Source organism: Sarcophilus harrisii, chromosome 1 (assembly GCF_902635505.1).
Source record: "Sarcophilus harrisii chromosome 1, mSarHar1.11, whole genome shotgun sequence".
Lineage (NCBI taxonomy): Eukaryota > Metazoa > Chordata > Mammalia > Dasyuromorphia > Dasyuridae > Sarcophilus > Sarcophilus harrisii.
The window spans coordinates 500416879-500534763 of NC_045426.1; the positions used below are offsets into that span (position 1 = coordinate 500416879).

At 35.7% G+C, this 117885-nt stretch overlaps 1 protein-coding gene across 2 annotated transcripts; it reads left to right on the forward strand.

Moving 5' to 3' along the window:
• The first annotated feature begins 21286 nt into the window (after positions 1-21286).
• Positions 21287-98759, forward strand: LOC100924281. Of its 2 annotated transcripts, XM_031946619.1 has the most exons (8): positions 21287-21838; positions 37984-38073; positions 43459-43570; positions 44963-46600; positions 67559-67695; positions 73785-73945; positions 87535-87647; positions 97479-98759. In XM_031946619.1, the coding sequence occupies exons 4-8, from the start codon at positions 45074-45076 to the stop codon at positions 97890-97892; spliced, it is 2352 nt and encodes a 783-aa protein (XP_031802479.1). In that variant the 5' UTR covers positions 21287-21838; positions 37984-38073; positions 43459-43570; positions 44963-45073; the 3' UTR covers positions 97893-98759. The 2 variants fall into 2 exon arrangements, with proteins under 2 accessions (XP_031802479.1, XP_012396985.3); XM_012541531.3 differs by lacking the exon at positions 37984-38073.
• The last annotated feature ends 19126 nt before the right edge of the window (positions 98760-117885 follow it).

Consider the following 117885-nt stretch of genomic DNA (forward strand, 5'->3'; position numbering starts at 1 on the left):
ATGGAAACATGGCCTAGAAAAGCAGTCTGTCATTTTGTAGTTCTAGAACCCTAGATTCAGTCCCTGCTTCCCATACTAGATGCCTGAGCAGGGGCAATTTACCACCATCTCAGCATCTCAAGCCACTTTCCAAGACTATAAGCTGCAGTTGAATGGCTGTTCAGTATTTACGATGGGAGATTCTTGCTCAAAAAAATCCAAGTTCTATGCCCACTTCCACATTATAAATATGAAGAATTTAGAAAAAAATGAGAAGACTTTCATGAAGTTTAAAAAGCAGTAAAGTAACAATGATTATTTTTTTAATAATGGCTATAATAAAGTTAATGTTGAGAAGCATGGAAATGCTGGTCAAATACATTCATTGGTGATAGTGTTATACTGTTAAAGAAATAGTTTTTCTGTTAATGTTTAACAAACTAACATTTTTTTCCCCCTGAGAATGTACTTTGTGGCAGAGTTAGGGCATTTTATGAACTTTTTTTTAAGGAGATATCTTCCATAACAAAATGTTTCAAAATTTTTTTTAAGTATTTCAATTTATTTTTAAAAAGAAAATGCCATTTTTGTTATTCAATTGTATCCATCTTTTTGTGACCCCGTGCACCATAGCATGCCAATATATTCTATGGGATTTTCTTGGCAAAGATAATGGAGTGGTTTGTTATTTTCTTCTCTACTGGATTAATGCAAATGGAGTGTTAAATGACTTGCCCAGAGTCATACAGTTAGCAATTGTATGAGGCAGGATTTTAACTAAAGTTTTGCTGACTCCAAGCCCAGCCTTCTATTCTAAGAGCCATCTAGCTGCCTGCATGCCATATAGGGGTGAAGCTTCATTGTAACTTATAAATCCTTTACCTCTTTCATTTCTTCCCTTCTCATCCTATTTGTCGACATTGTTCACTGTTCAGTTTCCCTTCATGCTGAACTCATCAAGCGTCACAGGTATTTCTTGCTATGTTATGTGGAATCTTGTCACAGTCTTCACAGACTTTCTGCTTTTTCCTCCTCTGCAGCAGATGCTGAAGGATAAAATGAAACCATCGTCATGGTGATCTTTTAGCTTATATTCATTATGAAGACTGAAATGGGAGAGGAGTAAAAAGCCTCACAAAATGAGGTTTTCCCAGTTCCCTTTATTCACCTCCTTAAAGGGGGAAGCTCATGAATCATCTTTTCATTTGGTTGCAACTTCCCTGTACCATTTTGTTTCATAGAAGTGGGGATTCTTAAACTTTTTTTTGGCTCATAGAGCTCTTTGACAGTCTGGTGAAGACTGGACGTTTTCTCAGGATAATATTTTTAAATATATAAAATTCATAGTTTTATAAAGGATGTCAATATGTTGGGGTAGTTATCAAAGTATTTTTAAAGACCAAGTTTTCATAAATTTCATATTTAAAACTTCTGATTTTTTTTTATTATAGATTTTTTATGACAGAACATATGTATGGGTAGTTTTTCAACATTGTCCCTTGCAATCACTTCTGTTCCAACTTTTCCCTTCCTTCCCTCCACCCCCTCCCCTAGATGACAGGCAGTCTCATACAGGTTAAACATGTTAAAGTATATCTTAAATACAATATATGTGTTCATATGTATACAGTTCCCTTGTTGCACAAGAAAAATATAATTTAAAAAGGTAAAAATAACCTGGGAAGAAAAACAAAAATGCAAGCAGTCCATACTCATTTCCCAATGTTCTTTCACTGCATATAGCTGCTTCTATTCATCACTGATTAGTTGGAACTGATTTGGTTTATCTCATTGTTGAAGAGGGCCATGCCCATTAGAATTGAGCCTCATACAGTATCGTTGTTGAAGTATATAATGATCTCCTGGTTCTGCTCATTTCACTTAGCATCAGTTCATGTAAGTCTCTCCAGGCCTCTCTGTATTCATCCTGCTAGTTGTTTCTTACAGAACAATAATATTCCATAACATTCATATACCACAATTTACCCAACCATTCTCCAATTGATGGGCATCCATTCAATTTCCAGTAAAACTTCTGATTTAGACCAAGAATGTGAAATGTTAATGAATCCATTCCTTTAGTAACATGGGTGGTAGTGTGTCATTGGACTGATCTCACATTAATGAATCAATAAACATGTACTAAATACCTATCATGTTCCAGGAACTGCAATAAGTACTAGGGATACAAAGAAAGACCAAAATCTTCCCTGCCCTCAAGGAGTTTATATTCTATTGGGGGAAGAAACACAAAATAAATAGGTGCCCATACAAAATACTACTGATAGTGAAATTAATATTTCTAAATAGTTTAAGATTATAATTCTTAATATCTTCTGACCCCTCTGCTACTAGTTTTCACTTTATCACTGTGGAAATGGAAGAGACTTAAAATTTCTTGACCATGAGTTCAAATGTCATGACTTTTGAAAAGTCAGTCTTTTGCTGCTAAGAGACCATTTGCAGAGGAATTTTTTTGGGGGGTGAAAAGGAGGAGAGAGAGGGAGGGGGAGAAGGAGAAGGGGAGAAAAAGGGAGGGGGGGAGGGAAAGAATTTACTTTTACATATCACTACCAATAAGGTGGTTATTAAGATCTTTCAACTTTTAACTCTAATTTCTGCATAAATAATATTATCTCTAATTCCTACGGCACTTTAAGATTTACAACATCCTCTCCTTGTAGCAACCATGAGGGCAGGAGTCCTTATTTTGCTGATGAGAGTATTGGCTTGAGATAAGAGGCAGAGCCAGAATGCATGCCCAGGCACCTGACTTATGTCTTCTCTATGTTAATCTGGATAAACTGTCTATTCCTTATGTCCATATAGACTCATTCCTTTTCCAGATATTAATTGAAAGGTATTTTAAACCTATATAATTCTATTCTTTTAAATCCATATTTGAAACATTATGTTGGCTTTTATTTAGCTGCAGTGGCCATTAGCAGCATGGGAAGTTTTCACTGTTTTTCCTCAAATCTCTAAAGAGTTTCTTCTGTGTGTTGTATTATTCATAATGTTGTACTGACTTAGTGCAGAGGAAGGAGATACCCAAGGCTTCTCCTTCTGGATTGAGACTATGGACCCAAACCCACTTTTGTACTCTAAGCCAACTGTACTGAAACATTTCCAGAAAACAGAGTACAGTATTATTATTTCTGATTTATGCCAATGTATCTTGTCTTCTTACAGTAATCCAACATAAAAGGGTGCCACTTATTCTACTATCCCCCACTTCAAGTACTGACAATTTTGAGCAGAGATAGCCTATAACCTATGCCTTCCCACCCATTTCTGAAACTCATAGGAACAATTACACCACATTGTTGGGATATTAGGCCAATCTGTCCAGTCACCAACTAACTAGCCAATATTACAGGGATCTTGCCAGGCCTTCATAGTCACCATAGGGATCTCATGGTACATAGATCAACTGTATATCATCTTAGTTAACATTTTGCCTTGTTCCTTCATATAGCCTGGATAATGGATTGAACTTTGATGCAATTGTTTATTATTATTAAACAAAAATATATTAAGTACTTTGTGTCATATATGGGCAGCTTGGAATTAGGAAGACTTATATTCATGAATTTGACCTTAGACATTTATTAGCTGGGCAAGTCACTTAATCTTGTTTGCCTCAGTTTCCTTATCTGTAAAATGAACTGGAGAAGGAAATTACAAATCACTCCAGTATATTTGCCAAGAAAACGCCAAACTGAATTCTACACAGAATACTGGTTTTAAATGATTATAAAGGAAACCAATTATGTTGAAATAAAAATGGTTTTTTTTTTTCCCTATTCAAGTTAACAGAACCTACCCAGAAATCTATCAGGTTAACAACCTTTATTCAGTCTAGTCTAAAAACAGGGAAACTTGCTCTCTGAATTTGGTTCCATGACTAGTCCTAGGAAAGAGTAAAGATTTAAGCAATAAACCCAAAAGATGAAAGCCATCTCCCTCTTATACCCAGGAGGCATACATAAATAAGTTTATCTTGTGTGTAAAGGGTCAAATAGATTTGGGAATTAGGAATACTTCGGATATTTGGGGATTTGCTGTCAAAAAAGTCTTTAATCTCAATGACCAGGCTACTATTGCAAACGGGTGCTGGTTTCTAATGTCTCACATTTGTATTCAGGGAGGCGTTTTCCATGTCTCCAAAGCCCAACACACAGGTAGGAAATACAGTTTCAAGGTGATGGATGCTACTTCTATTGGCTTCTTCTTTGCACTTGAAATTGCTGATCATACTTTTTTTTATGTCCTCCCCATCTAGCCTGCTAAACCTTTACACTCAGGACTTGGAAGTTGAATGATTATTTCTAGCTCCTACATGGGTTCGACTCAATCTACAATTTTAAAAGCAGTGTCAGGGGGTTCATTTGCAGCAAACCATTTAATTCATGCTGGGATGCTAATAGGCAGGCTCTATTTTCCTACCTTTTAATAAAATTATTGACAGAAACAAGTGGTCCACAAAGGACTCTACGGGGAAGCATTTCCCCTCCCCGAGCCCTACATTCCTTCTCCCAATAACTGATATTAAATGACACTAATGTCTAATTAAGAACTTGATTGTGTCCTAAAATATTTCTCCTCAGGAATCTAATATATTGAATCCAAGTCATTAGCAGAACTGTGAGCAGACTAGGGAAGGCACTGATATTCTGATACCACAGATTTGATTCTTTTCCTGTTCTTTTTGGAATCATTTATTCTCTGCCTTCTACCCCTTCCATGGCTGAACATTCCAACCCCTGAAGTACTCTGACATACATTTGGAATTATTGAATTATCCAACCCCACAATCTTCTCTTCTGGTTGAGTGATTGAAGTGCCTATGACTTTCCTCCCAGATAGACTCAGAATACAAATGGGTATGGAAGTAACTATTCGTGGTTATCTCAATTATCTCACTCACTCTAGGCAAACTAGGTAGCAGCAGTGCTGAGCCTATGGTCAGGATGACCTAAATTCAAATTCGATCTATACTTACTAACTGGGTGACCCTGAGCATTTAAGCTCTGTTTGCCTCAGTTTTCTTATTTGTAAGATGAAGTTAGTAACTTTTTTTTTTTTTGATGAGGCAGTTGGAGTTAAATGGTTTGCTTAAAGTCACACAATTAGTAAGTGTTAAGTGTCTGAGGCCATATTTGAACTCAAGTTCTCATGACTTCAGGACTAGTGCTGTATCCACTATGCCATCTAGCTGCCCCAAGATGAAAGTTGTACAATATCAATTTGTAACAATAATTTTTGGAGGATCAAATGAGATAATTGTAAAGCACTTAGAAGAATTATCAGGTACATGGGTATAAACACATTATTCTTATTAGCTGTACTCTTGTTATATCTTCAGTAATCCCAAAACATATTCTGCAATTTTTCACGTTGCTTTCTTTACTCATTCCCCTGTCTCCTTCTCTTCAGATCTTTTCCTTCCTTCAATGTCCAGCTCCAGTTGCTATAACTTTCTCTGTAAAGCATTCCCCAGTTATCCAATAACCTTCTGATATCTTCCTTGAGATACTCATATTCTATAGCCTTCAGGAACATTAAGATTATACTTTTTAATATAGGTATGTAAACATGTGTCATTTCCACATAGTAAAGCATAAATCCTTGGAGGAAAGAACATCTTGTTCTCCTTGATATTGCCAATACCTAGGATAATGCACACAGTAGATTCTCAGGAGAAGTTCAATATTGATTTTCAAATTCTTTCAGCTAGAAGATCATATTTCTAAGAGCAGGGAGGAACCTTAGAAGCCATTGAGTCCATCTCCCTTATTTTACTGAAGAAGGGAAGTCTTTTGCCTAAGATCACATAGGTAGTATCAGAGGTGGGGTTTGAACTCCAGTTCTCTGACTACTGAGCTAGAGTTATACTATATCACTCTGTATTCCTATCTCACTTTTCTTGTGTCCTAGTGCCAAATTATAAGGGAATTCACAAACATCACATGGATCAAAACTAACAAAAATGATAATATTCTAAATCAGTGGTATCGAATTCAAGTAGGACGAGAGATCACTAAAGTCGGTAGAAGGAGAATCCCTGCAGTCCAAAGATTGATATTTGACCCATGTGTTTGATACTTCTGCTCCAAAGAATATCAGCATTTGGTCTCTCTAGAAAGACAAGATTCAGTGATCTCTCCATTTCTATATTAACGCCACAATGATGTAAAAAAAAAAAAAATTAGGGAAAGATACCTGTAGGGTTTTTAATTTTGAACTTCCTGTTCCACTGTTGATTAGTTCATTGACAATCTAATCTTCAGAGAACTATCTTCCAGTCAGAGCTTCCCAGAGAGGAAGATACTATTTCTTCTGCAGATATTACTGTTCCAGATTTAACTAATCTCTCAGCAAAGGATAACTAATTATATATTCACCTTCTTTCACATTGTGGTTTGAGTCCTTTTCTTTCTTGGGTTCTGGTTAGAAATAGAAAATGACTATTTAATTGCCTAATATAAAGTAACCTCAGAAACCTAAAGACAATTATTGAATTATCAAGCCCCACAGCTTTCTCTTCTGATTAAATGATTCAAGTGCTCTTGACCTTTCCTCACGGGTACACTCAGACTACAAGTCCAATGGGTGTAAAAGTAACTGTGTATAGAGAATAGACTATTTACTATTTCTGGGATATGGACACAATCCTCCCCAATCACTGCTCTTCTAATACAAATGCCCTCACAATTCTAATCTTAGCATATAGAACACAAGAGGAAGTTCTCTACTACCACAAGCATCCCATTTCATGGCTTGTGGGGATAAGTTATTGACTTTGATTCACATCCTACCCTGTTCCTTCAACCAAAAAAAGTGGCAAATAGAAGTGAGACACTTCAAGATAATAAGAGTAACTCATCCAATTTCTGCTTATATATTTTATTTCCTGAAAGAGCACTAAAATGAGTCAGGGTACCAGTGTTTTCAGCTTTGCCATTAACTAGTTGTGTAACAATCAAAAAATCATTTTATCTCTCCATATTTTAATTTATTCAAATGAAGGGCTTGCTCCTTTTAGCTTTAAAAATCTGTGATTCCTTTCAATAATGACTAACAGTGAAAGACTTAGATACTCTGCTTGATACAATGATCCAAGACAATGCCAAAGGGCCCATGATGAAAAATGCCATCTACCGCCAGAGAGAACTGATGAATTCTGAATTTAGATGGAAGCATATTTTTTCACTTTCTTTTTGTTTTTTTTTATCCCAACATAGCTAATATAGAAATATGTTAAAAAGCTATGATTCGTCAAAATATGCACCAGGTTTTAACCATTCAGTCTCTTTGCTAGAGTTCTCCTTTTGCTGATTATTGCCAGTGTATCCTGAATATATTTCACTTGTACTTAAGTTATTTATATACTGATTTTACATTTAGATTTTGAGTTCCTTCAGAGGAGGGACCATTTTTGCCTTTTTTGTATCTTTAAGGTTTAGCACAGTGCCTGGCACATAGTGGCAGATTCATGAGTGCTTGTTGATTTGTGGTTTGGAGCCTTTCAACTGTATGTTGGTTGGTTGATTGGTTGTTGTCTGTCATTCTTGTCCAAAATGATATATATTAACTGTAAAACAGGTTAAATGATATCAAAGATCTCTTCCAAACCCCAAACATTCTGAATCCCTGAAGATATTTCAGAATTGAATGGAATAGTTTAGTAACTAAGAAAGTCTCATCATTCTTACATGAGACTTATTCATGACTCTATTCATTATCATTCCTGGTTCTTTCAGTTCAGTACTACATAGCTGACCCAGGATCAATTTTTCCACTCCAAAATCTAGATCTTTTTCTGCCAAATTTGCAGAATGTGAGACGTTTTATTATCTACTCTCATCTTTACAGGACTTTATTCTGAATGTTTCTGTGAGTTTTCTAAAGTCACTGAATCTTGATATCTGTGCTACAATATGTTCATATATGACAAATATTTTATGTCATGTTCTCAATAAGAGTGGGAAGTGTGATTAATAAAAGGCTAAATAATGCTAAATTATTGCCTCTTTGATGGAGAAATTCCTTTTTTCTCCCAGCTGTTTTTAATGGATGCTTGCCTTGATTGATTTCCAATTCAATCATGAAATATGCACCAGCCTTCAGATTTCTTTCTGATTTTATGAGAGGACTTCTATCCCAGTATTTTCTGGGAACTCTGATTCTGTTCCAGCCCCTTGATTCCTTTTTTCATAAGCCAACAGATCTGAAGGTCTTTGGCTATTTCCTTATGAAACTTCTGATATGTGAACTTTATGTGCATGAGAATAAATTTCAGGATTTTTCCCCCCAACAGCTTATAGAATCATCTAAATCCATTTGCAAAAACAAACAAGAAACCCCAATAATTTGCTAGAAGAAATTCATTTTGTATGTCTGTGGGGAGAAGGAGGTTCACAATCCAGTGGACTTTTCCCCTCTCTGTAGTCATGAATGATTCCACCAGGAAGAATGAGAATGGGCAGCCACATAACACCTTTAAATGTAAGCTTCTTGGTAATAAAAATATACATCACACATAATGTAGTATATTCATATTCTACTTTTCATTGCTCCATGACATTTTGTCAAACAACTTGGACTTTATTTGGATCTTTCACTGAAAGTAGGAAGACAGATATTATATATATTTTTAAAGCTAGAGGATTTTATAGTTTGCACTTTGACTTACTGAAAAGCCATTTATCTTACCATGCAGTGATAAAAATAATAAAAAGAAAAGAAGGCTTTAAAGATCCCTTGCTAACATTCTTGAGTATATGAATATAAAATGGGAAATTTGGTGCTGATATGAAATGTAGTTTGGTGTGTTCTTGGCGTGTTGAAAGAATACATGTGTAATGGAGCACAAGATTTGCCATCCACAATGATAAGTTCAGCTCCATAGTTTTTTGCTTTTATCCCTTCTTTGTGTCTCTGTAATTGCTGTCTACATTGTGCTTCTCTAACTCTCTCTGTTTTTATATCCTTTTATGGGAAAGTGGAGCTGGTGCCAAGCAATGATGATGAAAGATGTGTATAAAAAGCAATCACTGTTACTTTACCAAAACCAAAGCAGATATTTAGGTCACTTCCTTTGATCAGAAACCTTTGCTTGAGTTTTCTGACATACTCTTCTGAGCCTGAATAGTGGGGCCAGGAACAATCCTCTGGAGAAATAGTACCTCACCAGTACAGGGCATGATGAATTGTAGCATTACTAAGAAATTTACAGAAATTCTTTTGTTTACTCACTGCAATTATTATGCAGAATGAGCTTTCTGCACAATTTCTTTTGATGATTTGAGACAAAGCTGTCCCTCCCCACATAATACAGATTGGGTCATGAGCAATCAAAAACATACTAAAATAACTTTGAAAGGGGATCAATATATAAATGTAATGCGGTATTTTTATGTTGAGACTAGTCTTGTGTCACTAGATCAATACACTCGACATATCAGATTGAACTATAAATGCAGGTACAATTTTAAGACACTGGATCAGCCTAACTCAGTATTTCTGGTGTCTTGATTACAGAGTGACGTAAAGATAATACATGCAAATTGATGAGCCAAAAGATCATTTATAGTTCCCAAGCACTTATTAAATACTTTCTGAATGTAAAGCATATGGTGTTAGCCCTTCTAGATAGGGAAATTGCTCATGGCAGTATAAATTGTTCAGCTATGGACCAAAGTGTACCAGGTTTTTTTTCCACTATCTCCTGTAGTCTGTCCTACTTCATGTTCATTGTTTCCATGACACTATTCACATCTCTACTTTGTTTTTCCTTTTGCCTTCAATCTTTCCCAGGATCAGAGTTTTTCCCAGTATCCTATGGCCAAAATATTTGAATTTCAGCTTTAGTATTTAACCTTCCAGTGAATGATCTGAATTAATCTCTTTAAGGCAGAACATCTGGGTTCAAATTCTACATCAGACATTTACTGGCAATATAACCCTGGGAAAGTCAAGTAAGCACTCTTAAGTTTCTCCATCTATATAAGGATGGAATTGAACTAAATAGGCTCTAGAGTCCTCTTCAGTTTTAATTCTATGATCCTGGGATTAGAAAATTTAAAAAATTGATGCATTTTCTACTTCTCAGTGAGCTTATAATCAATGAGATATGCATGCAAATAACCAAAACACACATTTGAATATGATTTATACAGAAGGTGGAAATAAAATGTTATGGAGAAATTTGGAGAAAATAACACTTTCTTCCTCAATGAAGGCTCTGTGGAGTGAATAGCAGCCCCTGAGCTGGTCCAAGGAAGCGTTTCAACAAATGGAATCTGGAGGATAGTTTCAAAGTGAATTGGATTTAAATGAGACAAAGCTGTATAAAGTTATCAACCTCTCTCTCTTCTCCAGAGTCCAATGGCAAGATATAAGACAAGACCATTGGCAATGGATCCAGCAGAGTGGATAAAAAAAGGAGCAAATGGGAGAGACATTAAAGAGGAAAGATACTAGAACTGATTAATATTTTAATTTCTTTCTTTTAGTTGTTCCTTATATAATTAACTTAAATATGTTATGTGCCTTTTTACTTTAGAATATCATTAATCTGAAAGTAAGGGCTAAATTAAATATTTGGTACACTATTCATGTAATAAAGATAGAAACTGATTTTTAATAGTAAATTAAGCCATTTTTGTTCCTTCAGCACCACATGTAGGAAAAATAAAAAAATATATGCCTTTGTAGAATTATTTCAACTCCTCACTAAATCACATTTAAAACTTCTTTGGACCTCAGTTTCTTTATATATAGGATGTAAAGATTTGATTATTTCAAGTCTCCTTATCTCAAGCCTCTCCCCATTCTAGTTTGTCCCCTATTCAGCCATCAAAGTGCTTTTCTTACAGGGCAGTTCTGTCATGTTACCTATTCTATATCCTATTCAGGAAACTCCAGTGACTTCATATTGGCTCTGGGATTAATACAAAATACTCTATTAAGTATTCAAAGCCTTTCATAATCTAGTCCATTCCTATTTTATACTTTACTCCCAGTACATATTGTTCAAGGCAGTGACACTGGCCTCCTTGTTTTTCCATGAACAATACACCCCATCTCTTGGCTCCAGGCATTCTATCTCCTGTGTCTGGAATGCTCTCTCCTTTTTGCTCCACTAACCTCTCTGACTTCCTTTAAGTCCCATATAAAATCCTTTTTTCTAAAGGGAGCTCTTATTTCTGGTACCTTTCCTGTGTTGATTATTTCCTATTTATCCTGTATATAGTTTGCTTTGTATATTTTTGTTTGTATGTTGCCCCATTAAGATTGTAAACTCTTGGAGGTCAGGGACTCTTTTTGTACCCTCAATACTTAAGTACAATAACACATAGTTGTTTCTTATTGTTAAAGACTGATTACAAAATTAGAGAACTGGGCTATGTGTCTTTTAGTTTTCTCTTCTATGATTCCATGTAACTGTGTGGATTGTATGAATTGGCAATAACTTATATCTTACTCGTAAGTAAATTTAAAACAATGCTACGTATATGTATGTCCAAGTTTTAGTTTAATGTCTAATTAATCAACCAACAAGCACTTACTATTTACCTTGTGCCAGGCCACTGTTCTAGGTGCTGAAAATACAAAGAAAAAAATAAAAAATCTCTGCCTTCAAGGAGCTTACATTCTATTGAAATGATAAAATCATTCAAGGCAGATAACTGCAAGATTTGTTTCCTTCTGCTAGATTACCCCAGAGTCAGCCTACTGCATAAATTGGGAAAGAAATAACCACTAATATAATCTAAGGGTATTGAAAAATGAAAAAAAAATGGCTTAACAGATGAGTACTAAATTTGGAAGTTTAAGATCTGAATTTCTATTTTAATAAAGCATTAATTAAGCAATTACCATGTGCAAAAATTCTGTGCTAAGTTCTAGGGATATAAAGAGAAAACTAAAACAGGCCCTGCTCTCAAGGAGCTCTCAAGGAGCTCCACATTCCAATGTGGAGACAACACATAAAGTTTCACTATAAATCAGATGGAAAAGCTCCAAGGTCATCATAAAAAGAGAGAGCAATATATCATTTTTAATGTCATTTTTCTGATAACATCATATCAGTTTCTGATATTGAACTATTTGACAATGGCAAGGACTTTGGTGACAAAAAACATTTCTTTTTTTGGCTCTTCAGAAGCTGTGACTGTAGCAGCTACAGGAGCTACTCTCAAGCTGCATTTCCCCAGGGTTTATTTCCCAGACCGATGGTTGGTGGCTCTGGTCTGGAAGCATTACTTTTCCCAAAACTCTGGGTCTCAAATTTCTGAACTCCCTCAGGATCTGAGGAAAGGGTAAGGTCAAAGCAGTTATGGAGGGCTGATCTATTTGGTTCATGCTGTCTCTTTTCTCCCTCAGTATGTCCTGTTGCCCCAGTCAGGCTGGCTTGTTTAACCTGTGTATAGCAGTTGGTGTGAATGGATGTCCCCTTCTTCAAAGGAGTCACCTCCCCATATGATGGCTATGGGGGCTGGGCTAGAACAAAAACATAGACAAGTCACAGGATCATAGTTAAATTATAAGGTATTGAGAGACATCAAGTCTAACTCCTCATTTAACAGATTTGGAAATTGGTGTGTAAATGACTTATCTATCTAGCATAAATGACAGTTTATGAAACAGGATTTGAATTAGAGTTTTGAATCAAATTCAGCACTCTATTTACTATGCCTGCTAGGAAACTCTGAGCTAATTTCCTCTTTTGTAAAATGAGGTTAATACTATATATATTCTATATACACAAGAGTAGACACAAGAAAATGATCTACAAAATGTATAGTGTTATTCCAAGTTATTATGAGAATTTAAAGAATGTGTCAAAACTCAGTTATGACAAAGCATCTCTCCTCTGGTTAATCACCACTTGAGACATTAATACCACTTCAAATATGCATTCATAAGCAGGGAGAACCCTAAAGAGTAATCTGAAGAGAAAAGAAATGCCACAAGTAGCTAACTCCAATCTTCTTCTACACTCCTTCTTTAACCCTGTTTGTTTACCTCCAGAGCTCAGTATTGTCCTTTTCTAGACCCAAAGCCCAGTCTAGAACTGTTTTGAGCCTACCCTTTAAAGCCTGAATCGTAAGTGATCTTATCTGAATCATATTTGCACTTGAATATCTCCCAAACTATGGGGATGGTTTGGAACAACCCCTTAACACAAAGTTATGACCAAAATTATTGGATCTTTTCAAATACAATTCCCACATAAATAAATCAATTTTCTTTTTTTCACTGTTATTCTGAACTTAATCAACAAACTTGCATTTTCCCATATACAAAAAAAAAAAAAAAAAAAAAAGGAAAAGAATGTAATTAGGAACATTTCAGTAGTAAATTGAAGTCAGGAAGAGCTGAATTCAAATCTGACCTCAGTCACAAGTTGTATTAGCCTGGGCCAGTCACTTAACCTCTGTTTGCCTCAGTTTCTTCAATTTTAAAATAAGATTAATAACAGTATCTACTTCATCAGATGGTTGGAATAATCAAATGAGATAATATTTGTAAAGCTTTATTTTATTTTCCTTCCCCCAATGTGAAACCACAAATCTCTGTTGCCTACAGCTTTTGTTTAAAAGTTATATACTAAATTCAGTAATTCCAAAAATTCTGTGTTTCACAGTGAAATCTCCGTCTGTTCACTATTTCATTTTTAAAATGCTTCATTGATACTTTTTTTTTTAAAGAATAAGTGTTTTATTTTATTGGCATAATTTAATCTCCTTCCCCCCCCCCATTTTCCTTACTTTAAAACAATTAAAAACAAAATTTTAATAAGCTACTATATTTTAGCAAAACAAATCCATACATTACATATGTCCAGAAATAGATATCTCATTCTACACTTTTAGTCCATTATTCCTCTATCTACTTACTTACTACTTACTTACTTACACTTAGTACTTACTACTAAAAGGTAGTAAGAATGGTTTATTATTGGTCTTTTGAAATATGGTAGATCTCTACACTGATCAGAGTTAAGTATTTCAAAGCTGTTTTTCTCCATAATCTTGTAGTAATTATATAAATTGTTCTACTGGTCCTGATCACTTTTCATCACATCAGTTCATACATTTTCTCAGATTCTCTGAATATGTCTCTTTCATCATTTCTTTGCCCAAAATATTCTACTATATTCATATATCATAATTTGTTATATCCCAAATGATGGACATCCCTTAATTTCTACTTCTTTGCTAACAACAAAAAATTCTATGAATAATTTTATGCTCACAGGTACTTTATTTAATCTCTTTGAAGTATGCAGCAAGTATAGTATGCATAATTTACTAATTTTTATTTACAAATTGATTTTCAGAATGGGTAGACCAGAGTTCCATAATGCTCAAGTATATCTTCCCATGTTTCCTCTAACAATTATATTCTGCTATTAACTTTGCCAATCTAAATTTGCCAATCATTTTATTATCAGTTATTTTTCTTAATTGTCCCATTATTAGTATATTGAAGTCTTAATAATATTATTTTAAATTAATATAGAGAGAACTGTGGACATATATTCTTTCTTTGAGAACTTTCTAATTGTATCCTTTGATTATCAATTGAAAAATGAATTTTACTTATATGCTTAAAATAGTTCCACATTTATTTTGGATATGATAACTTTATCAGAAAAACATGCTATATGTTTTTTTCCTAATTCCGTTTTAATTTTAACTGCATTGATATTGTTTGTAAAATGCTTTTCCAACTTTATGTAATCAAAATAGCCAGTTTTTGAGAGCCCAAAATTTTCTTTCAGTCCCTTATTTAAGCAAGAGAGCTCTTCCTCTAGCCACAACTATGAAAGGTTTCTCTTTTGCCTATTCTTATGCTTTGTTATTTGACTACATCTCTATTTGGTGATATTTTGAGCATATAGTATGAAATATAGGCCTAAACTTTATTTCTGCTAGACTGCTTTCAACTTTGCCAGCAATTTTTATTGAACAGAGAGTTCTGACTTCAGAACAATTGGTTCTTGGGAATTTATTGAACATAACACTAAGATGTTTATTTGTTCCTGTATCCTGTATTCTTAATCTATCTCACTGATTTTTTAAAAATTTGATTAAAATTTTTTAGCATAATTTAAGATTACTACATGCCCCCTTGTTGCACTTCTTTTTTCTTTTTTTTTTTTCCATTACCATTCTTGATCTTTCATTACTGCAGATAAGCAGCATTTGTCCCCCATCTTTGTAAATTAAATCTTTGGTAATTTCATTGGTATAGTAATGAATAAATTATTTTAGGTAATGTTGTCATTTTTATTATGTTAGTTTGTCCTAACTATGAATAATTAGTATCTCTCCAATTACTTAGATTTTTATTTATGTAAAGATTGTTTTATAAAATATAGTTTATAATTTTATTCATTTATCTCAAGTAAGGACATTCTCAAATATTTTACATATTCTGTGCTTGGTTTTAAGAGAATTTCTCTTTTTAACTCTGATTTTTTTCTATTTTACTGAAAGGCTGATGTTCTGAGAGAATTTGTATAGTTTTATATTTTGCTGAAGATTTTAAAAATTAATTATTAGCTGCATATCTAGAGTTCATAAGTTTTTCATAATAAAAACAATATTCAAATATTAGACAACAAAAATGAAGTTAACACTGAAAATTAGCTCCAGAGAATGAACAACAACAATTATTTAATATGCTATGTGAAAACAATGTCACATTTAATTTAGCACATGTCAAATCTTGATATTAACATGATCTGCCATCACCATCATCAGTAAGCCCAAGTTTTGACTTTGAAAAGTTGTGTCATAGACCTTCTTGTTTCATTGTGTAGAAGTTGAAATACTATAATGTCATTTTAATGATTAAAAGGTAACAAATAGCTTTGCAAATAAAATGGCATTTTAAAAACTGACATAACTAAAGAATAGCTTTACTTGTACATCATATGTCCGAATCTGCTCACTGGAGGATTTTGGTACCAGCCTGAATCCTGATCATGGGTGAGGAGTGAAAGGCAGAACTCTTAAAGATGCTCAAAACAGGAGTTTATTTATTCAAAATTCCCTCAGCCTTATATATACCCTAATACTTTTACATAACTGTAGCACACTGCACATGTGCTAACTATATACTGAACCTGGGAGACCACATAAACAACTTGCTATTATGTACAGATGTCTCTTTGCCACTTTAGTATAACTGCTTTAATTATGACACAGATTTTCACACCCCCTGATTTCTCAGGAAGGCCAAGATGCCCTGAGCCAAACAGATATGTCAGTAGTTCTCTTGCTGGGCTACAGGATCTTATATTGCACTCAGAGTTCTCCCACTATTTGTGACCCTCTATAATCATATATATGATTTTATAGAAATGACTGTATGATATATTTTATATAAGATTTTATCAAGGAATTCTATTTTGATATATACATACAGATATAGATATGATTGATTTGAAATTTTAAACAGTTAAATTTAAATTTATTTCCATGAATATTTTTAGTTTCTTTACTTTAAAAAGTAAAAAAAAAAATGCCCTTTTAAATGAACAACATTGAAGTACAACTGGTTTGAAAAGAAAATCTATTGGAACAACACTAGCATAAGCAATGGTAATTGAAACAGTTGAAATAAAATACAGGAACACATTCAGAAATATAGAAAATATGGTCTACTATATTTATCATTGGAATTCACAAGTATTATTATGGATGGGGAGGGAAAACTATTTTTGTTTTATACAAATGCTTTAGCTTCATATAGCATAAAACTTATTAAGTTAAAAGACATGAAAAATTGTATTATATAAAGACAAGAAGATTTTTTTCCAGAGAAAACAAAATACATTTAATAGGCAATGACAAACATATTAGGAAATCATATCTGTGACATCAATAGAATTACTTATATCCATGGTTCTCAAAGTGTGGTCAGAAAATCCTGTAGATCTCTGAGACCCTTTCAAAGGACCGATAAATTCAAAATTAGTTTTTATTTCTAATATGATAAATATCTATAAATATAACCACATGAAGAAAAACTCTTTGGCCAGATCCTCAATTATTTTTAATAATATAAAGATACTTAGAATAAAAATTTGGGAACCCCTGACTTATATAAAGTTGCTTACAAAATCATTAATTATAAAAAGTCTCAATTAGTGGAAGAAATATATTATCCAAAGCTATTGAAATGATCTAAAAAATGCTTAGTGACTTATATACAAAGCAATTTTAAATAACTTCACTTACAAATAATAGAGAAGAATTGTCTGAAGGCCTTCTGATTATTTTATTGAGAAACTGAAATTTTACATTCCAAGTGATGAAGCAATAGCTATAGTTTAAGATGATCCTTTGGTTACATATGTAGGGAGTTGTTTAAAATAGTATTAGAAAAGTTATTGCTAGGAATGTCTTATGAGAAGAAATTTTCAGTATAATTGACAGATTTTTAAATAAACATTATATAATGTGAGAAAATTATATTGGTTTTGCATTGATGTAATTCAGTGTCAGAATTAAATGGAAGTCTATAAATAATACTTTAAAATGTAATAATAATAGTAAATAATACTATTTATATAATACTTTAAAGTCCACAAAGTGCCTTATAAATAAATATTACCTTATTTTTTTTCTTCAAAACAACCCTGGAATTAGGAGCTATCATCATCCCTGTGCAATCTGGATATATCATATACTTCATAATCACTTATATTAAGAAATATAAGTAAGGAGCCACAGACTATTTTTCAAGTTAGTACAAGAAGATTACTTTCATTTTTTCCTAATATCATTAAAAGCAAAGGAGGTATCACCTGATAGTGTACAAAAAGCTAACCTTGACATCAGAAATATTTTGTTTAAGATCTGACTCATACATACTACCTATATAACCCTAGTCAAATCACTTAACCTTTAAAAGACCCCAAGGAAAACTGGTGTAAATTTACATGGGTAGAATAAATTCTTCCATAGGAACTCCTTATACTGATGAAATCACAAGTCAAGTAAAAAAAAAATGAAAGAAAATTTTTCTATAATTATAGTTATATATAGAGTATATAGTTATGTAAGAGTATTAGGCTATATAAGTTTTTATTTTTACCATGTTGTCACAAGCATTTGAACATGAAAATATTATCTTTTGGCTTTAAGTGAATGAAGAATTTTCTGCTTTATAAAACCAAGTTATTCAAACCTTAATCTTTCTTTTTGTGAGATGAAGATTTTTTCTGTAGCTATCATAGAAACAAAATGTCAATTTCAATTAATGATTGAAAAAGAATGGGAATAACAATATCATCAATATCATTTTGTGTCAAAACAGCCCAGTTATCACAAAACCAAAATTATTTCAGTTATCATTTTATACATCATAAATAATTACATCAATCAAAATCTATATTGTGCTGTTTTATTACCTATTTAATATTGCTTCATGAGTTGTAAAATTAAAACAAATTATTCATTTTATTTAAATAAAAAGCCTAGGAAATTATTTTTATAGATTGTTGTATGAAAAAATGTGGTGGCAAGAGAGGATTCTGGGAAGCTAATGGTGTAGGTCAAAAAATTCCAACCTGTCTGGATTTCCCCCTATCAACAAGACAATATTTTTCCTCGGGAAAAACATAGAAATTTAAAAACAAGTAAGTGTTGGGGCTGAACAGTGGTCCTCCTGGGACAATCAGAAAAAATCCAAATAAAGATTCCAGGACAGAGGTTTGACCAGTGTGAAGTATAAACACCTCCGAGCTAGTTCCACTTGAATAGCAAGTTCCACTTAAAAAGCTGGGCTAGTTTAATTGGGAGCTAGCTTTAGCCCCAACCACAGGAACTATCCTCTTTCTGACAGTTTGGGGAGTTCAGCTTCAGAGTGAAGCCCAGGTGGAACACCAAACCCAATTGTGCTGCTGAAAATAGCCTTGAGCAAGAAGGGAGAACTAAAAGACCTAAGGCAGAAACCATCTGTCTCTCCACTCAGGAACAGAGATGACTACACTAACAAACTCTTATTTTTAAAAAAATGAGCAGGCAAAAGAGAAAGACCCCAATAATTGAAAGTTACTCTGGGAATAGGGAAGACCAGGGTTCATCTTTAGAATAAGATGCTGAAATTTAAAAAAGCCTCTCCTACCTCAAATATGGTCACACATTTATCATCACATATCTAACATATATCATCACATATATATCATCAAAGGGTCACCTGTCCAAAAAGAATTCATAGAAAATTTTAAAAAAGACTTTTAAAATTAAATGAAAGCGATTAAGGAAAAACTAAAAATAAGAACATGTAAGAAAAACAAGAAGAAAGTCAACCAACTAGAAAAGGAGACCCAGAATTTTAAGGGAAAAACAAAGATTCCTTTGATCAAGGGGATGCCAACAAAATTATAAGAGACCAAGAAATAATAAAAGAAAATATAAAGAATAAAAAAAAGTAGAATGTGAGATATCTCATAAGAAAAACAACAGATCTGCAGAATAGAACAAGAAGAGAAAACAGAATAATTGGACTACCTGAAAAATACAACCAGAAAAAGAATCTTGATATAATAGAGAAATGAAGAAAATTTCCCTTGATATGTTAGAATAAGAGGGAAAGTAGAAATTGAAAAAAAATCCATAGATCACCATCTGAAAGAGAACCTGTGAGGAAATCCTATAAGACTATCATAGCTAAATTCTAAAGGCCCCAAATCAAGAAGAAAAAATTACTTTTTACAAAGCAATAAGAAAAAAAAAAATTCAAATATACCAGAACTATAAAGTAGAATCACACAAGACCTACCTGTATATACATTAAAAGATCATAGATATTGGAACCCTATAATAACCAAAGAGTAAAAGAACGAGGGTTCAAGCTAAAAATTTCATGCTTAGTAAAATTAAGCATGATCCTAAAGGGGGAAAAAAAGACATTCAATGAATTATCAGACAGTTAAAATTTTGTTGCAAAAAGAGCTGAGACTTCATAGAAAATTTGGCATATAAGATCTGAGAGAAATATCAAGTAAACATCAAAAATTAATGTCAAAGAACTCAAAAAGGACAAGAGGGGAGAGAAAAGAAAAGAAAAAGAAAGGAAGAGAAGGGAAGAAAGTGACAGGTGACAATCGTTTGTAGCTATTAAAATAAAGACTAGCTATGGGGGCATATCATCTGAGATACATACATATTAAGTGTGTGTGTGTGTGTGTGTGTGTGTGTTCTTATGGTTTCTCTTTCTTTGCACCTGCAAAAATGAGAATTTGTCTATAAATCCTAAGCAATGACAAATTCTCATTTTCCAGGTGCAAAGTAAGAGAAACAATAAAGAGAACATCTTTAACTTTTAATAAATTCTTCCTTATAGTGACAGACATGCCCTCTTTTAACTTTAATTAGAAACCAAACTGAATAAAATGGTTGACTGTGACATACTAGTGATTTAAAAGAGACTTTTCGACTCAGTACCCAAAACATGAAACAGTAATTCAAAAGGCTATTAAGAGCTAGTCCTCCCACCACCTCTAGTACTGAGGGAAGGGCTAAATTAATCAAAATGGTAATCGTGTCACAAATCAATTCCTATTTAAGTACACTCCTACTAGACTTGACCATAAAATCCTTAACATCCCTAAACCACAAGCTTAACCATGTTCTTTTGGAAAAAATAAGCCACCCCTTCTGTAAGAGAACACACACACACACACACACACACACAAAAATCTCTTCATGGGCTGTTAACTGGAGAGGTGATCATCTTCCTCATTTTCTCAAATAGCATCTATTAGTCACCTGGAGACAGAGCATAATTTAAATGAAATCAAATATGAATTTACTTTGCCCCAGATGAATTAGTATAGGAGACAACAGGCTTACTCTTAATCATTTCCAGGCATATCTAGTCACAGATCCAAAACAAAAGTCTCTAGTCAAAAAGATTCAAACATATTATTAAACATGAGACCTTTTGATCTCAGTGACTCCTAGCTTCTTACTACTGGCCCACAACGTGTAATGGGAATTAAGGCTTTAAAGCATATTTCCCAGAGCTATTAAAAGCATTAGAGGAATTTACTTTCCAGAATACTATATGGTTTTCCATGTTAAGAGAACAAGTTAGATCCCCCACAGTAGAATGTAAACTCCTTGAAGTCAGGGACTAAATTCATTTTTACTTTGTATCAACCTCGATCTTGCTTCTAAGTACAAAGTATAACAAATAAAATTGACTGTTATCTGCCAGTGGCCAGTGCATACATTCCATGGTTGCTATGTAAGTTAATGAGAGCAGTAACAGGAGTTGTCCAACTGAACAGAATTCAGGAGAAGCTGGAGGGAGGAGCCTGGTGGTATGTGGTCCACCTTAAAAACCCTGTGTGCACACAGAAGGACGAATGCAGTAAACTGGGATTCTCCTGGTCTAGTTCGGTATCCTGGTACTTTACCTAGCCTTGATTCCTAACTCCTGGCCCTCATTTCCCACTAGAAACAATCTCCCTTTCCCCAGCCCACCTCTAGCCCTCAGTCTTTGGTTTGACTGGGCTTGCTTGTTGGACCCTGCAGTTGCCTATGGTTCATTCACAACACAATGGGCATCTCTATGCACTGACATTAGCCTCTGTTTTGGACAATGTAAGTGTCTGCCCTTTTTACTTTACCCCCAGACACCAATCTCTGCTTATTTGAATTTTATCCCCCACTTCCTTCCCTTGCAACACCGCCTGCTGGAAAACCCCTCCACTGCTCTGCCAAGACTGGAAGGCTTCAGTTAGCATCATGGAGCCTGGGCAGCCACTTCCCCTGCCTGGGGGAACAGGACAAGTAGGAGGAAACAGATAAGGGCCTCTTGGGTAAGTGTTCTTTGTCAAAACACAATAAATCTTGTGTGGGGAAAACTCTCAATAATAGGGAGAGGAGCCTGCATATGGCAAAGGAGCTGAGGAGGACCCTTGTAGGCTCCTTATGGCAAGGAACCTGATTTTGTATGGCTTAACCACTTCTCCCCTGACCTTTTTCCAAGGAAGACTTTGATTATTGCCAGGAGGGGAAGCAAGAGATTGGGCCCAAGAGCTATTATTCTGATTTCCTCAGAGAAAATAGATACTAGGATGAAAATATATCTATCTGTTATCTTAAATATCGTTCCTCTAGAGTATATAATCAGGTTCAAGCTAACTTCTGATCACTTTGCCATTATTATTGGAAGATAAGAGCCCAAGCTTTATATCTAAGGCTTGACCCCATTCCCACTAATAGTTCCACAGTGAACACAGATTAAAAACAGCAAAGAAATCACAGCAAAACATAAATCAGAGAGGGTAGACACAGGAGTGTATGTTTGTTGTAGTTTAGTCATTTTAGTGATGTCTATTCTTTGTGACCACATTTGGGGTTTTCTTGGCAAAGATACTGGAGTAGTTTGCCAATTTCTTCCCCAGCTCATTTTAGAGATGAGAAAATTGAGGCAACAGGGTAAAGTGACTTGCCAAGGGTCACACAGTTAGGAAGTGTCTAAGGGTAGACTTGAAATCAGGAAGATGAGTCTTCCTGATTTCAGGCCCAGCTCTCTATCCACTGCACCATCTCTACATACAAGACAAAAACAGAAGGAAGGAGTTCTCCCATTGGGAAAGAGTAACTCAGCTCAAGCAAGAGGTCATGCCCTGAATCTCTCCCAAAAAGAAACTCCCCAAAGTGTCCCATGAGATAAGCTGGGGACAGGAACATGATGGAGATTTCTGGTTCCACTTTCTGGTTTCCACTTTTCAAAAGGGATTCCTTCACAAGAGTCCCCAAAGGGATTAGCCTTGAAGTGTCCCAGAGGAGTAGCTTTCTTGTTTCTCATCAACTTTGCTCCCTTTTCTTGTTAAATAGAGTGCTCATCATCACCAATATGGAGAAAGTCCTAAGTAAGTTTTCAAAATGCAGTGAATCCAACATTTAACTTAAAAAAGATAAATGTTCACTCTGACAGCATCCATTCCACTTCCTCTTACCCTTTTGTTTTGGTAAGGGACTAAGAGAAGGGAAAAAATAGTTATAATGAAAAAAAAATGCAGAGAACTTGTCATGTTTTTATATTTATATATAAATATAAAATACATTTATGTATTTTATATGTATGTACATATGTGCATATGAACACAGATATATATTTCCCTTGTGCATATTCCACACAAATTATATGGATTTTTAAAATTTGTATTAGAAAATAATTCAGGCAACTGTCAACATATGTGCAAATGTACAATGTGCACACGTAGCCTCTTATGCTTCAAATACCATGTGCACTGGAAGGCTAACTTGGAGCTTGCAATTACAGTCACTAGTTAAAAGTGCAATGCTCAAGGCAGATAGATTTCTTCATTTTCTTTTCATGAATAGAACCCGAGACAAGGTATGACATTCTTACTGTTATTTATCAATTGTCTATATGAATTTCTGTATGGAAGTTAAAGTATTAATTAAAGTATGAATCCATATATATATATATATGTTAAAGTTGAATGTATATGTTTATATCTATCCATATATGTACAAGTCTTACCTATGTTACACACACTTATACAATGCATACATGTATACATACTCACATATATACGCATATATAAGCCTATTATTATATGAGTGTATATGTATATAATGTATATTGTACATAAGACATTTTGAAGACTTGCACAGGATAAGAGGTTACACAAGATGAATTATGATCTGCACCAGTGGAAGGAATATACCTGTATTAGTGAGGTCATAGATCCCTTGGAGTATTGAAGTGAATACATTGTTGACTAGGTTAAAAAAAGTCATTCATTACTTCATTTCTTACCTAGCCTTAAATCACTGAATGAGTAATGACTCAGGCAAACTGAGATCTGGGAAAGAAAGACCTTAGGTAAAAAAAGGTCGAGAACTCCCACTGCATCCAGGGTCATCTCTAGTCATCCTGATCTATATTGGCCACTGGACCCAGATGGCTCCAGAGGAGAAAGTGAGCCTGGTGATCTTGCCCAGCCCCCTCTCTTTTACATCCAATTCACTTGCAAATCACGGCATCATCTCCCTGATGCTATGATCCTCTTCTAAAACAAAGGACAAACAACCAATGAATAAAAAAATGACATAACTGCTTATAAAAATTTCTAGATACTACACAGAAGTACTATATAAATACTAGTTATTAATATTATTATTCTTCTCACCCTCTTGGATAGAGGCGATTAGGTGGTACAATGGATAGAAATAATAGAAATGAGAGGCAGGAAGATCTGAGATCAAATTTTGTCCCAGACACTTACTAACAGCGTGACACCGGACAAGTCACTTAACTCTATTTGCCCAAGTTTCTTCATTTGTAAAATGAGCTGGAGAAGAAAATGGTGAATCACTCTAGTAATTTTGCCAAGAAAACCATCAAAATGGTCATAGTCAGACATGGCTAAAACAACTAAAGAAGGACAACAAAAATTATAATTTTTTTTACAAGTCTTCTACAGGCTATATTGCAGGAGTAACTTTTCCTGTGTTTCCTTAAAAGTATTAAGATAAATACTCATAGATATAACCCATGGAGAATCTTTTGATTCCATTAATGGAGCTTAGACACCTCTTGGGCTCCATCCAGAGGGAAATCTACTTGTAGTTATATTAAATAAATCTAATGTGCATACTTCTTTTTAGCATAGGCTATTGATCAGTTAAGTGATGTCTACATGTTCCAAAAATATTTTTGTTTATAAGTGTTTATCATGTACTTTTGAGAATATCAATCTTCTTTCTTTTTCTTTTTCCTATAACTGCCTAAGTGTGATGGCTCCTATTGTGAATATTCTTGTTAGAATAGCTTCCAAATCTATTATTGTTTGTTTTATAGTTTGCAAAGTATTCCATTCTCTGACACATATTGATTGAAGGACCTTACAACCTCTCAGGAGTCTAAGCATCTTTCTAAGACAATGCGTTGGAGGAGATGTTAATTTGCATTTACAGAGAGGATTTCTCATCCATCATTCCCTATACTCAAGAAATCACAGAGTCAGTCTCTATCCCAATTCCTAAAATTTTCTTTTCTAAATAGGGGTGGAGAGAAGACCATGAAAACCATTTTGAAGATGGTAGGATTCAATCTGAGCCTTAAAGAAGTCAGGGAATAGAGGAGGCAGAGAGATGTAGAAGAAGAGCATTCCAAGTATGAGGAATGACTACTGAACAAGCTTGAAGTGGGAGATGGACTGTTGTATGTAATGAACAGGAACAAAGCTAGTATTATTAGATCATAAAATATATGGAGAAAAGTAAAGTGTAAAAAGACCACAAAAATCAGAAGGGGCTAATTTGTGAGAGATTTTAAATGTCAAACAAAGGATTTTATATTTTATCCCAGGGATAATAACAAAATTTTGGAGTTTTTGAGGAGGACAGTAACATAGTCAAGCTTAAGTTTTAGGAAGATTTCTTTAGCTGAGATAATGGGCTAAAAGAGATTTAAGAAAAGGAGCCCAATTAAAGAATTGTTGCAATAGTCCAGGCATGGGGTAATAAAGGCTTGTATCAATATAATGGCTACGTAAGTGTTGAGAAGGGGACATCTACAAGAGATGTTGTGAAAGCTGAAAAGACAATTATTGGGAACTGATATGTGGGTTGAGAACAAGTGAGGAGTCCAAGATGACAATAAGGGTGCAGTCTTGGATAACTGAAAAGACAGTAGAGCCTTAAAAAATACCAAGGAAGTTTAGAAGAAGAATGGTTTTGAGGAAGAAAATAAGAAGTTCTGTTTTGGATATGTTGGTATTGAGATTTTTGTAGGGTATCCAGTTTATAGTATCCAAAAAGCAGTTGGGAATGAAAGATTGAAGGTCAGAGGAGAGGTTAAAGCTGGGAAGATAGAGCTGAGAATCATATGCATACAAACAATAATTGAACCTATGGATATATTTGTAGGAAGTAGAAAAAATCAGTAAATGAAGGAATATTGAAATTAGTGAGAAAATGGGAATGAAAGAGGAGACAATGTATTGGGGAAGACAGGAGAGAATGGTTTCAAAGATATACATAGAATAGTTTACCTTGATGTGGAGAAAACCCATTTCTCATATGAAACATGGATAGAAGAGGAGTTAGAAGGAAAAGGTATCCTAGTGATATGAATTGAGGATCAGGAAAGAGGGACCTCTTGGCAAATGGCCTCAATATGTTGTTGTTTTGAAGTATGATGCAGCATATTAAGCCAAAGGAGAAGCTACAAAGAGTACCATGGAGGATTGAAGTAGGATAAAAAGGTATGAAATAGTTGCTATAGTGAGTGGAATAACAAACTTAATAGAGGGGTAGAAAGGAATTACCTTGCTGCAGTGAGTACCCTGTTGCTATTGTTTCACATAAATTTGTAGTGGACCTAATCAGCCTAGTTTTGTGATTTTTCTCTAGCTCTCTTCAGCTTCCCATGAAAAAGAGTGAAGATGCAGATAATGAGAATAATACAAATTTGGGATGTGACAAGTCATGAGAGGCAATAGAATAAAGAGAAAAGAGATTCAAGAATGGAGGATAATATTGAGGGGAAAGGGAAGAAAATGTGGTGCAGAGGTGATAGCCTGGGAAAGCACTGAAGGGTGGAGCTATTGGAGGTCAGGATGATGATGAATACCAGGATTAAGGATGATAAGGAAGAGGAAAAATGGAATAATAAAAGATTAAAATGTAAACTCCTTGAGGTTAGATACTGTGTTAACTTTCTTTGCATCCCAGACCTTAGTACAATGTTTGGCTAATAGTAAATATTTAATAAATACTTGGGTGGTTCATATTTTGGAGCTCATGAACAGAAACATTTCAGGTGATCATCAAGGGTTGACCATCTCTGTGAGAAACCTATGTGGAGTGGAGTTCAGGCACAGGAATTTATCAGATTGAAAAAATGGGAAACCAGGGCATTTGAGGGAATATCAGTATGTAAGTTGAAACCCCTCCTGGTACAAGGGCAGGAATTGCAATAGGAAGACTGCAATCCAGGCATTGAATTCAATGAAGAAGGAAGACCATCCTGGGGCTTGATAGATAGCAGCTACTAGGACCCTGATTAGATGATGAATTTGGATTGAGTGAATCTCAAAAAAGGCAAAGGTATTGATCAATGGTGGTATAGGGAAAGTCTGAAAGTAGTTATAAGGAGAAAGAAGTCTTCTGACTCCCCCATCATGACCCATTCATGTCATCTGGAACTGTCCAGGTCTCAGTAAGAGCAGAAAACGGAGGTATGCATAATGCCAGTTATTACCCCTCAGGGATTAAGGATATCTGGGGGCTTTGTAGGCTTTCTTCTCTATTGTCTCAGTTGGAGTTTCTACTGTGACTAAGGTCCAAATTCCACATAACTGTTACCATCAACTACCTTTTACAAAAGAATATATACTTCAAAAATATGGCAAGAACAAATGCACAAATATTTTCCCCAATATGCACCTAAATTACTGACAAGTCCCTCTCTAGTTATGGCATGACTATCAAATAAATTCTCATTTCAGATTCTCTGATCTGTACCCAGAAGGTCACTGCCCTTGTTCACAATCTCTCTAGTGTTTCAAGCTTTAGAAAGAGCTTTCCTCACCACAATTCTGCAGAGTAGATATTACAAATAACTCCCGTTAATAGATAAGGAAACGCAAACATTCCCCCATTTGATTTGCACCTTGAAAGTGAGACAAATTTTATTTGCAGTCTTGGGTTTTTATTCAGCAGGTAAATATGCTTTTTTTCTCAGCTAATGAAAAAAGCACTGCTGTCATTATTTCTTATTAAATGAACCAACTGGAACATTCCTGCTTTGAGATCAAAAGTGCAATGATTCGGTGATAAGAGACAAGAGCCGATTCAAGCTGTTATCTTGTCATGACTGAATGATACTGTATTGAGATCAATCCATTTTGGAGTGTGCAATTATTTGCTTCAAATGAAAATATACGAGGCAACATGGCTTGGCAACTTTAAGGAGCAATTTCAATACCTTTCCCTCCTCTCTTTGGTTTGGCCTTGTCTAATATAGAACCATTGACTCTGACATTTTAGTCAAAATATTTTTTGACAACCACTTATGAAATAGCAACCAACATTTCAAAGACAAGAAAATAGTTTGGTCCTTGGAAATTAAATTTTTAAGTTTAAAAACTATTTTAATATTTGGAGTCACAAAGACTTGAGAGCTAAAGGGACTTTCAAGAATATCTAGTTCAGCCCTCTCATTTTGCATATTAGGAAATTGAGGTCTGTGTAGATAAATAGATCTGCAGACTACATGTGAATCAATGATTCGGCTTTTCTACATTCTGAGTAAGTTGAACTCAGAGAAGAAACCTGGCTAAAGGATTCCAAAGTAGGAATATGTAAACTTCCCTTTCAAGGGCATTTTATACTTCTCTTAATTCTTTCTAAGTCTGAGTTTGCTTTTTTGAAAAAAATAACATATATATGCTCATATAAAGTTTGTAGCCTACTAAAATACCCTAGACAATTTTATACTCAGAGGGGATTGACCAAAGGAGTTGCCCAATCAATTTGATGAGCTTCTTAATAGGTGAACTTTTTTGTATGAGATTTTGGTATAAGAGATTGATGAACAGACATCCCCACTGAAACTAACCAGCTTTCTGAATAGTGAATCTTTGATTAACTCTAGTAAGTCACTCAGTCCTTGGATTTGAAGTTTTTCCCAATTTGGGAAGAAAGGAAACTAATACATCTTCACATAGAAAAGTACAGCATCCAATCTCATCTCCATTGGGGTTTTTGAGGAACTCTTGAGAGACAAAGAACAAAAGAAAACGGAAAAGTGTCAATCATCCCCATAACAGCACCATAACATCCAGTGTCCACCACATCTGCAGTTCCTTTCTTCAAGACTGAGATATGATTTCTAAATGGCTAAGTAAAAGGTGGGCAGCTGTGATATTTTTTTAACCATAGCCTCAAGGAATGATCAATTGCTATGCCATCTATACCTTGTTTTTGTTTTGTTTTAAATTCTACTAAAGAACCTATTTGCTGTATTTAATATTATTTATTGTAATTATCTGTGGCTGACGATGTCCTTATTTTGCCTGATGTCCCCTTGTGGCATGAAGGTACAATAGAAGCAACACAGCAGAATGACCTTTTGTAGCACAAAGATGCTCAACTCTCCAAACCAACTGGGGTAATTACCACAAGTCATTCCACTGTATGTACAATTATATTTCTTTATAGAAAGTGAACATTCTCCTATTGAAAGATCATGGGACACTTGTCTCAGTAAGTGATCCCAATTTTGATTCCAAAATTGATTGGGCCCAGAATCTCAGTACTGACCTATAATAGTCCTACAGATTACTCTTAGTCCCTCTTCATCCATTCCTTTCTGATCTTCTAGAAAGAATAAGAGAATCATTAGTAAGTACCAGGAACTATTCATGTTGACTTAAAAGGGACAGGTGGCAGACAGCTGCTTGCTTATGGAATCCAAGAAAGCTAGTGCTGAGTCTCTGTCTCCTAGTCATGGAAGAAGGAATTACCTAGGCAACACAGTTTCAAAATTTCAACTTCTTATCAAATAAGGGAAATTTCTTTGGCAACAAAAGTTTCAGAAGAGTAACATGAAAAAACTACAAAGTTCAAGAATCTTGCAATTCATTTTTTTATCCTGAGAAGAGAAATTTTTTTAGGCAGTTGGATATCAGAATTTAGCCTTCTAGGCAAAGAAAGATTTCTTGATTAGCATTTAACCTTATGGATTAGATCATTAGTGAATCCAAGTTTGTAAATTCAGGTATGCATAGTTTCCTATTCAGAGAAAAGGAATCTCCTCTGAATCACATCTATTGGAGGAGGAAGGAGGACTACTCATATAGTACTACTGTGGGTGGGAAGAAAAGTAAGGAAATAAAATAACATAAAAGGAACTAAAAACCTAAATTTTTCTCTCTGCTTTTGCTTAAAATTTTTTCCATTCATGACCCTTTTTCAAGAAATCTTTATGTGACCCTCGGTATAAGGGTAAATAAAATAGATATATAAATCAAACATTTACTAATAATAAATCATAAAAATGTATTTTTAAAAAATTTATGGTATACATATAATTTTATCATTTATTAAGGATAAAAGCAAATTCATATACTAATGAGATGGATAAGCTTGTTTATTTTTACATAAAGAATTAAATCTTGGCCAAATATTTGATCCAGATACATCTTCAATAGTTTTTAGAGTTGATCAATATTTTGCTTTTGTAATCATCAATGCTGAGAATGCCACTTTGAATAAATACATAACACAAAATGTCAGATGTATATTTAGGGTTATTTCAGAAACTGGAAATTCTGACCTAAATCCCAAGCCAAAATTCTTTTAACAATTCTTTTAGGAAATTTAAATGTGTCATTTGATAAATTGTCAAATTCTTCTTGAACTTTAATGGCAGATTATTTCAATTGAGTATGTTTTATAGCCTCAATTTAGTTTTTTAGAATCAAAATTTGAAGGGAAGTGTTTCTGAAATTGAGTTTCCATACACTTCAAATGATCAATTAGAACTCTTAGAATTAAATCTTTTAGAAGGTTACTTTTCAATTATAAAATATCTGTACTTATATAAACATTCTAAAGAGATATTTTCCACTATTTAATAATATATTCACTTTTTAAAGTGAAACTCACTTTTATCTTTTAATGTAAATGTTGCAATATTTTCCTTGCAGCTATACATTTAAATCATTGAATTTTTTGAAAATATCTGACAAGTAACACAGTTCTGAAAGTCATGTCATTGAAAAAAAATTAAGAAAATTAGATTTCTGCTCAGTCAAAAATATAACAACTTCATCTTTAATTTAAATAATCCATTTAAATTTTCACCTTCTTGAGAACCACTTTACCTCTGCATGTACTAATAAGCTTTTGTAATCAGAGTCCATATCTTTGTAAAGGTTTAAAAACCAAACTTTTATTGAAGTTAATAATAGCACTGAGATGCATAACATCTAATTCTGGTGATTTTTTTTTTTTTTTTTTTTTTTTTTTTTGGCTATGGGTGCCTCCTGATGGATCATGTAGTGAATAAAAGTGACGGTTGTTGCCATCAGCTTTAATTTTTGCTAGAAATCCAACATTCTTGCCCATTGTTGCTCCAGCACCATCTGCACAGATTCACAACACAATTTTTTCACTGTAAACCTTCATTTATGAAAAATTCCACATTATCCTCATTATTAGAATTAAATTCATATCGCAAAAAATGATTTGACATATTTTCTTTTTCCTGTCAAGTTAGGACATGCTACCTTGTAGCAAAGATGTACTTTTTACCTCTTCTGTCTAAATTTAGCCACCAACCAAAAAATATTTTTGTCTTACATTGTGATCAAATATTGCTAACAATTTCTTAAACAAATACTAGCCATAGTTTATGAAGTTACATTTGTTTATACTTAATTTAGAAAGTTGATATTCACACATATAGCAGTGATGGTAGAGAAATATTATTAAAGGGTTTTTGCCTTTACTTGCTGCAATTAAACACTTATGTTTCTGTAAAAGAAGATGTTAACAGCAATTTTAAAAATCAAGCATTTTAACACAATACAATCCAAAGATGTACTAATTTGATACTTGTATGCCAAGGAATAATGGTAGACAAATATTTATTTTCTATAGTTAAACAATTATGTTTCTGTAAGAGCAGAAAACTTTGTATGTACAGTAAAAATACTGCAATTCATAACGTACAATAGTCTTGAATCTGAGCTGAGGTGTTTCTGGAAGTGTTAATTAGTTCTACGTAATATGATGGCATGCACAGTGCAAAAATGCACATGTTGCATTTTCAGAACCAAGACTGCCATGAAGTTACACAATGTGCTGCCAGAAACACCTCAGACTGATTACACATTTGATTCTGAATTAATTTTTGATCATTGCACTTTTATTATTGCCAAATTTTTCATGACCCCCACATTCACTTCACGACTTTATATGGAATCATGATCCACAGTTTAAAAAGCTTTGAGTTAGACAATGAAGGACCAATGACATAATGATCCCTGTCTCAGAGTCAGAAATATTTTTCCTTTCTTGAGATGTTCTGTTTGAGAGACAGTCTGAAGGCTCAGGCTCCCCCAGAAAGCACAGTTACTTCTGACTGTGATAGGGGCATAAGAAACCTTTACTAGAATGAGAAAGAATTTACCCATGTAGCAACTTCAAGTATGTTTCCTCTAAGGGAGTCCAAGTATATAGTCTCACCTAATAATCTCAGCAGCTCCCATGGGTTCCCTTGTCATTTCTATGAGATGATTCTCAGATCTCTATATCCAGCTCAAGGCTCCAGGCTAACCTTCAGTCCCACATCACCAACTAGCTATTGAACATTTTGATCTGGAGGTCCCATAGGCGTCTCAAACTCTACCTGCCTAAAGCAGACCTCCTTATCTTTTCCTCACAGCCAATTTTTTCCTGAAATTCTCTATTCCTGTGGAGGACAAGACCATCCTTCATATCACCAGAGTCATTTTCAACCCCTCACTTTTCTTCCTGAAAACTGAAAAATTGCCAAATCTTGTCATTTCTATTACCACAAAATTTCTTGTATATATCCCTTCTCTCCACTAATACAACCACCACTCTTGTTTCAGGTCTTCTGTCACCTTTCATGTAGACAACAATAGCAAACTAATTGATCTGATTCCTTCAAGTCACTCTCCACTGCAATCTATCTCCCACATTTAGCTGTGAAATTAATTTTCCAAAAGTGCAGGTCTGAGCATGTCACCCCCTACTCAATAAATTCCATTTATTCTGTTGCTCCTCTAGGATCAAATGCAAACTCCTTTGTTTGATATTTTAAGTTATTTACAACATGGCTCTTCCCTGGTTCTTGAGTTTTCTTATGCTTTTCTCCCCTGCAAACAATTGCCCTTATCAGATGTATCTCATTTCCATGTTTTTTCATGAGCTCTCTTTCATTCCCAGAATTCTCCCCAAACTCTCCTCTGCCTCCTGGCTTCTTCCAGAACTCAGCTCAAACACTATCTTCTGTAGGAACGTTTCTAGTTCTCTCTCTCTTTTTTCTTTTTTTTGCAAGGCAATTGGGGTTAAGTGAGTTACCCAATGTCACACAATTAGTAGGTGTATGAGGCTAGATTTGAACTGCAGACTTCAGGATTTTAAGGCTGGTGCTCTATCCACTGAATCACCTAGCTTCTCCTTGTCTCCCCACCCTTTATAGTCAGGAGATTTACTTCTACTTTTAGGCCAATATGCTAAAATAAATTTAAACTCCACCTTTGATGGGGTAGTGATTGGAAATAGGAAGATTATATTTTCTTAAAGATTATCAAAAAAGGGGAGAAGTATCAGCATAATCAAAAATAATAATTTCAGAGAAGTTTCTGTCTGCCTGCCTTCCCCTCTGACAGTTTACACGTACATATCTTCTAATAGAATATAGGCTTCTTGAAGGCAGGACTATTCTTGCTTTTTCCTCTATGTTTAGCATAGTGCTCGGTATATAGTAAGTATTTAATATATGCTTCTTGATTGATTGATTGATTGGTGACAAGTTAATAGAATCTTACAACTAATGATGAAGGAATCCTACTAACTCACAAGCAATAAATCACAGGACTCAGAACTTTGTTAAAAAGTTCTTCCCTATGATGAACTAAAAATCTGCCTCCATCTAACTTCTATTTATTAGTCCTCTCAAACTAGCCACAGTAAGTCTTCTCTATGATAAGTTGGAAGTCTCTTCTAAATAACAAACTATTTGAAAAACATTCTCACATCCTTCTCTTCTTCTCTCTTCTCTTCCTTTTCTCCTTCTCTCCTTCTCCATTCCTCCACTCCTCCTTTTCTCCTTTCTTCTTCTCTTATTTCCTCTCTCCTCCTCTCCTTTTCTTTCCTTTTTTCCTTTCTCTCCTCTTCTCCTTCCCTTCTCTCTTCTCCTCTCCTCCTCTCTCTTTTTCCCTCCTCACCTTGCTCCTCTCCTCATCTTTTCCTCTCTTCTCATCTTCTCTTCTCTTCTTCTCTTTTCTTCTCCTCCTCTCCTCTCTTCTCCTATTCTTGTCCTCCTCTTCTCTCCTCTCCTCCTCTGTTTTCTCCTCTCCTCCTCTTCTCCTTCCCTTCCCTTCTTCTCTCTTCTCTTCTCCTCCTCTCTCTTTTTCCCTCCTCTCCTTCTCTCCTCCTCCTCTCTTCTCTTCTCTCTTACTCTCTCTTTTCTTCTCATTCTCTCCTTCTCCTCCTCTTCTCTTCCTCTTCTGTTCTCTGCTCCTTTCCTCCTCTCTTCTCTTCTCCTCCTTTCCTCTCCTCTCCTTTCTTCACTGTTCTTCTCTCCTCACTCCTTCAACAGTTCTTTACAGAACATGGTTTCCAGACCCTTCACTATCCTAGTTGTACAGCTCTGAACTGGTTCCACTTTGTTGATGTCCTCCCTTAAAAAGGAAATTCTAACTTTGAACGCAATACTCCAGGTGGACTCTGACCATGACAGAGAGGAGCTACTGTATTTTCTCCTTGCTCTGGATGTTTTGTTTTTATTAGTGAAGTCTAAAATTGCCTTAGCTCCTCTCAACAACATGGCATCATACGCAGAAAGCTGTTATTTCGCTAAAACCTCTCAGTCTTTAGCTGAAGTAGCTAAGTGGTGAAGTAAATGGAGTGTTGAGCCTGTAGTCACGCAGATCTGAAGTCATATTTAGGCTCCAGACACTTGAGAGTGTGTGATCCTAGTTAAGTCATTATACCTCTGTCTACTCAGTTTTCTCAACTACAAAATAAGGATAATAACAATACCTACCTTACAGGACAATTGTGAGGATCAAATAAGATAATATTTGTATAGTGGCTAACATAGTGCCTGGCATGTAATAAACACTATATAAATGTTTATTTCCTTCCCTTTCCCATTCGCATCTGTCTATGCCATTAGAAATTTCTCCTTATTTTTATAAATGATTTTATAGACCATTTTTAAATGATCATATTGTACATATGTATATAGAGTACATAAATACATATGTATTATTATATTACATACAAACATGTATATATAAATATGAACATCTTTATGACACTTCCTTAATCTATCAGAATATAATCTTTCTACTTCAGTGATTTTAAAAATTATTATTTTATAGATTTATATATTCTCTCCGCTGACATAGGCTGAAGCTTCTCTACCATGTGACAGATAATTTTCAAGAATTTTCAAAATTTTCAAATTTTTAAAAATCAAAAAATTTATCACTCTGTAACCAATCAAGTTATAAACTTTTCTGAGCAAAGTAAGGCTAGTCAATGAACAAGATATCTAAGAAAATCAGTCACTGTGTCTAGCCCAGTAGAGTCCATCAAAAGCTTGTATTCTGATGGGTAAAGAATGCAAAATTGGCTCTGTGCCATACCAAACTATCAAAGGAAAGGGTAAGCAGGATGCACCTACTGAGTACCAGGCACTGTGCTAAGAGCTTTCCAAATACTGTCTCATTTAACTTTCATTGTGGCTCTAACCCTTTAGTACAATCACAAGATTTGAATGTTCAAAGGAAGCAATCTTCTAGTCCAACTCCTTAAGTCAAGAAAACTAAGGCCTAGATATGACCAAAGTGACATGAGGGGAAGAAATTCAGTTGAAGGAAAATGACTATAATCTCAAGTAAGACTGAAAGAAGCATCCAACTTCTAAACCTCAACTATATAATGAAATTGATTATTTTAAATTACTACTCATTAAAAATTATCAGATTAGATCATCAAAATCCAAAAGCAATTGAATATTAGCCCAGTGTACAATAAATTTAAGAACATTACCCCAGTGTACAATAAATTTAAGAACATTACCCACTGAGGGATAGCCTTTTTTTTTTTTTTTTTTTTTTTTTTTTAAAGAATTGGTCAGTTAGGCAGAAATAAGGTTCAGAGCACCATCTTTGCCATACACTTATATAATCCATTTCTATTTGAGCTTGATACTACTACTGCAAAGCAAGTGACCATATGAATAAAACAATGGATCCATTGATACATTTAAATTCTACCTTTTTGACATGGTCATAGCAAATATCTAAGACTTAAAAAGCAAAGTCAAAGTAAATTTGAGAAAATCAGACCAACTTTACGTATCTTTTTTTAATTTTATGGAATTTTAAAATGAAATGCCATACATATACATATAAATTTCAAATGAATACATGACCTAAAATTAAGAAGTAATCTCATAAGAAATTAAAAGCTAGCAAAAAGCACAGCCAGATTTCCAACAAGAGTTCTTTTCTCTGCTAATTCAATAGTGTTTCTGCTAAACTGAGATGCCTTGTCTACTACTTTCCTTTTGTAAGTACTCACCAACCATATTTGTGATCCTGCCTAAAATACGACCCAGAATCCTCATCAATCTCTCAAGTTTTCAGTTCTGTTAATGTAGGTGGCATATCTAACTACTTGGGCATGAGCCATTTGATTTAAGACTTTAGAGACTTAAGAACTCGTCCAGTTCCACCTCCTTATTTTTTACTGAGGATATAAAACCCCAGAGAGGAAATATATACATAGACTGAACTTCAGAGAGGAGATATGATTTGCTCAAAGTGACATAGATAATAAGTGAGATTAAATAGGAACCATACCCTATTCTTCTGACTAAATCCCATTATAATTTTCATTACAAAGTGTAGCTTTTCAATCAATAAGGATATACACAACCAGAATAGGAAGTGGGCCAGTCATAAAGCAAATGTGAAGCATAAGAACAGATGGGGAACCTGAGGGCTGTCCTGGCAGCCAAGAAATACTAAAAGAACCAAAAGAAGGCCTCAGCAAACTTGGCCTATCTTCTGTGGGAGATTTACCAAAAGTTCTGGACAATGATTATGCAAGAAGAAAAATCTTGGAGGAGATGAGATCTGATCCTATAGAACAGAGATGGCCAGAAATAGATTAAAATATAATTGGAAAATGTTTAACAAAATAAATAAAAATGAGATATAACATTGAAAATATAAATTTCTGGGTTTTTTTAAGAAAATATGTAGCCATCTGCTATAAAGCAGGTGACCATATGAGTAGGACAATGGATCCATCAATATATCTAAATCCTACCTTTTAAAAAAGTTATGGCAAATATCTAAGACTTAAAAGCAAAGTCAAAGTATCCCTGAGAAAATCAGACCAACCTTATATTTCTTTTTTTTTAATTTTATGGGATTATTTCTGATGAAATAATGCTAAGAGCACAGTGACCCAAACCCAACTTGGCAATAAGGGATGATGCTGTCAAAGTCGTGAAGACCTGGGTTGACACCTGGGCAAGGACCCTGAAGAAATTGCTTAAGATCTTAGTGCCCCCAAGTAACTCGCCAAGACTCTTAAGACCACAAATTCTTTGCTCACAAGGGAACCCCATCTCTCAATGAAATGACAAGTCTGGTCAAAGCATTAAGAAATTCTAGTAGTGCACTGTATAAACTCCTTGTAATTAGAGATTGTTTGCCTTTTTATCTCTATATGTACAATGTCTAGAACTTAATAGCTGTTCAAAAAAAGAAAAAAAAAACACCTGTTGAATTGAATTGACATGCAATCAATAAGAGGTGGTTGGAAAAGACAGGAAATAGAGGGGTAGCATTGGTACGTGTGGGTAGAGCAGATACAATAGAATTTGTGTGGGCCTAATGAAGAACCACTTGAAAAGCTGTTTTAAACATCCTCCCTACTCTTGTCGAAACATTATTTCCCACCAGCTGAACCATATCAGCCCTTAGCACTGAAATTTAGAAAGATTAAGAACAGGAAAAAAATAGAACTAACTTCAGGTATTTCACAGAGAAGAGACTAAGCATGTCCTTTATGTATAGAGAAACCAACCAATCTTTTTAAATCATATTTTCTACATTGTTCATTGTAGCAAATGCTTTTCATTTAGGTTTTCTATTTTAGTTTTGGTATTGCCAACCGGCCCACAATCTATTCACAGGAGACACCTGTTTCTTCCCCATGGAAACAAATCAGTTTGCCCAGCTCCTGGGAGGAAGAAAGAGGAAAGGATATGCTGGCTGACACCTAGGTAAGCGTTTGTTGCAAAATGAGTCCCGAAGTATATTGGTGATTACCTTTACTTATTCCCGCAAAAAGCACCCCCTCTCCATCTTCTTGGGAATGAGAATAGAAAATTTCTGAATAATTATTGTGCTTTGTTGTTGTTCAGACTTGAGTCAAAGAGGAGATTACATTCTTTTATCTGACTATATTATTTTATATGGGTCTCATCTGAACCCTCATTTCCTTGCACTTCCTATAAAAAATTTTAATTTCACAATATTATGGAGGAGAACCCTGAATAGGGAGTCAGAAGACCTTGTTACTAATCCCATCTCTGTCTTTTACCATTTGTGTGACTGGATAAATCACTTCTCTTAGCCAATTTTTTTCTCACTTTAAAAATGAAGGGGTTGATTTAGATATGGTGTATTAGGTGCCAAGGATAGGTGAAACATTGAGCTAGGGTTTCAATAACTTCTATGATTACCTAACTTTTCTAATGACTAAATGCAAAATCTGGTCTTAGAAGAAAATTTTCTGGTGAGAAGAATGCTAGGATTTAATTCCATGTAAACTTCTAGTTGGCTAGCCTAGATGGAAATTAGGTGTGAATTTGCTGAAAATGCATTTGTGAAATGAACTAAGATGGGTGAATTAAAGCTCTAAATCTCTGGTGAGATAGGATAGAAAAAGCAGAATTAATTGATTATGTAACAAAATGAGGTCATTGTCTGATGCACAAATGTTCTCTCTGGTACTGAGTTTTATAACAGAAGGGTTGAGAAGAATCTGGGTGAGCCCAGGGTTTGAGGATAAGTGTTCATTGGCCTGAGTTATTATTGTACCCATCACTGAGAAAATAGCTTCTCTGTGGAGGAAATATTGTAGGTCCTGTAGTGATGATAGCAAACAGTTGATTAGCTGATGATAAAACATTTGGCAATTGTTTGAATTACCATATTAGATTACATGGAATTTTCCTGGATGTTTTTTGAAAAACAAATATAGTAAACTCTATTATTGGAAGTTGTTAAGGAATGGAAATGTTCTGGTTATTCAGTTGCCTGGATATAGCAAGTTACCATAAACAAGTTAGCAATTTTCAAACAATTATCATGAAAGAAAATGCAGTAATTAGGAACTATGTTGAATGCAATTTAACCTTTGATAATTCATCCAAGTAGAATTCTAACAATGTAGATTAGCACCTTCTCAGTCATTTATAATCTTAGAGAACTTCTTGGGGACTTTGAAAAAGCGAGAGAACTTTCTACAATCATGGAAACAGCCTTGGACCTGGGTCTCCATACCTCCAAGACCAACTCTCTCTTTTTTTTTTTTTTTTCCCTGATGCATTTATGTGGCCATTTAAATGCCAGTTATGATGATGATGATATTGTATCTGTTTATTGTTACTCTCTGAATACTTTTTTTTTTTATTTAATAGCCTTTAATTTACAGGATATATACATGGGTAACTTTACAGCATTAACAATTGCCAAACCTCTTGTTCCAATTTTTCACCTCTTACCCCCCCCCACCCCCTCCCCTAAATGGCAGGATGACCAGTAGTTGTTAAATATATTAAAATATAACTTAGATACACAATAAGTATACATGACCACAACATTATTTTGTTGTACAAAAAGAATCAGACTCTGAATTATTGTACAATTAGCTTGTGAAGGAAATCAAAGATGCAGGTGTGCATAAATATAGGGACTGGGAATTCAATGTAATGGTTTTTAGTCATCTCCCAGAGTTCTTTTTCTGGGTATAGCTAGTTCAGTTCATTACTGCTCCATTAGAAATGATTTGGTTGATCTCGTTGCTGAGGATGGCCTGATCTGTCAGGACTGGTCATCATCTAGTATTGTTGTTGAAGTATATAATGATCTCCTGGTCCTGCTCATTTCACTTAGCATCAGTTCGTGTAAGTCTCTCCAGGCCTTTCTGAAATCATCCTGTTGGTCAATTTCTTACAGAACAGTAATATTCCATAATTTTCATATACCACAATTTATTCAGCCATTCTCCAACTGATGGACATCCATTCAGTTTCCAGTTTCTAGCCACTACAAAAAGGGCTGCCACAAACATTCGTGCACATACAGGTCCCTTTCCCTTCTTTATAATCTCTTTGGGATATAATCCCAGTAGTAACACTGCTGGATCAAAGGGTATGCACAGTTTGATAACAAGACCAACTCTCTTTACTATACCTGGCTGCTTTCCGTATATCTATGAGCACTTTTCCTCACAAAAATCATGTTGTTTGAAGGAAATTAAGGCTCAGAAATTTGGATTGGCTTGTTCAGAGTTAATTTACTTAGGAAACATAAAAGCTGATATCTTGTGTCCCACTTTCTTTTCTCTACACAATTGTTGCCCAGTATGTATAAAGTAAGAGTTAAGATAAATGAGGTTTTGATTAAAAGAATGATAGATGAGCGTTTGCCTGATGTCCTGACTTTGCACATATTTATTTTCTTCTGCTATGTCAAGGAATTATATAATAGGTAGGAATGCTGGGCTGCTCACATAGCAGTCAGACTGTTCTTCTTGTCTCTCTGATGTTGGGAAAAAAATGAGGAAGACCTTCAGAATTTATGGGAGAATGTAGGCTGGAGACACATAGGTTAGGTAAGCATGGATGAAGTAGTTGAAAACAATACCCCAAAGGTTGAACAAGATTAAAATACGGCAATCACTCAGATTATATTTTGCCTAGTGGCCTGACTTTATACTTAACTATTTCTGATTTCCTCAACTATATCAAGGAATTATATACTGGGTAGGAGTGGTGAACTGATCACAAGGCAAGAGAGAATCACAAGAAGATAGCCAGACTGATCTTGAGTCCCTCTAATGTTAGGAATAAGTGAAGAAGACCAGAATTTATTGGAGAATGTGGGCTGGAGGCATACAGGTTAGAATGAAGTTCCAAATCTACAAGATTATAAATCTATTTGAATAGTTGAAATGTCCTCAGTCTCAATTTGAGAACATTCCCTGTGTAGGAATTCCCTCCACTCATCCTGAAAGAGCACCAGAGGCAGATTGAAGTTATCATCTGTCCAAAATCACACAGCTGGATTTGAATTCAGGTTTTTCTGATCTCAAGCTTAGTTCTCTATCACCTATACCATGCTGCCTCTATAGATATTTCTTATACCAAGTTAACATTTCAGATCCCAAAGACCAACTTTGCAGTTTTAGCATTAGAATTTGGGAATGAATTCAGTGCCACCAACTTAAAGCTACTCTAGGTTTCCTGGGCTGCATTTCATTACTTGCACTATCTCCAGGCCTTTCCCAGGACGACTATAATTTATTTGTTTGTTTGTTTGTCAGTGACCTTTTTATCTGGTTTAAGCTGAGCTGCTTTGGTGGAATAATCTTTGCCCTGGGGAATTGTATGGTGCTTTGGAAGGCTCACTGTTTTCTGGACAATTTAAGTCACTTATTTAAAAGTCACTAAAAGTAAATCCTGAAAACAGCATTTGTCAGAGAAAATCAGAAACAGCTAGGAGGCTCCAAAATTTAGCTTAATGGATTGTAACATAAGTGATTTATCAATTGGGATACTATCACATGAAAAAATAAAGCACTTTGTAAATTTTAAAGCACTTATATAATTACCTAGTGATGTGATCTATGATGTGGGGGTTTGTCATCAAATCACAGCAGGTACCAAAACTTCCTATGCTGTCAGAAATCCCAATCATTTTGATGTAATATGATTTTGTGGTCATTTGGTTTGGTCATTGAAGAATTCACAACGGCCATTCTCTTTGGAAAAAGGTAGATTTTATTTAGGAGAATAGGTTACAGACAAAATGAAGGGATACAATAGACACTAGAAATAGTAATTATGAAATAAGAATGGGAGAGCATATGAAAGGCAAGTTCTTTAGTGGAACTCATAATTACTCAATAGAAAGGGAGCACCCCATGAGATTGAGGCATGCCCTTAGCTGTCAGACTAAATCCTGAAAGGGATTGAGCAACCTAAAAGAGTTAGCTGTGAGGAGAACTGGGATTGGGAAGCATAGTGGAGATATCATGTGACATGGGGAAAAGGGAAGGGGAAAGACACTATGAGGCAGAGTGAAGTGATGGACTGACTCAAAGGAAGGTAACAGCCATGGGATGGCCCACATGTAGGTTTTATAGGGAAAATTTAACCTCAGGAAGATTGTTGAGGTTGGGAAGGGGACCCCAAAAATTTGGGGTTACAGACTGGTGTCACAAGATGTCTCAAAAGAATTTGCAGGCTTGAACCCATTCCAAGTCAAGGGGCAAAGTTTTATTGTAATTGTAACACCATTACAAGCGGACTAAGTTCCAAAAGAAATTAGCAAGGAAATGGAAGCAAAGAGGTACATTTATCCAGCTTCCTATCTTTGACATGCTAATTCTATGGCCCAGAGAAGTGGTCTCTGGAATTTGGTTATCACTGACCAACAGTTTATCTCTCTTACAGTCAGCACTGAACCGAGGAGTGGTCTATTCACTATTGTCTCAGGAGTTTGATCTATGGTTTTATCCTGTGGCTAGAAGCTATTTGACTGAATAGTGGTCTATTCAGAATCAGACAGGCTGGGTGTGGGAGTTTCCTGAGGCAGATTCCAAAGCCAGACAATTTAGGATTACTAATTTAACAGCAAGCCCCCTAAAATCAGGAGACCACAAAATCATATTACCTCAAAATGACTGGGATTTCTGACTGTGCATGGCAAGGTGAGACTGCTCAAGACCTCAACAGAGGGTGGATCTCAGAAGTTTGATATAACTTGGATTTCACACTGGACCACCTTCCCAAAGAGTGGGACCATGGAACTAAACTGATCTCTATCAGAACCTTCTGCCTGTTTGTCTCAGGGATCAATTCTTTAATTTCTCTTGGTCCAAAACAATATTCAGAATCTCAACACCCAGAACATCTAGGTAGTACAAAGGATTGAATGCTAGATTTAGAGTTCAAATCCAGCCTCATATACTTTCTACCTGTGTGACCTGGGGCAAGTCACTTAACCCTATTTATCTCAATTTCCTCATCTGTAAAATGAGTGGAGAAGGAAATAGCAAACTATTCCAAGAAAACCCCAAATGGGGTCACAAAGAATCAGGCATGATTGATTAAAATAGCTCAACAACCACCTATGACTTCAATGCTTCTATTATATCAAGGTACTTTCATTCTTGGTGTCCTAAAAATTTGTTGAGGGTCCATTTCTTAGCTTTATAATGCAATACTGCAAGTCCAATTGTGTTTAATCCTCTTACCTATATCTCATGCTAGGGCAACAAATGTGTGGTTAAATTCGCTTTGCCCAGCTTTTCCTCACCCTCATATCTGAAGGAGAGCACTTCCCCAACTCACTGAAGCTATTTGGTTTCTTCCTAGGGGGCAAGTTTGGAAACATCATTTGGAGCCTTTGCTTTCACTTCAGCTGGTCAAGAGCAAAGCAGAGAACTATGTGCTTTCCTTTGTGGATGTAGATATCAGATAATAGAAAGTAAGTACTGTGTCTTTTCTAAGTCAATTAGAGCTATCCTCTATGCATTTATTTAAGTAAAAGAAAAAATCATTTAGAAATAATACTTATATAGCATTTAAATATCTGTGAAGCATTTTGTATACAATATCTTATTTCATCCCAAGAAAGACAACGTGATGAAGGTACTACAAGCAGTGACACATTTTATAGGTTAGGAAAGCTAAGGGACTTGCCCAAGATCATACAGCTAGTTGTATTTTTTTTTCTTAAATACATGTAAGAAATGTCAATTATTAGCAGATTTCTCTTGGTGACTTCCATTCCAACCCTATATCGAGGCCCTTCTTTATTCTTTCTGGAAGATTGTCTCCTTTTGCATTTAAAAAGAAATGCCTTGAATATTATATAATGTGGCACATTGGGGAAAAAATAGCATGAAAAAACCATAACAAACTGGAACTTTTTCATAATGACTATGCAACCATGATGCTAAACACACCTTTACCTTAAATCATTTCTTGCATTAAAAAAAAAAAAACTATTAAGACTAATATGAAGAATATATATTGTCCAATAACATAGTAATAATTAACTCTATGTTTTCAATGATAATTCACTTTAAGATAATGATTCTTTGTAACAATAGTGGTAGACAATGGTGATATTACAAGACTAGTTGTTAAGTATTTGTAATAGCCATGTAATTTTAAGTAAAAGGTAGCTTTTCTCATCCCCACTGTACTGAGATAGAGAAACATGGGCTCAGAAAATGACATTCTAAAATTGCTATAATCATAAGAGTAGAATTTTAACTTGGGGTTGGTCTTCTGGATCCTTGCCCTAGCTGACCAATATGTGTCCCCTAGAGCCTGTCCAATTCAAATAATTTATCCAAATAGATGTCAATCCTACCACCATCCATTCCCAAGTGAGAGGATAAGGAAATTCAGAATTGTTGATGCAAAGGTTTTGGAGGCTTATATAAAAGAAATAGGTAAATCAGCGTTTGGTCCTCAAGGGTCTTTTTTTATACCAGTCCCCTAAAAGTGGGATGATGGGGAAAAAGGAACAAGGAATACATGAGCTGGACCCCAACAATTTCACTCATGATGCAACATCTGGAAAATGGGGAAAGGGAAGGGCAGCTGGGCCCCAAGTCATAGGTTCGTAGCATGCTTAAAATACCTGCATTATTCAAAAGTTGGGGATAGTGTCATAAAATAAACCATGCATGGGCTATTGTGAAGCTGTAATCATATTTCTTCTAACAGTAAATATAAAGACATTTGTTTCCCAAAGCTCCCACTCCATCATTTGCTAGGCTTTATGTTAACTTGGGGCATTTAATTCCATTGATACATTGGTAGAATGGTGACTTTGTTAGCAATGACATTCCTTGCAATCTTTCAGTTACTATCAAGACTGGCTTCAAGACCCAAAAGAAAAGAATTTTGAAGAAGAAAACAGAGTTACCAGGAGAAGGAACAGGAGTGTCAGGAGGAAGTCCTCATCAAACAACTAATGCAGTGCTTACCTGAAATCAGCCCAACAGAGCTGTCAAGCTGGTGTCCAGATGAGGGCCTTCTGACAAAGCCGGTACAAGAGCAGGATCACCAGGATGACTTCAAGGTTTTGGAGCATCAGCACCCTCCCCAAAAGGAGAGAATCCCTCAGGAGATACAGAAAGAAGTCACTCAAGAAGAATCCTATAATCTTGGCTGTGGTGAAATAGGACTAGTTCAGACAGAGCTCAACCACAAAGGGAGCATTGGTCCAGAAAATCCTCATGACTCACAGGGGTCAAATGGAACAGACTCACAAGTCTGTGATAAAGAAGACCTGAGAACTAAGCAGCAAGAAAAAGACAAAAGTCAATCAAAGGGGTTCCTTGGGTTGCTGGGGGAAGAAGTCTTGAAAGTGACAAGATTGTGGCAAGAATGGGAAGTGAATGAGGTGATTAAAGTCATGCAAGAACAACATCATTCCCAAGTAGAAGAGATGCAGAAGGTAATAAGCCAGCAGTGGACAGAAGACGAAGACCTCATCCAACATAGTTCTCCAAAGGAGCTAGGAAGCTTGGGGCAACCACAGAGGAAACAGAACCATGAACATTTATCAGGGAATTGGGATTTGTGTCAGAAGAAGGAAGGAGTTCTATCCCTGCTGCCCCAACAAGATGGAAAGTTACCTAAAGTGTTACCCACAGAAGACCACTTAGGTAGTGAAATTCAAAAAACTGTTCAGCAACAGAGTTCAGACAAAAAAGGGCCAATACAAGAAGATGAAACTTCAGAATTATTCCAAAAAGAAGACCAAAATGATGATGAGCCCAAAGTATTGCATCTGGAACAGCAAAAGGAAAACATTATCAGTTTAAAAGGGATACCCCAAGTTCTGCAAGTGGTAAAACAGCAGCATCAGTGTCAAAAGGAGGCCATTTTGAAAGTGATGTATCAGCAGCAGACCCATCAGGAAGAGGCCATTCGAAAGGCCATTGGTCAGCAATGTCAGGTAGAGATGGTTCTCAAGGTCATGCATCAAGGATGGCAGTGCCAAATAGAAGCTGTTCTGAAGACCGTGAAGGTGCAGCAGCAATCTCAAGAAAAGGCAATTTTGAAAGTGATAAGGCAGCTGGGATACCAAGGGCAAGAGGACCCCTGGGTGACGGAGCTGGATCAGGATGACCACGAGAAAGAGGAGATGAAACATAGTTCAAAGTCCCCAAATACTGAAGAACCACAGGACCAAAGAGAAGGGGATCTCAGGGACCCACTGAATCGACACGTTGGGGATCCAAAGGGGAGAGAGCAAGGTCAAGATGTGGACAGGGAGTCAGTGACCCTTAAAGCAAGAGCAAGTCAGCGGCGAAAAGCAAAGCATGCCCAAAACAGTGGTTCAAAGAAAACAGATCAGCAAACCCAAGACACTTGTGAAGAGGAGAATGATAACAAAGTAGCAGAACAGAACCAAGAGGAAGAAAAGAAATCAAAGAAACAGAAAAGAGACATTCCTAATTATTTTGTAGCAATTCCAATAACCAACGATCAGGTACAGTATTTTGCAGATTTGCTGATTTTCTTGGGGAATTTTAGGATAATACTAAGGATTTCAAACATGTTGTCCTAAATTTATACTGTTTGTTATATATTTTATAAAAATGTAGTCTTAAGTTCAATTTTAAGTTGATGAGCATATACTTGTATGCATACATATACACACTTTCTCCTATCTAAACTATTTCTTTTTCCTACTAGACAGTCTTTACTACAACTATTAGCTTTCCCCTCCTTCCCCCCCATATTTAAATATTTCTCTTGGGAGTTTCATTTTGATTTTGGCATTCTTCCTCCTAGACACCATGCCTTTCCTACAACTATTAGGGTTTTTTTCCCCATATTTAAATGTTTCCCTTAGGAGTTTCATTTTGATTTTGGCATATATTCATACATACATACCCCTACATGTAATACATGATAGAAATTTGGGGAAATATGAATGTAATCAAATAGTGCATTTTAAATTCTTTACATTTTAAAACATTTCATTCATTGTGACCCACAGTGCAAAGAAAACAGGAAACTTCCATGTTCCCATGTCCAATTCTTCCCTTCCTCTATCATATTGTTGATAACCAGTATGATCTTTCACACAGATATATATAATACAATGTATGACAGTTACAAAATATCTCTTCCTGAGGTTACTAACTTTCTGACTATTATCATCTTCCCTCATTGAATAGAGGAAAGTGAAGGATATTTTAAAAACCTTTTCCTAGTGGACTGAATCAGGGACAAGGAAGGAGGGAAAGATCTTTAGTTCTTAAACTAATGCTGACCTTGTACAGTGTTTAGAATTTAAACGTTCTTCCCTTTTAGACTCAAATATCCTAGAAGCTGAAAGCACTGTCACTTAAGACAGCAAGTAAGAAAGTGAAGCAGAACTGAAGGAAATAAGCTTATTCCCTACAAAACAGATCATCCCTTCTTGGAGAAAGAATAAAATGGAAACAGTTGCAAATGGGGATTCTGTCCAAAAGTTCATTTATGATTTGGTTGCTTAGAACTTGGAATATACTTCAACATAGAAGATGTTATACATAATGCTATAGAAACAACTTAAAAAGGTCTTTTTAATTTGCAACACATGTGAAACATAATACTAACTCTACAGAGCTATACTATAGATCGAAATCCATGATAGGTTTCCCCCCCCCCATATTTAATGTTTCTCTAATAGTTGTATCAAAGACATGGTGTCTAGGAGGAAGATGAAATAAGATAGGAAAAAGTGTACATATACATACATATGGACATATGCAAATATGTATATGTACACATACACATAAGTATAAATATGCATATGTACACATATGTATACATGGATAGAGATCCATGTATGGTACTGTTTCTATAAGAAAATGTGATCTAATTTCCAACTTAGGATATAAGAAGTACAGACAGACAGACAAGCAGACAGATAGACAGATAGATAGAACTGCTATTGAAGTCAATGCTCTTCTAATCCTAAACTTCTAGTAATGGTTATCACCACCTGGTAAAGGAGGGATAAGGACAATGCTGTGGTGGAGATGAAGTTCTCGAAGGTAAGAGCTGATTCTTAAAAGAGTTAGGATGGGGATGGCAGAGGTGTAGAGTGGAAATGGCAAGGAGGGAAGTAGAAGGGAAATGGGGGTAGATGCATTCATTTCTGTAAGATTTTGTGTTCCAAATTCCCTCCCCCTTCCCAAGACATTAAGTAATCCAGTATAGGTAAAACATGTCCAATCATTCTAAATATATTTCCATATTTGTCATATGAAAAATCAAAACAAAAGGAAAAAGCCATAAGAAAGAAAAGGCAAAGAAACAAACAAAAATGAAGAAATTAGAATGTAGCTTATTTTGTTTTTCAAGCAAAGGAATCGTTATTGGTTGGGCAGAGACAGGGGTGTCCCTCTTGCTGGCAGTATATTTTCTTTTCCTTTAATAGTAGGCCAGATTCACTGTTGCTCTTGCAGAAGTTGGAAGTTGAGGCAGTGAGGAGCCAGGATAAGAAAATGAGAGATGTCCTCAGGCTTCTTAGACACTGATAAGACAGAGACTTTCATGAAAATTTCTAGAGCCATTAGAGAAACTGGCTAATAGGTTTCTTGACCTTCATTCTCTTTGCCAAAATAATCTTCCTAATGCAAAGGTCAGAACTTGTCACTTCCTTGGTGATAAATCTTCAATGGAACCCCATTGCCTAGAGCAGTGGTTCCCAAAGTCTGGCCCAGAGCATCCTCAGAATCTCTGAAATCCTTTCAGAGAGTCTACAAATTCATAATTGGTTTTTATTTTTAATGTGATCAATATCTATAACTATAACCCACATAAACAAAAACTCTTTGGACATATCCTCAATCATTTTTAGTAGGATAAAAATATTGAGAACAAAAGTTTGAGGACCACTGGCCTAGAGGATAAAGTGAAAACTCCTTAGGTTGGCTTTTGGGGTCCCCATTTCCCTTTCCAGCATTATACCACATTACTTACTCTTCATTGTAGTCTTTCCCAGCCAAACTAGACTATGTCTCACCTCAAATACTCTTATTTCCTACTTCCACACATTTTCACAAGTTTGGAAAATACTTTTTCCTTATTTCTACTTTTCAAAGTTCTCATCTTCTTTCAAGGGGCCACTTCCTATAAGACACTTTTGCTTATTAGCCCAGTTGTTAATCTGCATATTCATTTCACTCCAGTGGAATGCAAATTCTAGGGAAGATGGGACTGTCTTGGCTTAATCTTTGTATTCCTAGCCACAAACATGGCACCATGCATTTAGTAGGTGTACAATCAGTGTATAAATGCTTTACCATGCCAAAGTATGCAAACTATTTATAAAAATGGTTATATCTGTCCAGAATCAAGTGTGAGTCAAGATGTTATCTGTTTTGTGTGTTGAAACATGCAAGAGCTACAATAGTGTTTGGGGTTTTCAGAAAATGGACTTAAGAAAAAGCCCAGAGTTGGGTCTATAGCAGTTTTAAATGAGGCAGATTTTGACTTCTGAATATGTAATTTAAGTTGCAAATAATCATAATGATGAACTTTCCATCATTGCGTTAGCTGGATGAATGATGATTTGACACTTCATCAGCTGATAATGCATCCTTTTGGAGCATCCAATGATTGCTTACGGACTATGGATGATTTTTCATATTCCATTTATTTTAATGCTATGCTTAAGGCAATAGGAAGTAAATAAAGTGAAGAACAAAGAAAGAAAGTTCTCATCTTCCCTCTTTATAGTGAATCCTGCCTTAGAAAAGTGATCCTGGTTCTGAGAAGTAGTCCTTTAGAAAGTTTGCCTCTCCAGGAGATTCAATCATTTCTTTGACTTCTAATGTTCACAGTTTTGGGATAGGAAAGGGCTTTTGTGCCTTGGGGATTTATTGTTGTTGTTAAGTCATTTTCTGTAGTGTCTAATTTCACGATCTCTTTCTAATGATGGATTTGAATTCAGGTTGTTTTTTTTTAACTGTAGGCCTGGCACTCTATCTATCCACTGTACCACCTAGTTACCAAAACATAATAGTATACCTCTTCTATTGTTCGGTGTGTCTGACTTTGGTAAGTCTTCCTGATTTCAGGTCTGGCATTCTTTATCTAGTATACCAACTAGCTGCCTCACAGACTCTGTCTTAGAGGATTCATGATGGATGATTTCAAGAAAGGAAAATATTCCTCTGTGCCCCTTTACCTCTGATGACATAAGATCTGTGTCTTGTCAATTATTGTACAATACTTGACCCAGAGTCATAACTGAGGAAGTTAAGTGGGTAAGGTGTGGTTGGGGTAGAAATGACAAGGAAATATCTTTTCCTTCTTTCCCCTAACCATATTAGAGATTAGGATTGGACCTATGATTTACTCGTATAAGAAATGCTAAAAAATGGAGACTCCTTCCAGCAATTCAAGTTGCCACTATCTAGTTGTAGTACCTAGAATACTGAACATGATATAATAACTTGCCTTAATTTGTGTTATATAAGAAGACATCATCATTCTGGCTTCCAGGCTGTGTCTCTGTGCTATTCTATCCCTTAGTAAGGTTAATTAGGTGAAACCAAGTTAAAAATGAATGAGAGACAGGTTGTATATAATTGCAGATGAACAAACACACCTCCTCTGCCTTGTCAGTGTGGAAGAAGTCATGGATTAAATGATGTTTATGTGATTCCCTCATCACTTTCACTAGCTGAAAGAGCCCTTCTCTAAATCAGTGTCTTCTAATTGGTGTACACAGGATCTGTAAGATTTGTCCCAGTTTACCATATTCAAAAGCAACAGTTGCCATATTCCTTGTGCATCCATTATAGAGACAGCCTGTATTCATATGCTTTTCTGTAGAGATGTATGTAATTACTAGACCTCAAAATTCTCAAAAATCATGCTTCAGGAGAGATTTGGATGGAGGATAGATAACTTTGTGGAATAAATAGAGGGAAAGTATTCTTTCAAGAACCATAGAATTACAAATCAAGAGTCATAAGGGACATCAGAATGGACTTGTATAATTTCCACATTTTATAGATAAGGAACTTATTATTTAGAAACTAAAAATAAAAACAAAGGCTCTGGAGAATTTTGGTGAAAAATCAAGTTGAGAGGATCAGTGCAAACCAATTACTTCTCTCTTTTTTTAAGTTTAAACGGTTCCCCTTTTATTAAGGCCTAGGTAAATATTATACAGACTGGGACTCAATAAAGAAAAACATGTTTAAATGATTTTTTATCATTAGCATCTCCAGATTAATGTATATAACCAAGTAGCATTACCAACTGATTTTTAGGAAGCTCACTCACAAGAGTTCAAAGAAAAAACAAACGAATGAACAAACAACCTTTTAAGAAGAAGCAAGAATTATAGCTTTAGAAATTAAGAAATGATGAGAGGTCATTTATATCAACTCCCTGTCAATTCAGTGGTATAGTGGATAGAATGTAAATAAGGAAGACTTGAGTTTGAATCTGTCTTAGTCTCTGGCTGTGTGACCCTGGGTAAGTCATTAACCTGTGCTTGAATAATTTCTTTTCAGTTTTATAAATTTTATAAAAACAATTTTAATATTTTTAAGTTGTGAGTTCCAAATTCTCTTCCTCCCTCTTTCTCTTAATGCCTTCTTCCCCAAGACCACAAGCAATATGATATGAGTTCAAACTCATACAATCAAGTAGCATACATTTCCATATTGTTAACCTCTGTTTGTCTCAGTTTCCTCATCTGTAAAATGGGAATAATAGCACCTACCTCCCAGAGTCATTGTGAGGACCAAATGAGATAGCATTTATAAAACAAATGCTTTGCAAGATAAAGTTTTAGCTTTAAAAACTCTATTAAAGGTTCATCATCTAGCCCAATATTTTATTTTTTATAGATGAAAAAGATGATGCTCAAATGATTTGGCCCAAGGTCAGATAAATAGTATGGGGCAGAGTCAAGATTCAAACTGAGACCCCTACACTTCATGTTAACATCTAAATATGGGATCATGGATATGGAGCAAGAAGGGACCTCAGAGGCTATCTAGTCCAGTTTCCTCATTTTACAGATGAGGATGAAGTTAAATAACTTGCCCAAGGTCATGAGGTTAGGAAAGAAAATTACTAGAATTTGAAATCAAGTCCCCTGCCTTTAGATCCAGGGTACTTTCCACTAATCAGCAGTTTAGGGACAAGTGGGTCTTCAAGTTAACAAATTTCATTGTTATGTATTCTTTACCCGATTTTTTTTTTGGGGGGGAAGAAGGGGCGGCAAGGCAATTGGGGTTGACACCTGCCCATAACCACACAGCTAGTGTGAAATGTCTGAGGTGATATTTGAATTCTGGTCTGCCTGAATTCAGGGCCAGTCCTCTATCCACTGTACCCCTGTTATGTACTCTTGACAAAACTCATCCTGGGGAGGAGTGTGGGGAGTAATATGTGTAATTTGGGGAGCTCCCAAACTGCCAAGGAGAAACACTTCTATGTTGGCCCCCAGAGCCCTCTGGCAAGCACACAGAATGCTCTCCCCCACTCCTGCCCTCTTTAGGTACTTAGCTAATGGAATCTTTTAGCCAGTATGGCATCTCCTCTTATGAGAATGTCTGCATGATGTACTATTGGTTGGAGAAATACCAGGCAGTGCCTCTGCAGGAGGCACAATTGCCAGACAAGAACAATAGCTCTGTGGCTCTGGGGAGTCCAATGGCTTCAGAGGAGGCCCTTTTAATTACCCTGCAGTTGTCAAGTCCCTCTAGGAAGAGAGAGGAGGGGTACTTCTTCTGCAGTTGATTAACATGCCAATATATAACCTAGATCATAATAGAGATAGAGTTTCTTGACATCCTTACTGGTAGAAAGGGCATCTTTGGGGATATATAAATAGGTCCTTTCAGTATGACATTGCTCTTAAGTTGAAAGCAATAGGTTCCTTTTGTTTTGTTTTTTTTGTTATTGTTGTTGTTTTGTTTTTTTGGCTAAACCCCAATACTGTGAGATCACATTTCAATGATAAGATAAATGGTGATTCATCATAACAGAAAAGCACAGTCTCTGAAGGTCTGTGTCTCTTTCTCAGCAGCCTTTCCCCCTGGGAGATGCTGCTGCTCTCAAGCCTTCTCTCCTGATTGGTGAGTCTTTAACCTGGACCACCAATTTCATGAGTCATTTTCCCTTCACTTCTGGCTTTACTTCTGACTCTTAAAGAATTTTCCTCTACCTCACTATCAGTCTTGACCCTCTTTCTCTTGCCCCTCTTTCTCCTATTCCATTGTCCTGCTTTCCAATTCCCTTTCTCCATGTCTTTCCCCATTCAAATATAAGTTTCCTGAGGATTGCTAAACAGGCTATAAGACCAAGGCAGGTCAGATGTCCTGATGCTTTTAAGGGGGACTAATTAAAGTTTAGGAAAGTTGGGAAAACATAGAACTGGATATTTGAATTAGTTTGAGAAAGGAGCAGGGATCTAACATAGGTGAGAATCATCAGAGACAGGATTTGAACCCAGGATTTGACTGTAGGACAAGTGTTCTCTCAAATATTGCCTCCTATCAATAAGCACCCAAATTCATCATATGTTAAGTGAAGCTTGGGCTATAAGGGCTCATGGCATAGCGTGGCATCTCGCCAGATGTCTTCTCTGACCATTTCGATTCTCTGCTCAAAAAAAAAAAAAAAAAAGAAAAAAGAAAAAAAGAAAGAAAGAAAGAAAGGAAAAAAAAAAGTCATTCCCTACTGGAGCCATAATAAAATACAAACTGTTTCCTTTGCTATGTAAAGCCTCTGTTTATTCATCTTAGTTTTTCTGAATCTCTATATGTCATCTCCCCTCTACATGAATTTGTTCATGATGTCTTCCTTTCAACTAAGTTGTAATGGAAAGAGCATAGGACTTGAGTCAGGAAGAGCTGAGTTCAAATCTTACCATAGTCAATATTACACATATTCATTACTTATATATTACAGCTATATTTAATCTGCCTCAGTTTTCTTAACTATAAAATGGAATTCCAAGTGAGACAAGGCAAAAATTCATAAGGAATAAGAACCATGTTCCTCAATAGCTTCCTCAGTGCAAAAATAACAAGGATTCACAGACAGGTATATGGAGTGAAGGTCAAGAAAAAGAATGTTTGGAGCAATGGAGACAAAAGTGGACTAAACAGAAAATAATAATAAAAAGATGGCGGCAGGGATAATACTAGCACACATCACACATGTCCAGGGTTGTTATGAGAATCAAATGAGATATATTTATAGTGCTAAGTACAGTTCTTGGCATGTAGAAGGCACTTAATGTTTATTTCCTTCTTTTCTTGCTTCTTTCCTATGTTTAGAATGCATTCCCTCTTCATCTCACCTTTTCAGAATCCTCTTTCTTCAAGGCTCAGCTCAGATGCCAACATCTCCATTTGTGTAATGTTCCCTGATCCATTCTCTCCCACCTCAAATAGTTGTCAAACATTTTGTCTGGCTCCCTTTTCCCTCTCACTCTCTACTATGAATTATACTTATTTGGGTTCATGTGGCTTTCTCAAACCCCGGAGTTCAAATTCCTTGAAGTCAGAGACTTTGATGTGTATCTTTAAAAGCTCAACATCTACCACAGTGCTTTGCACATAGTAGTAGCACTTGTTTGAAGTGAATGAGGTCCACAATTTGTCAGGACATATGACACCACTATTAAGAATCTTTGATCCTATTTGCTTCAGGGGATATTTCAGTTTCTCTTGACACTTTTGTCAAGTAAATCATAAAATTCAGTGTTGGAAAGGATCTCAGAATTCATCCAGTCCAATTTGTTACTGAAGAAATATCCTTCACACCTATATTGTTTTATGCATCTGTAAAAGTGGGAGCAGATGAATTGGATTGTTCTAACATTCCTTCCAGTGCCACATCTATGATACTCTGATGATATTCTGTGATCCCTCTGTAATATCCCAGATTGAACTGACATTCAGCTTCTGCCTGGTGAGCTCTTTATTTCCCAGGATTGCCCATTCAACTTTTGGATAGTTTTGATACCAACTCTTTAATATAACAAAGCAGCCATTTCAAAACAAGAAGAAAGCTCACAGTCTTTGATAGAAACTTTATTCAGCTATTTAACAGAGTATCTGAGGGGGGATTTCATGACTATATGGATTTGGCAAAATTCCATTCTTTTTCTCACACAGGGTGTTGAATTGGTTATTTGTAAATAGGCATGATCCAAACAGGCCTTCAGAATGACTGACTTGATTGCTGTGAATTACGCTAGACAAAAACCTTATTTAAAACAAAATGTTGGGTTATTTCTGTCCTTTCAAGAAGGACATAACAAGAACTCATAAGGAATAAGGACCACATTCCACTGCAGCTTTCTCTGGCACAAGAATGTAACAAGGAATAATCACAGGCAGGTGCATGGATTAAAAGTAAGAAAGAAGGAAAAAGGAAGGTTAAAATGTGAGAAAGATGAGGCAAAGAGAGGAAATAACTATATGTATGAGTTATAACTAGGATAAGACAATCGGGACTTTGTCCCAGGAAGCAGTTCTTCAGAAGTAGAGAAATAACTGACTTGACCTCTGAGAAAGAATGATTATTTAACTAGGAAACCATAAAGGCAAAAGTATGTGCTATCACTTACTTTCTTGTATTCTCCCTTCTTCCCTCCTTTCTTAAATATAGAAGTAGCAGCCTTCCCAGCAAGAGCATTGGAGTTCCCACAGGGTCTCTGCCCATAGAGTTTAACTCAACCTCTTCCCCACCATAGCAGAAGATATATCCTAGAATATTTAGCAATTCTATTTCAGGAGAAAATCATGTAGCAACTGAAATTATGGGGCAAACGTGGTATATAATCACATGGCAATGACAAAGGAAATTGAAGATTAGAGCTCAGTCTTCAATAATAAGAGTTCATTCATAGATTTCTGCTTCTAATACTTAATGCATAATCTAGGCAAGTTACTTCTCTCTGCCTCAGTTTCCCCACTAATAAAATGGGGAAAATTAAAGACAATGCTTTATACGTATAGAAATGTGGCTCATGGTTATTACAATGAAAACTTTAAAAGAGTTCAAAGATAGAAACAGCCACTATATCTCAGAGTGACAAACTGAGGTTCAAAAGCTAACCCCTACCAAAGCAAAAATGTTAAAGGTTATCTCTAGTCCCACTCCCCGGTGTTATCCCTGCTCTTTACCTGAAATCATATATTGGAAAGATTAGAGGAGCAGATTGTTTAGGAGCTGAGACAGTTGTGGGAGAGTAGGGCAGTGGACAGAATACTAGAATGAGACCTGAATTCAAATTCAACTTTAGATATTTACTAGCTAGATGGTCCTGAGTAAGTCATCTAAGTTTCTGCCTACCTCAATTTCCTCAATTGTAACAGGGTTGTTGGGAGGATTAAATGTGATAGCTGAATTTGAACTCAAGTCCCCTACCTTTATAAAATGCTTTGTACAGAGTCTGGTACATAGTAAGCTCTATATTAAATGCTTTCTTCCCTGCCCCTCCCCATTCCATATGTGATTAAAACAAGAGAGATTCCTAAGTTTGTCATTATCTTTTTAATTTAACAAGATCTTTTAACTTCTCTGAAAGCTTGTCCATTTATGTATTAGGAGAGGCTGCCCCATATCATTTTAAGATCTTTGAATTCTAGGGGGCATAGTAGTTTAATAATAGAGTTATTTAATCTTAGATGATCACAATTAGAAATTATATCCTGGCCCCCTCCTTTTCTTCTGCATAGTTCTTCATTTGGAAAGTTATTTTGTTTTTTTCAAATGTAGTAGGTGTTTGAAACACATCATTGCAACTTAATCCTAAAAGTAAAGTTGTGTTTGACGCCTTTTGGAAGGGTGGGGTGGTTGGTGCAAAATTTAATCTAATGGATAAATGTATTAAATCTCAAGAGGTCAGTTCAATATTCTTTAAAGAGAACTGGCCTCTAGCCTAAGTGAAAATGCTTAGCCATCCTTGAGTGAGGAAAGCTTGTACTGGAAATGTTGTAATGTTATATGATTATTCCAGGATGTCCTATTTATTGCTGCTCACTCATCTGCCATATCCATTGTAATGTTTAAAACAAATTTTGCATCTTGGGTAATGGAAAAGGCTATGTGTGGGGAATTTAAATTTAATTTTCTTGATTGAATAGAGTAGTTAATGGCTTAATCCTGAGCCCTGTTCACTAAATTGAATGGCACAAGGCCATCCAAATTTATGGAAAAGACCTCTGAGTTTGGAAGAACACTGAGTTTTTGACCTGAAGAATGGAAGACTTCAGTTTTATAGGTGACTTGAATAAGAATTGTAGAAGATTTAGTCAAAGTTTGTTCAGTATGATGTAGTGGCTAGAATGTTAGACTGAGGATAATTTGGTTCAAATACTGCCTGTGAGACTTGCTAATTGTGTGAGTCTAAGCAAGTTGCTTAATTTCTATAATTTTCAGGCAATGTCTGTAGATACAAAGTCAATAGGTGGGCTGTAATCTGCCTAATGGGAGTTCTTACATGAACATCATCCCAGGTCCTTTTTCCACATATTTAACTGAGAATGTCAGAACATGGAGGCCAGGGGATTTAAGAACCTTTGAAAGCATGCAAACAAGTCTGCTGTGGTATTCCTAGTCTCTTTATTCCTTGTTACTTGGGGTTCAGAGGGGTTGGTTGAATCATGAATCTCTAAACTAACTGTCAACTTTTAGAATTCTAATGTTTTCATTTTAAAAATTAAAAAACTGAAGTTCAAGCATTAAGTGATTTACCCAAGGGGACAAGGAGTTAGTGTCAGAGCTAAGGACTAGAATTGCCATTCCCATTCTTTCTTACATTACTGTACTACACCGATAGAATTTGGATCTCATGAGAATTTTCATTTTCAGCCCTGAATCTGAGCACTCTTAAATAATACCCATCTTGCTCATCTCCCAATTATCCAACTGGTAGTATCCAAAAAAAAAAAGCAAGGAAATGGTATGACAAATCCTAGTCACAAGGGACTTCTGGTTAAAATGACAACCTAAAGAAGAAGAAAAAGTTAAGTTGCCCAATTTTCTTAAATATGCCTACTTTAGTAAAAATCTAGAAAAAGCAACAGACTGAATAATGATCAAGAGGTTCAAAGAGCTATTATAATAAGTGACTTCATCCAGCCCAGAACTGTGCAAAAAGTCAGAAGCCCATAGGTGTTAGGAAAAGCCAGCATGAATTCAGGCAAAGAAGAAGAAAGCCTCCCAATATGGGATAAAAATAGTCCAAGGTCATCTGAATTGTGTCATGCTCTATATGAATGAGAACAGAGGACTCAGAATGGTGAGAACTTGGAAACATCTCAGAGTATAAGCAAGTAGTTTGGGAAAGTAAAGCTCAGACTGGGATACACCAGGCCAAAGGACACCAGAAGTTTATGACCATATAATTTGAGATGCCAAAGAAGACCATGAAGATCCAACACTTTGAACTTTAAAGACAGAAGCATCCCAAAATATATCAGTCCTCTGAGTGCAGATATATCCTAGAATTTAGAGGTAATGCAGGAATCAAGGTAACTCAGAGTGACCAATTATGGCAAACCACCCAACCCCAAAGTGCAGGATAAGTATGGAGACTATCTCAGAAATGAAAGTTGGAGATATGAGGAAACAGAAGAAACTGGCTACTGTGAAGAATTATTATAGATCCAGAGACATCCAAATAGCCAATTCAAGAGGAGTAACTTCACAGCACCTGCAGATACTGGAGAGGAAAAAAAAAATAGATTAGACATTAAAAACCAGAAGAATGCCTGAAAGAAATCAGGCAAGAGATAAAAAAAATGAGTCCTTGAAGAAAAGAATTGGAAGGAAAATAAACAGCTTAGAACATTAGACAATGACACCCAAGTAATTCCCTGAAATTTAGAAGAAAACAATGAATCCATGAGACAACATGAAATAATAGATCAAATTCTTGAATACTATATTTTAAGAAATCACAAGTGAATATTGCCCAGACTTTTAAGAACTAGAGAGTAAAGTAAAAATAGAATGAATTTATCAGTCATCTTGTGAAAGAAATCCCAACAGTAAAAATCCCAAGAATATTTTAACCTACATTTAGAGTTTGGAAGTAGAAGAAAAATTTTGCAAATAGAATTCAAGTACAAAGAAATGACAGTCAAAATTACATAATTAGTAGCTTCAGCTACAAAGGAACAGAAATCTTGGAATACAATATTCCAGAAGGAAAAGACTTGGGGGAATCTGGGTAGTACAGGGGATAGAGTACTGGCCCTGGAGTCAGGAGAACTTGTGTTCAAATCTAGACCTAGAAATTTTAACACTTCCTTAGCTGAGTGACCCTGGACAAGCCACTTAACTCCAATTGTCATGCCCTCCCACCCCACAAAAAAGGTAAAGACATAATTAAGAATAACTTAGCCTGCAAAGCTGGTATGATCCTCCAGAGAGAAAGAAACTTCAATAGAGAACTTTCAAGCTGAGCAAATAGACAAAAGCTGGGTAGAAACTTTGAAATTCAAACACAGTCAAGAGAAAATAAGGTAAATACATCTGAGCAATTAGAAGGGTCTCAAATGATGTTGAACAAGTGCTAACATTCCAATATGGGAGAAGAGCAACTAGTGTTTCTTAGATCTTTAATGTATTCAGAGGTCATAAAGGTAATTAAATAAGACTAGCATATAAAAGACTTTGAGATTTGTTCAGATAGATTTAGGAGAGGAGAGAAAAAAGGAGAGTAAAAGGAATATACTAAGTAAAAAGATGAACCAAATTTACTAATTCTTGAAACCAAAATACATAAATATATAAACATAAAAATGATTGTACAGAAGGCATCAGATAAACTTCATTCTAATCTGAACTAAACAAAAAGAATTGGAGAGAGAGAGACAGAGCTCTATAAATTCACCAAAATGAACATGGAAACAGGAATGAAAAGTGGGAAAGGGTTAGGAAGGACAATATTACGGAACAAGGAATAGTCATAAGCAAAACAGCTGCAGAAAGTAGTAGGAAAAAATGATTAAGAACTAATGATCAGAATCTAGAAGAAAGAAAATAAAAGCAGTGAAACCAAAAAGCTACAATTTTAAGTTAGTAGCATTGAACATATTTCTCACTCATCACTAGCTTCTTAAAATACATACATACATATATATATATATATATATATATATGTATATATCTATATATAATAGGGAGCAAAGGAAGGAAAAGTATAAGACAAATGAAAATAGCCAATTAACAATCAATGGAAAATGTGAAATTTGTACTCATAAAACAAAAAAGCCTAGCAGAGTAGCAAATTCCAACATTTTGTTATTTATAAGAAATACTTAAAGCATGAATATTCACATAGTTGAAATAAGGAAATAAAGTTAAATTATGCTTCAAGTGAATTCAAAAAAGCATGGCTAGAAATCGTGATTCTAGACAAACAGTAAAAATAAACATGGTTAAAATAAAGAAACTTTATTATGCTGGAAGGCATCTTAGGCAATGAAATAACATATGAGTACTTAATATACATCTACCAAAAGGAATAACACCTAAGTACCTAAAAAAAATCAAATTATACTGAGATATAGCAACATAATTGATGTAAGAACCTTAAAAATATACCTTTTTTGCATCAGATAAGTATAAAAGATAAATTAAGGAATTGATTAAAATTTTAGACAAAATAGATATTCTAGATCTTTACAATTATTGAATAGTAATAGAAAAGACTATACATGCTTTTTTAGATGTGTGTTGTACTTTTACAAAAATCAAGCAATATAAATTTAAAGTTTCTATGCGAGGAATATCATTGAAGTTAAAACTAAAAGGAAAAATAAATGGGAACTAAATCTGCAATTTCATTGGTGTAGGGAGGAACAGCAATCCTGGGAGTTACTGTCCCTATTTTACAGTTCAAAATATTGAAAGAGAAATGGCTAATGCAGAATCATATAGCAAGTAAGTGACTGAGGAGGTATTGAAACACAAATGTTTTTTATTCTAGAGCCAGTACTCTTTATCTACTGTGCCATCTAGCTCCCAGGTGGTAAAATATCTTCTAATATTATAGGTTATCACTTTCTCTGTAATTTGTATTCTTAGTTGCCTAGAGCACTGAGAGGTTCCACCTCAAATCCAGCATGCTGATAAAGATAACAAAAGAAAATGATAGTTGTTGATGTTGGACAGACATAGTGAATTGATAAAAAAAAAAAAAAAAAAAAAAAAATTTTGGAGCCTTAAAAGATTCTCTAAACCATGATCTAATTATAGAATTTTTTAAAAACAAAAAAAAAAATCTATAGTACGAATTTTTTTTTTTTTTAATAGTAGCGCTTGTTGAAGCAAAGACCTAGAAATGAAGGGGAAGCTCAGAAATTAGAGTATAAAAATTTTATAATGTATTATTACATTGTAAGAAATTATAAAAGGGACAATTTCAAAAAAAAAAAAATGGAACCTGAAAAACAATTTGTACAATAACAGAATATCGTTATTTATCTTTATATCTCTCTAAATTTGCAATTGGGACAGATCCTAAGCAACATTTTGAAATAGCTGAAATTGTTTTTCTTTTTAAAAAATGATCCCCTTCTATAGTATCTTCATGATGTCTCCACATAATTATCCATAGCACTCCACTGAGGTTTCCCCACCTAGAATCAGGCATCAATCTGAGCTCTAGACTCCATATTCATAGTTTCGCCATATTCTTATTTATGCTAAGTGCCTTTGAGTCTCATTGTTTTAGTTTTCCAGAGGTGAAAATGAACAACGCTGATAAACTAATGTGTAAATTTGTTAATAGGTGCTAGATGATAGAGCTAGTTCTTGACTTTTTCATGTCCAAGTATTATGGACTACATTATAACAGTGACTTTCTGAGGACAAATTCTCTCATTTTCTTGCCCAACACTTGCAATGGAGATTGCAGCTCAGGCCAAAAGAGACAATGGCTTCCGATTGGCCAACAGTATAAATGTTATGGGCAGGTAAGAATTTATAGCACATATTAAAGGTGAGCACACTTTCTGTCTTTTCCAGTGTTGTGGCTCTCTGATTAGAATCGCCACAGATTGCCTGGGAAGGTCAAAACAGATGCCCTCAAACTATCCATAGCAATAAAAATAACTGGCAACAGAAGAGTCAGCCTGGAGTTGGAAGTTCTTTATCAATCAGAGAATGGAAAATCACTTGTGAATGTGTAAGCGAGAATTCTTTTAGTGTATGGGTAGACCAGATAGATGCTGGGGTCCCTTCCACATCTCAAATACTGTGATTCTCTGAGTAGTGGAAAAAAACAGAAGATTTAGAGTTAAAAGGACAGGTCCTAATTTTTTCAGTTTTCATTTCCTAATTCTGCCATTTACACCTGTGTTATTTTAGACAAGTCATTAAAGACCTTTTCTGGTCCTCATTTTCTTCATCTGTAAAATGAGGACATTGGATTGAGTTATTTCAAAGGTTCCTTATCTCTCCAGATATTATGATACTACTTTTGAGTTGGTTACCATTCATAATAATGCCCTTCCCCATATCCACCTACAAGTTCATTCTTTGGATGGATGGCTTACTATTTGGTGCTCTCTCTCTCTGGGAGCAGATGAATCCCTCTTGACTGGCTTCCTCCCCTATAGGGGAGGTTGGTGTCTATTCTCCCTCCTGTTTGGGTAAGTCATGGTCTCTGTTCTGTCCAGCACTGAGGAATTAGGCCATTGGCTCAAGGGATGGTTGCCTTGTCAGTGGTAAGTGGGGGTGGACAGATGGCTCAGGGTTTCTTCCCAGGGCCATGATAGTCCTTTTGTAATATCCAGATAGGTCAATTTTATAGGAAAATATTTAATTGCACATAAATTTCCATGACGATTCCAGTCTTATTGTATGTGAGACAGCAGATCATAACTAACTCTTGATATTTGGAATGAGGTTAAGAAGGTGCCTTTAGTAATTCACATTCATTTTCCTCTGAGTAGGATTATTAGTTCACATTTATATAGCATTTCCTTCACAACACTCTTAAAATTGCAAATAAATTTTCATTTTTTGTTGAGAAACTGAAGCACAAAGATCACAATTCTGGCACAATCACTCAATTGTATGTGTCCAAGTTGAAATCCAAATTTAGGATCTTGGAATTGAAATCTATATCGAAACAAAAAAACCACTCAATATACCAAGTGGTTCCCCAACCCCCTCTTGGAATTGCCTGGGGAGGAGTCCATTAACTCCTAACTCATTTCACTTCTGAGATGGCTCTATCTTTGCTAGGAAATTGTATTTCTTCCATTTATATTATAGGTGCCTCTCTTTAAACTTCTACCTCTTAGTCCTAGTTCAGACCTCTGGGTTCAAATTGAAAAAATATGTTCTTTTTTCCTTTTAAATGCTTGAAGAGTATTATATTCTTTCTGCCAAGTCTTCTCTAGAATAAACACTTCCATTTCTTTGACTAGTCCTTAATGGCATGATATCGAGGATCTTTACTATCCCAATGCCGTCCTCTGCAAATTCTATAGCTTCTCAATGCCATTCCTAAAATGTGAAGCTCAAAACTAAATAGAACACATTCTAGTTGTTTTCTGAATAGGGAAAAGTTACAGAATCATCATCCTCAGTTTTCTGGACAATAGTCTCAGTACATCACAGGATCTCCTCAGCTTTTTAGATCTCCTCATACATTTCTGCCATGTATATCTTTTATTGTTATTCATTTGCTTTTAGCCATGTCCAATTCTTTGTGGTCCCATGTAGGGGTTTTCTTGGTAAAGATGCTGGAGTGGTTTTCCATTTCCTCCTCCTCCAAATCATTCTACAAGTAAGGAAAATGAAACAAGGTTAAGTCCAGGGTCTTGTCCAGGATCACATAGCTGGTAAGTGTCTAAGGCAGATTTGAACTCGAGAAGATGAGTATTCCTGACTCCTAGGCCAGCACTCTATGCACTATTGTGCACCTTACACATATTTTATATGAACAATTATATGCACATTGTCCTCCCATCACAATGTGAGATCTTTAAAGACAGTGACAGTGGTTTTGCCTTTCTTGTTACCTCTAGAATTTAGCAAAAGAGAGTGGTATATACTAAGTGATTAATAAATTCTTGGTAATTGAGACAGGCATTTCTGATTAACCCCTACTATAAATTATTGACTTCCCGAGTTTAGAATTCATCAAACCAACTTCTCCAATTCTCCAGACTCCCTCCCCAGCCTTAGGGTGCAGTCAAGTCTTGTGATTCCAAGAATAATGCTTTTCCTACCACACCACACTCCTCTCTAAGGTAGCATAGGTGCTGTCAAAATTAAGTTAACCAAATTTGATTGTAATTGTCATTGGTTCTTCCACTTTAAGAATGGTCTTGTTATTAAGTGAAATAGTTCAGTGCATCTGACCCCAAAAGTCATTTTTCTTTACCTAAACATCTTCACCTTCCTCAAGTTATTAAAAAACTGACCCATTAACAACATTTCTGGATTTCTTATAATCTATTTTCCGTGGGCCAAGAGTTTCAGAGAGTGAGAAATGCAACTGACTAAAGGCTGACCATGAAGCCATACTGAATTGTCTGAGAAAATTATTTCATCCATTGCTTTCAATTGCTTTTGAAGGCCCATCAGTTTGACTATATCAAATTTGTAATTGGAAAGTGGCATGAGAATAATTAGGAAATGCTGTTCAATTTTTGTGGTCAATTAGCAGGCAGCTGCACAAAGACCCCATTAATAATTTTATTGTACTGTAAACATTTCTCTGAGCCTTGATTTAGCATATTTAGACTTTTAAAGAGAATTTGATTAACATTGTCTTTCAAATGAATTTGACATTCGAGGAGAGGATAGATTTAGTTTGGGTTTTACATTAATGCTTATCAAATTATTATTGATTTTCTATCCAAGACCAATGTCTAGGCAAGATGGTATCCCTTCAACGATTCCTCTAAGGTACTTGAAATTAAATTCATAGTGCTTTCACAATCTATGACCACTCCTTGCAAATCTCTTTGCTTAGAATTCATAGGAACTGTCCTTAAATCCAAAAGATTTGTTTTATGTTCTCTGCTGGGGGCTTTGTCACTTTTTTTTTTTTTTTTGGATTCATCTATTGGAAAAGAGAGACTTCAAGTAAGCCCTAGTAGTTGGATGCAAGTAGAGCTAGATTTTTTTTTGGAAAACTGTTAGCATGTCCTTTTTTGCCTTTCTAATGCCCCTACCCTAAAACTATATTATTTATTCTTTTACACTAAGTCTGCTTGAATCTAGCCCATAAAATGGAGAAGATGGCATGCTGCCATGCTGCCAAACTCAAACTGAACTATACAGTGATAGTACTTTAGAAAGAGCATCAAGAACAAGGGTCAGGTAGGAATCACTCCATTTGTGGGAGTGTGACAATTGTGATTTGGTGCTCCCACATATTCAGTATGTTATCTTTGTGTGAGCTACTGGTCACCATGCTTCTGGGAGACATAGCATTGAGCATGAGGGCTATCTGTGCCTCTGGTATTTTCTGTATGGCTATTTATCCATTTATCCATGCTTTAAATATGCTTATCCATGTTTATTCATCACCTGTTAAATACTTAGCTGTAAAATAGAGGGCAAAAATTTTAGGTGAAATTTGCCAGTATTTCCAGCCTTTACTTTAGGGGATTGAGTAGATGGAGTGTCCTTTTTTGCCTTTCTAATGATTCTCCCACCTCTCCTCTAGACATTAAGTATTTCCTTTCTGGTTCTTCCCACACCACCAGACTTTTATCTTTTCTTCATAGTGCCTCATATTCAGAACTTTCCACTTTTTCTTTGTCAAAAGTTACCATCAAAATGTTCTTCTTCTCTCAGAACTCATTTTTCAAGGCGATAACTGGTTAATCTGGCTTGTTGTATTTAGCCAGAGACAGATCATGTAGCCCCCCCAACAGAATTCCCATTGGGTATTTTAAACTAGTGAGGAAGAAAGTTAATGGGCAGGCAAGCTTGTCTTTGGAGTACCTCTAGATCATTCCATCCATAGTTGCTTACTCTGCCCATGGATATGGTCTCTATATTTGCTCATTTTAGAGCATAAACTCCTTGAGCATAAGACTCTTGTCTAATTCATCCTTGTATCTCCCCAAGCACGGTCAATAATTAATGATTGTGGAAAGAAGTAATCACAGAACAACAATTATGGGTGTAGACATGAAGAGACTTTAGAGGTCATCTTGTTCAATCTATTGCACATTGCTGCTAAATTAATCTTCCTAAAATTCCAGAGACACATGAGCAGAGCAGCACCATCATTCCCATGACATTCTATTTGAACCATCAAAATGGTTTTCTAATGGATATCTCTGCTTATGCTCTCTTTTTCTCTCTACTACTACCAACCTAATCAAGCTAAACACTACTATCAAAATAATAATTCTTAAACACCTCATTTTACTAACTCTCCTTAAATCCATGGTCATCAGAGAACCTAAAGGTATTTATGTTCAAAGTCCTTAGTTTGCATTCAGTGCCTCCAAGGTCTAGTCTCAACATAATTTTCCAATTTTATTTCTTGATGCTTCTCTTCACAAATCCTATGTCGCATCCAAACTAGAGGGCTTGTTATTTCTGTAATATTACCTATATATCTTTGCCTCTGTGACTTCTTACTTAAAATATTCTCTTTTAAACATATATTAGATCACTTGCCATCTAGGGGAGGGTGTGGAGGAAAATTGGAACACAAGGTTTTGCAAGGGTCAATGATGAAAAATTATCCTTACATATGTTTTGAAAATGAAAAGCTTCAATAAAACAACAACCAAAAAACCCTCCCTTTTACTTAAATGCCCTTTCTGCCATCTCTAACCCTATCAGTTCTTTTTTTTTTTTTTATTTAATAGCCTTTTATTTACTGGATATATACATGGGTAACTTTACAGCATTAACAATTGCCAAACCTCTTGTTCCAATTTTTCACCTCTTACCCCCCCACCCCCTCCCCTAAATGGCAGGATGACCAGTAGATGTTAAATATATTAAAATATAACTTAGATACACAATAAGTATACATGACCAAAGCATTATTTTGCTGTACAAAAAGAATCAGACTCTGAATTATTGTACAATTAGCTTGTGAAGGAAATCAAAGATGCAGGTGTCCTATCAGTTCTTAAAAGAATGAGCTCAAATACTATTTCTTCCATGAAAACTTCCCTATTGCTTCCCTCTGCAATTAGTTTTCCTCTCCTTTGAAACATTCCCTTCATACCTCTTTTATTGTACATCTATATTCTACCTCTTATTATAGTTCTGTGTTCACATCTTATTTCCCCTTTCCAGAATGTAAGTTCTGTGAGGGCAGGAACCATGTCATTACACTCTGATATTCCCAGCAGAGTCTTGCACATAGAAAGCACTCAATAAATAGTTGTAGAATAGGCTTGAATTGACAATGTGAGAATGAAACAAAATATCTTTCTTTTCACGCATGACATTGCAGATTCTGGATAAAATTGAAGATGTGCAGGAGTTCATTTACAGTAAGGAGCCTGAACTGCTGAAAGCCCTGATTTCTGTCCAGACTATGCATGTCACCATCATCATAGCTCATCTCAGAACCGAGCAAGATGTGCAAAAGTAAGAACTCCATTAGCTTGTCTGCAAAATTGATTTTATTCATATGGTGTTTATTTTTCCCCAGACCTCATTCCATTTAAATAACATATTTAAAGAATGTTTTTACATTTAACACAAATATCCTTTTCTATTAAAAATGTTATTTATTTGTAATTCACTAGATTTTTGGCATTAGAATATATATCACCTACATGACTATGGTAGGATGGTGGGCACTGTACTTGAGTTACAAATGGGAAAGGTCTTTCAATGGCAATAAGCATTTTATTAAGTACCTACCATGTTCCAAGTTCTGTGCTTAGTTCTTTCCACATTAGTTTCGGGAGGTAAGTGCTATTATTACCCCCACTTTTTTTTAGTTGAGAAAACTGAGGCAGATAGAAATATGCTGCTCAGTAAGTGTCTAGAGCTGGATTTGAACTTGACTTTTCCTGCCTTTAGGAATTCTTCAGCATTCTATGCACTGTGCCTTCTAGCTAGCTGCCTCTTTAAATATACATAGCTGAGTTAAAGTGAATCTGCCATCCAGATTAACATGTAATACAAAATAATATTCAGAGAGTGATTTAGGAAATTTCTCGACAGAAGCTACAAAATCAAATATTTTGATCACAGTAATCTCCTTAATAAGCCCAACTGCACGTAAGTTTTGAAAGGTAAATGAAGATGTCTAGTACTAGGTTAAAAATGGTTAATAATTCAATGATTCAGCTTCCTTGAGTTGAGGAATCTGAGAGAATAAGCCGGGAACAGGACATTTAATCTTGGGTATTTAGTACAAATACTATGTTTCCATGATCATCAGTCTAGTTTATAAAGAGCTGCCCCGGTAGGATTTGCATGCTATTTGGATGGCCACACCTCTGGCTCATACACTGCTGCTAGCCAATCAGGGTAGAAGCACAGAAAGCATATGGGACAGGAGATAGAAACAAAAAGACAAGCCAGATAGACAGTCTTAACCTGATGGAATCTTCTATTTTTAGGTTGACAATGGGAGTTGGAGGAAGGGAATTAAAGGTACTTAGCAAATTGGGTGATGGCTGAAATTGAATGCTTTGAGCATTAGTGAACACAGAGTTATCCATTTCACTTTTTTTCTTTAAAACCCTTTGAGGATCATTATGTGGGAATATTTTTAGATGCACCTCACATGGAAATCTGGGAAATTAAATCAGTTTCCCTCACAAGCGTCCAGAGCTTTATATTGCTTCGTATCTATGAAGCATTTCATTTCCTTTATAATAACCATGTGAAGTATCTAATGGCAGCATTCTTATCCCCATTTCATAGATGAGGACATTAGTTAGAGACCAGAAATTAATTTCCCAGAATCCCACAACTAATAAATGAGGGAGCAAAGATAAAACTTTAACTTGTCATGACCAAGCCCAGTTTCAGCTATAGATTAAAGAATGGGAAGAGGATATTCAAGCTCAAGTTCCCAGCTGGCCCGAAAGAGACAACAGAGTGAGGGCTAGATTTGAAGTGGGAGGATCTAAGTTTGATTTGCCTATGGTCTAGAGAAAACTAGAATTCATTCTCTAAGCTACAATTTTCTCATCTATAAAATAAGATTGGAATCTATGACTTCCCAATCCATGCTTTCAATGCATAGATTTCTACCTTTCAAAGTCTAGAAGATATATGTGTGTGTATATATATATATATATATATATATATATATATATATATATTGTTCATTCGTATCCAATTCTTCATGAACTGGTTTGGAATTTTCTTGGCAAAGATGGTGGAGGAGTTTGCCATTTTCTTCTCTAGATCATTTTACAGATGAAGAAACTGAGGCAAACATGGCTAAGTGACTTACCTAGAGTCACACAGCAACTAGGAATCTGAGGCCAGATTTAAACTCTGGCTTTTCTGACTGCAGACCCCAAACTCTTTATTGCACCATTTTACTGCCCTCTAGAAAAGACACTGCTACTTTAACTCTGATTAGCTCCTAAAGAATAAATTCAGAAAGTCCTTTCCCATCTTGGGATACCCTTTCCCTTTCCCAGACTATACTGGTGGTACTGACACCACTAGTCTAAATCTTGGAATATTCATGTAATTGCCTATGACAATAACAAGTACTGGGATCTCAATTAGGAAATCCCAAGAAAGGGCCTGAATTGAGATATTACTTGCATTATTTGCCAGAATTTAGCTCATAAAGGGGGAAAGAAAGTATAGTATAGGTTCAAGGTGTCAAAAGAAACCTAGAATTGCCAGGTTGTGGCTGAGTGACCACAGTGGATACGATGGAGTAAAAAATGAATGATGGGAAGTGAGAGCATCATAAAAGTTCTTGGGTCCTATCTATTTACATTCTAAATCTGCCTTTTCAGTGTCAGACTAATGGATTTCAGTTAATAGTCTCAGAACCCAAATCTTCTTATTCTTAAGGCAATGTCTTTCCATTAAACTGTCTCTCAAGAGCAAGATAAAAATGACTTCTTCAGGACTCAAATCACCCTACCAACTTACATTGTAATGTTTCAGCAACTTAGAATATGCTCTTTGAAAGTTGATTTGGATGAGAAATTCATTACCCCTGCATCCAAACCAGAATGGGATTAGAGCTAGGGAATGAGATTCTCCCAATTTAGCCAGAATAGTCTTTGGGTAACAGGGCATAATCAATCACAAGACTCTTTTTCGATAAGACACATCAGTGCTCCTACTTTACAGACACAGTATCTGGTAAGCCAAAATTACAGGGCAGCTAGGTGGCCCAGTGGACAGAGTAGGGGGTCAGCAAGACAACATCTTCCTCAGTTCAAATCTGGCCTCAGACACTTCTTAGCAGTGTAATTTTGGGTAAGTCACTTAACTGCTTGCCTCAGTTTCCTCATATGTAAAATGAGCTAGAAAAGGAGATAGCAAACCACTCCAGTTTCTTTGCTGAGAAATACAAAGAGTTGGACATGACTGAAGATGAATTGGCAACAACAACAAAAAAGCCAAAATTACCTCCATTCTATGATGAAGCATTGGGGTAGGATTTTAATGGAGGAGTGGAGAAATCTGAGAGCTGAATTGTTTTACATTTATGTAACATAATTTCTTGTTTCATCTTATTTCCTTTTTCATGACAATATTAAATAGGGAAAAATACAGTTTAATTGCTTACAGGTAGAGTAACTATGTGACAATGATAACTAACTCCACCAGAAATAATCAATATTAGCATGTAATACACTTTGTTAATTTTATTAAGCCACTATTTTCCCATTTTTATAAGTGAATGGAGCACTAGGCCTGGAGTCAGGAACATCTGAGTTCAAATCTGGCCTCTAGTTTTATAATACTAGGTAAGTCATTCTGACCTCTGCCTGGCTCAATTTTCTCAACTGTAAAATGGGGATCATAATAATAAACTCCTCTAGGGTCATTGTAAGGATCAAATGAGGTCATATTTTTAAAATGCTTATGTCATGTTATGTTGTTATGCTAATGCTTCTGTTCCAAGAAGTGATTCTGGCATAGAAGAGATACTTAAGAAATGTTTATATCATCTCTTTTCTAAATCAACTGTGAGATATAAGAAAGCAGTGATGACCTATGTGTTTTTTGTGTTTTTTTGTTTTTGTTTTTTTATTTTAGTTTTGAGATGTTCAAATCTTTGCAGGACCTATTATGGAAGATAAATGGGAAGTACTTTCCGTTTATCCGTCCTTGGTTTCCAGAGAGTAAACTTTAAATCAAATTTTTAGCTTTGTGTCGTGGCAGTGGGAAGTGCAAGTGCCTTTCAGGTGAAATGAAAAGTTATGATTAAAGCCCATGAAGGGTTGAGAACAGATATGTGGCAAAGTGGTTTTGTCAAGAGTAATCCCTGGAATGTAGAGTGGGTACCATGAGCTAAGCAGGGACTGAAACAGGAAACAGAACAAGTTTAAGCAACGAATGGATGATGTTGGGAAAAGAGCTAATGGGTTTGTAGAAACCAAACCTTTCCTGCCTCACAAATAGCAGAGGAGGACAGCCAATGTAAGGGGATTTCCATGTTCTTTTCATCTCTCAACTGGAAAATAAAAAGCATCAAGCTGGGAACCTCCATGCTTAATGCTATTCCCTGCACCTATATCCCTATCCTCTTCTTCCTTTGTTATGATAACTATTTGGATCTCTTAAATGTTCATAGATACCATACGGCAAAATCTAGAGCTCCCATTTCGAGTCTCTGTCCTTCATCACCCAGACAGGCCCTAAGTCAGAAAGACAGTTATTGACTTGTTCTTTGACCCTGAGAAAATCACTTCAATACTGTGTGCCTCAATTCCCTCACTGGTAAAATGGGAGAGTTAGACTTGAAGTTCCTTAAGAGTCCTTTCAACTTAAAACTTATGATTCCACAATCCAGTATGTAAGTGGTTCCATTAATGTAAAAAAAAAAAAAAAAAAAAAAAAAAAGTTAGCAACAAAAAAATAGACACTCAACTGAGAAAACCCTATAGTATTTATATAAAATTACCTTCCTGCATTCACCAAACTTGGAATGAATGACCTTTTCAATCCAACTATTTACTCCTGAACTTTACTGAAAACCCAGGCACAAGGGTAAAGGAGGTCTTTGAACTAACATTTTCCTCATCAACCTCCTGACATAATCATGAAAAAGTGAATGCTTTCTGGGACCTCATTATGTTAATGCCCCAAACACTTTAATTAGAAACACCCACAAGTCCATTCTTATATCATCTATTGCCTTTGGGCATGTATGTCTAAGAAGATGTGATTTGTGAAAGTGCAATGAACTGAATAAAATTTAATATGCTTCTATCTTGTTGATGTCTTTCCCAAGTGTACCAGGTATCTTAATTTGGAAGATTTTAAATTCATTTCCATTTCCAAAGATATGAATCAAAAGTCAGTTCTGGGAAAAGGATTTGTATTCACTTGAATATAGCCAAATGCAGTGTTACTCACTTTATAAAAAAAGTCATCTGGAGAACAGAAAAAAACCCAATTGTTAAAAGAGAAATGGGTGTCAGGGGAAGGAGGGAAAGGAGGGAATGTTAAGAAGAGCTTATCATCCAGATTGTCAGTATCAGTCACTCAACAAGGTCATTTTGCTTGTGTAGGCCTGGCCTTCCTAACCAAATCCCAACTCCTAACAGGACTATAATTCACATGGCATTTATTTCTTCCACATGCAGTGTTATAATCAGATTAGAGCATTTGGGGTTCTTTTCTATTTGGAGGCATTGAGATCTCTGGTAGATGTACTATCTGTACTGAATTTCATTTTTTAATGCCATATATATATATATATTCCAGAGAAGGCCCCCTTTTGCTCTTGTTAACTAAAAATTGGTCTCTCTCTTAAAAGTGGAATTGTTTTCTTTTGTTGAGCTCTTTAGCTGCTTAAAAGAGTTTATATATATATACACATATGTATGTGTGTGTGTGTGTGTGTGTGTGTGTATGTGTGTGTATAAAACAGGCTCAATCCTAGGGAGTTTCTGTGTCCTGGATCTGAGATTCCATGATAGATTATAGGGAAAGATTTTGCAAGGCTGATTGAAACCTTCAGAGACTCAAATATTGGCAGATGAGCAGCTGCTTACTCTGACTAATCATGGAGCCAGCCTTGTTGATGCTATCTATGAGATGAAGTTATAAAAAGTTTATCCAAAATCAGGCCCATGAAAAAAAAAGTTCTGATTTCAAATCCCATATACCATACCTTCATTAGCATAGTTTTTGATTCCTCAGAAGAATTAGTGAGAGAGTCTTGATCAAATATTAAGTCTTTGATGTTTCACATACTATGTGCCTAGAGGGATTAATTCTGATTAGAAAAGTATAGTGCATGGCCTATCTGGTGCCATTGACTACTTGTACATTCTTTTATTAATATGCTGATAGAAACTGGCATCTTGGTAGTAGAAATGCCATGTGGATGCTATGGTATTACAACATGTCCCAATCATCTCAGACCAGTTAGCCAGAGTTTTCAACCAAAAGAAGATGGGAAGGGGGATACTGGAAGGGGGAATCTTGCTTTGTTTTCTCAGAAAGAAGATAATAATCTGAGACCCTGTCAATGATTTTTCTTCTCTTGTGTGTTCTTTTAACAGAGCCATTTCAGCTCTGGAGCAGAGCAAAGTTCGTGTGGTAGAGCTTTTGGATGGCAAACGTCTTAATATGACATTTCATGGGATTGGCCAGTTTAACAATCAAATAATATATGTGAAAATGTCTGGAGAGCAGGAGCAACAACTGCTGAGCAGAATTGCAGGTTAAGTACCTAAATGTGTGTATGAGTAAAATCAGTCATGGTTGTTGGTCTGAAATGTTAGGTTTATTTAAATAGTTTTTGACATTTTATGCTCCACTAGACATTTTATTCTGAAGATAAAAGAAAAATGCATTCCTGAAAGGGAAAAAAAAAGAGGTCAATTTTTCTCTATCAATTGTATTAAGAAATACGATTTGGAGATATTTGTCCTTAGGAATTCCTGTGCTTTATAATCTCCTTAGTACTAGCTTCCTTCAATCTCTTTTAATTTATAGGGTTTTTTTTTTCACCATTTAGGATGACTCCTGATGGGGAAGAAGTACTTTTCACAGTGACTGGCACATAGTAGGTGTTTAATGAATGCTTGTTGATTTGATTCAAAGGGAGAAAACCAAAGAAATCTAACAGAGAGGGAAGTTCTGGAATGATTTTAAATCAGCAGAGGCCTTCTGATCAAGAGGACTGCCTATGGCCTCACAGCTAGATGGGAGGATCATTATAATTATTCCCCAGTGATTTAGCTTTTACCCACCCAGAGCCACTGTCTATTTTGAGAATGAGTAATTAAGCAATGATTTGGGGTCTAGATCTTTTGTGTGACTGTTGATTCCAACAATTTAACCCTATTATCTCCATTATTCAGGCCTCTCTACTCAAGCACCAGCTCTCTTCATGAGTATTACTCTACTAAGAGAAGATGCTTTGGGGGTTATTAAGAAATGGCAGGGTAGATAAAGTCCTTCAAAAGAGTGTCAGGAAGGACCTCCCCCTTTCCCTGACAGTTCAAGCTGCATGGGACTAAAGACAGAGTCTACAAATGATTCCCACCCCTCTTCCATGCATCTAATATTGCCTCTTTATTCAGCTGCTTGCTGTCATAGCATGAGTCAGGCCCACATTTGTTTCTGCAAAATGTGTTTTGAGAGCTTCTTTTCAAAAGGAATTTCCCCCTATCCATTTTCAGCTCTTTGACTTTGAGGATTACAGCTCCTTTGAAAAGCAGCTCTGTCTTGCAGTTTTAATTTTCTTTCCTTTCCTCACTATGAAACTAAAGTAGTTTTCTCAGAGCAAGGGAATATACACAGCCGCTAATAGACATGGTCCCTCAGTATCAGTTTTCACAAAAAGACCAAGATTGCTCCCTTCCAATTCTGTGCCTTTCCTCAACCTTTGCAAAGTGTTCAGTAAAATAGATTCAGCAAGAACTTGCCAAAATATTCCAGTATTTCCCTGAACTTGACCCATTTGGATTTTGTGGTCAAAATCTATTGCTTTAAAATTATGTATTTTTTAGTTGTTGTTGTTGGGGTTTTTTTCCTTACCATATTTGGAGTTTTATAATGAAGTTCTCCCCTATTGTGGTAATTCCCTTGTCTAGCTATCCCCTTAAGACTGAGAGCTCAGTTACTTAAACCAGAGCAAAAGTAACAATTCCCTAGCATGTGAGACCCTTGAAAGGAGACTTGGAGGCAACTCAAGAAATAACTCTTCCTCTTGATCTGAACTAGGATAGAAACAGTTACTAGAGTGGAAGACATAATTACTCTATATCTTACTAAGCAGTAGAATAAAGTAGAGAATGTTGATCACTTAAGCCAATACTTAAACAAAGAGTAATGGACACATAGGTAGGGGCCCGTATAGTTAACCTGTGCTTTATCAGATTGAAAAGGAGCAGTAGCAATGACTTGGCCCCCACTTAAAACTCTACTTAGTGCCCTGGCATCCAATGTCCAGTTTACTTGATGAAGTTTTTCTAACTGATCAAGATTCCTAGACTCCAGTTAAAGATTTACTATTGACTATATATGTGACCACATACTTATGTGACTGAACTAGGGGACTTCAACCCTCCTTCAGGTCTTGATGTCTCTGACTGCACATAATGGAAAGATAAGTATTAAAAGTATTGAATAAGAGTAAATATGGCATAGGAAACACTTTGAAATCCTTTGGGAGAAAAATATTAAAAGATATTTTATTTTTCAATATTTTTTGTTATAAAATGTTTTTTAATAGGAAAGCCAGATAGCACAGTAGATAGATCACCAGCCCTGAAGTCAGTAAGACCTGAATTCAAATCCCATCTTAGTTATGGGACTAGCTATGGGACTCTGGGCAAGTCACTTTAATATCAAATGTCTTGCCAAAATAATAATAAATAATAATAATAAATTTTTAAAAATAAAAATAAATGCTTTAATATAAAATAGGTTGTTTTTCAAATATGTATTGCTGGAGCTAATTTATCATTTTATGCTGACAAGATGTAGAGTTGAAAAATAACAAGTCAAGTCAGTAACTGTTTACTAAGCTCCTACTACATACATTTTTCCTGCGCACAGTTTCATTTTTTTTGGAAACTCAAAAAAAGGTTTGTTAGGGTCAGTTTGTTGGGGTCACACACTAGCTAAGTCATTTCCTGGTTGTGAATTAAGCATCTTTTGAAGAAGGATCAAGTTTTGGAGCCACAAAGGTACTCTGGTATTCCAATAACTAATGTTTAATGCTTCAGTGTTTGAACCAATGCACTGAGATATTGGAAGGGAAATGGACTTTTACTTATGATCAGGAAATAACTAAGTCATAACAGCACCCTGCTCACTTTCATTCTCCTAAAATTAAGAAAAGTCACCATGCTTTATCTTTCAAGGGGAAGTTTGTTTTAAAAAAAAAAGGGGGTCAGACTCTGGACCCTCAGGGTGAGCAGACATTACCAGGTAATAATGCTAGGTCTAAGCAATTGATTGCTCCATTTGTGAACTGGGTTAAACTAGCCATAGCATTGCTGCTGAACAATGAATAGGACAAAAATAATTGTCAGATCTGAATGCTGAACAAAATATTAAGCTATAGCCAGCTCTCCCTGCCTATTTGTCCATTACTCTTTGTTAAAGGCAGGGCATGAGGGAATGAATTCCTGGAATATCTACCTTGAATTTGAACTGTGATCACACCACCGTAAGATGTCTGTCTCATTGACAACAGACAGGGGATTGGTTTAAAGGGTTTAATTTAATATCTTATGATAAGGGGGCCACCCTTGATTGCATTTAATGGGTATTGCATAAGCAGACAGAGCATTGATTTGCCTGTGTTCCTTCAAAATTGTCTGCTTGAGAGATAATACCACATTTGGACCAGTGTATTTTAGCTCCCATTATCTCATTCCTCTCAATATGTAGGATGCATAGTACTTTTCTTCCCTGTGATGTGTGCATTTCATTTAATATTGGGAATCTCACAAGGTCCAACACCTTAAATAATCACTAGGATGAAAGCTCTTCTTTCCACAACTTAAATACTCTGAAGGAAACAAAAATTGAAATTCTCTCTTTGTCACAAAGTCATTTGGAAACTGACCTATATATGTTCGCTCTCTGCCTTCTCACATATACATGTATAGGTACCCATTCACCTCAGTTATTTATATAAGTTCAGATAGCACCATTTTCTTGACATTGGTCATCATAATAATAGCTGAAGAGATGTAGAAGTCTACCTGCTTCATAGACAAAATGACTTGCGTTCAAGTCCCTATTCTAACATATACTAATTATGTGACATAGAAGTCACTTAACTTTTTAGTGGAAACTTGATAAGATTAAAAGTTACAGAATAATACAATTGATAATCCAGATTTAAAAGGAATTTCTTCACTAGAACATCTCTAAACTAAGGAAATCACAAGTGGGAATCCTCTCTCCCAAAACTCACATTTAGATATTGCTTAATTTTACGTATGGTATCATTTTTGGTCCTCAGAATAATCCTATGACTTACTGCTATTGGTTAGCTCCATTTTACAGATCATTAAACTAAAACTCTTAAGAGGTTAAGTGAATTACCAGTAAATATTTGAAACAAGATCTAAACTCAATTTTTTCTGATTAATAAATGTAGCATTTCTTGTTTCAAGTTACAAGAGAGAATAACACTTGCAGAACCTCAAACTATATTATACAACAGTCCTCATCAAAAGCATTTGAAATTGAGTTAAAAAATAAAGAAGTATATCAATGAAGCAGAATATACAAGGGAGAATCAGAGCTAATGGAACTCAATGTTCAAAATTCTATAAATCAGAAAATATAAATTACTTAAGAAAGAACTCCCTATTTGATAAGGATTGTTGAGAAAACTAGAAAGTAGTCTGGCAGAAATTAGGCTTAGACCACTATTTTGTGCCATATTCCATAATACAAAATGGATACATCACCTGAATATGAAAGATCATTCCATTAAAAAAAATAGTTGATCATATGACTCTTATAATTATGGGTAAGAGGTGTATTTTTAATCAAACAAAGCATAGATGCAGTTCTAAAACATTGTACAATTATAAATAAATCATTTCGGTTACATGAAACGGAGAAATTTCTACACAAAGTTAATGCATCTAGTATGAGAAAGAAAGCAATTAAGTGGGAAAAATTTCTATATCAAGTTTCTCAGATGAGGATTTGGTATCTAAGATACATGGACAATTAACAGTTAATACAAAGCAATTCCCCAATGGATAAGTGATCAGAAAATATGGACAAATAGTTCTGAAAATAAGAATTGTCAGCTATTAATAACTGTGTGAAAGGATGCTCCAAATCACTAATAATAAAAGAAAAGCAGAGAAGTTAGAAAGTTTGGATATCATCAAACACTATGCCTCATCCACCAGATTACTTATTGCTCTTACCCTGCTGACAAATCCTCTTGTTTGCTGTTCCTGGAAAACCTCCAATGAAGAATAATTTATTACCCATTCATTCCATATTTTGGCAATTCTTATTATTAAAATCTTCCCATCGTTTCAGTTTTTCTATAAATTCAAGCAGAGTTCACCTAATCCTTTTTCTGAATGACAACCATTAAATATGTGTTAACAGTCTTATCCTCCTTGTTTCCTCATAAGTCTACTCTTCTCTTAAGTCATACAATCCTTATTTCCTCAATTTAGTCCAATGTGACATAATTCTTAAGTCCCCCTCACCACCCTGATGGTCTTCCACTATCTATATTCCTTTGGGGCATTTTTTCTTTTATAAACATGGGATTTAGAACTAATTTCAATGCTTCACATCCTCTTTGAACAGAACAGAGTACCATAAGTCTATCTGAAATGTTTGTTTTCCAGTTGTATCCACTTCTTCATGACTCCATGATGCTAGAGTAGATACTAGAGTAATTTGCCATTTCTTTCTCCAACTCATTTTACAGATAGGGAAACTAGGCAAAGGAGGGGTAAGTGATTTGCCTAGCAATACATAGCTAGTGTCAAAGGCTGGATTTGAATTCAGAAAAATATTAGTCTTCCTAACTCTACACCCTGCTGCACTTTACCACCTATCCAGAAAATCTAACAATAATTATAACAATTAGCCAGTCTTTATATATCATTTTTATATATGCCAGGCACTATGCTAAGTATTTTGGAAATATCTCCTTTAAACCTTACAACAATCCTAACTATTACTCTCATTTTAGAGTTGAGGAAACTGAGATAAAAGTTAAACGATTTAGGTAAGGTCACATAGCTGGGAATTGTCTAAGGCTAAATTTGAACTTCCTGACTTCAGGACAAGCACTCTATCCACTGTGCCACCTAATTGCCTAACATCTCCCATATTCTAGGTGTTATATTTCTATTTTTGCAGCCTAAGATTCAAATAGTTTTTTTTTTTTTGTAGTTAAGTCACACTATTAAGCTTGCAGTCTTCTAAGGCTGGGGGGAGGATTCTTTTTCACATAATTTCCTGTCTATATCACCCCCCATCCTCAACTTGAACAATTGCATTTTTAAACCTAAGAACAAGACTCTGTGTTTCTCCTGATTAAATTTCATATTGTTAGGTTTAGCCCATTGTTTCAGTCTAAAATACATTTTTTTTTTTTTTGCCACTCAAGATAATAATAATTTTAGCACTGATCACACATGAAAAGGACAGCTGAATTAAAGGTGCCTTTCTACGTCTAATGCAAGGCAACATTCTTGACTTAAAACTACCCACATCCAACAATCTTACGTTTAGAGATATTACACTCACCAACTGGCTAATGTGGTAAAACATATGTTGTCCTTCTTAGTAACCAGCGTCTTCCTAGAAAAATAGGAACATTTTTTTGATGCTCATTGTGGTTGCCAGAACCCATAATACAGTTCGAACAATTTATTTTTCTTTCAAATTAAATAACATAAGATCATAAACCTTAGAGATCATCTGGTCCAAAATCTTTAATTTTACAGATTAAAAAAACTGAAGCCTAGAAAGATAACATAGATTACCTAAGATCACAAATGAAGTAACAACTAGGATTTGAACTCAGGTTCTACAATATTGAATCAAGTACTATTTCTACCATGCCCCAATGCCTCTCACAGGGAGTTTCAGAAGAACTTAAGCTCTATATTATGTTAGTTCCACTATGCTTGTTAACTTGCATTGGTCTTGCTTTGGCCAAAGACCAAATAGAAGAGGAAATGATGGCTCTATTATATCACAAGCACTGATCTGTAGAGTAAGTGTCCATTGTGGGGTTTCCTTCTACACAGATGTCAAAACAGGGCAGTTATGTAGTACCATGGATAGAGCATTGGGCCTGAAATTAGATGAGTTTCAATCCAGCCTCAGACATTTACTAGTTCTATGAGCCTGAGAAATCACTTAGCCCTATTTCCCTCAGATCCTCAACTGCAAAATGATTCAGAGAAGGAAATGGCAAACCACATCTTTGCCAAGAAAACTCAAATGGGATCCCAAAGAGTCAGACAAACAACAACAGATGTCAGAACATAGCAAAGCTTAAGGGAAGAAAAATAGGCTCCATTCCTCTTTATTTCAAGAGTACCTATGCTTGTCTAAACAATCAGTTAATAAATGTTATTAAGTGCCTCCTGTCTCCCAGGCACTATTCTAAACACTGGAGATAAAAGGGCAAAAGAGATCTTCCAGGGACAGCTCGATGGTGCAGTGGATAGAATTCTGGCCCTGAAGTCAGAAGGACCTGAGTTAAAATCTTGTCTCAGATACTTAATAATTCCTAGGTATGTGACCCTAGGCAAGTCATTTAACCCCAGTTGCCTCAGCAAAAAAAAGAAAAAGAAAAAAAAGAGAGATCTTCCAAGAAAGGTCAATAGGCCCATAGATTAGAATAGAAAAGGACTCTAGATGTCATCTAATCTACTCATCCTTCCTCCATTTTGTAGATGGAGACACTGAGGAGCAGAGACATGAAGTCATGTTCAGTGTAGAGTGTTAGTTAGTTACATTGGTAACTAACTCTTTCCATAGCAAATTATTCTAGGGGAAAATGTCATTAAATATACAGGCAACTGTCTTCTGCCAGATCGGTCTTTATCCAAGCTTGCAGGATTAGCAAGACTGCCTTTAGTCATACAAAACTCCATATAATAATGTAACTATTTTCCATCATTCTCACTCATTTTCACAGGACAAGGCCAAGAGAATACATATCTTTGCTTTAAGCATTTTCCCTCAGCCCTCTGTAATGCTCTTAATTAGTAGTTTCTATATGTTCTATAGTTGCCTTGAATCCTTATACTCTTTGAAGGGGAAAGACATAAGAGGCAAAGGAATGCTGAATGGCAAGGCTGGCTCTGGGCAAGATTGTGCAATAGGTGAAGTGTGTCTGTAGCCACCTTCTACTACTTTTATCCACATTCTCTCCGGCAATCCCTATGTCCTTCCCTATGAGCCAAAAGCCCATTTGCTATAATCCTCTCCTCTGGGTCTAGGCATGTTTCAACCTCTTATCTTTCATCAAAACTAGTCCCTTCCTGTGTCACATGTTTTCAGGAACCTAATCCTCATTGACTGAGAGATTAGATAGTAAGTAACTTATTTTACAGACAAGGAAGTTGAGGAAGCTTTTCTCAAGGTTACTGTGCAACAGTGACTGGTAATGACTTGAATAAGATGATCTCATCTATGCTAAAGTGTTACCCTTCTAAATATATTAAGTCACATAAATAGGATGATATTGCTGCAGATTTCAGGTTTGTCAAAAAGTAAAGTGTAGTTGGCCAGTGAAGATCAAATCTGGCTACCTGGGTAGGCTATGTTTGTCACTTAAACCATTCATATGTGATTCCTTAGTTGCCCAATCCAATGACCTTTTCGCAATTCTCACCCTCCCTCCTCTTACACTCCAATCCAGTCTGTTGTCAAGGCTTGTCTATCTTTTTAACATCTCTCAAAGATGCCCCCTTCTCTCCTCTGAAACTGCTGCTACTCTAGTGTAGATCCTCATCACCTCAAGTCTGTCTGCCTAAACTCTCCCTGTTCCAATCTTCATTTAGTCCCCAAAGTGATTTTCCTAAAGTGCAGATCCGATCCATGTCACTCTACCCTACTCAAACTGTGGTGGCTCTCGGTTGCCACCAGGATCAAATATAAAATGCTGTCATTCAAAGCCTTTCAGGATCTAGCGTCATTTACCTTTCTAGTCTTTTTATACCTTATTCCCTGCCATTTCAATTTAGTGCCACTGGCCTCTGGCTGCTCCACAGATTCAACACTCCACCTCTTAACTCCCAACATTTTCTCTGACTTTCCCCTCATAGCAGAAATGCTCTCACTCCTCTGCTCTAACTATTGACCTCTCTGGCTTCCTTTAAATCCCAATTAAAATCTCACCTCCTACAGGAAGTCTTCCCTAATCTAGCCCCCATTGATACCTTTGCTTTTCTTCTTTTAATTATTTCTTATTCATACAACATATACTTCATTTGTATCTATTTGTTAGCTTATTTTCTTCTCAATTAGACATTGAGTCCTTTAAGGGCAGAGACTGTCTTCTGCTTCTTTTTATATCCCCCCTTTTTTTTTTATAGCTAAATGCCTAATTCATAGTTGGCACTTAGTTAAGTGTTGATTGTTATGAACTTTACAGGTAATATGTATATTATATATATAAAATAAGATCATAGATTTAGAACTGGAAGAAACCTTAAAAATTCATAGTCACATTTTTATAAAGAACCTGAGATTCAGAAAGAAGAAATTATCCAAATTATCCACACCAAGGTTAGGCAAGTCAAGTCAACAAACATCTATTAAGCTCCTTATATTTGCCAGTCACTATCCTACGTGCTGGGGGCACAAAGAAAGAAGAAAAATATAATCTCTACTCTTTAAATGTTCACCTTCTAACATGTAAACAATCATGTAGAGACAAGATAGGGACAAGATGATTCAGAGATAATGAAAAAGGGAAAGGAATAAAGCATGAAGTGGGATCAGGAAAGATTTCTTATTGAAGGTAGGATTCTTAGCTGAGACTTGAAAGAATCCAGGACATTCTGGAGACAGAAATGAGACATTGGTAGTGATAGACCCAATATTTGAATTCAGACACCCCAAGAAGTATATATACGTACAATGTATGTGTATGTGCATGCCATATTTATGCATACATAAATATGTTCACTAATATCTACAGAGAGATGCGTGCATGCACAGTGACAACATACACGTTTCTAGCATGTATATGTGCATGTGTACATATGGCTACACATAGATTGTGTACATATATCTAAAATATGTGTGTCATATATTGCAGTGGGGAGTGGATCTTGACCTGTGATTTCATCAGTGTATGAAATGTGGTCTGTAAACTATTTCTACTTTTGCAAATAAGCAGTTTGCATATAGCTTCTAGATTTACAGTTGTCTTTCTTATAATAATTAACTAATAAACATTTATTAAGTACCCATTATGTGCCAGGCACTGTGCTAAGTGCTGTGGATATAAAAAAAAGAAGCAAAAACAGCCCCTGTTCATAATGAGCTTACAATATAATGGGAAATACATCTGGCTACTTACTATTTTAGGGAGGGAGAAAAGAGAAGGACAAAAGGAAGGATAGAATTAAGAACTCAAAAATTTTGAAAAATGTTTAAAATTGTTTCAATATGTAATTGTGGAAAATATGTTAGGAGAAAAAAAAAACAATCTAATGGGAGAGACATCATGCAAACAAATATATACAAAGCAAGCCATATATGGGATACATTTGAAAATTATCCAGAGGGAAGGCACTATAATTAAGAAAGAATAGAGAAGGCTCCCTATAGAAAGGAAGAGTTTAGTTGGGATTTAAAGGAAGCCAGGGAGGCCAGTAGTCAGAGCATATGAGGAAGAACATTCCAGGCCTGGTACAGGTAGAAATAATGTTTGGAACCAAAAGACTTGAGTGACTTCATGAAACAGGAGACCAGTGCCTTTTGATTAAAAAGTATGGGATAAGAAGTAAGGTGTAAGAAGCCTGGGAAGGGGGAGGAGGAGGAGGGAGGTAGGTATAAAGAGCTTCCAATGATAAACAGAGCATTTTGTCTTTGCTCCTGGAGGCAATAGATAGCCACTGGAGTTTATTGGGTAAAAAGATGACATTGTTGGACCTTTTCTTTAGGAAAATCACTTTAGAGGTTAATTAGAGAATAGATTAGAATGGGGAGAAACTTGAGACAGGCAGGTCCAAATCACCCAGTCAGTGTTAGTGTTACATTACACACTGGCTGTTTAATATCTCAAGATCTAGGCTATTCTCTAAAACTCAAGAGTTTTAGAGGGAGGAGTTTTCCATTGAGAGGTCCCTATACCAATGAAATCACAACCGACCAAGCCTCTCAAATAGTTAATAGAACATTTTATTTGAATAAAAATTCAGTCCCATTCTCTATCTACTAAGTATTTCTATGATTTGGGGACTTCAGATTTGGATTGGATCTTGCTCCTGAAAAGGGTGCTCACTCTCTAAAACATAGTAGGAGCAAGAAACAGGTTTCACTTCTGCTCTGGAGTAAAGATAATCAAGAGACTACTTAAACAACTAATCTTCAGAAATCCTAATTCACCACCAGACAGCTGCTGTTGCTGTTTGTCCTTTGTTGGATCAGAGGACCAATGACATCACAAGGGTGATGTCCTGACTTGCAAGTGAATAAGATTTAAGTGAGGCAGAGTTGTGCAAGGTCATCAGTGCTACTCTCTTCTCCTGAATCATGGCACTCCAGTGACAAGACAGATCAAGATGACTGGTGATGGCCTTGGATGTTGTGGAAGACTTCAAACTTTTTAATTTCATTCACTAATTAAAGTCTAGGTAAAAGTGAAGCCTTCACAAAAGAATAAGTCTGGAAGGGGAAGATGCTCAGAATTTCTGGACAGAACAGAAATCTGAGCCTTCAAAATCCAAATAATGAGCAAGGTTTAAAGACATAGTCAATCAAGTAGCTCTATTTGAACGGATTTTCTCAAAGCCTGGTAGACAGTAGAAGTAGAAACAGATAAGATAAGAGATCATTGATCAGGAAGGTTAGTGGATGGTGGGGAAACCTGATCCTAGCAATATTTGAATACCGAGTGACCCATATTTCAGAAGCAACTAACAGTACGAACTCCAAAAACATGATAGCATAGTAATCTCACAAAACTCGTGAGATGAAGCTAGATTGTTATATATTTTTTTGGTAGACCTGTTGTTAGATTGTCAACTTGGACTCATGCTGGAATAAGCTTTCCCTCTGAGTGGAAACCTAATCAAGCTACTAAAGTACTTGAAAACAAGAATCTCTTTACTTGGGCATCTTTAAGAGTAGCAAAGATACCATCAGGAAGAAACTGTATAATGTAAACCAGCCTCAATGCAGGAGATGGGTCTAAATGGCCTCTCAATATTCTTTTGGGGTCTCTGATTTTATAGCCACTGAGCTGAATGTTTCCCTCAGAAATGTGCTTGACTAACATGTGTGGTAGATGTAAGTGTTCTCCAGCTGTCCCAATAAGTACCACTATGAGAGGAACAGCAGCTAACCTCTCCTTATTTTCCCCAAATGCCACAACTTTTATTTGCTCATCCTCTCAATCAGAGAATCACACTATGGATGAGTCATTGGCCTCTGAGGGATTGCCAGCTGCACCAACGGTGTTTGACTGTACAGCAGGCATTAAATGAACTAGCTATCAGACAATCAATGTGCTAGAGTGAATGTCTTCAATTCAGGTAGAATCTTCTAACCCATTTTCATAACCCCCAAATATACTGAGAATCTCTTTACTTCTCATTCATTTATATAATTCTCCTAGTTCTTAACATGACTTTACTTTCTAAAGCATGTTTATTCTCTCAAATGCTATTTTTTCACCATTTCACCAACAATGACTTGGGACTGGGCCTAGAGTTAGGAAGATATGAGTTTAAATCAGACCTCAGATACTCTACCTGTGTGACCCTAGGCATAACACTTAAGCTTACTTGCCTCAGTTTCCTCATCTGTAAATTGAGATGGAGAAGGAAATCACAAATATTCTAGTATCTTTGCTTTAAAAAAAGCTCGAAATGGAGACATAAAGAGTTGGTCATGATTGGATAACAACTTTTTTGCGTGTGTTCCTAGGCCACATCTTAGCTCTCAAGAAACTTGAGTTGACATAAACTTACCTGAAATCACAATGTCCGCTATTGATGAAGCAGGGACTAGAATTGAGGTCTCTCAATCCCAGGCCAGTGTTGTTTCTATCCCCTACCACATTTCCTCCTTGGACAATGTGCTAAACGTGATTTCTGGCTATTCTGGAGATTTTTTCCAAGCATTTTGAAACAATAAAAATTTAATTACAAAAAGTGATCCAGCATCATTTCTGTAGGTGAGGCTGAACTGCCTCATATTTCTAAATCAGGTCACCATTTTTCTTCTCAATCAGAGACAGCTGTTAGACCCTTCCTGCTCAGCCAATCAAGTATTTTTTGATCAATAGCTATAAGCCTAGAACTATGCTAGGAGCCTAAGGTATATTTCTTTCATTTAATGAGCTTAGACAATGCTACATTGCTCTAAAGCAGGGTTTCTTAAACTTTTTCTATTCCTCACCTCTTTTTGGTTAAGAAATTTTTCTATATAGAATACAAAATAGGTATACAAATCAAATATTCACTGAAAATAAATCATAATTTCACAACCCACAGTTTAAGAAGCTTTCCAGTCTAACGCAAGTCCCCAACATTTCCAAGCATGTGGAACCAGATTAAAATTTGGCCATTTAAGGTTTTTTTTTTTTTTTTTTTTTTTTTTTTAGCACATTTATCTCTTTTAATGTTAACATATTTCTTTGTTCAACATGTAAAAGGAAAAAGAATTGCTCCTTTAATTTAGATCATCACTAAAATTTCCATCTGTAGTTGCAAACCATCCTGCAAGCTAACCTGCTATATTAAATCCAATGTAAAAACCTGGTAGTAGATGAAAGGGGGAGTTATGGACCAAAGCTTCAACCCTATCTATATGCCAATTGCAGCTTGGTATAATTCATGGATTCCATGTCATTTCCATCATCAGAACTCACCAACTTGCCAGAAGTTTAATTTATTTTTTTGATGAATACAAATGTTGTGTATTTCACATTTTGAATTTTTATTTTGAATATGTGACAGCAGTGAAAACGTGAATTTTGGCTGCTCAATCAGTCATAATCATGTGCTGCAATGAAAGAGATATTTTGATAAAGACAATGATGCAGCTTCTACCCCTCCCTGACTGCCCCCAAAGATAATGACAAATTATCTTGTTCATCAGAGGCTGTGGAGAAATCTTTTCAAGAAATGAACATAGACATCACAGGTAGCAAAGACTTCAGACCACATCTGACTTTCCTGAAACTATCCAAAGCACCTGCAGTGAAGAGAAAGGTAATTAAATTGATTCAAGCCTTTCTACTAAGTATTCTTTTTTCAACTTTTATTCTGTTTTCTTCTTTTTGATATAAAAATATTTTAAAGGAATTTCTTGGTTTGTGTGCATGTGTGTTTGTATACCCATGTCTGCATGTGTGTGTATATATATATATATATATATATATATATATATATGTATGTATGTGTATGTACGTAGTTTAATTTTTTTTTTTTTTGAGATTTCATCCCTTTAACACTCTGGCTATAAGTACAATGGCAATTCACAAACCTGACCTGAACCCACCCACTCACAATCTGTGACTTGCCCCTGTTTGCAACCTGAGCTGATTCATACCTCCTTAGGCTGCCTTGCACCCACCCCCCTTTATCCATCCTCCAGGAGTTTTATTATATTCATACAAGATTTAGTGTAGACACCATTTTTGTTCTAGACCTATTAAGAACTCCCCATTCAAGGGATCCAACTGCCTCAGCCTCCCCAGTAGCCAGGACTGCAAGTGGTTACCGTAACATCTGACTTGTCCTTGATATATTGAAGATGTTCACCGAGTCACCATTAATGTGTTGAGTTGGTATTCTAATGGGATAATGCATTGCACTAAGTTCTCTTCCATCTCAAGTCCTATCCACAACATGATCTTATAATTACAGAAGCGATGCTCAGATTCTTGGGTGAAGTTTGTGGCCATCAGAGAATTAGTCTCAGTTGGAAGTTAGTTGTTCCAAGTGGGAAATGAATCTGTGATCTAGTCTCATTAATGTCATACCAAAACCAACAGCAGCAATAGAAAGAACCCTTTGCAGCAACAGAAAGAACTCTTTCCAGCAACTAGCCATATATTTAACCTCCTAACCTTGTGATGGCATTTTCTTATAGAATGAAAGTTAAAAAAAATTACTTTTGGGATCTTCAGATATGAAAGCCATAAACATGTCCTTAATGTGTGTGGCTACCACCTGCTTGGGATCTAATGTGATTCTATATTTGCTTTTGTGGTCAAGATTTCCTGTTATATCAAGATTGTGAGATCATTTATTCCCATTATCAGAATGGGCTTGGGTAAAGCATTTAGCTTTAAGTGAGGGAGAAGGGAAGGAAGAAAGAGGAGGGGGAGACTAATGTCATGTTGGAATACAGACTGCAGAGTTTCTTTTAAATTATAAATATTATATGAAGTGCTGATGTAACCTTTACTGCAGCATGACATGGGATTTGGCTGTCTTTATGACTTACACTTAAGTCTCTGATTAGATTAGTCTTCTCCCCAGCAGACTATTGTCCTTCACATTTGCAAGAACCTTCTTTTATTTATTGGATCAATCTAATACAAACCTAGCCACTACAATAACATCCATCCAAACCAGAAAATGTGTTGCAATAAGGAAATTCCCCTATATTCTTGAACCATAAATGCCTTTGAGCTTGCATATTTGCTTGGTTAAGCAATATACAAAATGCAAAGTGTCGAACCCCCCATACCCAGTGTGTTATTGTCTTTCCATGAAGAATTAGATTTAAGTTCCATTCATGTTGCATAGAAAAAAAGAAAGTAATGGGATTTTAATGACTTAAGTAGTTTGTTGGGATCATAGATAGCTAAATACAATAAACTAAAAGACAAGTTTAGCTATAAGGAACAGAATTAGATTTTCTTTTTCTTTCTGTTTTCTATTCAGTAACATAATTTTTTGTGAAACTTTTGATTTCAGTGATTCCAGGGAATTGATCTAAATTGGGGGCTTGGGGCTTCACTGTCACTCTTTTTTTCTATCCTGTTTTATTGGTGAGCAACTTTTCATAGTGAATTTAGAAATAATCTATTTGGGTGTTATACCTAACTTTTAGAAATTAATATCTTTAACATCCATTTAGAAATTAAAGAATATCATTTTGCCTTTTAATGATTTTTTGTAACAATCACTTAATGACAGGATTGTGAAGTTTATACTCTCTCTTTTTTTAAAGTAACATTTATCAGGTAAAAATTAAAAAGGAAAGCATAAGTAGAGCTGGAAATTAAAATGTTTTATTGCTATCATGTCAAGCAAATAAGGTGCCAAAATATTGTTCTAGCTATTATGATGCCATCTACTGGCTATAATTACATTTTTATACACTGAACCATCATTTCAGTGCAGTATCAAGGAGGATATTTATGTCACCCATAAGTAAAGTTCTAATAGTCTGCTTTATTTCAAAGCTGTATTCATGGGTTCTGTGGTAATTGTCAGTTTTTAGAAGGGCACAACAGTATTGTCAACTTCACCTTACACTTTTTTTTTAAACCTGTCATAAATATAAAGGCTCCTCTTCAGATTTTATTTGTATTTGCAAGTTAAAGCTGCTGCTTAACAAAGACCCTATGTAGTAGATGGATGTGAGGGTTATTGCTTCAACAATCCCAATCCTTTCCAGATGTGCCTTAGTGTATTGACATCTGGATATGGTTCCATTGTGATTGTACCTTAATACATTTTGCAAAAGTAGTCAGATTCCAGCTGCTCCCACATAGGATATGGGCACTATGCCAAATGGCATGCTTCATGTGCTATTGAATACCATACAGACAGTCTCCATCTGCATTTCTGTGTTTAAGAATAATCAGCACTGGTGTCCAGCATGTGTAGAACCTTCAGGGTTGAAATAGGGTTCAGTTTTTCACACCTGTAGATTCCAACAGAAGGACCTTTGGAAGCAAAATTGTGTTAGTTGCTTGTATAAGTATTGGGGAAGAACATTATAGATTAAAATAGTATTGTCTTCAGATTTTATAATTGTGATAATTTCTATAGACAGTTTCTCTAAAATCTTGGAGCTACAAATCTATCATACTTTCAATTTTTTTCTTTTTTATTTTCAATTAAAAATTACAATAGTTATCTTAAAGTTTGGCACAAGCAGGATGCCAAGGCTTCCTGCTTGTTGTTCGAAAATAGAGTTCACCAAAGGAGCAAAAAAACAAAGAGTAGCCTTCTAAAATGCAAGAAGAGAGTCATTTCTTATAAGTCAGGAAAATAGGTCCTAGCAAGGAGAACTTCTCATATTGAAAAGCAAAGGAGAGAATGCCTGAGGGATCAGGTGGTTATGAGGGAGAGAGTTTGCCATCTGGGAAAACACTGACAAAATAGCATGCAGAATCCATGTCTCATTCGTTTAGTTGCTTATTTGCCATAACTATTTTGTGTGTCCTTATACGTACGCTATTCTCACAAGTAATATATAAAAATGTAAGAATCAATCTTCTCCAAATTGAGAAGGATTAAGGAAGACATAAAACATGTCATCCTCCAAAAAATATCCAGACTATCAAATGCAAGCTGTGACAATGAATAGTTTTTAATTAAAAGGAACCAAATGAAAAATATTAATATATATTTTGGAAGCACAATGGGGAATAATAATGGTTGTTAGGGACAGAAAGATTCTATTGTATAGGTTAGGGACTTTGGTTTTCCTCATCCATTGTGTAATTTGGGCTTGTGTGGATCAGGTAGGGAGTAATTTGGTTGCTTTGAACTATATTGGGTCACAGCCACCCTTTTTCCTTTTTTCAGACTTTTATAAAGTACAGTTAGTTGCAAAGTTGCCATGTTCTCTATAGGTTAAAACTATTATTCCCCCAGCTCTACTGATATTAATTTGAGATCTTCTAAACAAAGATCTATAGCTGATACCATTAAAAAAAAAAGATATTATCGTACTGCTTCATAGATTTAGACCTAGAAGAAACTTTAATGATGGTCTAGTCCAACTGTTCATTTTATAGATGAGAAAACTGCAGTTTAATGACTTATGCAAAGGCCCCACAGGTGGTAAGTGATAGTATATTTTGAATCCATTATTCTTCCCACTATAGCATGGTATAAGAGAAAATAGAACTTGTGCTTCAAAAGGAAAAATTCATGATTCTTTCTGATCATTACCAATTATCTTACCAACATCATATCTCATCAGTCTTGACAAAATAAGCTATAAATTCTCCCAAGAAACCAAAGCCTTGAACTGTTTCCAAGAATAAGAAAGCACCAGGTTCCTTTCTCCCCCTTCTGGAAAAGTACAAGAAGAGCAGACCATATCATACCGGGGAGACAGACACTCTGGCACTGGGCAGTCAGAGTTTGCTGCAGAACCATAAGCTTTCCCTCAATGACTGGGCCAGAGGAGAGGAACACAGATTTCTGATGAGAGTTGAAGTTTTATAAGAAAAGAAGTAACAAAGAATGGTCAGCAATAAAAATGATCCAATGTTTGTGTGACTTTTTTCCTCTTATGGGTCAATAGCAATTTTTACATTTTTGTTTTGGGTCAACCTTTCCCAGTTATCAAGATATTCCCAAAGAAGATTTCTAACTGCCTAGTATCCTGCATGTGACAAGAATCTATTTTCTCACTGAAAGTCTATCATGTTTGTTTCTTTTCAAATAGTTTGATGGCAATCTAATTTGGTTTGAATCACCAAATACTAAATAATTTGGATGTTATGAGATTTTCTTATTTCCCCTTCTTTTCTCCTCAAATGAATTCAGTAAACATTTATTGATCATCTACTGTATTGGACCTTGTGCCTAGTTACCAAGATAAAATGGAAGGACAGTTCCTATCTTTGTATTTTGGAAGTGGGAAGGAGCACAGTGGAGGGACACAGATAAATCAATAAAAAGTAAATGGAAAGCAAATTGAGAAGGGGGAGAGAGTGTATATGTTCTCTTCACAATTCACCTGCTTTGAATCTAATTTCCAGAGAGTTGATTATGCTAGTGCTCAGTATATGCCAATTTATAAGAACTTCATAATGAGTTTTACTGTGTAATTGGCCATTGTGTTTCATGGGGAGAAATTGTGGGAGTTTGTAGAAACAAAATGACTCATACAACTGGACAGTGAATATATTATGAGGTTTGTTATACAAGTGAAAAATTAATGTGAGGACACAAAGAATGTGATAATTTACAATGACTTTTATCAGTTAATAAATGTAGAGATTTCTGGTATATAGTAGCATGTATCCTGACTTCTCCTAGCCCAAAATTATTTAATCAGGCAATATATTCTTTAAAAAGAGATGGGATTTTACTTCTCATTTTAAATGGATGACCCTTATAACTCTTGGATTATAGACAGGACCAATGCCCATATTTATAAAATAGTCATGTTCTTTTTTTTTCTTTATTGGATCTGTGATTTCACCAGCATAGGAATCTTCTGGAAAAGAATTCCCTTTATCAAGTCAGATTGATAATTTTAATGCAAATTCTATCCAGGCCAGAGTCTTAAACTTTTTTGTGTCCTTGACCCCCTTAGCAGTTTGGTGAAGCCTTTGAAGCCCTTTTTCATGTGAATTTATATTCTGCGTAAAACATGGAAAGGGGAAAAGGAGGGAGAGAGAGAAGAAGGGGGAGGGAGGGAGAAAGGGGAAGAAACTAACGTTTATTATGTACAGTCTAGATCCAGGTATTAGTAACTCTTATTCCAGTGGGATTCCATAGTTTATAATCTATATTAATTTGCCCCTAAATTTAAAAAAATCCAAAATTAAAGAAGTTATATAATCCTGGGGCCTATTCTGGCTCTGACTTAAGATTCACAATTGATCCAGAGATTCAGGCTATCCTGAGATGTAACTTAAAGGACTCCTGTAGCACGGGAGTGTCTAAACCCAAACAGTGAGGTCTTAAAGGACAAGATGACGAGAAGTTTAGATGTCCTTTGGGGATAGGTTTGAAGAGCAACAAACATTCAAACATCCCTATTCAGAAGTAACATTTTCCTGATTATGTGCTAGTAGCACTATAGAACATATTGCTAATGAAGTTTAAGTGCATTGTTAATTTCCTTGTAGGTTAGCTAGCATTATTTTCTCTCCTAATCACATACTATTTGCCTAAGTCCAACCATTTCTATTGTGGATTCAGTACAACTCGTCACTATTATGAAAGGCACTTCTGCTATTGCACTTGTTCAGTGAGTGGGTATATCTTACTATGTGAATAATAGCATGTTTATCTTTATATTATTGTTCAGTATATGCCAGCTTTTGAGAGTTTCATATTGTCTTTCATGGGAAGGAACTGTGGGAGTTTGTAGAAACAAAAAGAAGCATACAGTATTACGTGCATATATGTCCATATTTCTGTTTGTGTATATTAGTCCATCTCTTCCTCTAAACTTTAGAGTTTCTAAGGAAAGGCTTAGCTCTCTTTTGGAATGTTGTATAATACCTTTTATAATGCTCAGCAGTGTGAGTAGTTTGGCAAATTAATTAATTTACTAATTGATTTTATTTAGCTTCTCAGAATTTCAGAATGGGGCAAGCCTCAGAAGCCAATTCCTGAACAAGAATTCCCACTGGAAGATATCTAAGAAGCAGTCTTCTAGCCCTTGCTTTGAAGATTACCAGGGGAAGGGGAAATCTACTAGCTTCAGGAACTTGAGGATGAATGATTTCTTACACCACACCTAAACTTGGCCCACTGCATCTTTCACCCAGTCATTGCTCCTGGTTCAGTTCTTCATAGCCATGGAGAACAAGTATAATTCTTCTTCCACCTGATAGCATTTAAAATACTTGAAGACACCTCTGATGTCTTCCTTCAATCTTCTCTCCTCTAAGCTAAGTCCCTCAGGATTTCAAACCCCAACCTAGTTGCCCTCAGTCAGTGACCAAGTGAATCAGTAAATATTAAATATTCACCATGTGACAGTCATAAGTTGTGGAAAACCAAAAGAAAAGGCAGCTCTCATTCAAATAGGGTTGACAATATTCCAACATCTACATCTACATAAAATATATACAAAATAATGAGACATTATCTCAGAAGGAAAGCACTAGCTGTGGGAAGAACCGGTAAAGGTGGTCTACAGAAGATGGGATTTAAAGAGAACAGAACTTAGTAGGGACTTAAGTAGAGAAGGACACATGTATAAGATGGTATTGTAGAGATATAAATGGTGGATAGGCAATGAAAAGAATGAGAGAGTGTATTGTGTTCAAGGAACAGCAAGTTTGCCAGTGCTGAATCATATGGTGCATGGAGAAGAATAAAGAGATGAATAAGAAGGTAGGAAACACTCTGTTGTAAAGGGCTTTAAAAGCCAAATAGAGAATTTTATATTTTCTCCTAGTGTGACAGGGTAAGGTGGTGCATGTTCAGCTTATATGCTATACCAAGATTTTGTAGAGCTAATGAAATCAATTAGTGAATTAATGGAATTTACCAAATTTTCCACTGTGATGAACATTATAATAGATACTATACAACATTCTAAAGGAGAAGAACTAAACCCTTAAGGACTTCCTTTAGAGTTTAAAGAGAGATAAACTAATATACACAATGAGAAATATGTACATTGTTTCAGAGAAAATTTTGGCAAATGAATGTACAAGCGGACAGAAAAGTGAGATAAAAAGACCAATAAAAGGTTAATATAATACCACATATATGAGGATCTGTAACATTGTGGATGTTAACTGGAGAAGGACATGTTTATGAGGTGCTATTGTTGAGATATAAATGACAAGATTTGACAATGTTGGATTATTGAGTGTGAGTGAAAAGTCAAGGATGATACAAAGGTTGTGAGCCTGAGTGAATGAAATGATATTGGTGCCCCCTACCAATAATAGGAAAGTTGGAAAGAGTGGAGGATTTAGGAGAAAGGTAGCGAGAGTTATTTTGGTTGAGCTGAGTTTGAGGTACCTACATCTGATGGTAGTTGCATAAAAGGCTGCTGGTGATACAAGATTGGACCTCAGGAGAGAAATTAAGGGTCTGGACATGCAGATCTGAGAATCATCTAGAGATGATTCATAATAGATGATGATATCTTTAAGCAAGCTTTGCGGTTCAAGTTAAACTTAATGTGTTTTCACTGTTTGAGAGGCATTTGCCCGACAAGAGCTGTAGAAAGCTGAAAACTTGCCTGATTCAGGAAGCTGTCTCATCCACAGCAGTCTCCTAGCAGGCTGTGCTATAAGCAGGGCAAGGGCAGTGTTGAAAGGGTCTGAGGCAGAGCAACCTGAGCAGTCTTCAGCTATTCTAGACATAGCCTCTCCTGGTAGGTGTCTCTGAAGGGTAATTATCTTGTGCATTGAACATCTGTTCTATGTCAGTTTAAAAATATAGCACTCAAAATTGAAAACAAGATTGCTGATGTGGTCATACCACATCAGCAGGACACTGGCCCCTTTTACCCTGGATGCTATTCCTCTTTTAATTCAGCCTAAGATCTTATTAACTTTTTTGACTGCCATATCACACCACTGACTCATATTGAGCTATCAGCCCACTAAAAACTTTCTTAAATGATTGTCTAGCCAAACATACTTTATTTTCTACTAGTGAAGTGAAGTCTTGGAATTTAAGTATAGGATGTCACATTTTATGTCTATAAAACGTATCTTTTTTTTTGTATTCAGCTCAGTAGTCTAGATTATCAAAGTCTTTTGTATCATCTTCAAATTTGATAAGCATGAGATCTTTGCTTTAATATAAAATCATTAACAAAAATGTTGCCCAAGGACAGACCTTTGGTTCACTTCAATGAAGACCTCCTTCAAAGTTGACATTGAACAAGAATTTTGTCATGGGTCCAGCAATTTAAGCAATTCTAGTTTTATTTATCAATCATTTAAGACACACCTCCCTTTTCCTATAAGAATTACTCTACTACCACATCATCCTGATCTGCTAATATAATAAGCTTGTCCAAAAAAGAGTACCTTTGGTCAAATGAGATCTTACAAAAGCTATGCTGGCTTTTTTTTTTTTTGATCACCATTTCCTTTTTAAATGTTTATTAACCAATCCATGAATAATACTTTCTAGAATTTTGCCAAGAACTCAAGTCAAACTCAGTGGCCTCTAGTTTACAAACTCCTCCCTCCCTCCCTTCCTTCATCTTCCTGCAGTCCTGAAATGAGTACCTCTTCCCCTTCATTACATTCTTTCAGAAACCACTGATAATGACTCCACAATCACATATGCCAGTTTTTCAATACTTTAGCATGTATCTGATCTGGGTCTATTAATTTGAACTTGTCAAGAGCAGCTAAATGCTCTCTTACTATCTCCCCCTTTTCCTTGGATATCAATTCCCTATTAACCATGGTGGATGCAAGCTTTCAGTTATCATCATCCCATCCACCTTGAACAATGATTCTATCCTTTCTTTGATCTTCCTCTTTTCCCCAACCTAACTTTAAAGAATTTTGTTGTTCTCTCTTACCTTGCTTTGCCAAGTTCAGCACATTCTGAGTTTCAGCATTTATGACATTCTAACGGGACCATGACACTTGAGAATTCATCTTCTGTTATCTGCTCTTGCTTTTATCTTCTCTGCATGCCTTTTAAACTTTGACAAGTTGGCTGATAAGTTCACTTTTTACTCACATGTGTTTCTTTAGCCTCCTTTTCTTTTTCATTGCAATTGTTTCTTTTTGGGACTTGAGAATTTCATCTTTAGAACTTCCCATCTGTCCTAGATTGAATTCTCTTGCAAAATTGTATTCTATATCCCCAGTCTCATCTCTCATTCATAGGGATACAAGGGTATCCCTAGGTATTTTTAAAATAAAAATGTTTCATTTTCTGGTCTTTTATATGTGACCCTGACTGCTTTGAGGGTTTTTTTGTTTTGTTTTGTTTTGTTTGTTTGTTTTTGTGGGAGATGGAGAAGGTAGAGGGGGAACAATTAGTTAATTTTTATTTTTAAAATTCAAAATAAAATTTAATCTTTCTATCATCTAAATCTTAATGGGGGAGAGTGTCAGTCATATGTTCTTGAATTTCCTAGAAATACAATACTAATTGTTTTTCTGCTTTTAGGGCTTTAGAAAGATCTATTCTGAATTATATAAAGAATATGAAGACTGTCCCTTTGGAATTGAAGTCTTTAGTCAAATCGATCTTTGCTCCATGCATAAAAAGAAGCAAGAATCTGGATATTATCACTGTGAATGTACAATTTCTGTTGCTTCTGGGAACCCAAATGAGGCCCAGAAACCGCCCATAGAGATAGAGTATTTGGAAGAATTGTGTGCTCACATCTCTCCTGACCCTTGCTCAGAAGCCAAAACCACTGAATGTTGCCGTTGTATTTCTTGTATAGCTGAAGATGATGAAAAATCCACTGAACATATAACCTCACCTGGGGCTGGATGTGAGACAGCAGACCATGAGACAGGTGCATTAGTTTCAGATGAGATCTCAGATGAGATAGATGGAAAGGTCTTGCTTTAAGTCATTTCCTGAGATGTTGCCAGTACAACCAGATGCAATGAAGAAAATAGATGAGAAATCAGGAAAAAAAAATGAATCTGACAGATGGTAATTTGCAAAGAGTTGAATCAACAGTAATTGTACGGATCAGCCTGCCTGCCCAGGATAAGGTAGACTTGTTCCAATCCTCAGCTAACTACAGGGAAAGCCACAGTGCCAAGAGGTTCTCTAAAATGACCCATAGGGTGTTCTCTGGACCGAGATGACAACACAGAAACTGACATGTGCCACTTCTTTTGAATGCCATCTGGAGAATAAATTACTTTGTAAGCCACATCAGAAATCATCTGTTTGTAAATGCGGTAACAAAAACAAAAGTGAAATCCATCCAGGAATGTGGAGGGTCTCAATCAAAAACTAAAGAAATCCAGATGACAGAATACTGCTTTTGGCAATTTTAAAAGACAAAACTGTCTAACTATCATCATCTATTTATTTGCCTGTATATTTTTGTGGACTGATTTCATGTCTTTTTTTTTTTTTTTTTAATCCAGGGCTTATTTTCTGATTTTGGAAAAGCCAAATTTAATTTTTTTGGAATTGTATTTTATTCCAATCATTGAATGATAAACTCCTAAAAAGTTGAATGCCTCTGACCATTTAAGAGGATGGATGAAATGCTATTGTTAGTGTCTCAAAGTGCCATAACCAAAATGAAAAATGTCCTCCTTTAAATATTTGACTTGAGTTTAGAGGAATTGTAATCTTTCTTGGGTATGGAAGGGGCTCAATATTCCACTTGAAATTAAAAAATGCATTCACAAAATAAGCTGTGAAGACTTTGTCATTTTTAATAGTAATTTTTAATTTGTCTCAGCAAAAAAATAAAATAAAATAAAAAATATTGAAACCAGTAGATGGTGCTGGTGAATACCAACTGTCCCTGAGATTTAGCCAATGATGGAAATTATGGAAGACTATAGAGTTTCAGAAAGATGACAATTAAGAAGCAAGGAAATGCATTTTGGAAGGAAGTAAAAAATCAGATCTCTAAAGTATCTCTTTTCTCAAGTATTGAGCATTGGGTTACAGTGGTCTTTATGAACCTGGAGAATTAGTATTTTATTATCATATATGCATTAGAGACCAAGTGTCCATTACAGTGATTTTTTTCCAGAACTACTCCCATAAAACTTGCTTATCCATATTAGGAAGGCAGCAGGTGGTGGGATATTCATCAAGCATTGACAGAGCATGGGTGGGCTAGCAGCTTTGCAGTTCATGCAAATCTTTATTAAATTTCTGTGTTTTCACTGTTTGACATGCCTTTGCCTGGCAGGCTCTGGAGTAGGCTGAAAACCATGTTTGCACGTTCCAGGAAGCCGCCTTGTCTACTGCATTAAGCAAACGGTTATACTGCAAGCAGGGAGTTGGGGGGGGCAGGAGAAAAGTGGGGTAAGGGGGCGGTCTGAGGCAGAGCAGCCTGAGCAATCCTCAGCTATTCTAGACACAGCCTCTCCCTGTAGATGTGTCTGAAGGGTAATTATCTTGTACACCCAGAATGGGAACAAAACGAAAAAATTTGCCTCTTACAAAAGTGCAAGAGATTGTCTTCCCTACTGGTGGGAGCCTTGAACTTATTGCTTGAGCTCTAGCTTTGCTTATCCTGTGTAGTCTCTCACTCATTTTCTTTCCCCTCTAGATGAGCTCTATATTAAATACAAGTGACTGAGGAACAATGACTGAGTGTTTAATAATTCATATCTGAAGGGGGAAAAATAGACAGGCACATCTTATTGTGATGAATACATTAAATGGATGCTGTATCCTAGCACCCAGTACACACTATAAAATTACCCTAGTACTGGGAGGAAAACAGAAAATGTTTGTGTCTCTTTATTTATGGTTTCGGAGAGAGCCAAAAGCAAACTTGGACTTTCTGTCCTGGAAGAGGTTATGAACTTTGTAGTTTAAACTTAAGGTCTGAACTTGAATAGGGGAGGAGGGAAGGGAAGGAAGTTGGGTCCCAGAGACTCTCTTTGCTTTTTTATCTGAAACCAAGGGGCACTCATTGGAACTTAAGCTAATGGAATGAAGAGGTTTTCCCTTGGGAAAGTGAGCTTCAGTATGTAACATCAGCTGTGAACCAGAAGAGTGTATCCTTAACTGGCATTTCAATGTGAAATGGTGGTTTTCATAGCAAGTTTGCATAATTCAGGCCCTCTGTCCCCTTGGTGAAAATGTGCTGAGTCTGGAACTTGCTCTTTGAGGTTTTTGCAAGAAAGAGATAAGTGTCTCTACAATCTTGGAGTTACTGGAAAGAGTACAGACCTTGGAGTCAGATGATCTGGATTAAAGTCATCTAAACTTTCCTAATTCTCAGTCTGTCTATAAAATGGGCAGAATAATACTTTTAATGTCTAACAGGGTGGTCATAAATCATAAAACACTATATATAAATGTGAGCCATCATTACTAGAACGTCTATTTACTATCTTGAGCTGAGCCATTTTATACATTTACATGTTTATCCATATACACACACATATATAGGCATGCAAGTGTATACAATAAAAAGCAGTAATTCTAAAATGCTGATAATCTCAGGGCACTGCTTCTCTTTCCAACATAGATGAATTGTCACAGAACTTAATCATTTATCAGAAGATGGTAGCTTAGATTTCTATAGCAACTTTGGCATTTACAAAGTGCTTCACACATACATGCACACACATATTAGCATTATCGCTATTTTATATGTAAGTAAACAAAGTCAATTCTAAGTTCAATGAACTGACATAGGTACTCAGCTCACCAGTGACAGAGTAGGAGAATCTAGTTCTTCAGATGCAGAAGAATTTATTATTTTAGATTTAGAGTCAGATGGGACCTTGGCAGGATCTCAGCAGCTTTCTTGTCCAAACCCCTTCACTCTCTCCCGCCTACTTATTTAATCAGTAACCAAGTCTTGTTAATTCTATTTTTAAAAATCAGAAAATACTATTTGCCAAGCCAGGCAGGGCAGCTAGATAGTACAGTGGATAGAATAGTTGGGGAGACTCATTTTCCTGAGTCCAAATCCAGCCTCATACTTCCTGGCTATGTGATACTGGGCAAGTCACTTAACCCTGTTTGCTTAATCTGTTAAATGAGCTGAGGAGAAAATGACAAACCACTCCAGTTTCTTTGCCAAAAACACCCCAAATGGGGTCATGAAGAGTCAGATGCTACCATAATAGGTTTTGGGAATACATCTCTCCAGTTATCCCCTTCTTTTCACTTATACAGCTCATAGTCTAGTTCAGGTCCTTATTGCTTCCCAACCTAAACCTTTGCAATAGCCTCCTAATTACTCTGCCTCCAGGTAGTCACATTCCCAGTTCTGCTCTATACAAGATGCCAAAATCATATTCTTAATGTACAGATCAGTTAATATCATTCCCCTGTTCAAGAAGGCCAAATACCTCTCCTATCTAATACAAACTCCTCTGACATTTAAAGCCCTTTACAACTTGGCTTCAATCTACATTTCCAATTTTTTTATTCTTTATTATCTTTTACCCTTTGGTCCAGCCAAAGCAACTTTCAGACCTGTTTCTCAGACTCCATTCTATCTCCTGAGTCTCTGCAAATGCACAGTCTGTTCCCTATACCTGGAATGCTCCCCCTATCTGCTCCTTGGAACCTTAGTTTAATTTAAAAGCTCAGCTGAGGTCTTTCCCCCTTTCCCCAGCTAGCTGCTAGTATCCTGATAAAATTAGCTTGTATTTACATTACATAAATATTGTACATGCTTAACATTTATATGGGCTATCTGGCTTGATATAATATTGTACATTCCATAGGAGAAAAAACATTTCCATATTTCCTTTCCATTCCTAGTACTGTATGTGGAACATAAGGGCTTAAATAGGCTTGTTGAAGGATTGATTCACCTAATTTGAACTTTGTATTTCCTTCAGCACCTAGTGCTCACCATCCAGTGAGCACCTAATACTTGTTTAAATTTAATTAAATTTAATTCATACTTATTAAAGAAATTGTATGCATGCACCTCACTGTTTCCCCTCTTCAGGAGTAGAATATTAAACTTTGCTTCAGTCGTTCTGAGGGCCACAATTACAGTGAGTGAGAAAATTTTAAAAAATGCCCTTTTTAAAAATTGGCATTTTGCATCCACTTACATATAATAAAGGTATTATTCATGGGCTGTGGGTTTAATTTCTTGACTTTTTTATTTTTCTCCAATTCTCTATATTTGATTCAGACTCCTCTATTAGAAAGGATGATATACCAGTAATGAGGGAGATAAAAGGTAAATGAGAGATTGGTTCTCTGAGACCCTTTTCAAAGTTAATTATTTTTGATACTATGTTATTATGATAGTAAGGCCCAGAAAAAATTTGAATGCTGGTAACAAGGCATTGTGGTGTCATGGGCAGAGCACTGGGCTTAAGTGAAAAAGATCAGAGTTTGAATATTACTTCAGAAATTTACTGTGTGACTCTTAGCTTCTCTTGTTCTCTGTTACCTTACCTATAAAACGTGGGTGATAAAAACATCTCCATCATAAAAGAAGGGAATGGTCCCACATGTGCAAAAATGTTTGTAGCAGCTCTTTTTGTAGTAGCTAGGAAGTGGAAAATGAATGGATGCCCATCAGTTGGAGAGTGGCTGAATAAGTTATGGTATATGAATAGTATGAAATATTATTGTTCTATAAGAAACGACCAGCAGGATGATTTCAGAGAGGCCTGGAAAGACTTAAATGAACTGATGCTAAGTGAAGTAAGTAAACCAAAAAGAACATTATACAAAGTAACAAAATTATGTGATGATACAATGTAATGGACTTGGGTTCTGACAATTCCAATAGACTTGTGATGGGAAGTGTCATCCGCATCCAGAGAGAGAGAACTATGGAGACTGAATGTAGATCAAAGCATAATATTTTCATTTTTTGTTGTTGTTTGCTTGCTTGGTTTTTTTTTTCTTTCTCATGTATTTTTTTCCCTTTTGATCAGATTTTTCCTGTGTAGCATGATGAATATGGAAAAATTTTTAGAAGAATTGCACATGTTGAACCTCTATTGGATTATTGGATTTCTTGTTATCTTGGGGAGGGAAGAGAGAGGGAGAAAAATGTGAAACACAAGGTTTTGCCAAGGTGAAATATTGAAGACATATCTTTGCACGTATTTGAAAAAAATAAAATATCAAAATTTAAAAGAATTCCAAAAATAAATAAAAATATATCAAAATTTGGGACTTTGTAAGCATCAAATAATGATCAGCGAAGACTTGTCTTCCTGAGTTCAAATCCAGGCTCAAATGACTAGTTGTGTGACCCTGCACAAGTCACTTAACCCTGTTAGCCTCAGTTTCTTCATCTGTAAAATGAGCTCAAGAAGGAAATAGCAACCAATACAGTATCTCTGCTAAGAAAGTCCCAAATAAGGTCACAAAAAATTTGAAACAATTAAAAATAACTGAAAGTATCATATGAGAAAATGAATTTATATTTATGTGTTTATCACAGTTCCTGGCATGTAATAAATGCTTAATAAGTTATCTATCTATAAGTCATTTATATCTATATATCTGATTTTGAGCTAAAAGGGACCATGGAGATGACTGGATGCAAACTGTTCTCTTTACATATGAGGAAATTAAGGTCCAGAGAGGGAAGTAATACACCTTCAACCTAGGAACACTATATAAAGAGGTTGAAGTAAAGAATTTTTTTTTCCTTTGCAGAAGGTTTTACAAAGTACCTACAATACCTCTCTGGAAAGAAAGAAATCCCACCATCTGTAAGGGAAAAGCTGGCCTAGAATCCATTGATGGGGCCAAAGTTTAGTTACAAAAGTTTTCTCTAAACATATCATTATCCATCATGGTCTAATACAGGAGTCCTCAAACTACGGCCCATGGGCCAGATGCGGCAACTGAGGATGATTATCCCTCTCACTCAGGGTTATGAAGTTTATTTATTTAAAGGCCCACAAAGTTTTTGTTTTTACTATAGTCTGCCCTTCCAACAGTCTGAGGGACAGTGAACTGGCCCCCTATTTAAAAAGTCTGAGGACCCCTGGAATAGATAGAGATGGATATATAGATAGATAGTCTGGAATACTCATGTTTGAGTCCCACCTCAGAAACATATTGATTGCAAGGGTCACTCAATGAACTCTCAGTGTTTTGGGCAACTCTGGAAGACTGAAAGCTGCAGAGCAGGTGCTCATTTCATTGATATAAGAACTTCCTCACTGGAAGTTCTTTACATTAATGAAATCACATGTCTCATTAAAAATTTTGTTTAAATAATTTTTTTCCACCAACTAAGTAATAAAAGGCAAGGCATGATGTCAGGAGAAGCTTTTTGCCCTTAGGGATTCTGTTAAGTGATTACACAGAATTGTTCACTCTGCCTAAATTTTCTTGTAGTTAGTCTTAACCTTCCCTAAATACCAGCCCATTGGGTAATTGTGATTGATAGGGAGTCTTAGTATGTTCAGTCAACCATGAGTTTCCTGGCTTGCATTAGGTGGGTAGGACTGCTTGCTCTAAGAGCCTTGTTTCTCCCACTTCCTCACTGCTATTTGGGATGATAATAATCTTAGTTGAAAGGTGTTGCTCACACTATTACTTTTTCAAAGAGATTGAAGGACCAGAATCTCACCATATTCAGGAAGTGTCCCATTTTGTTGCCTCCTTCCTTTCATGTTGCCAGGAATCTGTGAACTGCTGAGGATTGAGAGGAGAGTCATAACCGACTGAAAATATGTTTCCTTTCAATAAAAGGTGCCCTTGTTGTCAAGGTAGAATGAGCTGCTTGTAAATAGAGAGGTCGGCAGACAGTAAAGCTATCTTAAAGTCTCTGCAAGTACTAGTCCTTTCACTGCTCACAGCAGAAATTGAAGCTTAAAATAATTGTTTCTTATCAGAGAAGTAATTGGATTTTGCCATCAAGAGCCAGTTTGTCTGATCAACCTATGCCAAATAACACATTTACAATATTTCCCTCACAGACTTGATTAGAGAATACCAGATTTTCATTTGGATCAAGACATGAAAGATAGGAAATGTCCCTGATGGTGAATAATCATTTCAACACAAAGAGGAAATGGAGCAGTTTCAGAAATAGTAGCAGCAAATACATATACAACTTTTAAAATTTGGTCTATCTCCATTTCTCCCTTCACTTTTCCCATTCCTCTTACAAAAGCCTTTTTCCTTCTGGTGTCTTACTCTTAACTCTACACAAAAAGATTGGTTTTTTCTTTCATTCTCAAAGAGGACCAGGACAACAGGGAAGCATTGCCATGACATGCAAGTGAATTGGATTTGAGGGAGGGAGGGCTGTGCAAAGTCACCAGCCTCACTTTCTCCTCCAGAACCATCTGGATCCAGAAGCCAGATATGGATTAGGAGGACTGAAGTATGGGAAGGACACTGCATCAGGAGGATGAGATCTGCCACTTAAGATCTGGATGATATTGAATACCTCAATTGATCTCTTTAAGCCTTGATACCAGCCTCTCTAAAATGGGGTGTGATGCAATGGATAGAGAATTAAACAATGAATCAGGAAAACCTGGGTTCAAGTCCTGCCTCAGATACTCATTGTACAACCCTGGGAAAACCATTTAACTGAGACTCAGTTTTCTCATTTTTAGATAGAACTCAATACCTTTTAAGTCCCTTTCCAGATCCAAATCTATGATCCCATGAGATAATAATACTTGATCTACCTTCTCTATGGAGTTATTGTGAGGAAACTCAATTTTCAAACTGAAGCACCATATAAATTATTACTATTGTCATCGTTATTGATAATGTATTATTGATATTGATAATATTTCAAAAAGCTGCAACTCCCAATTGTATGAGTATACCACACTAATATAGATAGCAACCCTTCTATTTAGGGTTAATCTAGGGATTAATTTTTCCAAATCACTTCAGCTGAAAAAACTCATCAAGAATCTACTTAATGAACCTCTCCAAATTTAACAAGCTCTTTAATTTAACTAGTTGGCTCTTCAGAGGACAGACATGCAACTATGCCTTTAGTGTGAAAGCATATTAAAATCTCCCTAACTTGGCTTCCTTAAGGACTGGTTGGGCTTGGAGAAAACATGAGAGATTTTAAATAAAATAATTTTGTCATATTTTAGATTCTTTTGTTATTGTTGAATTGGATATGACTTAAAATATTGGAGTGGTTTGTCATTTTTTTTAGCTTATTTTACAGATGAGGAAACAGATGAGGCAAAAAAGGTTAAGGGACTAGCCCAGGGTCACACAGCTAGTAAATGTCTGAGGCTAGATTTGAACTCAAGAAAATGAATGAAGAATCCAGGCTCCATACTCTATCCAGTGAGACATCTCAGAGATCTAAATAGAATGTGAACCTATAATGCTCAAGGGCTATGACAATAGAACATAGTCTGGTCCTAGGTAGTCTGAATTCTTGGTGAGAGCAATGTGGGGTACTGCAGTCATTGAGAGTAGCCCAGCATGGGCAATAAATACACCCAAGAATCACTAGGCTGATGGCCTGAGGATACCACCATCTGGTGGCCAAAATATGTACTCTATCTCTTGACCAGTCAATTAATGAAGGACTTCCTCTCTATAGATTGGAAAAAACAAGGGAATGGATGGCTACAGCTCCTTTGTATATCAACTCAATTTTCCCCATCATTGAAGGATCCGAGAATCATTGATTTAGAAAGGACTTTAGCGATCATCCAATCCAACCCTTTCATATTTTGTTTGGTTTTTGGTTTTGAAGGCAAGCAGGGTTGTGACTTGCCCATGGTCACACAGCTAATAGGTGTCTAAGGTCTACTTGAATTCACATCTTCCTGACTCCATAGCCAATGCTCTCTTTACTGAGTCCCTAGCTGCCTCCCCAATCCTTTGATTTTACAAAGGAGGAAACTAAGACCCACAGAAACTGAGTAAGTGCCAAAAAACAGATGCTAAGTGATAGAGCTTACATATGAATGCAGAGCCTCTAATTCAAAATCCAACACTCTTTGCACTGCATCAGGATGCAAGCATTTAATACCTATATGTTGAATTGAATCTATTTTATATGCTATGGCTTTAAAATATTAAAAATGATTGTAAGAGTTACACATAAATCAGTCTTGGAACCTTATTATCACATTTTCACAAGATCCCCAAACACTCTCTACATACTCTCATCCTCAGATAAATTCTTAATTTAATCACTTATTGATAATAATGCTGCATTTAAAATCATCCAGAGAGAAAGGGACCCACGTGTACAAAAATGTTTGTGGCAGCCCTTTTTGTAGTGGCAAGAAACTGGAAACTGAGTGGATGCTCATCAGTTGGAATGGCTGAAGAAGTTATGGTATATGAATGTTATAGAATATTATTGTTCTGTAACAAATGACCAACAGGATGATTTCAGAGAGACCTGGAGATACTTACATGAACTGATGCTGAGTGAAATGAGCAGAGCCAGGAGATCATTATACACAGCAACAAGAAGATTATACGATGATCAATTCTGATGAACGTGGCTCCTTTCCACAATGAGATAATTCAGACCAGTTCCAATGATTTACTGATAGAGAGAGCCATCTACACCCAACGAGAGGACTGTGGGAATTGAATGTGGTTCACAACATGGTATTTTCACTCTTTTTGTTGTTGTTTGCTTGCATTTTATTTTGCTTCTCTTTTTTTTGTGCGGCACAATAATTGTATAAATATACATACATATATTAGATTTAATATATATTTCTATCATGTTTAACATATATTGGACTACTTGCTATTGGTGAGGGAGGAAAGGGAGGAAATTGGAACGCAGGGTTTTATAAGGGCTAATGTTGAAGAATTGTCCATGCATATGTTTTCAAAAATAAAAAGCTTTAATTAAAAAAAAAATCATCCAGACAGGGCCGTGTTAACCTATGATTTTTGTAACTGCTCCACTATTTGTCCATAAAGTGATAGGACAAAAAGTTGGGTTAATTAGAGAAGGAATCAGTATTAATATTATCAGTATCAAATGCCTATTAAATGCCAAGTAGTTGTCTTTTAAAATGTTATTTCATTTAATCCTCAAAGCAACACTGTAAGATAGGTACTATAATTATTCCCATTTTACAGTTGAAGAAACTGAGGAAACAAATGACTTGCCCAAAGTCACACAAGTAGGAAGTAGTTGAGTCTAGACTTGATTAAACTCATTTGTTCCTGATTCCAAGTCCAGCACGCTATCCACTTAGCTACCTCCAACTAGGAAAGTAGCGATAGCTCACATTTAGATAATTCTTTAAAATAAACAAAGTGGATTGTGTGAGTGTATATATGTGTATGTGTTGACCCTCACAATAACACAGGTGCTATTATTGCCATTTTATGATGAGGAATTTGAGGCTCAAGGGCTTGTCCAAATTTGCATAGCTAATAAATATCTGAAGTAAGATTTCAGTCCAAGTCTTTATGCTGCCAAATCTTACACCCCATATACTGTTTTATTACACCATTATTTGTGTTCAGAGACAAAATTGTCCCTAGAATACAATGGACCCTTGTGATTTTTCATATGAATCTCCTATAACATGTTTTACAGGTGATGACCAAAACAGCCTGAGATGTGTCTCTGATAAATTATATAAAGACTGAACTGGTAGTAGGTGAAGTAGACAGCTGCCCAAAGTGAAACTAATTTGAGGTCTTGGGGGAATGGTGGCAGGGGATCAGCCATTTAATATAACTTTTTATAAATGTGTCTATTATGATGCAGGGACGTTGTACCAAATCAAATACACTATGTATTTTCTCTTGGATATTAGAAGAGCCAGAAGAGCAATCAGAAGTCTGACTGAGGCATAACTGCCTTGTCTTGACTCTACTCTTACTTATAAAGAGAACATTCTAAATCTATTGTCTCTGTATGTTTGCACCTGTAAGATGAACAAGTGCCTAAAATGCTATCTGACCTGAATCTATTTTCGTCTTTCTCCTTATGAGTTAGCACTGTCCTACAAACAAAGTATGAAGAGGGGGAAGTAAGTGCCAGAGTCTACGTACTACATGTATTTGCAGGTTGATTAATGATTTTATGTTGAAATTTTCTATAGGATCTGTATCCCTCAGGGATGAAAGAATTTTAAATATATTGGCCCCATTTATAAGTAGCCAGTGGCTCCCTATTACCTCCAGGATCAAACCCAAACTGTTCTGATTGGCATTCAAAGCTCTTTATAACCTTGCCCCCTCCTATCCTTTCAGACTTTTTATTCCTTTCATTATAAGAAGCACTCTTTGATTCAGTGAAACTGGTCTCCTGGCATTTCCATGAATAAGACATTCCATCAGTCCTCTCCATTCATTTTTTCTAGCTGTGAACCGGGTCTGGAATGCTCTTGCTCCTCCATTCTGTGTACTGCCTTCCCTGTCTTTAAAACCCAACTAAAATCCTTTGTTTTATGGAAAGGTTTTCCCAACATCTGTCAAATCTAGTAGCTTTCCTTCCCTTGTTTCCTATTCATCCTATATATAGCTTGCTTTGTATATATTTGTTTCATATTGACTTTCTCATTAGATTATAAGCTCTTTGATGTTAGAAACTGTCTTTTGCCTCTTTTTTATATCTCCAGCACTTAGTATGGTGACTGCATATAGTAGGCACTTAATAAATGTTCATTGATTGAAAGAATGAAGTAACAGGATAAAGTCTTATCCTGTTACAGTAATGCTAAGGGACTATGTAAATTCTTTTGTTGTACTGGAATTTTGTTATATAAAATGAGTAGTTTTCTGAGACTTGAAAACATATTTTTTAATTTATGAAGATTTTCACTGTACAAAAACTTTATTATCTAGCTCAATGGGAGATAAGGAGAAGAGTGATGATTTATCTAATATTCTGATTAATTGCAAGTTAAATCAACTCCCCTTTCATTTACTCCCTTTTTTTCTTTCCCAAGACTAATCAAAGGATAATGAGAACCAGATACCCTGCAATTATTCATTCAACAAAGATTTATTGAACATTTACTCTATTAATTATTTAATTGCTATAGTAAGATTTAATAGCTTAAAACTATACTAAGACTTTGGGGATATCCTATGTCATTCTGCTGAGGGAGTTACAAAAGAAGTGTAAAATATGATTCCTTTCTTCCAAGTTTCCCATCCAGTTGGCCAGATAATATATCCTCCCACAAAATCATTAAATAGTAATATAGATTCGCATAAAATTAAGTGCTCTCAAAGTACTATAGGGGACTGCTTTATACTGAAGCCAAACTAGACTACTTTCTATCTCTTGAACATAATCAGTGTTTTCTAGCTTTCATGACTTTGTTTATACATTTCTCTGTACCTCCCTTCTTACCTGTTCAGTTCCACCCAGGATTTCTCATATCCCCTACTAGAATATAAAATCACAAAGCCAATATACCTATGTTATCTAAAATGTAATTCTTTTAGCACACAGCCAGGTTCTTCCAAGTAATAGATACTTAACAAATCAATTCAATTTAACAAATCTGTTCAATTAATTCAATGAAAAAAGACTTCTTAGAATAAATAGGATGAGAGGTGAACCTAGATGAAAGACTATTTTATGGAAGGTAAACAATAGGAATGAGGCTACAGCGGCAGGAATGGGCGCAATATGATCCATGTAGAGTGAGAAAACTGGTTTAATAGAGTAGAGGTTCATAAGCTACAGAATGACTTGATAAAATTAGTGTTTTGGAGACGTTTAAGTGATCTCTGCATGGGGCACATTTGTGTGAGGAGACTCAACCTAAAGTCTGTGGTTGAAATTGGAAAAAAACTGAAATGAAGAGAGAATGACAAATATATTAGAAAATCACAGCTAAAGGGAAAAGTCCTTTTTCAACCTTGGAGGGATAATGAATAAGTAAAGAAAACTTTCAAAGTTAGAATGTTGTACAGTACCACAGATTTAGAGCTCAATGTGCTTTTAGAGATGATCCAAACTCCTCAATTTGCAGGTGAGGAAATTGTAGTCTAGAGAGAGAATGGGAGCAACTAGATAGTTCAGGGGTTGCAGGCCTAGAATCAGAAAAACTCATATTCCTGAATTCAAATCAGACCTCAGACATTTAGCTAGCTGAGTAACCCTGACAAGTTACTTGATCCTGTTTGCCTCAGTTTTCTCATCTGTAAAATGAGCTGGAGAAGGAAACAACAAATCACTCCAATATCTTTGCCAAGAAAACCCCAAATAGGGTCATAAAGAGTCAGACATGACTGTGAGATAAATTATTTTTATGTTATATTAATAATCAATTATTAAATTAAGATTCAGGCTTTTTCTCCTCTATTTCTTCATTTGGGCCTAAGTGGAACGTTAGCCTCTGAAGGACATGGATGTTTGAGATTAACCCTTACCCTCAAGGACCATGGTCTTGACCTGGACCCCACCCAAGTAGGAGACCTTACTGTTGTTTAAAGTGTAAATAGAATCCAGTCTAGGCAAGTTCTTACCTTGATAGAATGAGTCCCCCATCCTTGTAACTCTCCATTGGAGTTTAGAGTTACTAGCTCATGAAGGAGAAGATCAACCAGAGAGATCTGGATGGAAATGGATTCCCCTGTCCAAATTGCTAGAGGCAATTGATTCTCATGATCAAGATATGTTTTCAACAGGAGGAGCTGAAGACTTCTAACCCCACCTCCTCATTATATGTCCACCAATTACTTGTCAGGGGCATTCCCTTTTACAGAGATATAAGACATGCAGTGTCTCTATTGAGAGTCTTTGGTTGCCCAAAGAAACCAATGACTATCAACTTATTGATTATTAGCTAGTCTAATTAATAAATTGATGATTAATTACCCAGAAACACTGCTTGTTGGTATTTTTCATTCATTACAATTGAAACTATTCAACAACAAGAAGTGATTTGCCCAAGATTACATCTTAGAAAGGCTCTAACATGCAACAGAAGCTATTTGATATTCGCATTTGAATTGTCAATTCCTAACAATTCTGAGACCTAGATGGTGGGGAAAGGCAGGGGAAAGCTTTGCAGTAAGACAATTAACTTTGTGAACATGAAAAATGAGCCTCTGGGACTTAAAATGCTTTTTACAAATAAGTTATGCTTCTAACAGTATCAAGTTAGCTATTAAGTACCTTGAGCAGAGCAAGATTTTCATCAACAAACATAGCATTTAGAGGTGCTAAATAATAATGAATCCACCAACAAGCATTTATTCATTCCCTAAAGCACTGGGGGTTACAAAGACAAAATGAGATGCTTCTTGTCCTCAAGGAGTTTCCATTCTATCCACAGGGAAATGATAGGCATGTGTGTGTTCATACAAAATATATAAAAGATACTAAAAAAAGAAATATATACAAAAATACAAGGCAAATACAGAATAATCTTAAGAGCACTAAGAATGGGGAATTCAGGAAAAACATAAAGGAGGTAGCCCTTGAGCTAAGCTTTGATGGGAGGTAAAGAGTCTAAGAAAAGAAGGGTGAGAATTTTTGACATGAGACACAACTTGTACCAATAGACATAGATGGAGGATTGAATATTGCATGTAGGAATAACTATGGGATAAGCCTGAAAAAGGAGGCTGGTAATAGGTTGTAAAGATCACAAAAAGGCAAACAGAAAAGTTTGGGCTTTAACCTACCACTAACTTATCACTGAATAGTGAGCAAGAAAGGGAGCAATATCATCAGATCTGGGTTTTGGCCATATCATTTTAGTAACTAGGTTTCCTTATTACAACTCTCTGTAATAAATGATACAAATAGGACTAGTTCTAATTTATTAAAAAAGGAAAGTGAACATCAGAAAGAATGTGTCTTCCTTAGTCATATACTGAGTAATGGCAGAGCTTGAATGTGAATCCAAGAACTTTGCTGATCAAAATGAATTAATTCATAATTAATAGCTCTTGGAGATGATATTTTGGGAGCAGGTAAGAATTCTTATATTACTGAAGCATTGTTATTCATTAAAACAATAATTCTTAAATTATTATTAGTATAATTTAAATAATTTTACATGTCACTTTAAGGTTCACAAGATGCACAAATTATCCCATTTGAATTTCACTACAACTCTTTGAGATAAGTACTATTAATATCATTATGCCCATTTTATAGAAGAAAAATTGAGGTATTAAATGACTTACCCATGATCACCAAGCTTAAAGAGTGTAAGAGACTAGATTTGAATCCCAATTTTCTCCTGACTCTTAAGATCAACAGTCTATTCACTTTACCACAATGCTTCCTGGCCTGGGTGTGGAGGCAATAATAATAATATTTTACATTTAATAGTGTTTTGAAATTTGAAAAAATATGCAAATATACATTTTAGTTATTCATAAAAGAATTAATATATTGATAGAAATAATATTGCCTGTGGATTAGAAAAAATGAAAAAAAATGATGCTAATGGTTTCAGGTTTTTCTTTCTTTTTTTTCCTTTAAGATAAAGGTCTCTGCTTTCACACTAAAAAAAAAAGAAAAGAAAGAAAGAAGAAAAAAAAAACAGGTTATAAAATGGATTGTGCTGAAAGGAAAAAATTTTCACCTAAAAGAGTACACTTATCTGTTTAACAGTAGGGGGAGCAAGATGTAGGCAAATCTCAAGGCTCAGGACACAGAAGAGAAAAGCATAAGAATTATGTGTTATTTTATGTGAACATGCCCAGAACTGAACCCAATTTTTGTTTTTTCAAACCTTCCTCTTATCCTAGTTTCCCATTTACCACTGAGGCTACCATTATCCTCCTAGTCACTCAGGTTCATCTCATCCTCAGCAACTCATTCAAACTTACCTCACACATCCAATTTGTTGTCAAGTCTTATCATTTCTACCTTCATTTCTTGTTTAAATCCTCAGATCTCCTCTGACATCACCTTCACCCTGGGGTGTTGGGAATATTGCAGTAGCCTTCTGTGTTTTCCAGCCTCAAGTCTCCCCCTACAATAGTCCATCTTCCAGTCAGCTAATTTTCAAATGTTTCTCCCTAAAGTGCAGTTCTGACCATATAACTTCTCCCCTCCATTCAATAAACTCAAGTATATTCCTATTACCTTCAGGATCAAATATGAAATCCTTTATCTTTTTAAAGACCTTTATAACCTGGTTTCTTCCTACCTTTCCTGTCATCTTGTACTTTATTCCCTTCCATGCACTCATATAATAACACTGGTTTCTCTGCTATTCCAGAGAGAGAGAGAGAGAGAGAGAGAGAGAGAGAGAGAGAGAGAGAGAGAGAGAGAGAGAGAGAGAGAGAGAGAGAGAGAGAGAGAGAGAGAGAGAGAGAGAATCTGCTTAATAGGGAAATATCTTCATGAGGTTCAAAAGAGTAGTAACATGAATGATGATAAAAATTTATACTGTCTCTCACTCTCTGTTTCTTCTCTCCTCTGTTCTCCTCACCTGACCTCTCTCTCTTCTTTTTCCCTCCTTCCCTCCCTCCCTCCTTCCTTCCTTCTCTCTTTCCTTCTTTCCTTACCTTCTCCTTCTCCACCTTTTCCTCTTCCTCCTCCTCCTCCTCCTTCTTCTTTGCTCTCTCTCTGACTTTCTCTATATATCTCTGTCTCTCTCTGCCTCTGTCTTATTCATATTCTCTTTGTCTCTGTCTCTGACTCTTTCTCTCTGTCTCTGTCTCTCTCTCTCTCTCTCTCTCTCTCTCTCTCTCTCTCTCTCTCTCTCTCTCTCTCTCTCTCTCTGTCTCTCTCTCTCTCCCTCTTTCTCTCCTTTCTCTCTCTCTTCCTCTCCCTCTTTTCCTCTTCTTTCTCTTCCTATCTCCTTCCTCTTCTTATCTCTTTCCTCTGGTCATTTTCATTGACTCTCCCCATACCTGAAATTTTCTCCTTCTTTACCTCCTGGTTTCTTTCTCTTCAAATCTCAAAAGGCCAACCTTCTGCTTGAGATCTTTCTTAATACTTTCTAACCTTTGCACCTTCTCTCTGAGATTATCTTTAGTTTTTCCAGGATATATTTTGTTAAATACCCCAACTGGAACATATGTTCCTTGAAAACAGGGACTTCCCCCCCCCCTCCATTTAGCATCACCAGCACTTACTTAGTAGAGTGCCTGGCAAATAGTAAGCACTTAATAAATATTTATTAACTTATTCATATGTCCTATAGCATCTGATCTTTTTAGTTTGGAATCAGGAATGAAGGGAATAAATTAGCAAATGTGAGCATTTTTATAGATGATCTAAGATTTATATGGCACTTTAAAATTTTTTTTTTACATTTTAGCCAGGACCACTCAGTTGGTGAGTGTTGGCAAATCTAGGTCTCTTGGTGTCTTATTTGAGAACTCTTCTGAGTATACTAAACTATGGAGCACCTGGACCATCTCTGAATCACGTAATTAGAATCCAAAAAAATCCTGGTTATGTAAATTGATTAGTTTTCCAGTATCTTAGAGCTTTCCATTTCTTTATTCACTCAGTCTTTATAAATATAGATTGTAAACAGTTGCTCTAGCTAAAAAATATGAATTATTATGAAGTATCATTTTGGGGTAGCTAGACAGTGTATAGATAAAAGTGCCAGGCTGGAATCAGGAAGACTCCTCTTTCTAAGTTCAAATACAGATTCAGACACTCACTGTCTGTGTGATTCTGGGCAAATCACTGCCCACTGTTTGCCTCAATTTCCACTGTAAAATGAGCTGGAGAAGGAAATGGAAAACTACTCTAGTATTTTTGTCAAGAAAACCTCAAATGAGGTCATGGAGAGTCAGACACAATTGATAAATGACTAAACAACAACAAATCATTTTCAGACCAAATTCTCAATCAATTATCAGCCATTTTGAGTGGATCTACTCATTTCCCTCTCAGAGATCTTTGCAAATCTCAGTATGCCCTAGGCAAAGTTCAGTTATTTTACAAACAACCAGTATGTCATTGATGCTCAGTAAATATACTCAATGGTAATCATCTTAGGTCCTTTGAGATGAAAGCTCAGCTCTGGAAATTTATCAGTAGGTCTTTTCCATCAACTATTTACAGTGTCAGTTCTGTCCTAGTTCTAGTTTATGATCTGACAGTAAGTATTGAGTGATATATAGAAGTGCTTTCTGACAGGCAGCATGGTATAGGAGAGATAGCCCTGGACTAGAAATCTGAAGTCTTGGTCCCTAATATCAGCTTCACTGAGTGTTAGTTGTATGATCTTGGACAAGTTACTTTACCTGTCCTTACCTCATCTATAAAAGGCTGGAGGTTGAACCAGATAAATTGTGAAGACCTTCCCAGAAATAATAATAGCTAACATTTTCATAGCATCTACCATATTCCTAGATGCACTGGTCATACCTACAGTTTTGGTTGACTTTGCACCACAATACAACATACATGTTCAACTTCTCCAATAAAATGTTAGCAACTAGAAGCAATACAGTTTTCCCTTCTACATTGTGACTTTTCCCTTCATGATTTTAATGTATCATGAGAAAATTTAAGAAATTAAATGGGAATTTTGGGAGAGTTTTTTGAAAGTTGCAGATGACATGCAAAGGACATAAGATGACATGGAAAAAGTTAGAAATTCAGAAATGCATAAAATATATGTATAGTGTTGTTTAATATCAATCTGACTTCTCTGGTGTGAAAGGAAGACCAAAAAATTTATACAGATTTTCCAGATTGTGGATGCACTATTCCTTAACCCCCACAATGTGGAAGGAATAACTGTAGTTCTTTTCATTGTGAATTTGTATCCCCAGTACCTTAGCAAGTAGTAGATGATGAGGTCAGAGTAGCAATTCTTAGTTAGAAATAAATATGATAAATTCACAATGGCTATTCTCTTTATCATAAGGCAGGTTTATTTAGGGGGAAAGCTTAGCAACAAAATAAGAGGTAAAATAGGTACCAGAAGTGGCAAATATGAAATAAGATTTGGGAGACTATGTAGTTAGCAAGGAAAAGACAAATTCCCCAAAGGAATTCACAATTTACGAGGAGAAAGGAAGTATTCCATGAAGTGGGAGGTGGCCATTGAGTGACAGGTTAGATCCATAGAGGAGTTTAGCAGATTAACCAGTTACCTAGAGTAAGGACAAAAGCATCATTAAAGGGAAGGCACTATGTGGGAGAGAAAGAGAATACCTCATAGTGGGCTTAGCAAACTTAGCAAACATCTTCATCATAAGCAAATATTTTATTGGGGAAATACAGCCATGGGGTTTCTCAGGGAAATAAAGTTGGGAACTCAGAGGGAGAGATAAAGAAGAAGGGGAAGTATCAGCCAGCTCAGAGGGATCAAAGTGGAGCCAGATGGAAAACCAGGTCCCACACCTCTCTAAAGATATGCTAATCAGTATCTCAAAAGATTGATTTTAAAATATCCAGAGGTTGGAGGTGGACAAAAGGAGGTTGATAAAGAATTTCTTCCTCACAATCACTCTGTACAAACAAGATAGTTTGAAAATTGATTATATCTGAAAATAGCTGGTCAGGCTTCTTTTTGATAGGGGAAGAGAGTCAGTTTACATTAACAGAAATAATAAATGCTTTTTGAATGATAAGCAACCTACTAGATATGTAACATTCTAATTTTATCTGCATAAGGTAAGTGGGTTTTTTCCTCAATAGTGTTTTATTTTCTAAATTCATATATAGTTTTCAACATTCATTTTCTTTTTTCCTCTCTTAAAATTTATTTATTTAATATATTCCCCCAATTACATTCAAAACATTTTTTTTACATTTGTTTTTAAGATTTTTGAGTTCTAGATTCTTTCCCTTATCCTCACCCACAATTAAGAAACCACATGGGAAGTTATGCAAAACATTCCCATAAAAGTCAGGATGAAAAAAAAAACAGATCTCCCATCCTAATAAAAATAAAAACGCTCAAGAAAAATTAAGTTAAAAATAAAGAGACAGTGAGAAAATAATAGAGAATGCTTCGATCTATATTCAGACTCGATCAGTTCCCTCTCTGGATATGGATAGGATTTTTCATCATAAATCTTT

Coding starts and splice junctions, on each gene's coding strand:
- LOC100924281 (XM_031946619.1), top strand. CDS start 45,074: ATGCAGTGCTTACCTGAAATCAGCCCAACAGAGCTGTCAAGCTGGTGT. Junction 46,601..67,558: donor TTCCAATAACCAACGATCAG/GTACAGTATTTT, acceptor ATGACATTGCAG/ATTCTGGATAAAATTGAAGA. Junction 73,946..87,534: donor ACTGCTGAGCAGAATTGCAG/GTTAAGTACCTA, acceptor CTTGTTCATCAG/AGGCTGTGGAGAAATCTTTT.